The following is a 144179-nucleotide window of genomic DNA, read 5'->3' as shown; positions in this document are numbered from 1 at the left end:
GTTATTATAGAATAGCTAAACCATATGTAATGGGAATTTAGTCTATTATGTCACTACAGACATTAAAGATTCATATTTAATTGAGCAGAATCTTACCCATCACGTGTAGATATAAGCCAAGTCTCATTTTAGTGTGGGGCTGTTAGATTAAGAGAAGCTTATATGGGTGACACTCTGCCTTCTAGTGGCATGGGACATATGCTTGGCAGTTTGGCTACTTGAGCAGCAAACTGGAGAAAGAGGCAAACCTGAGCTCTTCAAGAAGGGCAGGTTTGTCCCCCGAAACTAGGAGTTGAAATTACAGGTCAACACTGGGTCCACAGAGATGTATGAAAACTGACAGCGATTTCATAGCAACTTTATATTTTAACATAAATGTTTAAGGTTTGGTTTTTTCCCCTGTTGTAGGTTTGCCTCAAAGTGCTAGCCTTCTCTGCCTTCCTCACTTATCATATATTCCTCTTACAACAGGATGATTGCATCATCATATCCAAGACCTTCTCTTCTATCTCCAAATCCTGAATAAACTGGTTGAGGTTGGATTCAGAGTTGGAGATTTCTGGCATAGATTCCAAACTGAAATAGGAACTTTCTGTTTCCTTATATCTTTGCATAATTTTGAAATGAAACAATTCCAAAATACCCTGAAAATATTTATATTACCTGATTGCATTTGAGACTGTTGTTTCACATGAAAACACCAAACACTACAATACTGTTCTTGCAAAGCAGACTATCTTCTTCCCCGCTGTAAACACATTTCTACCCTAGCCATCATTATATATGCATAATCCATAAGCAACAAAGAAATACAATATGTTTTCATGTATATTTTAAACATACATTGATTTGGAAATAAACTCCAGCTGTTATCTTAAATGTGTTTTCTGAGGCCATTGTGGAGCATATAATTTATTTCAAGATGTTTTGGTCATTAGAGTAGTCCGTTACTTTCACACTGGCTTGTTTGCCTACTACATGTTTAATCAAGCAATTACTAATAAAAATTAATTGTAAATGTATAGTAATATGTTTGTGATGAGTAACACTGCAAAAGTAAACACTGAAAAATCTCACATGAAATAGAAAAATGGAGAAAGTCTAGCTTTTATTGAAATATGCTTCCCATTTTATGTCTTACTCACTTCTCCAGCTTCTCTCTGTACTATTCTGTATGTATGTCCTTAGTAAAATTTATTCTCCTACAATATGTGGAAACTCAGATCTGTAGCTGGTTTACAATGAGAAAGAGAAATCTCAGAATTAATTTAGAATCTGTCTTTTAAAACGAATGTTGAGGTTCTATAGGATCAGGCAGAGGCCTTTTTCTTTTTTACTTCTCTGTTTTCTTCCCCTTTCGCACACATATTCCCAAAGAAGACAAAATCAGTCCCCACAACATTATTTCTTGTTTACTTATAAAATATTTTTCGTATTTTTTTCTCATGTCCTGTTTATAAGGCACTAATATGATGATATAAAAAGATGACATTGGAGAGTAAGGGTGTGAATAAATTGGTACTGTTTGAGTTCAACAGTTTACCTCTGTGAGATGCCAGGTTTCAGCAACTTTGGTACTATTGGTAGTACCTTTATCAGTATTTGGGTCATAGCTAGAAAACAAGCACATTCTTGACATCGAGGCATCACAAAAAAAAAAAAAAAGAAAAAAGAAAAAAAAAAAAGAAAAGAAAAAAAAATGAAAAAAAGAAGCAAATTTGTAACATACAATCTTTCCAGGCAATGGCTTGTCCTGTCTTGAAAATACTTCTCAGTTACAGGAGCCCCAAAGACTAATTTTGACTCTACGTGTTGGACATATATATTAGAAGACTAATTGCACTACATTCTTTTTTAGGCACCTGAGAGAATGGCTCTAGAAGGTAATGCAGATACCTTGACAACAGCAGAGGACATCTGAGGACAGTTCTCTTTTGTTTCAATGTGATAGCTGTTAAGAAGACTGACTTGCTGCTTATATAGCTATAGTGAGTCTTTAATTCTGAGTCTTTAAAATTCATCAGCTGAGAAAATCAGCTACTTGGGAGACCTTATTGTGATCTTTCAATACTTAAAAGGGGGCTTATAAGAAAGATGGTGACACTTTTTGGTAGGGCCTGTTGCACTAAGACATGGGGTAATGTTTTTAAATTAAAGGACAGTAGATTCAGACTAGATATAAATTTTTTTTACAACAAGGATGGTGAAAGACTGGAATAGGTTGTTCAGAGAGGTGTTAGATGCCCCATCCCTGGTAACATTCAAGATCTGGTTGGCCAGGCTGGCGCTCGCCCCCGCGCCCCGGCCGCCTGCTGTCCTTCCCCCCGCGCTGGGCTCCCGCCGCGCTGCCCGCCCCGCCCCCTCCTACCGCTGTTCCCTTGCGGACGCTCCGCTCCCAGAAACTTCCCCGATCGGCGCCGTCCGACCGAGTGTGCGTCTCCCCCCGCTCCGGGTGTCACACCGGCCCCCGGCGGGGCCGTCCCGGGCCGGGACAGACATCGGCGGCCCGGCCCTGCGGGGGTTGGCGCCAACGGCCGAGCAGCCGCCCCGCGGGGCGCGCGGGCCTTTTCCCGCTCTGGCGGACGCGCGCGCCCCTCGGGGCCGGGTGCGATGGCGCCGCCGCTCTGAGGCGACCGCCCCGCCGCGGTGCGAGGGACCGAGCGGCCGCCCCGGGGCAGCGGGTGCGGTGCGGCCTCTCGGAGCGGCACCGGGCCCCGCCGTGCCGGGCGCGGGCGGTCCGCGGGGAGCCGGCTGCGACGGGCGCAGCGTGCCCGTCCGAACCGGGGCGGTATAAACTTTCTTGATTGGCAGCATTTGACCTCGTTTGGTCTTCACCTCACTCTGGGTGTAACATGGAAGCTCCTGCGCTCGGCCTTTCCCAGACCAGAACACACTCCTACCCAATTTGGTACTGTCTGCAAACATGGTGAGGGTGCACTCAATCCCCTCATCCAGACCGTTCATAAAGCTATTAAACAGGGCTGTACCCCAATACTGAGCCCTGGGGAACACCACTTGTAACCAGTCACCAGCTGGAAGTAACTCCATTTATTACCACTCCTTGGACTTGACCATCCAGCCAGCTTCTTACCCAGTGTAAAGTATGCTTCTCCAAGCCATGAGCAGCCAGTTTCTCCAGAAGAATGCTGTGGGAAATGGTGTCAAAGGCTTTACTAAGGTCCAAGCAGACAACATCCACAGCCTTTCCCTCATCCACTAGGCAGGTCACTTTGTCATAGAAGGAGTTCATGTGCTGGCTGGGCCTGATCACCTGGTTGTCCTGCACAGGCCTGATGGCACTCAGGATGATCTGCTCCATAACCCTCCCTGGCACTTATATCAGGCTGACAGGCCTGTAGTTTCCTGGATCCTCTTTCCTGCCCTTCTTGTAGATCGTCATCATGTTGGCTAACCTCCTGTCTTCTGGGACCTCCCCAGTTAGCCAGGACTGTTGATAAATAATGGAGAGTGGCTTGGAAATCTCCTCCACCAGCTCACTCATAATCCTTGGGTAGGTTCCATCTAGCCCCATAGACTTGTGCCCATCTAAGTGGTGTAGCAGGTCACCAACCTTTTCCTCCTGGGCTGTGGGGACTTCATTCTGGTCCTTGTCCCTGTCTTCCAGCTCAGGGGGCTGAGTACCCAGATAGTAACTGGTCTTACTATTAGAGACTGAGGCAAAGAAAGCATTAAATCCCTCAGCCTTTTCCTCATCTTTCGTGGCAATGTCACCCCTGCTGCATTGAGTAAAGGATGCAGATTCTCCATGGCCCTCCTTTTACTTGTAGTGTATTTGTAAAAACATTTTTTGTTTTCTTTTATGGCAGTGGCCAGCATGAGTTCTAGCTGGGCTTTTGCCTTTCTAATCTTCTCCTTACATAACCTCATGACATCCTTATAGTTCTTTGAAGTTGCCTGCACCTTCTTTGAAAGATGGTAGACTTTTCTTTTTTCCCTGAGTTCCACCCAAAGGTCTTTGTTCAGCCAGGCTGGTCTTCTTCCCCATCAGCTCATCTTTTGGCACATGGGGAAGGCCTGCTCCTGCACCTTGAAGACTTCCTTCTTGAAAACATGTCCAGCCTTTCTGGACCCCTTGGCCTTTCAGTACTGTCTTCCAAGGGACTCCGTCAACCACGCTTTTGAACAGGCCACAGTTGGCCCTCTTGAAGTGCAAAGTAGCAGTTCTGATGATCCCCCTTCCTTACTTCTCTAGGAACTGGAAACTAGCATCTCATGATCGCTATGTCCAAGACATCCTCCAACCACCACATCACCCACCAGTCTTTCCCTGTTTGTAAATGACAGGTCCAGAGGGGCATCTCCCCTGGCTGGCTCACTGACCAGCTATGTCAGGAAGTTCTCTTCCACACACTCCATGAACCTCTTAGACTGTTTCCTTTCCTCTGTGCTGTATTTCCAATGAATATCTGGTAGGTTGAATTCCTCTACAAGAAAAAGGGTTAGTGATCTTGAGACTTCTCCCCAGCTGCTTGCAGAATGTTTCATCTGCCTCTGCATCCTGGTTGAGTGGTCTATAACAGATTCCCACCAGGATATCTGCCTTGTGGGCCATTCCCCTGATTCTTGCCCATAAACACTCCACCCTACTGTCACCATCATTCAGCTTTAGGCAGTCGAAACACTCCCTGACATACAGAGCTACCCCATCACCTCTCCTCGCTTTTTAGTCCCTTCTGAAGAGTTTGTAGCCATGCGAGTTATCCCACCAATGTTTCCATGATGGCGACTATGGCATAGTCTTCCTGCTACAAATCAGCATTATGCTGACAAGCGAGGAAATAGAAAGTAGTGATTAAAGCAATGGCATACAAAAAGCTAACAGAGGGTAACAGAAGTATTATATTTTTGTAAATGGAGATTAAAAAAAAAGGGGGGGAAGATATTCCCCCAAAATAAATAGATAGATAGATAGATAGATAGATAGATAGATAGATAGATAGATAGATAGATAGATAGATAGATAGATAGATAGATAGATAAATTCTTATGAACATTCAGATATTGCTTATCACAAAGCTTGGAATGAAAAAATAAAGCCTTGCTTGACTTTGCATTCTTTCTTGCAAACATCATCTTCAGATCCTTTGTAACTTTTTCAGTTAATTTTTAAGTGTATCTGTACAGAGGCAGAAGTGTTCAGAGATACACAGGATAGCCATAAATAAGGTAATTTAGGTATCAAGTGCAATTTACCTGCAGCAGCAGCAACTTAAATGTTGACTAATTTGCCGTGATTTTCAGTGTAATGCCAAACTAGATTGTTCCCAATACACAAGATAGCTTTGTTTACAGGTAACTGGTATCTTTACACTGCCTTGTAGCACAGCTGTAGCTATATGCACACAGATCATTTACATCTTAATCTAGGGTCTGAATATTCATTTGCATTCTGTGAGGGTTCAGTAAGTCCACAAGCATATTGCAAGCAATAAATAGTAAGATGTGGGCTAGTACCAATTACAACATCAAGACCTCTAAACTTCACATTTACAGATTCAAGATATCTCTCTGAATTACTTGCTTGTGAAAAATGTTTAAATATTGAACAATCTGAACAAACTAGTGTTGTGTAGACTTACATAGGCTATGTCTAAAGAGTTACTCCCCCATAAAATAATGTAGACTTCTAAAAGCAAAGACATCTTGAAAAATAATCTGCAGTAGTCTAGGTGACATGCCAAGATAAACAGTAGAGCTTTTGGTGCCTGAGTTACCTTGCCTTCAGGTGCCTCAGATAGCTGCATAGCACTGCATATGTTTGACAGACTACATAGACATACCTGTGCAGAGAGTAACTGAGAAACAAAATTTCTTTTCAGTGAAATATGGCAAGCTTTCAGGGGGGCAGGGGCAGGGCAAGGGAATTTTTTCTTTCCCCATATTACATATAGCAATTTCTCAAAAATTCCAGCCAGGGATTTCTTTTGAATGCTGTCTTGCTTTATGAAGACACTTGGCAATTGTGATTGGTTCCTTTGAGCAATGAACTTCTGAAAGCTGGACATTCAGAATTTCAAAATGAACCGATTTTCAGTTGTAGGTGGACCGCCAGCCAGGTCAAGTAATGAAAATCTGGGCCATTCAGCCTTTCTGTTCTCTCTCATATACTTGTCACTCAATCTCATCTCCTGACTGTTTGCCTTGTCAGTATTATTTTCTTATTCTCATCACTGATTTTATTTGAAATAGGTGATATTAATTGATTTTTTTTTTCTATGGAATTTGTACCATACTGAAAGAATATTCTATATGACAAAATTGCTTTTGCAGAAAATTCTTAGCTAATTCTAGTAATTAGTAACAAGTGCGTACAACCACACAGAAACTATTTTGTGACCGGAAGCTTCCACAATACCTTTTACTTGACATCTCACTCTGCTCCTTTCTTTTGCCAAGACTACAGAGAAAAGAGAAGTGTAAAGTTTATAGACAAAACTTGTATTATGGTGTCATTTCCTACAAAGTATTTATGAGGCAGAAGGGAAGAAAACAACATAATGTTTGTAAATATTATTTCAGCTCTCTCTCTTTTCCTTGGCAGATTTTGTTTCAGCGGTAAAATCTATTGTGTTTCTATTTTGAGGTAAGTTCTCTGATTACTTGATAAAAAGAGAGAAAAAATTGTTTATAAAGAAATCAAAATGTCGTAGTCACAACTGGAAAAGTTCAAGGCCATTATAATGACAAAGTAATGTGAACTAATTCCTGTTTAATCTTCAAAATATTAATTAAACTTCTTAGGAGAACATTAGAATATGAATCTTATACTGTCAAGAAAATATTTCATTTAGGAGTATTATTTTTTATGAGTTAATAAAGATAAATTAGGTCTTATATAACCCTTTTAAACAAATGTCTTCCCTATTGATTTTAGTGGCAGAATAGACAAACCTTCAATGATGTGGTTTTGTGCTACATTCCTTCCCCATATACATCCTAGCATTGTATCAATTCATGTATAGAGTAGCACAAATGTAAAAATTGGGTGCACATGGTCATAAATGCATAATAAAGTGGACTATAAAGAAGGTTAAGGTTGTCTATTATTTTTTAAAAACATCAAAGTACAGTAAAGATTTTTTAGAAAAAGTCTTCAGATGGTGCTCCCAGTTAGGTTAGATTCATGTCTATGTGGTCACAAATAGTTAAAAAAAAACCAAAAAAACCACAACACCCCCCCGAAAAAAACACCCCCGTTAAGAATATTACTTTCCCTTGGTTTTCAGTCTTCATGATATGAATACCAGAGAATATCAGTGACTTTTTTTTTTTTTTCCCACTACAAATCAACAAGTTCAGATTTATTTTCCTTTTTTTAAAAAACAAAATGCCTGTATTTTTACAATACAGGGAGTCACAATACAAATTACGGAGCTATGAGATCAGAAAGAAGATATCTTTTCACTATCTTTGTTGAAGACTACTGACAAGGAGGCTGAAATAAATGGAAAAATTAAAATGCATGAAAAATCCAAACTAGGTACAATTAAATATTGGCTGTACCTCAGTCAATTACAAAGATAAACTCAAATGTCCCAACCGGTTTGCAATTTCATTATTAAAAAATAATTGTATCTAAATTATTTTTTATGAGTAGACTTTAAAATACATAGATTGGTTTTCAGTCCTGTTTCCTGAATGAGACTTTTATGTTCACTTCATACTTTCAATATCACTACATTTATTATTGCACACAGAAAGTTCAGCTGCAGTCACTGGTTCAAACTCTAGCCAAAAACTTTAGTTTTGCAGACTGATGATGATAGGAGCAATGCTATTCTCCTAGCAGAGAACAGAGGCACACTGCTGCTGTGCTGACTGCAGTGAAGAGTAGTTGATCCAAACCGAGTAGTAATTAAATCACTTACCATTTGATTTTAACTGAAAAAAATAAGAAAAGAGACTTACATTACAAGCATTCAAAAGGACTGTTCTACTGCCAGTTTCTTGGAACTCAAAAATATCTACGCTGTCAGTGTTTCAGATTCTACCTGAATCTGGACACAGGTGCCTGAAAGACCTAAAACAATAACTATGTGAAGTACGAGGATGTAGCATTTGGATTTAGGCACATAACAGGACATAAGTCTTCCTTCTGGTCTGTTGCACCAGAAACAAGCAACACAAATTTAAAAAAAAAAAAAAAAAAGTAAAGAAATGAAAAATTGCAGAAACTTACATGTTCCATTCATATCCCATCGTTTTGTTCAGCACATTGCATCATGTAAGCACTTGCTTTTAATCATAATAAACTCTACTTGCAAAATAGACTAGTATACTTGTGTTAACCTCCCTAAAAGCTAAGAAATAGCAGTCAAACTACAGAAAAGATGTGTAATTCTGTTTATCTGAGTTGAAGATAAACAAAAAAATCATGTATCCTTTAAGAAATTGGCTATGTTCTCAACCCTGAGGGCCAACATACATTGACCCAAATCTTAGGTGTGACTTTCACATTTTTATCTTTATGCCAGTGCACTTGTATACAACTGGTGAACAGTTATTAGGTTATCTTCCAGCTGGGCTTTAGGCAGGTTAAACTGCTGTGATTTAACACTATTTTCCTGCCATTTTAAACCTTGTGTTCCACGCACTAATACCTATAAAAGCATGGATCCATGAGTGCTGTCCTCTGGATATGTGTAGAAGTTATAGCTTTCCTTCTGGTCACCATTGATCTTACTGCTTTCTTTGTCAGCTGATCATAAATACGTTTTTCCATATGACTCCAAAGCTGAAATCTATCTACCTGTCTGCTTTTTGTCATTGACCTGACCAATCCCTTCATGACTGTCTGCCTGCAATGTATAAGCAGTGTGGAGTATCAGCAACAGAGTTTCTGATTTTCACCAAGGTTTTCAGACCTTTGGAATATATCTTAGAAAATTTGTCTCAGTGAGTTGGTCTGCAGTAATATCTTGCAAACCTATCCGAGATAATGACTCATAAATTTTGCTGCTGCTCCCTAAACTTTGTCTACGTGTTTATGCCCTTTCAGGAATCTTTCCTGAAAGTGCTGGTGTCAGTTCAAGAGGTATTTAAACTGTGAGTAGCAAGACCTTCTCAAATCCTTCAGAGTACTCATTGGTCTAGTATTTTTTCTTCCATGACTTTCGATCCATCAAAGAAAACTCAGGCAATTTTGTTCTGGATCTGATACTGATGATTTTGGTGGTTGTATTTTTCTTTCCCCCCCCTCTCCATTTTGCATTCTGTTAGGTTTTTCAGTTGATCTTTGGATGACAAATGCCATTCTCAGACCAGAATGGAAGCATATAATCTTGTTAATCATTTCAGTAAAACTGCAGTTGCATTCTTTGCTTAGGTAATCAAAATCTTAATATTACTAGGAAACTTGCTGACTACCCACTTAAGATCCCTAATTTCCACCAACTCTAAGATATATGAATAAAACATATTAACATTTGAAGTGAGAATAATAACTAGCATTGAATTAATTTAATACATTATCAAAGTACTCTGGAAGGAACTCACTATAATTTTAAAAGTGCAGAAATTTGATAACATGCTTTTAATAAGTTTCAACTGTGTAAAACCATTATTCTTTGAAGGAAAACATCTTAAAAACCACTTGAAAAATAAAAATACCCCACATATGAATAGTTATTTTTGTAGTAGTTTTTCACTTATAGAAGTTTAAATTTTGAATCAAGGTTAAAATCCACTCTTCAGGAACTGCTATCTGATAAGGTTTTGGGTTTGTTGTTTTTTTTTTATCATAAGCAATTTACTAATACCAATTCTTAAAAAAATTGGGAAAACGTGCATAAAAAGAGAAAAATGGCTACAATAAGCACAATCAACTGTAACCATTAGAAGAACAATCAGTTACTAATTTTACTAGATATTTTTATAATATACAAGCATCATATATGAAAAAGTTACATCATTCTCATTGGAGATATACAGCATAGCTAAGTGTAAATATACTCTCCATAGATTTTTAAATGGGAGCTCATATATGTGATAACTTGGTAAACTCTTTTTAAACTGTAGCTGTATTTTTTAATAACATTGCTGGTACAGAAATAACACTGAAATATGACAATAAAGTATTTTTTTTCCCTGAAACACATTAAAGACATGATTTTCCTCACTTAAAATGCTGTTATGTAATAACTGTTGTTTATGCCAAATGAGTTCAAATGGCTGGTACAAAATAGTGGTATAGCACATAACAACCATGTTGAACCCAATATGAACAGGTGTCAGTGATGGTGCAATATATGAACCACTGAAATATTTGAGATATTATTTTTATATCAACCAAATCCTTAATTATCTTCACATATTATAGTCTGCCAAGGCTTTATTCTTTAAGCAATACAGGTTTCCACCATGATATTTTTTTGTCTAATATAGGAATAAACAAAACTTTCTCTCATCATAGTGGAAATAATTGCTACAATCCAGAATTTCTGGGCATTGCGTTAACATTCAAAAAAAGCTTTCTCATGAGACCTAAACATAGCTTTCAAAAAATGGTACCTTCCAATAGCTTGCAGGTGCGTGGACCATCTGCACAGAAAAATTCACTGGCTGTGGGCCATTACAATGTTACCATACAATATCTGTGTACTAAATTACAATGTCGTGTCGGTAATATATTTTCCCCACATTTGTGAACTTTAATTGCCTGTTTGATTTTATATAGTAATACTTTACAAGTAAACACAATCATGAGAGCATGTACTATAAATGCACAAATAATTTAAACAGTCAGGCTGGTTTGCTTTTAATGGTGCAATATTTAAATTTGGTTTGTTTGCAACTTTACAGATAAAACCCAGGATGTATAAAGCTCTAAGGGTTAGAATATAATGTATTCAGTGTTCATTCACTCCAGGAATAATAACTGTCATAAGCAGACAAACAAACAAAAGCTCAAATAAACAAATAGACTATAAAAACCAGACTGTTCTTTTTACTCCCAAAGTTGCCTGGTGCGCAGAACAGTTTTGCATGTCTAAAACCCCAAAATATTAGAGAACTCATATTGTTACAAGAAACAGATGTTCTAGCAGTAAAAATTCAGCTTTCAGGTAATTCCTCAGAAGATGATACAGTTCCACTAGAATAAATACAATCGTTGAGTTCAACTATGCAAAATGACTCCATAATTTCACCTTATCATATGTAAATCATAAAGTGCATGCACATCTTGTTGTTAAATAAATAGCACCACATAGACAAGCCTTTTTGTTCATTTTCTACAATACAGATTTGTTTCTCTGAAACAGTGAAAGCCAGCTTCACTCATGATTAACTCATGAGGAGTTTAATCTGTAGTTATAATCTAACAGTTTGAACATGGGTCAATGCTTATGACTTCAATTTCCTCTCTTCTCAAAATCAGTATCTATCTTAGCTCCAAAGCATAGACACTGGTTAAAGTTTTGATGCTGTGCCAAGGCATATGCAGACACATGATGCAGCTATGTAGATATCTCTGCCCATATATGGGTAGATTTTAGCTGTAGGTTGCCACTTTAATACTCTTGGTAGAACAGAAGTAGTCGCTAGGAGAAACTATATATAAAACAATCAAAGAAAGAAAACCAGAAAGGTAAAAGCAGAGTATTTCATTTTCAGTAGGTAGCACACTTATATGGAGTGCAAAATTCCATGTCCTACTCATAATCTGGCAGAAGCTCAACTCATGTTCATAGATACTCATCACAGCTGGTGTATGTGGCATCAGTAATTACAAGGTCACAGTCACAACACTATAATCGACATTCTGTCATCACTTCCAATAAAGGATCATATTTTCAAGGTTTGTAAGCTTTATAAAAGTAAGATTTTCTCTAGAAGTATTTTGATGTAAATGGATCTAGCGTAAAAGACTTATTTATTTCAGATTTTAAACAAAAGTCTTCAATTTTGTTTCTGTATGACAGCAGGAATTCTTTGTATCTATAGACAATGATTTTTGCTCATAACCCTGTCTTCCCTCACCTTGAAGATTTTGTAATAATGAAATGTGGCAGGTACTTAATCACCATTATGCATTTAAGATTTTGAAAAATACAGCTTTTCATAAAAACTAAAATCTAGAAGATACTTTCCTTATGCATTTGATTTATAAGAAATAATTTAAACAACCAATTACATTAATGGATAATAATAACCAATATTTTGGTACGACGAGAGTAATTTATGTTGCCTTTCTTAAATATGTGGCTTCATGGGGAGATAAGGCACAGATTGGTCAGGGTACCTAGATATGATTTGTTATAGAACATAAAAAATATAAGTAACAAAAGCTAGAAATGCACTCCAAAGTCCCAGGATACCTTTATATTCTTTCCATATTTCTTGAGCTATGTTTTCCAGCAAACTAATGCTAGGAAAGGTATACTTGTATATGTTCCTAGATGCCAATTCAATAAAATAGGTAAATGGTAAAATAAATTATATTACAGTAACACTTTCCAGTTTCCTGAGAATAGACATATGCTGCTTTTTCTCATTCTTTTTTTGTTTTCCAAGCAGTCTCAGAAATTAGCCTTCTAGTCCTACCTGTAAGGGAAATAAACTGACCTATCTTTGTATTGTATGAATGTTTGTGTGCTGATCTACATTGGGTATGTGTTGCTAGGTAGGGCCTCGCGGCTGGAAGATCTCACGCTGTACGGAAACATAGGGCCCCCCTCCAAGTAGCCAACAGCTTTTAGTTTATGATGTAAGCAGACGGAAGTGACACTGTAAACCTAGGCTATACAGTGTCGCGTCGTTCAGCAATAAATGCCATTTGCCATCCACCACATTGGTGTCTGTGAGCTGATGGACCGCGCGGCCAGGGGTCAGCCGCCATGCCGTTCCTGAACCAGGTCACCGTGTGCCTGTGAAGGCAACAGGTATGGATTAACACAAATATATTTCAAAATATACTTTATAATGTCCTTTATTTTCACATGTGAAAAAAAGTTAAATAAGTCTTTTCCTAGAGATAGTCAATAAAAAACTTAACTCTTTTGCGATACATAACTCATCTCAAGGAAGGCAGATGTCATAAAGTCATTTTCCCCTTCATTCACCTGGTTAATTGTGCAACAATCTCTGTAAGACCAAGTGGACATGTCATGGAAAACAGGTGAAAACAAATGAAGAGAGGTCAGGAATCTGTGGTAGGCCTTTAGCTGTGTTACGTATAAGTGAGACCAGGAATTTTTCTTTTAATTGATTTAGTGACAGTGAAATTGTGACATAAGCTAGGATAGTATCCAAGAGAAAGTGTTGATCTTTCCTTTTTCATATATTTCATATGCTTTTTCTAAGCATAGAGTACTGGCTCTGTTGAAGATTTGATGGTGGCTTAAATGGATCTTCGCTCTGACAGAGCATTGGACTTGCTATGTTTAATGGTAATTAACATACTTCACACATGAAGCTGCATAAAGCATGAAATGTGCCTCAACCTCTTAAATGAAGTATTGAGGAAAGCATGCCTCTAGGCCTAAATGTTTCAACCAATTATAAGCTTAAGTATACTGATTTCCTGGTATGATTTTCTTTGTTTTTCACAAAATGTTCTCTGTTTTAATGTATTTCCTTCAAAAGCTTCTCTGAGAACCACAGAAGGTCACACTAGAAAAGCTCCAAATGGGTTAAGGCTTAGATGAGGAAAGAATTATCCAGTCACATACATTAATTGATAAAACAATATATACCAGAGGGGACAGAGAATCAAATCTTTAAGGCAAAGGATGCACCTCAAGGACCCCAAATAAGAAATACACACTGTCTAAATCATCCAAACATATTGACACATATACTGGTTAAATAAGGTAACTCTCTTGGGGGGCTGGTTTTGGAACTAAAGCACTTAAAAAACAAATGTTTAGTTCTGTTCTTTATTACAGTTTTTGTGTTACACTTATTATGTTGTAAACTTAAAACCAAAAGATGTCCCAAATTGCGACTCTTCTTCCGGCTATACCCAGAATGTATCATAGCTCATAAGGATATCTAAAAATCAAAGTAACTGCAGCTTGGTATATGTAGCTGTAGCATAGTATATATTCATTATTTTAGAAAAAATATCTTTCCAATTACAAATACTTCTTATTGATTCAGTCAAATTAATGGAACATACCTTTTTAAATTTTGGGTTTAGATATTTTTCTGAGAAGGAAGAAATACAGGCGGCATTGCACTTTGAAATTGAGACAAATACATGTAGATCCCAAGGTTAGAAAAGCAAGGTGCAGATGCTTTCTTTAATGCATATGTTAAGGTTTAAATTTTCTTATTTTATATCAAAAAAATCTCAGATCTGCACAAAACAGTAGAAGAGCTCTACCTCACAATTCTCTCTTTTATCTGAGATACAGGGAGGGCAATTAATTAACTGAACACTAATTTAATGTTATATTTATAATAAAAATAATTTATTTTTTTGCAGGAAAGGTTAAAACAGTGTTCAGATTTATTGTATCTTAATGTTTTAATATACTCTGGAGTAGAGGGAAAATGGAGGAGTCCTTCCTCTTGTTAAACTCTTAACGTTTAAATAAAATAAACTAACATAAAAAACACTATATAACAATGTCTGCATGCCATAATTAGGGAATACATTTGACTCCCAGCTACATTGTATTACAACCACCTATTACAGCAACCGAACAAAGTTATACTACAAAAGTCTTTTTTGCTATGACAGGAACCTTAATTGAGCAAGAAATGTTTATCTCTTCTGGGATTTAAAGAGTGAGAAGCATACTAAGTTTCCAATTTTCTCTGCAAGACTCTGAAATATCACATTTGTAGGCATTTCATGTCCAAATCTGATGCTCTGACAAGTTACTCTATACTTATTTCCTCAAAGATACACATTAGGTTTTTAAGCATAATCTCTGAATAAGCAGTATTAATGAATGATTTTTAGTACCACGGCAAATAATTTCAGGGACAGAATTATATTAAAGTAGGAACTATCAAATTGTGATATCTGTGATTCTAAAGCAATTTAGCTTCAAGTCAAAACTAGTTTTGTGAGTCTAAAAGAAACAATATTCAGGAAATTATAAACATTCAAATAAGAAAATTTATGACATTCTGGATCAAAGGAGTTTAAATCATCTCTAACATCTCTGAAATACTGCCTAATAAATATTATAGTATGAGCATAAAGATATTAAGCATTTAAAATACAAAAAACAGTTTGGAGTAAGTTCAGCAAGTATTAATTAATTACATTGTGTACTTTAGTTTTATTTGCAAAACATTATTTTCTTTTCACTTTCAGAGTACTTTGCTTGCCTCATTCTCTTTTAGATATGAAAAATCTTTTACTTCTTTTCCCTAAAACACTACATTTTACTGATTTGCAAGGAAGGGATTGGATTTGTTATATTGGTTTATCACTACTCAAGTACTTTGATGTTGGCTTTCTGAAAGGAGAGGATTCGGAGTGGGAAAATATTCTGGAGTCAACATATTATTACTCTTGTTATTTCCATAGATCCACTGAATCACAGCATGAATGACGTTGGAGGGGCTTGTGGAGATAGCCTAGTCCAGACCTTTCTGGTCATAGTAGGATGAATGAGAGCAGGTTGCTCAGGGCTGTGTCCACTCAGTTTTGAATACCTCCAGGAGTGGAGACTGCACAATGTCCCCAGGCAATCTTTTCAAGCATTTGGCATCCCTAACACTAAACAAGTTTTCTTCTGAAATTTGAACTTGTATTTGAATATGTTTCCATTGCCTTTGCTCCATTCTGAGAAGAGTCTAGCTCCACCTTCTTCACACCCTCGCTTCAGGTGTTTTTACAAATTGATAAGATACCCATGAGCCTTCTCTTCTCCAGGCTAATCATTCAATTGTCTGCTTTTTCTCCTTGTATGAAAGATCCTCCGATCCCTTAATCATCTTTAGTGGCTGTTTGCTGGACTCTCTCCAGTATGTCTATGTCTGTCGCGTACCGTGGAGCCCAGAAAAGGACACAGCACACCAGGTGTGGCCTTGCCAGTGCTAATCTGAACATGTTCCTTCTCATTGCGGGGAGGTTGGAGTAGCTAATCTTTAAAGGTCCCTTCCAATGCAAACCACTCTATTATTCTGTGATTATGGCATTCTATAATCTGAAGACTGTGTGCTGCCTGTGACAGATGATATTTGGTGTGAACTTATGTCTTTAAAGTCATCACTTATTCTGGATAAATTTTCCCTAAAATTCTTCAATAAATTTTTACCTTCTTCTGTGCTCATAATTTTCAAATGTTTGTGTTAGGGTACTGTGGGACTTTCTCCAGCTGAAATAGGCTCATGAAAGCAGTCTGCAGAAAGAATCTTTGAATCTTCTCAGCTATCCCTTTGAAATCAAAGCTATTAGTTTTATTATAATTGTGTGTATTGAGATAAAGGTTTGCAAAAGTATTTTTGATCTGAGCTATTAGACAATATCAATTTTCCACACTACTTCACTGATTATTTCAATGGGTAATAAAGTCAGCCATTACTTTACTGTCATTATATTAATCCAAAATGGAATGAAATAATCCTCCAAATCCTGTGAATAGAATAAGATCAAACATCATGATATAGTTCAAACATGTTATCCTGTAAAAAAGCCTAAAGACTGTGTAAGTCCACTTTATAGCAGTAAGATTGTTTGCTAAAATCAACTTAAAATATAGATATCTTGAGAGTGAGGTAAACCTAAAATAGCTACATTTGTCATGTTCAGCTTCGGTACTCCTAATAAGAATATAGATTTACAGTACATATCAGTATGGGTTATCTATCCAGATCTTCCTGCACAGTTTCAGCTTGGCTTTTCAGTGTCAAGTGTTTTTATATTGTTAGCCATATCTAATCTGGTTAGGTAACGGCTAGTTCTGGCATGCCTGCTGAGCCCAATTGATGCATTGCTAAAATGTAAAACTACAGAAAGCTGTACTGCTTTCTATATTCCTTTTTAAGGAGAGGACAACAAACACACACAAAAAGTATACTTCTTAAAATGTAAGTGTATAATTGAGCTTCTTTAATATATTTTAAGTTAATTATAACAACTAAGCTACACAGTTATGATGAGGAGTGCATGAAGCTCTGGGGAAATTAACTACATTTCATACAGAAAAATACAAGAAGTAATTTGATTTTTTTCTTCTGGAGTAAACTAGTTAGAAAACAAGATGCTATCAAGGATGTAGGCTAAAAGATAATATATATGAATGTACATTTGGTTATGAAAAAATATTTGATTTTATGTTTATCAGTAAAATTAACACTGAGTTAATAGACATTTAGTTAACTGGACAAATGCATTAGAACGTGGGCACAGCTCAGTATGCATAGTCATGGTGACTGCAAATACATATGGCTGATCTTGCATGATCAATGCTTTATGTATTTCAAATCATATTTATTTTGATGCCTTTTATTATTGTGTTTTATGAGTAATAAAAATACACAATCTGAACCAATATCACATCAGGTATCTTTAATAAAGATAATATGACAGTCTGTAGTTATTCTTTTTTACATAAGTGTACTAAAACTTTCTTTTTTTCCTTCCCATCTCCCTGGCACTCTGTATGGACGCTTAATCTTATGAATCATCTTTGATTCCATCTTTTAATTAAAAAAATAAATAAAATCCTAAGCCAGCATAAGGTAATACCGGAATAAAAATACATACATGCGGTAATTAATTTCCTTTTCTGAAAAAAACAGGTGGAACTGTTGAGAATTTCATTTCTACAGGTGCATAATTCAAAAACATCTGAAGCAGTTTGCTTTTAAACTTGAAGTATTAACTGCCTCTGCGATAGAAATTTAAATATTAAGTTAAATTTCACCAAAAAAAGTATTTATAAATGCTGACAACTATTCAACTATAGTCTTTGTGGTTTAAGTCGGATTTTTTTGTTTCTTGTTTTTTTTTTTTATATCCTACAAGAACATAACAGGAACTTCAACACAAATTTTTCTTGAATGTTGATTTGCAATGGAAAGCAAGCAAACAAAAGCCAGGAGAAGGCAGTAGATTTTGTAAGCACTTGGATAAGAACACTGTCATCCTTAGACATGAAACTAATAAAACAAACATGTGTGATGTTAGAAATATTCCTAATAATACAGTGTATCAGAAATACAATTTGATTTCACCAACTATTTTGTTAACCTTAACATTTTGTTAACCTAACATCTTTTGTTTCCTATCCTATTTATCCCCACTTTATTAGTATTTCTAGTATCTTTAGTATCCCTCAAAAAAGTTCTTTGAATTTTGTTTTTCTCTTGAAAAATTACAGATTTCAATCCTTTGCCCCTTTTATTTGTCCCATAAAGTTTTTAGCTGAAGCTTTGCCGATCAAGGCATTTTTATGCTGCAAAAACCATGCATTCTACTGAAGATGTATTCAAATAAAAGTTCAAGCCCTACTCTGGAGACCCTTCTAAAATTTTCATAAATATAGATGAGGTCAATGAAGTTTGGATAAAAGCTGTGCTTTAGAGCAGTCCATAGATATCCATTATTCACCTTTAATAGAAAGTATTTGTTAGATATATGTGTGAAATTACATAAACATGTACTTTATAGCATTTTGGTTGCAGAAAATAGGCATTGGTCTTTACCACTTCATAACAAGAAGATTAATGATCAATGACTATGTAAAGGGATAACTAGTCAAGTGACTGCTAAGACTTTTGGAATTGCTTCAAATGTAGTAATAATCAGGGTGGCACAATTTAAAGATTTTCCTAGATCTTTATTTTTTTATATAAAAGTGTTTGGTTCTTTAATTTTAGAGCATTGTCTACTAAACATATCTAAATCCTATAATCCAGAAGAAACAATGTATCTCCCGAATCTGGTGGAGCAGTCCTTGTGAAGTACCTTTACCTGACTTTTCTTGTAAATGAGCAGTTTATATCTGCATGTTATAATCACTGCAATACATGTTCTGAAGAACACCCCACTCTTTCTCTCCATCTTGCTGCTGGCAAGAAATAATGCAGTCATTTGCCATTAACCTGAATGAAGACATGAGGATATTGTAAATGGCTAATCAGCATCCAACATCAATCAGAATGAAAAATGTTGGCATACATAAATGCTGACCAGGCAACACCCAGGTTTAGAAACTTAAATTAGCATTTATGTTGAGCTAACAATATATAAATTTTAATTATTTTATTTCAGTAAAGGGAGCTCATAGAGAATTCATTTTCAATAGAGGGGAATGAATGTCTGTGTCTTAAGACAGGTGAGGTCAATTGTTTTACAGAGGTGTAATCTCTGGATTCAAAAGGATGCCTACATACTAATTTAGACTAAATGCCAAACCTTTAAATGCCTTTAGTTGAGTGAGGTGATTCCTAATTTGACAACCGAATCAAACAAAATTACTATAAAAAAGTGGATTGTATCATACTACAAAGAAAAATGAACTAGATAAAAATTTGACATAAAATGCTCTGGGAAAAAAATAGTTAAAAATCATTTTTGTAGCAAACTGGCAAATCAGTTCCTGTTTCAAAATTGTTTATTTCTTGGCTTCTTGCACTCTCTTTTCTGGCTGGAAGTATATCCCTATAGCTCATCCCTTTCCAATGGCATTTTCCCTTGCCATAGGAATATTCATGTGTGATTTCCCTTCTGATTTTCTCACTGCTGCCACTGTGTTTTTTTTTCCTTTCTAAGAATCTGCAGTGGTGACACAATTATTATTGTTACTTATATTTATTAAGGTCTTATAATAGGTTCAAAATAGTAGAAAATATGAAGACTTAGTTTTTACTGCTAGGGACTTACCTTTAAGAAGGAAAATACAGGCTCAAAATGTTCCAGATGAGACAGTGTATGTTACAGTATTTGTGTGCTGTTTCTGCATTTATGGTGGTTCTTAGGCATGTTATAGTCATGATACAGGAACTTAATTCTATCCATAGTAATTAGCCAATGTATAGCATGTAAAAACTTTCAAAGCATCAGACTTCTTCACAGCCATTCTTCCCACGATGTAAAACTGGTAAAAAGAGTGGCAATAATTCTTTCAAAAGGTGAGCTTTTTGAATGAATGACGGATCTGTGAAAACTGGAATTTAATGGTTTTCAGAGTACCATAGAGTTCCAAATGGAATTTTTTAAATTCTCTAAAAATAAAAGTATAGAAGAGGATATTGGTTGGTTCCCCATCCCCCTACATTCCTCCCCGTCCCACCCCTCCCACCCCACCCCCCCATTTCTTTTTGTGTTTGTTTAAATGAAAACCCACTGTGAAATTTTCATAATGGTATAGCTTGCCTTAGAAATGTCAAAACATTTATCAAACAAATAAATATACTTATCAATCATTTTAAAACTGTTTTGTAGTTTTTAAATTCAAATCATATTTTAATTAAAAAAAGAACTGCAGTTAGAATGAAAAAAAATAAAAAATATTTAAATTTGAAAATATACGTTAAATACATTTTAATTAGAATCAACAAAGATGCTTTTTATTTCTTTCACCAGAACACTGTGTCCTTCAACTTGACAGCAACAATTTTTCTTTTATGACTTCCATTTCATACAGTGAACTGAAAACTCCGTGTGTCAGATGCTATCTATTTGATCTCTGTCTTTTCAGTCATATACTCTATTTCTTTAAGTGACCAGATCAGATGGAAGTCACTGAAAGCAGAGATTGCTTTTTAGTTGCAAAGTAACTGATTCTATCTGATGTTAAAAAGGGTTTAGAGATTATATGTCCATAAGAAAGTGGCAAATGGAGAGAAAGGATAACAGCAAGGATTTGTTGCAAAGTAGTCAGTCCAAATAAACGTATTTTGTGTTATTTGCATGCCATGGAGTATTTAACCTCTGTCCATTGATCCAAAGTGTGCAAGACTTTTAATAAATCCTGTGTCATATCTGAAAAAGGATTTTGGTTGTTCTAGATGTCCTAGAGACTCTCAAACATCATAAAGGCGTGTTTACAAGGAATTGAATTGAGCCCTGAGAGACTGCTAAGAGAAGGAAGACAGACTAGTTCCATGGAAGAGGGACAGAAAAACTTTCTAGAAACCAAGAGAGCTATTCAGAGCTTTCTGGTGAAGTTTAATGAATAACTGAACTCAAATCTGAAAAGCAAGACCTGTGAAGATCAAGGGTATAAATTTCTTAGAAACACTCATATATTTCTATTTTTTTATGTTGAAGATTTCTGCATTTCCAATACAAATTATGTTTACATATAGTCTAAGAGTATCTTGTTCTGATTTTAAACATCTTTGATCATCCTTGAGGAGCTTAATATATCAAAAAATCAAATGTAGTCCAGTATTTTTCTTTTTTTTTGCCATTAGTAGTGCACAAACTTATGAAATACCTGATAGTACACAGTCTCAGGACTTGTCTAAAATTGTGCTGGCCTGAAATGATTTGAGCTTTTTGCAACAACTCCCTAGGGTTTAAACAACTGTTGCTTGACCTGTCATAGTTGAAGCCCTAGGAATATCATATGCAGTAAATATCTGAAACCTCAAGACAATTCCTACATAACAAACAGTAGCCCTTTGGAAAAGTTAAGGTTGCAGGAGGCTGCTTGTGCAAGTTTCAAACTTTAGTTGGGAAAACAAACAGAAGCACATTGTCATAAGAAAACATAAAATGGCTCAGTATTCTGAAGCCATTCAAGAGCCATTGTCCCCACAACAAAGAAACTGAAAAAATTACCAACTATGAACAGCAAAGTGAAGACTTCAGGGTCCTGACAGCTCATTGCAACCCTCCCAACTCTGCTTGAGGAAGACTGAAGTGTCATCCCTAAGAACCAAAAGAAACATTGGGATGGAGTGCAGAACACCAATGAAAATGAATTGGTTGTAGGAAGGCTTTTATTTAGTTTTAACTGCATTGATTAAGCTTTTCTGTATTGAATGGATATTTTGGACGAGTGTTGAAACATTCATTGGGCTAACACTAAATTCTTGCTGCCATACAAAGTTGTTCCTTTTTTTCTGTCTTTAGACCAATATTTTGAGTGTAAAACTCTGGTAGCATTGGTGGCCCGATGCTATGCGGTTCACCCGGTTTCACAGGCTGGTAGTCCCTATATTTGCCACTGTATTTGAAAAGGTTAAGCAAAAAATTCTACATCATCCTGTGTTCCCATTTGGAGTCATTCTGTTGCCAAGACCTCCCTTAGAGAAGAACACAAAGGAATATGAACAAGGGAAGGAAAGTGGAAGAGGAACCTGTGTGACTTAGATATGCTGAATTATGTGGAAAAGTAAATTTCTTTATTAAAATCTATAGGGAAAATCCTAAATTGTGAAAAGCAGTCAAATAAAGATTTTGGCCACAAAAGTTTGGGAGACTTAAAATCAATTGTTCAAATTACTTCTTTATCTTCCTCTCAGTACACATAACCATGATTCTATGTAGTCTGTATGGTTCAGATGCAGCTGGATTCCATTGATCTGTTAAGACAAAGAAGGAACTCCAAAGAAAGCTCAGTAACTGTAAGGAAAAGAACAAATTAGTCTGGTTTTGAATACAAGCATAACAAACAGAACTTGTAGAATCCTTTTAGAAAATAGTTCTAAAAATAGACTTGAAAAATTGTATTCTGGAAGCCTCTTATAGTAATGCTACTTAATAAAACAGGACATTGTTTTAAGATATTGTTACATGAAGAAAAGTGACTTGTGACAACATTTTCTACAAAGAATTGGATTTCATGCCTTTGGAGTCTATGCAACTGTACTCCACAAAAACTCAAAACGAGATCACCTGGTATCTTCTTGTCTGTGTAGTCATCTCTAATGGCAGATGAGGATTAGTTCAGGAACACTGTTTCAGAGACTATTTCTCAAGGTACAAGGAGGAAGAAGTTACACAAATAGGGAGTCTTCAGTAATGTCTTCTGAAGTATAATATCTTACCTTTTTCTCTTTTAAAACATGCTATGGCAGAACCATAATAAACAAAGAAAGGTTAAGACAGTAAGATCTCGTGATAAAGACCTTTATATAAGGTTGGTGTAGCACCTTAGTTATGTCCAGTTCAATACACAGTCCTGGAATTTGATTTCTTTGTTGACCTTTTTTTTCCCATACTCTCTCCTTTAAAAATAGGGGTGGATGTGAGCCTACCTCAGCAAAGAACTGAAATAGGAAGAAAGAGTCAAAACCTGATACATGTATGGAACTCTCATTTTTCCTCTAAATGCTGAATGACAGTGGCCATAAGTAAGCTATCCAACAGTAAAACAATTCCTGGTACTGGACACTACAGCTATAGCAAGAGCCAAAGCATGGGTATCCCAGATCTTTTATTTTCCATGACCCTCCTTATTCAGCCTCAGTTTATAATGGCATGGGATAAGACTTTCTTCTACTTTGCCAAAAGATACCCACAGACTTTGCTTTCACAAACTGAAGCACCACATAACCCACACAAAAGTAAGAAGACAGTTCTTTTTCACAGTTAATCTTGCTTGCAGGTGTGGGGAGTAATGCATGATCAGGTCCTAGAGTGGAAAAGGAATGAACATATTTCAAGGGGAAAAAAAAAAAAAAAAAAAAAAGGTGTTTATACAGAAAACCAGTGTTATGGCTTTGGGAGTGATAGTGTCAGAAGTACATTTTGACACTTTTCCTTATTAACTAGAATCAATAATGATGACAGGAAATCACACATCTCACTACAGTAAAACAGGTTGCATGAAATTCTATTATTTTCCGCATGTTCTCATCAATCAAAGCACTGCTTTGTTTCCCTATGTGCTCCTCCCTTGCTCCTGAAAATAAACCTCTTTTGTCTACTTGTACAACTGCTAAACAAACTGTTCCGCTATATTAAATAAATTGAAGCAACCATTTGCTTAAATATACTACCTGTGAAGAAAATGCTAATCTTTTTTAATTAGTCCATCTTAGTGTGGAAAAATAACCCAAATACCTCCATTATACCGACACCAGAAATCAATGATTTAGGGTTTTGGGCAGATTATTTATTTGTCTGCTTTGTTTCTGTTATAAAACTGTGCTGCTGTCAAATTTTAGTGACTTAGAGATGGCTTTTCACTAATTTATGTGATAATATGTAAGAAAACCTGAAATAGATAACACTGTCTACCAGATGACTATAATGTGGAAACATTATTGATGTTTTTGTTAAATAACAAAGTTATCACAAATATATATATTCATAGCAAATCACCCAAGACAGCTAATTTCTCTCCCTGAACTAGAATCAATGTTTCATCAATATCACTTAGTCAACCGTTTTTTACAGCTTCCATGTCCCAGTTCAGTCATATCTTTATCATATGGGAAGAGGCCCTTGTCCCCTTTCTATACTGTTGTGTCCACACAGGAAAAAACCCAAACATCTAGAAAGAATGCACAGGAACGGTGTGTCTTAAGAGGCATCTGAGACCAGAGTTATGATCCACGCTTTGAAGCACTCATGCCCTTGCGTTACCTGTAGCCAAAATCTACTGAAAAGATCCAGCTCTCATACAAAGATCCTCTGAAACTGCAAAGAAAGGTGAAATCCATACTGCTGAATCTCCCTAGACCTTGGCAAAAAGGTTTGTCAGCAGTGTGACCTGATAAAGGGTCTGGAACAGGATTTAACTCCAGGTTTAAACACCTAAATCCAAGTGTCTGTACATGTCTGTGTAAGAGCTCTCTATCTAAGTACACTTTATAGGCAAAGAAGATCTGGGTATATTCAACAGAGTAATGAGTTACACATGATGAAACTGAAGCATTTGTATTAGACTGAGATTAATAGCTCTACATATTGCATTGACTATACTGACTAGATCTGCAGAGATTATGATAGCAACTTACAGGTTTAGTTCATATATAAATATCTACATGGCAGATGACTATATTTAGCCACTTGAATTTGGAGCTGTCTAAATGCTTTAATCCTGTTACTTTAGCTTCCTGCTGTAGCTTAATGGCTGACAGCCTTCCTATTATCTATGTGATAACTCACTAAATTAACAAAAAACTTCAGTATCTGCACAGGACTCAAATCTTCAACAGAATAAAAACTGTTTTCAAATAAAGTGTAAAGTGATTTGTCGTATGTTGTCTCTAGTTTTCTAAAAAAATTGTACTTTGTCTAGGTAGATTTTGCAGGCTCTAGTCCTGACTTTCTGTGGACAAGGAGCACAAGCAGATTTGTACTCAAGTGGCAAGGAACTTACAAGCTTCAAAAGAAAAGAGAAAATGCTATCATAGGCTGATGGGAAACTAAATTAGGCCTGGCATTGCTTGTTGCAAAGCTAAAAAGCCACAGTTCCACAGGCATCTGTTCTTCAAGTATGCTACTTTGGAAATATGCCTAGTTTTCATTCTACTGAACCTATAGACAGGACAGAATATTAACTACATGTTGTAGGGGAAAAAATACGAAAAGAACATGCCTTTATTATGATTTTTAATTTCTAAGAAAATATGAATTTATTTGTGTTTACTGTATCTGCTCCTTTACAACAGAAAAAAAAAAATCAGCATTCATATTTGCCACGCTGAAGTATTTGTTTTCCCTGAGTCTTAAAAACAAAAGTCCCGAAACCAAATCAAGTGGAATAACAACAAAACAAACCAAAATTATTAACAGCCTGCACATTACATAGAAAACCACGGTGATGATGGATGATACGATGATGACAGATGAGTCCTCACTCTTGTTTTAAATTCGATCAGCTACATAAATTAGTAATGTCATCAATATGATTACTAGCTGTTCACTCACCTTCTGCAGCAGCTGTTGCTTTTTTCCTGGCTTTGGTCCTTTGATTACTCCATCTAACTCAGTATTACAAGTAAGTGCAGGACCTGCCTGCAGCAGATAAAAATCTACAGGTGACTGACCTGGGCAGATAAATGTGTGAAGGAATTATTGATATTGTTCTGGCATCTGACTAGCTGTTTATCTGGAAAATATATGGGCTTCATTCTGATAGTGTCTAAAATTTTGGTTTGTTTGGGTTTTTTTGTTTGTGGGTTGGTTTTTTTTTTGGTGTGGTTTTGTTTGTTTGTTTGTTTTGGGGTGGGGTGGATTTGGGGGGGGTTGGGTTGGGTTTTTTGTTTGTTTGGTTGGTTTCTTTCTGCTGTTGCCCATAAGGTGGATGTGGGGTCTGTGACAGCTTCTTGAGAAAAAATCAAATTAATGTAATCTCAGCCATTTGGTAGTTTCAAGAGAGTTGTGAAACTAACAGAGATCAAAAAGCCTGTGACAGAGGATGCGTCCCCTTGATCTTATCTATGATTCCATTCATGGTCCCACAATAAACTGTGTTCTGGTCCCTAGGGAATTCATTAAATGTATTGAAGATATTCTATTTATTAATTCTGAAGATTCCAGGAAGAAAAAAGACTTATTTTTTCTTTCATTCTTCAATATACCAATCCCATGGAGTGCAGCAGAAAATAAAATCAAGCTTCATTGAATTTAATCACTGTAAGTATTTTGTAGGCTTCTATCCTATGTTATTAAACTACATATATTAATCTTTATGAAGAATTTTGAAGTCTAAAGAGATATACACATTTATTATATGATTTCTGATATTATGATCCATACACCACATTTTCAGTATAAAAAAAGTTTTGGTTTATTTGTAATTTCTCAGAAAAAAGCTTAATGACTAAATATTTCATTGCGATTTATTATTGATAAAAATTAATTACAGTACATTTATGCAATGTACCAGAGAACGTTTAGTAGAAAGCCATGAAGGTTTACCATTAATAGTTAAAACTGAATTATATTGATCATACAGATAAAGTACATGTCATGATGAAGTATCCTTCCTTTTTATTCTTTGTTAGCTTACACATTACTTTGACAGTTCAAAACCTGAAATGGCTCTGGAAAACTACTGTGAATTAGTCAGGCCTTTACTCATCAAAATATAAAGTCATAATTGTCAGCACAGAAGACATATGTATAGATAAGGATATTTAATAGTAATAGTATTTGAAGATAATTTTTTTGGCAGAGCACATCAGAGGCTGAATGCTTATCTCTGATACATAAACCTAATGTACATATTATAGAGCACAAAACTGCACAATGATATTTCTTCTCATCATAATTCTATAAGTTTCTTCTAGTTCTGTGAACGGAAGTTTAAAATATGCTTTCTGGAATTGTTTAGCCCTTCTAATCAGTATTCACTTCAATATCAGACATTGCATGGTATGAAAACGAAAAATAAAATGAGTATTTACAGTATTGTTCAAACTATGAAGAATACAACAAATCCCCCCCACCCCTTCCCCTTTTACTCTGGTTCTATTCTGTTTTCATTTGCCATTTCTTTTGACACAATAGTAATTTCAGTAAGAAATGTTGTTTTCAGTGTTTAGCTGTCTTAAAAGGAATGAAAGGCAGAGGTGAACAAAATCAAATTACTCCATATATTTGTTTTTAGTATCTGTTCACCTCTTACTGGAATATATGACTCTGAGATTCAAGAAATCCCACTGAAAATATTGGTATTGAAAAGCTGGAGATCACATGTCTTTTATCTAAAGGTCCTATACTTAACAGATTAGTTTCCTATTCAGACACTTCTGGAAAATTGCTGCAATTCAGAAATAAAATAAAAGGATATTTATAATAACTAACAAAATATAAAATGCATGTCAAAGAGCTGTCTTTTATCAGATCATGGTTCTGAAATAAATGAGCCAATGCTCACCTCTGAACTCTGGTCCCATTAAAAAAAATAAAGAAAAAAAATAAAATTAATAGAACATGTAAATGTTCACACACACACACACACATACAAAAACCCCCCAAAACAACCCTGTGTTCATATTTCCTTAAATTGCCCAGCATGTCAGTTTTCATTACAAACATTTCTGAGCAACATTTAGCAACTGTAACCTGTGATCTCAGTGTAGGTGTGATATGCCTTTCCTGTTCAATGCATTAACTACTTTCAGTTCAAGATTAGAAGTATGTTTTTCTATGAGGTCTTTCATTGCTCTGGGAACATACACAATTTCAGGATGAATATGATAATGAGAGTGATGGGGAAAAGTGAAGTACGATATATATAATTTTAATCTGGCCAATCATTCTGTGCCAGATACTCTGTGTTAAGAAGATATGACAAAGGAAAAGGGGAAGGAAAAGGAAGAGGAAAATGAAAAGGGAAAGGGAAAGGAAAAGGAAGAGGAGAAGGAAGAGAAAAAGGGGAAGGAGTAGGAAAGAGGGGAGGGGAGGGTGGAGGAGAGGAGAAGGAGAAGGAGAAGGAAAAGGAAAGAGGGGAGAGGAGGGGAGAGGAAAAAGGAAAAATAAACCAAACTAAAATAAGATAAAAGAAAGAAAAGAAAAGAGAAAAGGAAAAAGAAAAAAAAAAGAAAAAAGAGAGAAAAGGAAAAGAAAAAAAAAAAGGAAATAAAAGAAAGGAAAAGAGAAAGAAATCAGAAAACCCCTCAAAACTAAAAACCTGTTTTTATGTTATGCCTGGTCAATCAGGGTTTTTGCTTTGCCATTTGGCTTTGATTTCTCATTACTATGAATTTTTCAAATCAAGACAAATTTGGGAAAATAATCAATAACAGTACTTTTGAGAAGTGAGAGTGTCTGTGTACATATATACTTTTTTTAAAAAGTTAAAATTGGTTGTATCCTTTCTCTTACTGACTTTTAATGGACTGTGGCGTTTTTTGAAACTTGAAGTTCTTCATTTCATTATAGACAGTCAGGTTCCAATGGGTTTTGTGGAATACACGTGAGTTCACAATGTAAACATCACTCTGACTCCTCTTTATGCTTAAAATACTTCATTAGAGATAAAAATCTGAATGAGAAAAGTCAATAATTGCTGTAGAAAAACCCTGAAGTGGAAATGTATTTACACAGTACACCTAAGATGATTCGTCAGAATCTAAGCCTCCCTGTTTTTCTGTTGTGGTTAGCTTCAGTGGAGAAGTGTAAAACAGCCAGATAAGACCAGTCCTTTATGCTTGTGATCAGTTACATAAATCTGAAGTTATTTTGCTAGCACCACAAGAATTTTCATTACTTCTTGTTTCATAATGATGAAATACACTTCCCAGATTGACGTGTCTGTCCTTAAAAGCTGCTTCTATTTGAAATTCCTAATGGCAGACACATCATGCTGGGAAGCACCGAGGCCACTCACATCAAAATTTTTTTATATAATATGTTATGCATTATGTGTTATGATATATTATGCATATCTAGACTGCACTAGATGTTTTGCATTCCAGCAGCAATGTGTCAGAAATCAAACTAGAACACTTAAATCCATCTACTTTTTCTTTCCTTTTTTTTTTTTTTTTTTTTTTTTTTAAATACACTAAGGTTAAACAAATAAAAAATAAACATTTCCTGTGCCTTTCCTTTGTGATGGTATCTGATTTTCCTGTGTTTTTCTGGGTAATACGTGATTACAATAAACTGAGGAAATCATGTTTGTTTCCTGCTACATAGGATGTTGAGAACTGCTTTGCTTTTTCTCCAAATACCTGTGTTAAAACTGGAGAAGTCACACGCACTTCTATATTATCTATAAAATTAATTCTGTACAGAATTTTGACACACTACTTAGTCTTTACTTAAGTATCATTTGAAGTTTTTCAGGTAATATTTAAGTGACTGATGGGCATTGCATAGTCATTCAAATTAAAGAGTTTAAAATTGTAAAAATTTTAGAATATAGTAATATAAAATATTATAAATTAATGCATATTTGTTATAAATATTGATTAGTATATTGACCTGTGATAGCTATCACGTTGTGCTAATTTCCTGTTTAAATCTTTGAGATGCTTGTGTACAAAATATTTTAACTGCAAGCTTTTGCAAGTGACTGGCCAGCACATTTGATGACAAGCAATCTCTCACTAATAAAAAGGGTGGAACCAACAAGTTTTTAAGGTTACACTGTATCCCTGTGTGAATGGTGGAATGCACTTGATTTGTTTTTTATAGTATTGAAAGAGGCAGCAGTACAAAGCTTGGTAACTTTTCCAGGTTTGAATCCTACAAATTCATTTTCAGCCTGTATAATTTTCTGCCTTGAACTATTTCCTTGAGATTGTATAAGAGTATATATATACTGCATCCTGAAAAAGATACTTTTTCCAAATTTCCAGTAATGCAACCACTATACCGCCTCATTTTTTGACCAAACAGCTCAATGAAGGTTAGAAATTTACAACACTTTCTTACCATGAATATTTACCAATCTATAAGTGAATGTTTTAACCTACAGATACAGAAACTAGGTTTTTTTGTAGATACTAAAAATCTTACATGTAGGTCTACGTTTATATACCAATTCATATTCAGATTAGGACAATGGATATCATTGAAGTACTTCCACCTCAGAGAATGAGATAGAGAGCCTACATATTTACACATGCATACATATAAATTATGGGTTTCTCTTCTCAATTAAATTCTGCGATTCATCTCCTAATTAATTTTTACTCTTTATGAATGTAAGTCTAGGAACAGAAGAAAACAATCCATATGTGAATATCTAAGAAACAGATGTACATGCAAAGTCATCATTATGATGATATTGTGAATGAATATTCTATACTATTATGCATAAACCACCTCATCCCTTGGAAAATATCATGAAGCCATTGTAAACAGGCATTACCAGGACGTAAATCACATGCCAAAATGAGCAAACTTAAGTTTCGTAAGAGAAATAACTTTTCAACATTACATTTCCCTTCTTTTAAGTGGAGTTCAGTGAAGATACTCTGCATCTATGTTCTGTTAAAGGGGTTAAATTTCTGTGAAGAAGGAATTAAAGACAGTCTTTCACTGAAACAGAAACAATTCCACTTAAAAATGAGGCTAAAACAATACATTGGGAACTTGCTCAAGAACACTTTCTAAACAGTTCTAAAAATATTTATGTATTTAAGAACACAATTCTTATAGAAAAGACACAAAAACATGTGAAATTATCTGCAGTACAAAACCCAAGAAGATTTTGGGGGGGTTGCATTTTGTTGGGAAAGGATAAACCATATAAGCTTTTCAAAAGCCAACTCCTGTTTTCTAGGTAACAGACTGCATGAACAGGATTCCGTTGCATGCCAGGACAAGACTGATATCATGTTAGCCAACCCAAACTATCACAGTTTAAATCTATGGCTAAGATCAAAATGTAGAAGCAATAATCTACTGTATATCTGGGTTTGTAATACAGAAATTTCCTTTATTCAGGGCATAACTAGGTTTGCAGATGCATCACAATTCTTTTCACATCCAAACAAAGCTGCAGCAGTGGGCCTTGTGACAAGAAAAATGAGTTAACGCCAACAACTGTGTCTTGTGACACTTGCTAATACAAAGAGCTATACATCTTCCTTTTTTTTTTTTTTTTAACCTCCAAAACCAATGGACACAATGTATGTGCAGACCTAGAAACTGAAGAGCAAACCCCAATCAGACTGGCATTTCATGGTGTTAGGCCTTGTAGCAGAAGCTTTGGTAATATCATAGTAGGACACCTTGTTAGTGAGAGCATGGTCCCATTCACATCTAACATTCCACATGCTTTGACTTCACTGGTACTCTGCACAACAATTTTTACAGCTTGGTCAGCTTCTGAAAGCAACAGAACTATAGAACTATTTATTTATTTATTTACTGTTGTCCAAATATTGAAGAAAACATATATATTTTATTTCTCTCTAGCAAATAAATCAATATCTTCCATTCCATCTAGCAGGAGGTAGAAAATTATTTTAGTAAAGCTTAACTATTTCCTAGCAAATAGGAGTAAAAGAACCAAGAACCCTGGATGTTTGGAAGTCACCGTAGCATGTATCTTTGGAAAAACACCTTTTGATGATTCATTACTAATTGAAGAATATGGAAAGAAGTCAGGCAGCATAATACCTTGAATTTCAAAGGCATGAGCTGGAGCTGGGAATTCAGTGTGTGCACAGGCCACAGTAATATCCTAACTGAAGATAATCTTACCAGCTGAGCATTTGGAGATGCTTCATTAGCAGCAATCTTTTTTTCCTCTAATTCCACCCAGGGAAGAACAACCCCATGCACCAGTACAGGCTGGGGCTGACCTGCTGGAAAGAAGCTCTGCAGAGAAGGAGCTGGAAGTCGTGGTGGACAGCAAGTTGACCATGGGCCAGCAGTGTGCCCTGGTGGCCAAGAAGGCCAATGGGATCCTGGGGTACATTAGGAGAAGCGTGCCCAACAAGCCGAGGGAGGTGGTCCTTCCCCTCTACTCTGCCCTGGCGAGGCCCCATCTGGAGTGCTGTGTCCAGTTCTGGGCTCTCCAGTTCAAGAGAGACAGGGAAGTCCTGGAGGGGGCCCAGCAGAGGGCTACAAAGGTGATTGGGGCACTGGAGCATCTCCCTTATGAGGAAAGGCCGAGAGAGCTGGGCCTCTTTAGCCCGGAGAAGAGAAGACTGAGAGGGGGTCTTATCAATGTCGACAAGTTTCTTAAGGGTGAGTGTCAAGAGGATGGGGTCAGGCTCCTTTGAGTAGTGCCCAGCAACAGGACAAGGGACAAAGGGCACAAACTGCAACACAGCAAGTTCCATTTGAATGTGAGGAGAAATTTCTTTACTTCGAGGGTGACAGAGCACTGGAACAGGCTGCCCAGAGAAATTGTGGAATCTCCTTCTCTGGAGACATTCAAAATGGACGTGACTCTGTGCAACTTGCTCTAGCTGAACCTGCTTTAGCAGGGGCTTGGAGCAGATGACCTCTAGAGGTCCCTTCCAGCCCTGACCATTCTGTGATTCTTTGATTTCTGTGTAATTTATTCTCACATATCCATAAAATTAGCACTTGGTATAATAAAAACTACTGTCAGCTTTCATTAACATTTTCAAATTCTTTGAAGTTCATACTGTTTACACTACTGGAAGCCTTTAAGACCTATATAATTTCCTTTCCTCTTAAATTAATTGCTGATAGAAACTATAGCTGTATTCATGTGAAAATACTTAAAATTCTAATTTCTATACAAACAAAAATAAAAATTACATTTTACTGAAGTCCACCTTCTTATCAGCATAGTATCTTTTTTTTTCAGGGTTGAACTGCATCATATGCACTTTTTTATGAACTGCATTTTCATGAATAACAATTGTGACCATTGATTTGAGAAGGTATCTTAGGACAGTGTGGAGTAGGGCTTTCATTTTTGTCCTTCATTTTTCAAAACTGGTATAAACTGAACCAACAGTTAGTCTTTTAAAATACTGTATTTCATGGAAATGCTTTCTTACCTCTTTTCAAGAAATGTAGTTATCTTTCCAATATGGTGTTATATAGAAATGTCAGGTTCTGAGTTTTAAAAAAGGCACAACACTTTCTTCCCAAAAATCATCCAAAAATGATTAAAAAAAAGCCATAGGCATCTTCTAACACAACTGAATTTAAAACTGATTTGATTCCAGAAAGGTTTTGGCTTTGATTAAAAGAACAATTTATTATGGTTTTAAATTTTGTCCAAATCTTTCATAGTTCTTGATGTTGAATATTTACTTTCTTAAATTTTCCTGTCTGCTGAGATCACTTGCCTAAACTCAGAAACTGATCAGTTAAAGTCTTCCTCTGATCTATGTGCACCCGATCAATGGCAATCAAATACCATGGGGATATTGTATAGAACACTAGATTTACAGACATTAGCTTCTCCTGCTTACTGGAGAATGTATACACCATTTAAAAGAATAAAGTTGTTTAATCTGCAGAAGTCCATACTGCAATGTTTCAGCAAAAAGCATCATGTAAAGTTTGCTTAATCAAAGAGTTATTACAGAATTATGATATTAATATCTAATAAACAACCAGAAAACACATAATTATTGAAAAAATGCACAAAAATGCCTTGAAAAAACCTAAATGAAACTATAGATGTGGGCTACTACTAAAATACTTATGTTAGTGTTATAATATTTATGGTAATTATACACTGTATTTTTTTTCAGACAGTATAACAAAGGCAAACGTTTTTTGTTGTTATTCATTTCTGTGGAAAAGCAGTTTCTGGTGTTCAGCCAGCTAACATTGATATTGTTGGACTTCACATTTGCTAAATTTATTTTCTTCTTATTAGGACCAGTATTACAGGACCAGTATTATAGGACCAGTATTACAATGTGCATATCTTCAGCTAGGCTGGATTATTCACTACATTTTATTTCAGTTCAGATTCACATAATACACAAATTGTTTAATCTCACCTAAATTAAGCTATCTAAAGGTTAGAATTCTGAGCCATTTAGTGACTGCTTCCATAAACGAGGGGAGAAATGCCTTCAGAAATTCATTCATCTCAATTTAAGAAAATTATAAAGTGTTATAATGGAGGTATTTTCAGAGATTTTATTTTTGATCATACTCACTGACAGAGTGGTCATTGTTCTTTATAACACTGTTTGGTTCTTAGTGACCTCTGCATCTAGATATAGTAATTTGTCTTTTCATCATGGGCATGTTAAAAGGGACATTACTGTTCTGAGATTGTAATTTAAATTATCATAATTGTGTTATCAGTCACTGAGAAACAGTGATCTCGTTGAACATGATAAGCATATTCTTTATCTACCAAGATTTAAGTGCAATGGCTTTTGTCACTTCATTTTCTAAATTCTTGTTATGAAAGCATCAGCCAAAAGAGAATTTCACAGAGCACTTGTTGACAGCCTCTGCATAACACGTTCCTTGACCATTTCAATCCTCTGTCTTTCAGGTGAAGGTAGTTTGTCTAGAAGACTGCCTGAATTTTAAAGCTGAGTAGCACACATATAATGACAGAACAAGGTCAGACTCTTTTTTGTCCCCTCCCTCCCCCTTTTTTTTTGTTTAAGGGGTTCTTGGATGTAAACATTGCTTTCTTTTTTTCATCTTTTCTCCCCCCAACACACCCCAACACCCCCCCTCCCCCCAATATGTCACAGAATATTAAAAAAAAAAAAAAAAAAAGGGTTTTCCTCAGCTGGCACCACTGTCTTCAAACTGCTGTGAATGCAAAAGGACATCTTGCTATTTAATGCTCAAGCAAAAGGTTGAGCTGTAAAGATAGAATCCTCTGACCTACCTTAGCTCAATTACATGTAGTTCTGTAGCTAGGATTACTTAGAGTACAAATATTTAGTAATACACTTCCAAAATTATGGGCATTTTTAGGAGTAATGGTGATGGAAATAAAATTATAAAAGTAAAATACACATACAGCTTTGTATTTAGATTTTAAATTCCCCATGGCCTAGATTCTTAAACTTTTTTTAGACATCAGAGCACAGAATAGATCTAAGTTTAAAAAGACCTTTTCTTGACATAGAAATGAAGAACATAAAATTAATTTTTAATTTTCTATACCAATTGATTTAATTTTAACATAATATCTATTTGCTCAGAACCAGTGCTTAAGGTTATCTGCAAAGTAACCTGCAGCATTCAGATATAACAGAAGAATATAAGCTAACAAAAAAAATCTGCTGCACATGATAGTAGAAAACAAACTTAAGATATCTGTTGCAAATGTTTAAAGCAGTTCTCTTACACCATCTCTGTGATGCTGTAAAACATGTAATTTTACTTTTTAACTTTTTGATCTATAGAACTAATACATGTTCCACTAAACGATTTAAATAACGTGGAAGTGTAGCAAAGCATTTACTTCTACAAATTAGATAAATATTGTGGATAGTACATCTTCTACCACCCCGTGGCAGTTTAGAATCACTGCATATTAGCATACCTCATTAAAAGTATTCAGCTTAATTCATATTTTCTTAATTAATTTATTCACCAAGGAATACAAAAAGAACCCCAAAAAAAGGATCCCTGTCCAACGTGCATATGCAACTAATAAATTGCATTAAAAGTATATGCTGTATTGGAAATTTTGCCCTTTTGGGAAGCATTTTTTAGAAAAAAGAACATAGGCTTGTCATTAGAAAAGGCTCATGTAGTTTTGTCATTAGAAATTTCTAGCAACAATTATATTGTTAGAAAAGTCCTAATTTCTGTGCTCCCACCATCTGATAATAGGTTAGAATAACCGTCTTGTAATTTTACAACACAGACAGTCTGAAGCAAAGTTGCTCTTCCATTATGAATCAATTGCTATTATTTTCATTCTCCTGTATAATAACATTGTTTTAAAATGGTCTTTGCTTGCATACATTTCGGTTTTGCAAACTATATACTCAGTGTCAAGCTCATACTGGGAAAGATGTATTTAGTAACGTTTAATTTCCTCCTGTAAGATGGCTTGTTTATAAAACTCAATATTCATATAGTAAAATTAACTTCATAATTATTTCTATTTTCAGTAAATATTTTTTTTGTACTTCCATAAACTTTATTTCACAGAGACTATCAATAACACAGTATTTTAATGTCAACGTAACACCATTTACTTTTCTCCTGTTTTCATCAGGAAGCACTGGTCACTTCAGAAATTTCAGTATAATGCTAATAAGTTCTGCAGTTATGGGGATGTACTTTCTGTTTCTCCATAAATATCTTTCATTTTCAGACAGTGCTAAGAAAATGATAATAAATCCATCAAAAACTGTTCTGAAAAGCATACTCCTTTTCTAGAAATGAAGTGTAAACTTCACATGAGGCCAGTTCTGGAGAGAAATTAAATCAGCAGTTGTGAGCTTGAAGATGTATTACCTGCATTTTATCACACTGGAAGTTTTGAATCAAAATGTTGTCATTTTTTCTTGAGTTACAGTCTAGCTGTTTGAACATTTCTAGCAAATTCTGAATACTTTCAAAAGGTTAAGTCATCCATGGTATAAACCACTACGCTTATAAGCTTAAAGAGTGAGATGAAGTGTGAATTTGATATGATTACAAGACTATGCCTATGGAAAGATAATGATCTTATTAGTTAAGCCATATATAATGCTTGAACTGAACCTATTTAAAAGAAGCTCCAGTGTTGTTAGCAGTGATATTTTAGTTGAACAGACCTCAGATGTAAAAATTGATAGTGATCTTATTTATTTTATAGTTATAAGAATAATATAAATCATTGTGATTTCATTCATACAGTAGCACATCTATATTCATTATAGACAGGATTAATGATCTCCTGACCATGTAAAAGATAAATATTTTTTCTTCTTAATTTCTAGCCTTTCCCTCTCTGCCCACTGTTTTCTATATATGGTAATTTGTTTAGATACATTTAAATATTTATGTATATTAAAGAAAACAAACTTTGTGATTCGTATTTATAGAGACATTTTACTAACGGCTAGGCTGGCACAAGCTGGTGGTTTGTATGTGTGTCTGCATTTGTACTACATATGGTGTGAAACTACCCATGTGTTAAACGGCTGAACAATGTGACAAATTACATTTACCATGCACCTGTGGCTACTTCACCTGCTTTGTAACCACTGAACCCTGTCCACCAGGATTTATTCTAACATTCCAATTCTCTAAGAAGCTTCACGCAGCATATGAAATACCTAAATAACCCTGACAGAGAATTGCTACCATGTAGTGTTTCCCCCTTGATTTATGTTGATGTGAGCTTCAGAAATGGCAAGGAATTGTACCTCTAATCTAATCTGAAATATAATAGGATCTCTATCACAGAAGGATGAATTTCAGCTTTTCAGTTCCTCACTGAGTTGTAGGAGCATTGGTTGGAATTCATGTTGCAACATGGATATCTTGAGATCATTTGTGTCTCTACAATTTATTTTTAAGGTGTGGTTGTATCCATATCTTGCTCTGTTTTCTGGGTCTTTCTTTGCATTGCATTAAGTAATAAGACATTCTCTGCAATTTTGAATTCTGGATAAAGTCCTTCTGTCATTATCTATCACCTTATTATCTTTATAGATGCACACGTTCCTTTCAGTCTTAGTGGCAATGAAGTAAAAACTGCAAAAAAAAAGGGAATTTGTTCTTGGGGTTGAGAAGGAAGAAAAGGACAATCTTTCAGTCTTCTGTTTAGTGTCTGCAGAAGCCATGATGCACGTGGAAAGAGAAATTATGCTTTTCTTCTTTTTTTTCTTGGTTTTGGTTTTGTTTTGTTTCACTATTAGTAGAGAAAAGACCAGTTTTTATGGTGGTGATCTGTTTGGGTCTGCAGTGGGTCTGCAGGTGAGTTAATTGATTTCAAAGACTTAGTCGTGTACCTTTAAGACAGCCCACAAATTGTCAGGTATGTAAACCAGATGTGAAGAATCGGAACTTAGAACTGCAGCATACGGGCACCTACAGCAACAGCAAATAGCAAGCAAGAAGAACACAGAAAGCCTATCAGGGTCTGACACATCTACTATCTAAGATATATAAGCAATTCGTATAAACAATAAAGGCCATTTTGCCATTTTGTCCAAATCCAGCCCTGCAGACATAATGTTTTTCCGTCCGCCTCAACCTGCATCACCACATTTGGTGACCCCAACATGCCAATGTGATCCCAGTAAAGGGTATCAAAAAGAGACCCTGAGACTATGCCTATCTGACCCCGGTAAGGGGTGTCAGGAGCAGATCCTGAGACTGACCACCGGGTTGCTGGGGAGGTGGAGCCTGATGAAGTGGAATAGCACAGCAGGCGGCTGCAAGATCCCAGGAGAACTGACACAGGTAAGGTGAGCCACCTGGGACAACATGGGGACTAAGTTATGTAAAGAAAATACCATGGTGCTATCAATGTGGAAATTAGTATTAGAGAAGTGTGGAATTACTTTAGATGGGATCCACTTGAAAAAATATATTATGGTGGGCCAGAACACATAGAGTAGAAGCGTCCCCTGCGACTGCTCTTAGTGTGTTGACCTGGGACAATTTAGGATTAACACTGTCAGAAGCTCTGGAGAAAGGGGACAAAGAGGCATCGGAGCTTTTGCCTACAAGGGGACTGCTTAGACATGCTGTAGGGGGCTTCAAAAATCATCAAGGTGCAAGTGGGGGCTTGCAAAATCAGCAAAATGCGAGTGGGGGCTTGCAAAGTCCACAAGACACAAGTGGGGGCTTGCAAAGCCAGCAAGATGCGAGTGGGGGCTTGAAAAGTCAGCAAAATGCAAATGAGGTTGTATCATTCAATCCTCTCCTGTATCCCCCTCCAGAATACAGACAAGAGGATGAGGGAGTGAGAGAGGGGAAGAGTCTGTGCCCCTTACCAGACACCACTCCCCAGTGCCCCAAATTCCCTAAATCTGTCCAACGGCATTGACCTATACTTGATACTCATTCTGAGGACGACAAGCAGAAACCTTGGTGGACCTATCCCAGCCCCCCTGTTTCCCCCCGACATTTGTGCCAACCCCCTCCTCTGGCTGCTCTGCCCCTCCTGCTCTGCCCTTGCCTATGCAGGATGGAAATGCCGAAAACCTGGAGGATTTGGGTCCAGCTACAACAAGGTCAGAGACAATGAAGAAGGTGGAGGTGGTAAAAATCCAGTTTCCAGTGTTACAGAAGTGCCGCACAACCCTCGGCAATTTTGGCAGGCTGTAAGAGATGGGGAATTAAGAGACTGAAACTGGGATTTAGTAGAACAGATAGGCGGACCACTCCTTGATCTTACTACTCCTTCCACCAATGCACCGCATGCATATCCTATTGTAATGGGAGATGCGGCTGCTGGTAATTCTCACGTTCATATACCATTTGCTTGGAAAGTAGTACAGGACTTGCAAAAAACTGTTTCTCAGTACGGGGTGACTGTGTTCTGTCACGCAGAAAAGATGTCTATAATCTACTGTATTACAGTGGTTGAAATATATTTTGCTATTAGAAAAAAAAAGAAAGAAAAAACAGGAAAAAAGAAAGGAAAAAGGAAAAGAGAAAAAAAAAGGGGGGGGGGGGGGGGAGGAGGGGGGGAGGAATGAAGGGAATGACTCCAGAGGCACGATTAGAGAAATCATGTTATGTTTTGAAGTTTCTGAAAATCTCTGCTGACAATGTGGTGCCTCCCATTGTGCAGCACTTTGTGTCAATTGGTGATAAGCAGCAAAAGCACAAAGGCATCTTAGTACGCATGAAAGACCCTCGTACCGGGCATTGGTCAGGACCACAAGAATTGTTAACTTGGAGGAGAGGTTATGTTTGTGTTTCTACAGATGAAGGTCCGCGATGGATACCTGCTTGCTGTGTGCAGCCTGAGCTTAGCGTGCCAGACCATGGGAGCACTGCTGCCACCAGTCAACCCAACAACTAATGTGTGATTTCCTTACTGAACCAGTCCTTGTTTGGTGTGCCCTTCCTTGAAACTGACTTGCAGACATTATTGCAAAAGAGCAACTGTACGATCTTGACAAAGAATTTGGGGAATGAAAAATCTTACTGAAAGCCTTGATATTTGGGATAATTGATTACCTCTGTATAATGTTAATCCACAAGAAGCTGATATTGTTGGCACTTTGAATGTTGATAGTTGTTTTTATGTAGATGCTAATGTAGTAGGAGGCTATGAAGGGACCATGACACGCACATAAATCAACAAGTGAACATGTTGATAAGCATAATGTGCTTAAATACAATATAACTTTGGATGAAGCATGTAATGATGTAGTTGATCTATGGAACTGATGGGAACGTATTGCAGCGGTTCTTCACTTAAAGAGTTAAATCATCTTGTTTGTTAGGCAGTTAAGAATGTGAGTCAAATTTGCCGCTATGACATACAAAACAGAGTAACTATTAGCTTTTTGTTGTTGGCTCAAGGACATGGATTTGAGGATTTTGATGGTATGTGCTGTGTGGATTTTAGGTGCCCCATTGCAGCAACACGTTATCAAAATCTGAGAAAATGTCAACCTTTTTGGCATCAATTCAGTCAATTGGCTGTATTGTTTGTTTGCTATTGCTTGGTTGCTGTCGTGTTTGCAAGGGCCCTGCAGAACATGACAAACCTGGTACTAGCTGTTCAAAAAACAAAAAGGGGGAATTGTTGGCGTCTGCAGTGGGTCTGCAGACAAGTTAGTTGACTTCAAAGCCTTAGTCGTGTACCTTTAAGACAGCCACAAATTGTCAGGTATGTAAACAGGATGTGAAGAACTGGGACTTAGAACCGGAAGCATACGGGCAGCTACAGCAACAGCAAATAGCAAGCAAGAAGAACACAGAAAGCCTATCAGGGTCTGACACATCTACTATCTAAGATATATAAGCAATTTGTATAAACAATAAAGGCCATTTTGCCATTTTGTCCAAATCCAGCCCTGCAGACATAGTGTTTTTCAGTCTGCCTCGACCTGCATCAGTGGTCATTACATTTGATTCACAACCATTGTTCAGAGATGTTGAAGAAGAGGATTTGTGTATTGATTAATCCTTGATTTTGACATGTATGAGAAATACCAGGTGTTTTTTAAGGTGGCAGCTCACCCATCCAAACAGCTCTACCCTACTGAATTGCAGACTGTCGTATAAAATCTCCCTCTTTGTTATACACTTGATAGTCCTGTGAGACAGATACTTCTTCACAGATGCTATAAAGGTGACAGTTCCCTTTCTTATCTGCTTAAATACATGGCACTGAAGAAATCTGTCTTAAGTTCTCCACAATAAAAACTGAGGGAAGAAAGACAAAAAGGGGTATGTTTAGAGTATGGCATTTGTCTTCCCAAGTAACTGTTACACATGATGGAGCCCGGCTTTCTGGAGATGGCTGAATGATAGGAAGTGTTAAATGAATTCCTTGTTTTGCTTTGCTTACATGCGACTTTTGTTCTACCTATTAAACTGCCTTTATCTCAACCCACATTTTCTCATTTTTACCCTTCCGATTCTCTCATCCATCCCAACGCAGGGAGTGAGCGAACGACTGTGTGGGGCTGAGCTGCTGGCCAGAAGACCTGGTATTTTCATATTTAACAGGTACAGAACTGAATTGTTCATTATGGGACAGAAATAGCTATATCTACCAGAATTCCATACAACCAACATCGTTACAGTTGAAGAATTACCTACTATTTCTGAGGTGTTTAAAAAATAAATTATAATGGAATTTTATGAAATTACCTATGTTCTCAATTTCTGTGATGCCTTGCACAAGGACTGACTTTAAAAGTTAAATATTGTTGTGTGAAAAAATTAGCAATTTCAAAGATGCTTTATCTTCATTTTTAAATGAATGTTTTGAGTGAAAAATTCAATTCAAAAGACAATCTGAAACCTCCTTGCAAGTAAGAAGTTCAAAAAACTATTCAAGAAGAATTTAAAAATCAGGAAATTCAGAAAAGTTTCTCAGTTCCCAATTACAATAATTGATTTTAGATCAGAGTGAAAATCAGACCCATCTTTCCACACCTGAGGCTATCACAGGTTTCATGTAAAAAGGGACAGTCACACAGATGAGGCAGAAGCTGTGCTCCATATGAGTGCATGATCATGTTTCAAAGGTGCACTGTCATATGTTCCACTGTGGTCTAGACATAGCTGGAGGTGTCTGCTGTTATTTCTCCATTACTAGTTTATTACATTGGAAGTTCACATCCCTGTACTAATGAGTTTTCGTTTTTCCTTCCTTTCCTTTCCTTTCCTTTCCTTTCCTTTCCTTTCCTTTCCTTTCCTTTCCTTTCCTTTCCTTTCCTTTCCTTTCCTTTCCTTCCTTTCCTTTCCTTTCCTTTCCTTTCCTTTCCTTTCCTTTCCTTTCCTTTCCTTTCCTTTCCTTTCCTTTCCTTTCCTTTCCTTTCCTTTCCTTTCCTTTCCTTTCCTTTCCTTTCCTTTCCTTTCCTTTCCTTTCCTTTCCTTTCCTTTCCTTTCCTTTCCTTTCCTTTCCTTTCCTTTCCTTTCCTTTTTTCTTTTCTTTTCTTTTCCTTTCTTTTATTTTCCTTTTTTCTTTTTTCTTTTTTCTCTTTTCTTTTCTTTTCTTTTCTTTTTTCTTTTCTTTTCTTTTCTTTTCTTTTCTTTTCTTTTCTTTTCTTTTCTTTTCTTTTCTTTTCTTTTCTTTTCTTTTCTTTTCTTTTCTTTTCTTTTTTATTTTCTTTTCTTTTCTTTTTTCTTTTCTTTTTTCTTTCTTTTCTTTTCTTTTTTTTCTTTTTTCTTTTCTTCTCTTTTCTTTTTTTTTCTTTTCTTGTCTTGTCTTGTAATGTCTTGTAATGTCTTATCTTTTTTCTTTTCTGTATACAGAAGTTAAGATGGGAGGGATGGAGGTAGGAGTGGGGAAGACACACATCTGAGCTAAATCTGTATATAATAAGATTTTAGCTATCTGATTCTTAGGCTGAACAAGCAGAACATATATTCTAACTTCTCAGAATGTTAGAAATAAAAACAGGAATTAACTGTTTAAGGATCCTAAAATATCACCCTTTTCCAGCTCAGAAAAAAAGGTTGTTTACAATATGTCCTTAAGTTTTGGTTACTGCTTTGCATAGCTGTTATTAATATTATAATCCCTTTGAAGGTATTAAATAGGGAATAGGGAATTTCAGTTGACAACATATGTTTACCCAGCTTGTAAATAAACTTTGCTTCTGGTTTAATGTAAAACACTAGAGAATATTTCATTGAAATGTCAGGTGGTTAGAACCACAGTTTTGTACCTGGGAAGATGGAAAGAACTATTTCTATGCTAAAACTGAAGACAAATACCAGAATGCTTATCTTAGTAGGAGATGAGTATGCTGTCCTGATTTAAACCAATTTATTTGGTGCAACTGTTAAATATGGACCAATTTATATTTTGCTGTTGGAATTACTGTTTCACTTCACAGAATAAAAGAATCACACAGAACCACAGAATGGTCAGGGCTGGAAGGGACCTCTAGAGGTCATCTGCTCCAAGCCCCTGCTAAAGCAGGTTCAGCTAGAGCAAGTTGCACAGAGTCACGTCCATTTTGAATGTCTCCAGAGAAGGAGATTCCACAATTTCTCTGGGCAGCCTGTTCCAGTGCTCTGTCACCCTCAAAGTAAAGAAATTTCTCCTCACATTCAAATGGAACTTGCTGTGTTGCAGTTTGTGCCCTTTGTCCCTTGTCCTGTTGCTGGGCACTACTCAAAGGAGCCTGACCCCATCCTCTTGACACTCACCCTTAAGAAACTTGTCGACATTGATAAGACCCCCTCTCAGTCTTCTCTTCTCTGGGCTAAAGAGGCCCAGCTCTCTCGGCCTTTCCTCATAAGGGAGATGCTCCAGTGCCCCAATCACCTTTGTAGCCCTCTGCTGGGCCCCCTCCAGGACTTCCCTGTCTCTCTTGAACTGGGGAGCCCAGAACTGGACACAGCACTCCAGATGGGGCCTCGCCAGGGCAGAGTAGAGGGGAAGGACCACCTCCCTCGGCTTGTTGGGCACGCTTCTCCTAATGTACCCCAGGATCCCATTGGCCTTCTTGGCCACCAGGGCACACTGCTGGCCCATGGTCAACTTGCTGTCCACCACGACTTCCAGCTCCTTCTCTGCAGAGCTTCTTTCCAGTGCATCAACCTCTAGCTTAATAAAATTTAAACTGGTAATAAATTAATTATCCCCAAGTCTTTTTTTTCCAATAACAGTAACTGGTAAGTGTTTCAGTTTTTATTTCAGTCCTGTTTTCTCCCCTGTCTTGTCGAAGAGGGGGAATGAGAGAGTGGCTGGGCGGCAGCCTGGCAGTCAGCCATGGTAACCCACCACAAATAAACTAATTAATGGAATAAGCAGCTCCTTCTCTGCAGAGCTTCCTTCCAGCAGGTCAGCCCCGGCCTGTACCGGTGCATGGGGTTGTTCCTCCCTTGTTGCAGGACCTCAAAATTGCCTTTGTTGAACTTCATGAGGTTCCTCTCTGCCCAACTCTCCAGCCTTCCCAGGAGTCACTGAATGGCAGTGCAGCCTTCTGGTGTATCAGCCACTCCTCCCAGTTTTGTATTATCAGCAAACATGCTGAGGGTACACTGTCCCTTCATCCAGGTCACTGATGAATAAGCTGAATAAGAGGATCCAGTACAGATCCCTGGGGAACACCACTAGCTACAGGCCTCCAGCTATACTCTGTGCTGCTGATCACAACCCTCTGAGCTCTGCCATTTAGCCAGTTCTCAGTCCACCTCACTGTATACTCATGTAGTTCACACTTCATGAGTTTATGTATGAGGATGTTATGTGAGACAGTGTCAAAAGCCTTACTGAGGTCGAGGTAGACAACATCCACTGCTCTCCCCTCATCTACCTAGCTAGTCTTTTCATCATGGAAGGCTATCAGTTTGGTCAGGCATGGTTTCTCCTTGGTGAATACATGTTGACTATTCCTGATGGCTTTTTCCTCCAGATGCTGTTCCGTTACCTTTCCAGAGATGGAGGTGAGGCTGACTAGCGTGTAGTTTCCTGGGTCTGTCTCCTTGTCCTTTTTGAAGACTGGAGTGACGCTGGCTTTCCTTTAGTCCTCAGGCAGCTTTCCTGTGCTTCATGACCTTTGAAAGAAGATTTAGAGTAGTTTAGCAATAACATCTGTCTGCTCCCTCTGCACTCAGGGGTGCATTCCATTGGGGCCCATGCATTTCTGGGTGTCAATGATTGCCTAAGCAATCTCTAACATAATCCTCCTTGACCAGGGGAAAGTATTCCTTTCTCCCGACTTCCTCACTTGCCTCCAGGGTTTGGGAAACCTGATGCCTGGCTCCAGCAGTAAAGAATGAAGCAAAGAAGGCATTCAGTAACTCTGCCCTTTTGTGTCCTTCATCACCAGGGCACCCACCTCATTCAGCAGCAGGCCCACATTTTCCCTAGTCATCCTTTTCCTGCTGATGTACTTGAAGAAGCCCTTCTTGTTGTTCTTGACCTCCCTCACCAGACTTAATTCCAAACAGACCTTAGCCTTCCTTGTCACCTCCCTGCATATCCCAATAATCCTTCCAAGTGGCCCGTCCCTTTTTCCACATTCCTTAAACTTCCTTCTTCTGCTTGAAGATTGCCAGAAGCTCCTTCCTCACCCATGCAGGCTTCCTGTCCCCTTTGCTTGATTTCTTGCTCAAGGGGATGCACCTATCTTGAGCTTGGAGGAAGTGAGGCTTGAGTATTAGCCAGCTCTCCTGGACCCCTGCTACCTTCTAGGGCCTTCAGCCATGAGATTCTTCCAAGTAGGTCCTTGAAGAGGCCAAAGTTAGCTCTTCAGAAGTCCAGGGTGTCAATCCTACTTAATGCCTTGCTTCTTCCATTCAGGATCCTGAATTCTACCATCTCATGGTCACTGCAGCCAAGGCTGCCCCCAGCCTTCACATCCCCAACCAGTCCTTGTTTGTTTTTGAATACAAGGTCTAAGAGTACACCTTGCTTCATTGGCTCCTCCACCATCTAAGGGGGAAAAAAATAAATAATTTTTGTCAAATTAAACATTACAAAGTTTTAACGATCAACATATTATTTAAAAGCCATAGGCTAAAGACAGTTTCAAAGAGTTTTTCTTGTATGTTCATATTATCTCAGTATTTCTTTGGATTTTCTAATTATATACTAATTATGTTAATTAATTAAAAACTAAGATTGATATCAAATATGCTAAATGTATATGGAAACTGTATGTAAATGATAATGATAATGAAAGCTGTAATTCAGCAAAAAAAATTATGAAGATTTGGGTGGGGCTTTAAGCTAGTTCCCTTTACATAACCCAAATGAACTATATAAGCCTGAACAAAAATGAGAATCAGTATCTTAATGTCTACGTTTTCAATCAGTAAGCAGGATGAATCTTGTAATTAAAACGTATAAAGAAGCTGAAAATTGCAGTATCTAATAAACCCCATAACAGTTCTATTTTTATTGGAAGTAGTAGTCATTTTAATCCAGAAGTGACTACAGTGTGTTCCAGTATCTGCACACGGAAAGAAAAGGGAAACAATATTTACTAGTTATTAGGAAACTTGAAAGTTGCTCTGATCATTTAGGATTGTTAAAACTCTTTAAAGGTCTCAGGAAGTGTAATTTATATTCAGTAAATATGTCCTTCTATGGGTCTACACAGAGAATGGCAATTTCTAGATTCTTTTTCTGAAGAAAAGTTTTACCATGTTTACCAGAGAGACAGTGTTTAAAAAATGAAAATGGTAAATTACACTTTGAATCTAATGTCTAGGCAATTTATACTTCCTGAATAAAGTGAATAATTAGCTCAATTCAAGGTATAAAATGGGGATTAATACTTAGAAGTCTAGAAATTCAGATAGCAGACATACACACCATGTATTTCATTGGTCTCTATTACATATGAAATCTGAGAAGAATGCTTGACAGACAAAAGATTTTCTCAGAAAAGCAAGGCTGTGTAATTTTGCATAGACATTTGGAAAATTTATTGAGAAATCGTTAGCTAGAGTTGCAGAGAGGGGAATTTTTTGACTAACTGTATATACAATGAATGTTTTCTGAAATCAGGTCATGACTAATAACATGTTGTGTTAATTCATTAAATTTAAGGCCTTACCAGACTTTTGAAAAATAAACTGAAACATGTATTTTTAGTGGAATTGATATTACAAATGTCATTATCTGGAGCTCATTTGATCAAGCTAGGCTTCTTTGTAGTGGTAGAAAGAATTAGATGTTTTTAAGACAGGATCTTGTTTAAAAGTAGGGATGAGACCAGGTATCTAAAATATATTTGTCTTCCATGACTATAAAGGGTAGGCTATAAAGGTGTCTACCTCAGGGAAAAAGACATTTAAACGACATACATGAAGTTTGGAGAAGTTAATTTCTTCCATGTGTGACTTATTTGGGAGCTGTTTGTTACTTTATTGCATCTTTCTGATGTTGAGTAGGCAGTCATTATTCATTTGGCCAACAACCACAAATGGCCTAAGACCATTCTACTCAGGCAACCAACCACTGAGGCAGAGTAGCTACAGCCACCTTCCACAGCACTCCTCTGAACTTTGTGTCATGTCCCTGCATTTCTGAACCATCTCTGCTATATCCTGTAAAGGATACCTCTTCCCTGTGAGAGAACCCAGTTACCTGGGCACTGGTCTTGGGTTTGTCTACCTTATAAATGCACGTATTCTTATTGCAATCTGCATGAATGGCAGTTTTCTACAGAACTGTTTTGTTTGGGTTTTTTTTTTTTTAGAGAGAACTAATTTTGCTGAAAGAAGGTTAGTGGTGTGGATTTGGAGGTATCTAACTCCAGAGATCACTTTAAAAAGTTGATATGAATGACACTATGGCAAATCAATTTCCTCTACCTTTACAGTTGACAGGTCTACCTCATCCAGCACTCCAACTTCTAATACCTCCACAAAGCCTAACATCAGATTCCAAGGCATGCAACATATCTCTTTTTTCATGATGTAAAAACTGCCTGCAGCCCCTCAGGGCTTCATCACAACATTCACAACATTGCAGACACAATGAAGGGTAAAGAAGAAAGGAACAAACAAACCCATTAAAAATAATAATTATGTTTCTGGGCCATAAACACACCATATTGGCTTAAAGAAAATCTGCATTTAGAAGAGATGGTTCATCCACTTTGCTCAAGCCTGGAGCAGAGTAAACACATAATATATTTTATCATTCGGTCTCTTGTCCACCTAAGAGTTGTGTTGATGTGTCCAATGCAACACAGAGGTAACACTATCCTTCTTAAATGGATGCTGGTGTATTTTGTGCTGTTGACTGTGCCTAGTTTCTCTTGAAGAAAACTAGCAGATGGTCTTGAGAATTAAGCCAGGGGAATAAGTAGTACATGTTTAATGCAGATAGTGGTGTGTCCAAGTTCCCGCTGTGGGAGTGTGACAATTTGACAGAAAGTCACACAGATTAACTTCCACAAGAAAAGACAGATTGCTCACTTTCCAGACTTATCTACAGGATAATGACTAGCTGTCAGGGAGCAGCAAGAACTGAGCTGATCCATAGACGGGATGAGCCAAGAATGACCCCAGTGCAAGGAGTGCCTCCAATGGTGGGCCACAGTCGACAGGACCCAAGCCCAGCTGTCAGTCAGGGGCTGGTAACAGGGTGCATTGGCAACCTTGACACAGTAGGTGGTGCACCAGGGCCAGAGCCCATCCTGGGTGCCCAGTCAGAAATAAAAGGAGACAGGGCAGTAGTATAGATCTAAGGTCCATCTAGAAGGCACAGCCAGAGGCAGGGCTGGAGACTGGCAATCACAGAGTCTCATAGGCAGGGACTGATGGTGCTGGGCTGAAATGGGGTCCTGAACCATGGACAGGGTGGAGGGAGGTACCATGGAAGCTTGGGCAGGACCCATGAAGACTGTGAGTGTCCTCAGGTCCTGGACAAGTAGAAAAGTCCTTCAGGATATAGGCGTGTAAGTCAAATCCTCATCAGCCTCTGTCTGGGGACGAAGTTGAAATCTAGATCTCCAACTGCTTTTATGAGTAGTCTCACTGCTGGTTTTATGCAATATCTGGTCTCCTCTAATTCCTCAGTCTTAAAAATAATGAAGCTTACATACTCTTAGAGGAATATTATAGATTTTATACCCTAAAAGGACCCATGTTCCTAGGCTGTGGTTTAGCAACAAATCAAACATGCTGTCATAGCTGGGGTTTCCCTTGCAAGCTTTAAGCAGCTGCGTATCTTCCTACATGCTTTTTTTCTGTACAAGTGTTTATCTCTTTCCATCAACTCTATGAAGAGTGTAAACACTTTACATAGTCCATTTGGATCATTCTACTGATGCTCTGGCTTTTACTTGGAAACCTGAAATAAGCAATCCAGGTTTTCCTGTACTGTAGATGTTATAAATTGTGTGGGCTATTATAAAGTTTACTGAAGACAAACATAATCTCTTGTTTGGAATCATATTTCATAATGGATTTTTTGAATGAATAATGATGGACCATTTTAAAGCTCAGATAACATTTCACCACTATAACAAAATTAATTGGTTGTATCTAATTGCTGTAGACTAAAAAAATCATCATTGGCGAGGCAATATCGTAAGGAAGCAGTCATAGTCACACCATGACCTCTCATATGTATTCTGCTGTTATAAGTCATACATTTATTTACCTTATTATTCCTCTACACTTCTATAGCCTATGTTTTGAAGGTTTTTCTATTCCATTTTCTTTTTATCTCCCACTTGTGGGCTATGTAAACCACTATCCTTGCTACTGGCAAGAACACTTTCATGTAATACAGCTGCTGCTTCTGCTGTTGCTACAATTTGCTCTGAAACCAAGGTCTGGCTTTGAGTTTGCATCAGGATCATTCACTTTGCTTCCTTCAGTGCTGTATTGTTTCTTATGTTTGCCAGCTTGCCTTTTGATCATTATGCTATAATCACTATTTGTGGCAGTTCAGTAGATGTACTTGTCACTTACCTCCCTATTTTGTTTCTGTCATGCTATCCATATTTGTTTTTCACAGCACTTGCATTTACTTCTCACAGTTACAGTTGTCAAAGTCTCTTAAGCTTGCTGTTCGTCAACTTTCTGGCATTTATTTTATTTATATAATGTTTAAAATCTGTTGCAGCATCTAGAGGTTATACAGAGGAGAGGAGAGGAGAGGAGAGGAGAGGAGAGGAGAGGAGAGGAGAGGAGAGGAGAGGAGAGGAGAGGAGAGGAGAGGAGAGGAGAGGAGAGGAGAGGAGAGGAGAGGAGAGGAGAGGAGAGGAGAGGAGAGGAGAGGAGAGGAGAGGAGAGGAGAGGAGAGGAGAGGAGAGGGGAGGGGAGGGGAGGGGAGGGGAGGGGAGGGGAGGGGAGGGGAAGGGAAGGGAAGGGAGGATTTTTTTGGCTATATCTCATATCTAGACACTTTCTATTCCCATTCTGGTCCCTCAGTAATGTCTGTCTTTTTTCACTTATATTTGTAAAGGCTCTATGTCTGGTGGGCTCAAAGGTCTCTCCAGATTTAAAAAAAAGAGTAATGGTAGTCAAAATAATGCAGAAAACAATTTAAACTGAGAATTCCTAAACTGCATCAGCCTGACCTTGGTGCTGGGGAAGGTTATGGAACAGATCATCCTCAGTGCCATCATGTGGCACATGCAGGACAACCAGGGAATGAGGCCCAGCCAGCAGGGGTTTATGAAAGGCAGGTACTGCTTAATAAACCCTATCTCCTTCTATGACAAGGTGACCTGCCTAGTGGATGAGGGAAAGGCTGTGGATGTTGTCTATCTGGGCCTTAGTGAAGCCTTTGACTCTGTCTCTCACAGCATTCTCCTGAAGAAACTGGTTGCTCATGGCTTGGATGGGTATATTCTCTGCTAGGAAAAAGCTAGCTGATTGGTCAAGCCCAAATAGTGGTAGTGAATGGAGTTGCATATTTCAGTGTCTGTCTTGTAGTGAGGGCCCCAAAGCTGAACACAGTATTTGAGGGGCAGCCTCACCAGTGTAAATCCTCCAGAAACCATTTCAGAAAACACCCTCTTGGAAGAAGGTTTTTAGGAACAGCTCAGTATGTATATACCAAGTTCAAATCAAACAAAACAATCTGATTGCCCTCTATCATAAGACACCTGCCTGTGAGGACAGCAGTGGATATCACATCTAAGACATTAACAAGGTCTTTGACACAGGCTTACATAGTATTCCTGTAGTCAAATTAGTGACATATGGTCTAGATAGTGAAATGTACAGCAATTGGTGCACTGCTGCATTCAAAGGGCTGAGATGAAGTGCACATGCAGAAAATTCTTGGGATGATGTTAAATTGTGGAAGTGGTTGATACACTGGAGAGTAGGACTGCTGTTCAGAAAGACCTCAACAAAACCGCAGAAATGGGCTGAAAGGAATGTAAAAAAAACAGCAAAGGAAAATGCAAAGTTCTTCACCTGGGGAGGAATAATTCCATGCACCAGTATGGCTGGGGGTCAACTGGCAAGAAAGCAACTTTTCAGAAAAGCACTTCTTGTCTTGATGGACATGCTGGGCTTAAGCCAGCAGCATGCCTTTGCAGCAAAGGCCAGCTATAACCTGGGCAGTACTAGAAAGAGGATGGACAACAGGTGTAGGGGAGTGATCTTTCCATCTTTTCCTCTATTTGGCACCTGTGAGACTGCATCTGGAGTACTGTGTCCAGTTTGGGGCTCTCCAGTACACACTGGAATGAGTCCAATGGTCTCATTGAACTCAGGAGGCTGGAGCACATGATGTAGGAGAAGAAGCTGTTGGCTGGCTTTATTCAGCCTGGAGAAGACTGAAGTGAGACCTTATTGCTGTCTAGAGCTACCTAGTCAGAGGATATAAAGATGACAGAGAGTTCTTAGCAGTTCACACTGATGGGTTAGGTGGCAAGTGGTGTCAAGGGGAATTTCTAACAGATATAAGGAAATTTATTTATTTATTACACATAATGATAAATTGGTCAGACACTGGAACAGGCTGCCCAGGGAGGTTTAGACTTTTCATTGCTGAAGATATTCAGAACAGGCTTGGGCAAGACCTAAGCAACCTGATCTATGTTGGCCTTGCTTTGAGTGGGGTTTTGGACTCTGCGACATCTAGGATCCCTTCCAATATAAATTATCTGAAGACTGTTGAAGAGATCATCTATTCTACCCTGATGACCATTATCCAAATGAACTACCTACAGTAGTATTCTAATATTGTTTGATTTGTTCTTGGGAATAGACAGTGTTGGAGACTCTTCAAGACCTCAGTAATCTGCACTCAGTGAAGGTAGAAACCTACATTTTTGCTTACAAAATTTTACCTACTTCTCTAGGATATTTCTCCTCTGTTATCTGAATTTTAGTGCTGTCGTCCAATGTATTTACAGATCTTCCTCCAAATACAGGTTTCAAACCAAATTGGCCTTTATTTACAATAACTTAATTGAGATAAACACAGAAGAATTCATGGAGAATCATAGAAAGCATGTGGTGACGCAAGTCAAGGCGGACTTAAAAGAAACACTATGTCTGCATGGCTGGGTTCGGACAAAATGGCCTTTATTGTTTATACAAACTATTTATATATCTTAGACAGTGCAGGTGTTAGACCCTGATAGTTTTTTGTGTCCTCCTTCTTGCTTGCTATTTGCTGTTGCTGTAGGTGCCCGTATGCTGCGGTTCTAAGTTCCGATTCTTCACATTCGGTTTACATACCTGACAATTTGTGGCTGTCTTAAAGGTACACGGCTAAGGCTTTGAAGTCAACGAACTTGTCTGCAGACCCACTGCAGACACCAACAAAACATGGCCTCAGAACCATCAGAAAATGTTGTGGATGATGTCAATTCACTTTAATCCAGTATTAGATATTCCACTCTTCCTGTACACGGGAGTGCACTCTTTCAAGTAAAAAGGTGTATGTGTGTTACTTAGCCAACATTCATTCAGTTTTATACAAATACTTCTTGCCCGATCCATGATGTAAATGGAAAAGATCGTTTAACATAATCCGAATGCAAAGAAACAGAAGCTTTCAGATTCAGAATGCATCTAAGTTTAACATGGTTTATTTTTCTTAAAAAAGTAGTTTGTGTGATCTCTAGGGATAGTGACAAGTATGAACTTGTGTTTGGAATGAAAGAATAACTCTTCAAAGATGATGGAGATAACAATTTTTTACCATCATTGTCTTTAAGGTATAGTCTATTTAAAATAAGCTATTTTAAAATGGTCACTGATGCTTTCTTCCAACTTCTTTATTTTTCTTGTTTATTTATGATCTTGATTATCAAGATATTTTTATGTCTGTAAATTCAGATAAGCCTCCTGGAATGACAGATAGACCTAACTGTTTGCAGCATGAAACTTGTCTGCAAATTCATGAAGGTCTTACTTTCATGCATCCTGTGGTACTGAACTGAGGAGTAAGGATAAGAACTCACAAAAGCATAAGTATTTAGCATGTTCTTCCCATTGGCTTCCTTGTGAAACCCATCAAAAATGGTTGTCTTTTTCATTATAAAACACAAGTTAGAAATGAAATCCTCAAATACAGGTGAGTATGTTATGTCAGCTTTCCCTTTGTCTTATACAGTGTTTATAGACTAGCAACATATATTAAAAAAAAAAAAAAAGATCAAAAATAGACAAACTAATCTAGAATGTATCAAGCAGTCTTCACAACATCCTTAGTGTACTATGGAATCTTTATATTGGCGTATCATTAGAACAACAAAACTAGACTAAAGCCTACAGAAAAAATGTGGCCTATGTTTTTAGCTTCAGCTAAGATAAATAATGACTTTTCTCTAGAAGTAATGTATCAGATAAGTAATTTTTATAGGCTTTATCAAGTGGTTTTATGGCTAATATTGAAAACACCTGTGCAGACAATCATGAAAACACACTTGTAGAAACTGCATTATCATGAAACAGTGAATACGAGTCTGGCATGTTTGTAACGCTCTGAACTAGGGAGATATTTTGAGAGCTGTCAAACTCTGTTTGGGATTTTCAGAACAATGCCTGTGTATTAAATATATCTGAGATGTACACAGAACCAGAAAGAAATGCTAGTAAACAATAGCTAGCAACATTTTTTTTTACTTTTTCTTTAGAGGACATATTTCAGCAGTGGAATAACTACCCACACGCTGATTATTATCCAGTAAATCCTGGTTCTTGGGAGCAAGCAGTCAAAAGCTCTTAGGACTCAACTAATGTGCATGAAAAAGGGTAATTTTTCATGAGCAATCTCAACTTTTCAAATTACTTCTAATGTCCCTATGGATTTGGAAGAATTAACATATATATTGTGGATAATGGACTACCAAAAGCTTCATAAGTAGCACACAACTACCTTTTTTTTTCTTTTTTTCTTCTTTTCCCCCAGGCACATGAATACTCCAAAACAAGCTCTGACAATTTATCTTGACTTCTTTGAGTTATAACTTGATGTCATGGCTATTTTCAGTCTCTTCTGAAAGAAAGTGAGCTATTCAACAATAAATGTGTTATACCTGATTTCAGTAGTAATTTCTGTAACGACAGTCTTTATGTGTTACTGTGCCAGACGTATTTTAGCTATATAAAAGTGAAATTATATACTTCACTAAAAATAATGCATTTACTTATTCAATATGCAAAAGTTTAATTCAGTAAAGTTATAGAGAACTTTGTAAAATTTAAAATTAAGGGACAAATTACCTAAATCTTTTATAAAATAAATTGTCATAAAAATATTTTTTACAATGAGATAACAATAGAGCTAAATATTTTTCCTAAAGTATAAATGTACTCTGAGAAGACCTGTTGTTCGGGGTTTTTTTTAAATTTATTTATCATGTAAACTAATATAAAGAAATTTTAAAGTACTTCTATGAATATTACATGTGTACAGTAGAAGTAAAAAAAAAAAGGCTAGTATATGCATTATTTAAGACTACTTTGGTAAAAGCTTGCTCATTGAATATTTTTTCTCTTCAGATTCACCTCGTTTTCATATTAATGTCTTTAGAAATGTCAGTTCAGTACTTTTGCTGTTACAAACTTTTCAACAAGTATCCATAAATAATGCATTAGTGGCAATATTGTTCTAATAACTTATTTAAGGCACAACTGATTCACAGCTTTAGGCATATTTAAATAAGGGCCTGCTTTTTAGTTTGTAGCTTTCAACTGAGCTTGTCTTAGTCTGGTAAACAGAATTGAGGTGGGGGTGGGGAAAGCAAAAAAAGGCAAGACGAGGAGAAAAAAACAAGTTCCCGTGGTCTCATTTTAGAAAGCCTAATCTATAGGAAACATATGCTGCAAAATAAATTACCTGAAATATCTGAACTCGCACAGCAAATCTCTTTCACCTCCTCTTTAATATGCTATCAAGTTTATAGTAGCCATCTCTGGGTTCTTCTTTGCTATTCCCCAATTCCTGCTTTTCATGTGAAGGAGTTAATGAGGTTATAATTTCATAATTAAAGCAGATAATTTTAATTTCTCTGATGACTCTTTATTATGATAATCTTGTTAAGATTATGGTGTTCATTTGTTGCTGCGTATGATCATTTGGCTTTTGTAAAAGCTGTCTGTGCTACTGAGCCACTAAATAATTAAACAAGCAGAACATTCCAACCAGCAAAGTCTTGCTGTTAATGGAAGACAAAAGTCAGAGTTAACTCTCTGTAAACCTATTAAGGGATTCAGACAGAGAACATACCACAGATTTACTGACAGTCATCAAGTACAAGATAAAGCTTTATTAACTGAGTATCTAATTTCACATTTAATGAAGGGCTGGCCTTCTGGATTGGATGGCGGGGTAGGCTTTCCTAGGACAACAAACATAAAATGAAAAGCTTCTAAACTAATTAGTTAACTTTGAAAAGATCAGTTGGAGACCCAAGAAGGGAGACGATAGGGAGGAAATTATATGAGCACTACGCCTGATACATAGTCCTGACTAAAATGCTGCCTCAGTTCCTTTAGTTGTCTTCTGCAGTATAGCATCATGCATGTTTGAAATTAAAATAAGTGAATAATTCTCTTTCATTCTGTTGTTTGCTGAGTTTGTGTGCACATGGCTGCCCTTTACACTAAATCTTGTAGCCAACAACAGATGAAATAATGTCTGGTACGTTGTACTGTGACAATACATACCTGTGCACTATACACAGAAAAAGGCTTTGCAAGCATTGAATATATTGTGTCAGTATAACTACTTCTATTTGTTTAAAGGCTTTATCAAAGTAAACACTTGGGTGATTTTTATGAAGCTGCTTCTATGTTTATGGAGGCATAAACCACAGAAAATTCAAGCCTTCCAGATGCATTAGCTATCTCTTCTCTATAAATTAGCCTGTCTTTCTAAAAGCAGGAGCAGGGGGTGGGGGTGGGTAGCAGGGACAGGGGAAAAGGGACACAGATCAAGAAAATTCAGTGCAATAGTAAACATTTTGGCCATGGAAAGCTGAACAATCAGGAAAGGTATTTTCAAGTCTGGTGAGAAGGAGAAATTACAAAAACTCTGAGAAGGCATTTCTGCATTTATAAGAACATTGTTATAACAAATAAAAGTATTTCTTGAGGTTGTACATATTCAACAATTTTAAAAATAAAATTTTACTTACATGACATTTTTAATAAGTTTATAATAAGAGAGAGGATATTCCTACTTAGAATTAAACAAGGTAAACATTTTAAAGACAAATGTAGCATTTGTAACACTAATGCAGGCTGGACAGAGAATGGATTGAGATCAGCCCTGAGGAGGACATGGAGGTACTGGTGGATGAGAAGCTCAACATGACACAGCAAAGCACACTTGCAGCCCAGACAGCCAACCAAATCATGGGCTGCATCAAAAGAAATGTGGCCAGCAGGTCAGAGGAGGTGATTCTCTCCGTATACTCTGCTCTTGTCAGACCCTACTTGGAATATGATGTTCAGGTCTGGTGCCCCCAACATATGAAGGACATGGACCTGTTGGAGCGAGTCCAGAGGAGGGCCACAAAGATGATCAGGTGGCTGGAGAACCTCTCCTGTGATGACAGGCTGAGAAAGGTGGGGTTGTTCAATCTGGAGAAGAGAAAGCTCTGGGGAGACCTTATAGCAGCCTTCCACTACCTCATGGTGGCTTAGAAGAAAGCTGGAGACTTTTTACAAGGGTATGTAGTGATAGGACAAGGCACAATGGCTTTAAACTGAGAGAGAGTAGATTTAGATTAGGTATTAGGAAGAAATTCTTCACTATGAGGGCGGTGAGGCACTGGAACAGTTTGCCCAGAGCAGCTGTGTATGACCCATCCCTGGAAGTGTTCAAGGACAGATTGGATGAGGCTTTGAGCAACCTGTTCTAGTGGAAGGTGTCCCTGCCCATGGCAGGGGGGTTGGAACTAGATGATCTTTAGGGTCCCTTCCAACCCAAACCATTCTATGGTTCTATTATAATATGATAAATGTATACATTTTGAATAAATGTTACAGTTATTATTGTTATTTCAATACATCAACAACAACAATGTTCCTTAGTGAAAAGTCTATCCTCTAGTCATATATTAACTGGATGTCATTTTCACTTTTTGGCAACCTGCAAATGGAGCTAAAATCCAAGAGAATTAATGGAATGAGTTTATAAAGCAAAAATAATCACATAACCAACATTTTAGTAAATATTACAGTAATTTCCCTGAAAATATTTGTCTGAGGACATAAAATAGCTGAAATTCAATGAAAAAAACTTACCAGAAAAAAACATAAACTGGAGATGATCCCTTTTATCTAGTGCAAGTCTTACATATCATAACAGAAGTTCTGATCATTTTTTTTTTTCTGAGTTCCTTCTGTTTTAACATCCTCAGCATTTTCCATGCTCCTAACGAGGCTATCAAGTGGCAGTGTTTACTGCTATCTTGAGGACACTATCTCATTTTCTGCATAAATCTAGCTTCTATGTGGATCTGCTACTCCTTAGCAACAAAATAAATCTATCAATGATGCCACAAATTAAAAACACGACAATGGAAAGAGGAATTATTATATTGCTTTTCTTTATATGAAAATTTGCATTAACAACATTGTGACTACTCTGCATATAAGGATTCACATCTGGGAGGGACAACCACCAGTCTATGAAATAAGTGTTAGCAGGATCATAGATAATGAATACTGCATATATTTCTACTGAGTGCTGGTAATTCACCATGTTAACTTTGGCCCACTTAAAATAAGGTTTCCCCATGTGGATACTTAATTAAAATTGAAAATATTTTCTCAGAAAGCAAAAGAAATCTGTCTCCTATATTATATATATTACAGTCAAATTGGCACAGGCAAGTCTTAGGAGTAACTGTTTATCTAAACGGGGAAAAGGGACCTATAAGAAGAGCCAGAAAGCTAACTGCATCTACCACTGATGCTTCCCTGAATTACAGGCAGAAAGAGACTAATTGATAAATGAAAACAGAAAATTATCCTTTCTTAATTGTGGAACTTTCATTCTGGAGGCTGTTTAGAGATTTCAAGGTGCACTCTGTTTCTCTTATCTGTGGTATGCCTTCCTCAAATGCTTCTATAAATATAAATTGAAATCCTAAAGAACCACAATGGACTTACTTTGAAGTCTATGTGGAGAGAATCAGCCACAAAGAAATGACACAACAAATACATAGAGAAGACTGGAATTTATCTATCAGATTATTTTAATCTGCCCTAAATGATGCTTGTGTACAATATTAGCCCATTTCTGACAGCTTTTATCCTTATTTGATAGGGCATGTATCAAATGACACATCTGATCACCATATCTGCCTATCAGGTAATAGATGCTCTACTGTTAAAGGCAGATTATGACACCCTTATTCACGGGAGTTAGAACTGAAATTAGGGGTGATACTTAAAGTGCAGAGACTATTCAGCATGTATAAGTGAAACAGACTATGGCTTGTCAATGTTGCATTCTTCTCTGCTTGACTTAATATGACGGATAATTCATGGAAAACAAACAGTAAGTTTTTAGATTAGTTATTTGAAGTCGTACAGATGAATAACCATTAAACTTTACTTAGCATGTAACTGGAAGAAATCCTGTGCCTGCAGGAATAAATTATCCATAATTATGACTGTGTTTCTTTTATCCTTAGAAGGTCCCCAGGCTGCTGCCTTTCAGAGGTCTACCCATTTCTTTGGGTAACAGTTTGTGTTTGTAATTCTGAACCAATAACTGAGGATGTTGTCTTTGTAAAGGCAGACAATGAGGAAATTACTTTGAACATAAGGTAATGGGTTTAGGTCTGCATTACCTGTAAAAACAACTATAAGTACCAGGTCAATAACTAGACAGAAAAGAGAAAGTCAGCTTTGACAAGGAAGTTCACTGCAGCTTGGACTTTCTATGATCCCTGCTGCAAGCTCTCTCCCACCCAGAGGTTTTGCAGCTCTTTAGCTAGATCCAGGACTCACCTCAGACATGTATAACCTTAGCTGAGTACTGTGAAAGGCCTGTCAAAAACTGTTGACAGATAAGAAATGCAAAAATTACAAACTGAGTGAGACATGTCTGTTACATTAAGACAAAGTATTGGGCCAGATCTGACAGCCCGAGAGCAGTGAGGGTTCTGCAGCCCCATGTCCCCAGGTCCAACCAGTTGCAAGGCTACACATGTAAATGCATGCACACAGAGCACATGTATATAGCATGTATATATAGGGCCAGCCACACAGACCACAGCTATGCACAGAGTAGATGCATGAACACAGACAGCACCAACAGCCTGTGGCTGAGCAGCGTAAGAGTCCATTACTCGGAAAAATTTGTGTGTACATATGTCTGTGTGTGTGTGTGTGTGTATGTAAATACAATGTGTACGCCTCCAGCAGTTGGATTTAGACACTCATTTTGTCTGGTACCTGCCCCCGAATACCAGTCTCAACAGTTGCTGGCACCTTGACATAAGGGTCCTGGTATCACAGCCCCACTCCAGTTGCTGGTACAATCTCACTCATACATGCATGCACACATACACATGAACAGCTGGCTGAGATTCCTCTGGTCCCCCAGTAGTCGACTGTCCCTAAGGTCTCACACTTAAAGGCGCACATGTGCGTGTACACACACACACACAGAGGTCTTGCCACTTGAGATCCCCGCCTCGAGCCCACAGTCTCTTTGGCACCTGGTTGGAACTCCTTTGGTCTCCCCAATAGCCAGCTCTTCCCATGGTTTTACCCTTAAAGTCACACAGACTTGCCCGGCTCCCAGGTCTCTTCACCTACTCGCTGGCTAGTCCTGCCTGATCTTTGGTAGCAATTGCACACTCCCTCACACACCTGTGCTCACTTGAATGTGCTTTGCTTCCCAAACCAGGCATTGACGTTCACAGTTCAATGTGGGACGGGAAATCTTTTCCAAGAATGTTGTTTTTCCTGCACATATTGCTTTCTTCTACAACTGTACCTCCATTCCTAAAAACATCCCTTGAATTACTGTTAGAATACTAAGAAGCCCTTACTTTTCAAAATAACATTACTTTGTAACTGTCTTAGTTTGGCTTGCCAAAGTATCTAATAACAATAGTTTCCAGACATCTCTTTTATTCTGCTGTTTCTGTATTTATTTCTGTCTTCCTGTCTAATATTTATTCCCAAAAGAAAATTAATTAAAATATATCAACATATTTTAGAAGAGTATGACCCCCTTTTCCATTTACAGAATCACAATATGACAGTATGGATAAAGTTGGAGGGGACCTCTGGAGATCATATAGTTCAACCCTCCTGTTCAAATCAAGTTCAGCTGGAAGAGGTGACTCAGGGATATGGCCAGTCAGGTTTTCAACATGTACAGGAATGTAGGCTCTACAACCTCTCTGGGTAATCTGTTCAATCAAATCACTCTCACAGGAGGAATTTCTCCTACTTCAATTTGTGCCCATAGTCTATTGTTCTTTCACTGCATATCATTGAGGAGAATACAGGTCTATCTTTACCCTCACATGCAGCATTTTTACACATTGCTAAAATCCCTGGGCCTTCTCTTCTCCAGGCTGAATGTCCCAATGCTCTTTTTTGGCCTTCTTTGCCGCAAAACTACATTACTGGATTTTGATCAACTTATTGTCCATCAGAACCTGCATGTCCTTCTTTTCAAAGCTGTTTAGCAATGGGTTTGCCCTCAGCCTGTCCTGGTGCTTGGATTTATTCCTCCCCAGATATTGGACTTTGAATTTTCCTTGGCTGAACTTTGTAAGATTCCTCTTTCCACATTTCTCCAGACTGTTAAGGTGAATCTAAATGGCAGCACAACTATCTGGTTTTTAAACCACTTCTCCCAGTTCTGCATCATTGCAATCTTACTGAAGTTGTAGTTGGTCACATCATACACATCATTAATGAACATGATAAACAGTACTAACCTCAGTATTAGCCTCCAAACCCCTGGGGTACAGTCCTAGTGATTGGCCTCCAGCTGGACATACACCACTGATCAAAACCTTTTGAGCCTAGCAGATGGACCAGTTTTCAGTCCATCTCAGTGTCCACTTAACAAATCCATACTTCCTTAATTTGTCTGTGAGAATGTTATGGGAGACAATGTCAAAAGGCTTACTAAAGTGGAGATAAACAACATCCCCTGTTCTCTCCTTATCATCCAATCAAATCACCTCATTGAAGAAGTCTACCAGGTCGGTCAGGCATTACTTCCCCTTCATAAATGCATCCTGACTTCTCCACATCACCTTCTTATCTTTCTTATGTTTGTAAATGGTTTTCTTATGTCCGTAGCTCGTCTCACAGCCCTGGGATTCCTGAAGGTTGGTTTTACCAGTAAAGACTAAGTAAAGTCTTACAAATAAAGTCACTGAGTACTTCATCCATTTCCACTACCTTTGTCACCATTTTCCCTGTCTCATTCAGTAGAGGGCCCACATTTTGCCTAGTCTTTCTTTCTCTGCAAATGTACTTGCAGAAGCCTTACTTGTTACCATTCACGTGTCCCACCAGATTCAGTTCCAGGTGGACTTCAGTTTCCTAACCCTATTTGTTTATAGAATCATAGAATCATTTAGGTTGGAAAAGACCTTTAAGAACATTGAGTCCAACTGTTAACTTGGCACTCCCAAGTCCACCACTAAACCATGTCCTTAAGTAGCACATTCACACATTTTTTAAACACCTCCAGGGATGGTGACTCCACCACTTCCCTTGGCATCCTGTTCCTATGACTGACAACCTTTAAAGTGAAGATTTTTTTTTTCTAATATCCAATCTAAACCTCTCCTGGTGTAACTTGAGGCCATTTCCTCTTGTCCTATCACTTGGTACTTGGGAGAAGAGACCAACACCCATCTCACCACAACCTCTTTTCATGTAGTTTTAAAAAGGGATAAGGTCTTCCTTGAGCCTCCTTTTCTCCAGACTAAACAAACTCAGTACCTTCAGCCGATCTCAAAAGACTTGTTCTCCAGACCCTTCACCAGCTTTGTTGTTCTTCTTTGGACATGCTCCAGCACGTCAATGTCTTTCTTGCAGTGAAGGCCCCCAAACTGAACACAGCATTCAAGGTGCGGCCTCACCAGTGCTGAGTACAGGGGACAGTCACTTCCCTTGTCCTGCTGGCCACACTGTTTTGGTTATAAGCCAGGATGCTGTTGGCGATTCTGGCCACCTGGGCACACTGCTGGCTCATGTTCAGCTGGCCATTAATCAACACCCTCAGGTCCTTCTCTGCCAGGCAGCTTTCCAGCCACTCTTCCCCAAGCCTGTAGCATTGCATGGGGTTGTTGTGCCCCAAGTGCAGGACCTGGCACTTCTCCTTGTTGAAACTCATACAATTGGCCTTGACCCATCAATCCAGGCTGTCCAGATCCCTCTGCAGAGGCTTGCTGCCCTGAAGCAGCTCAACACTCCCACCCAACTTGGTGTCATCTGCAACCTTACTGAGGGTGCACTCAATCCGCTCTTCCAGATCATTGATAAAGTTATTAAACAGGAAATTACCCCAGTACCGAGCCCTGGGGAACCCCACTTTTGACTGGCTGCCAACTGGATTTAACTCCATTCACTGCCACTTTTTGGGCCCAACCATGCATCCAGTTTTCTGTTCCCAAACCTCAAACTCTGCTTACCCCTCCATCAGTACAGCTGGAATTCAGGCTTTTGAAGGCGAAGGGTCTTGGAGAAGATCCAGTCAATTTCTTTCCTATCATCCCTGATGCTGCACAGTCTGCTGACCTCCTCCTACAGCTCCTTTACTTGGCAACACAGACCATGAGCATTCATACCCTGCAGGACAGAATGCAATGACCCTGGTCCTGGGTTCAGCAAGAAGCCCCAGGAGTCCTTGCAGCCCCAGACCTGGAGACTTGCATCCATTCTCAGGAGCTCCAACTGGTTTAAGGCTGCTGCTGTTACAGGGACAGCTGCTACACTGGCTGCTACAGACTGTGCCCTGTGATGCATCACCACAAGGAAGCATAAGCTCTTTTGAACTTTTTGCTCTCTCCTGTGTGACCCTTTACACAAAGTGGTGCACAAACTGCTGTCCAGTTTAAACTTAACTTTATCCACATGACCTCCAGAGGTCCTTTAACAAACTAAATAATGATTTGGTGTTATGACTCTTTCTCTGCAAACACAATTTTATACACCAAAATGGCCCTGCTATACATTAAATGCCTTTTATCTAGTCAGCTGAATTTAACTGTTTGCAGACGCAGGATTTGCAGATTCCTATGTCGACATATCTCACAAACAAACAACAACCCTAGCAAAATCAAATATTTTGTGACTCTGTATTTTATCTATAGTTCTTGGCATGGGGTTGTGGGGGTGGGCGGGTGGGGAAGTGGAAGGGAGACATGAAGAAAAGAGAATAAAAGATTTATGATTTTATAGTAGGAGTATATGACTATGTCATGCCAAACAACTGTAAGTGAGTAATTGGATAATGGATATTGCAAAGAATGAGTGGTCAAAATATTTTGAAACCTTATTTTTGCATGGGAAGGGTATATTAAAGAGAGTTACAAAGTCCTGAGGTATTTCAGGATTCATTGTTTTGATGGAGTATGGTTTATAGAAAGAATACATTTCAAAAATGTATATACATCAAGAAAGATACAGAAAATTATTTTTGAAGATGCTGAGAAGAGGCAAGCTTTTAGGCATTTTAGTTAGTGAGATTAAACTTGACATGGGATTTAGGATGCTTGGCTAGATCTAAGTAAAAAAAGTAATTAAAATCTGGTCATCTTTATGAGGTTTATTTAGGCTTTTTTTTCCCTGAAACAGAAGGATTTATTTTGTTAATTTTCTAAAAATAGGGTTTATTTAATCTATCTATATGACAAATACAATCTTACCACTTGCTAAATTGAGAAGCTAATGGACAGAAGTAAAAGTTTGAAGTCAGTTCCTTAATAGAGAAATCTCACCTTGGGGAGAAGAAAAAAGTTATTGTCTCTCTCGAAAGATAAAAGAGAATTAGAATAAATACCATGATGAAATTAGACCTTCTTGTCTCCTTCTTGGATGAGTATACCTTTTTGAATCTGACTCTATAGGAGTAGTAGTATGTGTAGTCAGTCATATGTTATAAATATACAGGAAACATACACATTTTCTGCAGCTAAGCCACAACTTCTGCTTTGCAAGTGTTTTGGGTTTGGTTTTTTTGTTGTTTTTTTGGGAGGGTTGTTTTTGGTTTTGTTTTTGTGGCATCATGAAGTTATATAAATATATGTGTGTGTGTATATATATATAAATCCATGAAGTTAACTTAAACAAAAATTATTGGCATTTTTAATGTCAATAGGTTTGATGATACAAAGGTATTTTACACATGCAATCATGTCTAAGATCTGAGCCACATCCCATTAAAATCAAAGGGATCTTTTATTATTTTAGCAGATTAAAATAGAGGACAAAGCTGTAGGAGGAGAGGACTACAGAGAAATACATCGTCTGCATTTACTAAAGAAAACAGACAATTAAAACCCCAACCAAACAGAACAAAAGAAAAAAAACCCACAAAAAAACCAAAAACCAAACACAAAAAGAAGCCCAGTGTTTGGATAACAGACTCAATGGAATTTTAGACCTTGATTTTATCAAATAATTTTTAATCAACAGCAATGTTGTCCAATCATGGGGTCTTTCTTAAGAGATCAAGACTGCATGGTACTAGCTGTGAGGCACCTATAGGGTTATTAATTCCTAAATATTGAAGAGTGGATTTTGAAGATGTACTTTCCTTTAGAATATAAGATTATTCTGTACATTAGTGGTTTTTCCCCCTCTTATTTTATTACTCTCGTCTCCAGATAAATAATGTTCACACATGTAATTTGATTATCTCCCCACTTATGAGTACAGAATTTTTTTGCTTAGGCTTCAGTAGATAAATTTTCATATATGACTAAGCTATTTGAGTGAAAAATTATTGATCAAATAGCAATAAGAAAAACTCTGGACAAAGCAGACCAGCTTAGGTCAGGATGTTTCTCAAGCAGTGGAGATTACACAGCCTCTTGTGGCAACCTGTTCAATTATCCGACTTCCCTAAAGATAAGAAGTTTTCCTTATATAAGATCAGAACTTCCCAGTCTTGCAGCTTTTATGTTTACCACACCTCTGTGCCTTTCCAGGAAGATCTGGCATCATCTTCTTTATTAGGTAACTGAAGGAGCAGTAAAGTCTCCATTTAGCATTTTGTTCTCAAGGATAAAGCTACCCAGGTCTTGCAGCATCTCTTTGTATGCCACATTTTCCAGCCTCTTGACCAACTGACTTCAGTACATAAATATTTGACTTCTGCTAGAGAGCCCAAAAATAAATACAGCACTCCATGTGCAACTTCACAAGTGCTGAACAGAGGGAAAGAGTTATTCTCCTGAACCTGCTGTGTCCACAGTCTTGCTAATACAGTGCAGGATACAGCTTTTTTTTATTCTTTTTTTTTTTTTTTCTCACTCTCTGGGCAACTCCTGACTCATGTTCATGTTCATTTCCCAAGTCCTTCTCTGAAAAGCTTCTTCCATGCCAATTGACTCCACAATGTACTCATACATTGGGTTATTCCTCTCCAGATACAGGATGTTACAATTTCCTTTGTTGCACTTTATGTTCCTGTCAGCCCATTTCTCCACCTCATTAAGGTCTCTCTGAATAGCAATCTTATCCTCCCCCAGTCTGGTATCATCTGAGAACCTGGTGTCAGTGAATTGTAGTCCATTGTCCTTGTTGCTAATAAAGGCACCAAACATTACCCACACTGGTATCAGCCCTTTAGGACACCACTATTAAACAGACATAATTTGGATTTTGTGCTGACAGTTTTCTACCTGCAGCATAGGCCCCTGGTTCAGACTGTATGCCACCACTTTGGCTATAAGGATACTATGGCAGATTATGTCAAAGGCCTTGTTAATGTCAAGATAAAAGACTTCTGCTGCTCTCCCCTCACCCACTGAGCCATCACCTTTGTCATAGAAGGCAATCGGGTTGGTCAGGCACTATTTGCCCCTAGTAAGTCTGTGCTTACTGCTCCCAATCACTTTCTTTCTCGTCACATGTTTGGGTCTTCCTTCCAAGAGGATTTGCTCCATTAGCTTCCTGGGGACTGAGGTTAGGCTGACTGGCCCATAGTTCTCCAGATTCTCTTTTTTTTTCCTTCTCTTTCTCCATGCCCAACTACCCTCAAAAGGGAATAATGATTGAATAAATTGTTCATTTGTTTAGGATCCTGAATGTACAGGTTACTTTCACTTTAGAATATGAGTTTCAAGTAGGTATCAGGCTGAGGAGTGAAAAACCGACCCAATGGCATACTTCTCATTGATTGATTTTGTAATTTTTGTAGTGTGGTACTGCAAGTTGTGAATATCAGCAGTAGCCTAGCAACTTTGCCCATTTGCTACCTATGAAACAAAGGGGCTTGTCTCTTGGATTCCACTCCAGGAAGCAGGTGATTGAATTAGAATTTTAATAAGTCTGAGAACTTAAAAATATAAGTGATTTTTGGCTCTCTATCTCACTCCTCATTCAAACTTCATTTGGTTTTTATTCTGCAAAATATTGCCAGCTCATGGTATGGGTTACTTCTTTGTTCTTGTTTTTGAAGGAAAAATTACTTGAATCCAAAATCTTCTTACGCTGATTCCACCCGGGTCTCTTTATGTTTGTTTCCTTCCTGGACCTGGAAACAGAATATATATGGGTTTTTTTGTAGGACATCTACTTACAACTGTTAATGGGTTTGATCTATGTGTTTTGTTATCCGAATTAAAACATTACACAAATACAGATAGATAATTAAATGGTTAGGGTTTATTTCCACTTAAATTGCTTCATGCATTACTTATGTAAACATATATAAAATGCCATGATTTTGATACACAGTGAATTCAGATGCAACATGGACATGAAAACCAATGAAATAAAAAACAAAGTGCAGAGTGTGTTAGCAACATGTAAAAATTATACAAGTAGATTCTGGAGCAAGAATTTAGAAGCCACCATTATCATCATACCTCTCCCAGCAAAAGACTTGGGATGCTGATCACTCATAGAGTCAGACCCCTCTCCTGCTTCCCCTGCACTGAAACCACTATTCTTAAGATCTGTGAAGTTATATGGACTAGAAGTTTTTTTCAAGTTAACTAGGGTTCCTGCCACAAGTATAAATTGTTTAAACTGTGGATGCTACTATCATTGTAACTGGACTGGGATTCAAACATTTTGGAATTAGCTACAGAAGGATGTTTAGAAATCTGTAAAATTTTACTAATATTCTGTCAGATTATAGTTTTATCATTTATTTGCCTTATTGCTGACCCTGAATGTGTAGTTCACTACTGCTGAATTACGTTAATAAATTTTGTTAATAAGTCCATGTATTACTAATCCAAATTTATTTCAAACCATGTTACTTGATATATATAAAGATACTTAAAAATCCCAAAGGTATTTATTTGATTTGCTGTAACTTTGATTTTAGTTTCTCAATGAATCAAATATCTGCTTAGACTCACCCACTCTTTTGACCTTTTCTTACCATACATCAATAGATCATTGGACCATTCTGTATCTCAGGTAACAGATTTCCCACAGATGAGTGGTGATCCACTGATCCAGTCTAATAATGGTAGTGATAATTTGATGCTAAATTCTTTCACCTTTCTTCAGAACTGTTAGCACTTTCTCAGCCTCTGGTAGTCTGGAGTGTAACTAAGTGACCTGCCTTCCTTGGCTAGTGGTGTATATAGCTCTGCCCAAGATACAGCTGTGAAAGGGAGCTCTCTTAATGGGGCTTTTATCTTCCTACTTAATTTCTGACCATCGCCACCACAGCAACAAAAAAAGAAGTTCTAAACAAAGTTCTGTTTAGATACTGCTTAAGATATAAATTTGAACAAAGCACTCTAAGGGACTTCCATTTAAAATTATATAGTTTTGCTTTAATGAGCAGAATATTAATTTTATTTATTCATATATCATTTCATCAACATAGTGCATCTTCAACAGTGCTTTAATAAATTCATATATGTATTCTGCATGTATTTTCTGTTTGATGAGTAATGAGATATGCTATATGCAGAGTATTTCAAGGCAAAACTGTTGGAAAAAATAGAGTGGTTAGAGAATATTTACAACGTAAGCATAATAACACTTAGCTGTGAACTTAACTGTAAAGTGACTTTCACAGCCTGAGGTTTTGGTTGAGAACTTAATGTTTTGTTTACTGCATGAGCTAACTAATCAACAAAAACAATTTTGCTGCACACACAACAGGACATCTCTGGTTCTGCTTGCTGAGAAATAATTTGTCTTTGTGGGAGTATCACACTTATCATAAACAGTGTGATAGCTGCAGTTGATAGCCCAGTACTTTTCCATGAAGTCAAGACAGCTGAAGACATTTGCAAATATTTTTTTTTGTGCTGTAGTTAATGAACCACAGAAAGGTATTGTTGAAGGCAAGGAAGTTGGATATTGGGCATGTTTTAACATTGTTAAATGTGTAAAGGCAAAAAATACATTTTTCAGTAAACTGGTAATAAAGAATGATTTATGCTGTGGTGAAGCTATGATCTTTTGTTCAGACAACAGTCAGGAAATTTGTAAGCTTTGCATTTTTTCTGGGTAAATATTAATATTATGAACTTGTCTTCCTGTCTTTCCTTCTTCCCCTCCCCCACTCCACCCAGTAAAGAAGAATACTGTTAGGGCTACAGAGTTAGGCAAGTAACTAAGCCACTGATTAGGACCTGGCCTGACTTTAAACTAACTGAACAGGATATGAAAACCTACATGAGACATTTTTTGATGTAATAGGTAACAGTGTAACAGCTGGAAAATGTTAATGATCGCAGTATGAAAGACAGATTTCACAGGTACTTAGGGGACATTTATGTGAGAACTGACTAAATATCACAGGTATCTGGCAGGGGATATTGGGGACCTTTACAGAAGTACAATTTTTTGAAGCCATCAGCACATCAATAACTAGATCAGTATTGCCATAAAGGTCAGATATTCACTAGGCAATGGTATTAGAAACAGATAATTTGGTTACAGATGTAGCAAAATTGAGACTAAAGGGGAAAAGTAATTGAGAGTTGCATGTTTGAGAGGAGACTGAGAAGGAAAAAGGGAGCTGTGAGGACAGCTAGAAGGAGTGTCAAGAAATGGGAAAAGGATAACAAGTTACCCTGTCCGGGGTTACCCATTGAGCAGCCTTGCATTTGATCTCCACAGTCTAAATCAGGGTAACAAACCAAACTGGTTTGTCTAACTATACATGTTTCCACAGGCAGAAGGGACAGAGAGCAAAGTGTTGGTACACTCAGACATTTCAGCACCAGAGCGTTGGTGCCCATTTCAGATTGGGCAACACTGGTACCTCTCTACCACTTCCTAAAGCAAGATGACTGCAGTTATGTAGACAATTAACTTTGGAAAAGATAAAAGAAAAAACAGTAAACAGAACCTCTTAGTTCATGACAACTGTATAGCAGTTCTAATGGGGCAGGGGTGCATGTTCCAGATAATCCATTAATGGAAATCTGTAAAAAATGAACTAAACAAATATCTAGTAAGAATAGGAAAAATACAGTTGACTTTGCATTAAAGAAATAGAGTAGATAGCTCCTTCAAATTTATTTCAGTCCTGGTTTTTCATAAGTTTATTAGTAGTATTTTGTCACTTTTAACATCAGTCTTTTAAGTAGATATAAGGAAAGATAGTGTAACTACTGAGGACTTTTATCTAATGATGTGTAAGGAGTTGTATTTTGTGCCCATCCACTCATTTCTCTATAAATGTTAGTTAATTTTCATCCAGCATGTGCATTTCTGTAGCATGATCTAAACATTAATTACAACTTTTCAATATATATTGACCTCCTGAAGCAGAACTTCATCGATTTATCAGCAGGACTATATAATAGAAAATGAAGACTCATGGGAATATCAATAGCATGGCAGTGAAGAACACACTTGTTTTCTGCCTGTAACATCTCAGTCCTGAAACATCACATATAAATAAGACTCAAATACACAAAGTACAGATTTTTCTTCGTTATCAGGGCCATCTTTTTTTTTAAATCTTGTCTTTCAAACATAACCTGTTATACAATAAACTTTCTCACTATCTTCACAGAGATTTCCTGAAATTAAGATTTTTCTTTGCTGTGTGTCATTGTCATTTTGAAGGTATTTCATTCCAGTTTTTCTTCTTTACCCACACTTCAGTGAAAGGGTGTAAGAAAACAGTTGTTGGTCACATTAGGATTTTTTTTTTTCTAGACAAGGAAATAATTACAGTTAACATCAATGCAAATCAGAAAGAGGATTTTCAAAAAAGTTTATCAACTTCCTTGTGGGATCAAAAGCCTGTCAGAAAAAGTTCAGACTGAAATTGAAATCAGTATGATTGGAACAAAATGTTAATGTAATTTTTAACCAGTTGTTGAAGATCAATAGCAAAAGCACCAGTATAGTTTCAGTACCTTAAGTTTACAACCAAGTGGCAGTGAGAAAAGCTGAAGGCTACAGAAACTACCAGCATGGTTTTTTACATCCTTTGCACTGAGATCTTTCAAAAATTCATCTTTTCAAATGTTTTTTCCTAAGAAGGTTGTCTTAACAATTCAGTCCCCACTGGTTCTCCTCTTACCACCTAAAAAATGTAATCAAGGCCAGCTGCTCCTTAGAGGCTTTAACGAGCTTGTGTGTGCCTGGTTCCCGTTTACATCAATGGTTCTGGTTTTATGTTTCTTACCTGGGTGGTGGTATATTTTCTGATTTCTTCAGAAGTTTTTTGTTTGCTGTTTAGTGTCCTTTTGTAAAAGCTTTTGTAGAACTTTTTTTATTGGGTGTAGGTGCCAAGATGCCGGCAGCAGGGCCTACAGGGCCTCTGTGGGGTGGCCAGGGCTGCGCCGGGCCGGGCACAGCGGTTCCAGCCGGCTCCGGCCCACCCACCACAGGGCATGACCAGGCCCTCGGCCACTGGGGTGATGCATGGGAAAGGCATATTTAAGAAAGGCTAAAAAACGCAACGTGGCTGTGAGGAGCAAGAAAAACAATATGAGAGAAACAAGCCTGCAGACACCAAAATCAGTGCAGAAAGAGGGTGAGACGGTGCTCCAGGCACTGGAGCAGAGATGCCCCTGCAGCCCATGAAGAAGACCATGGTGACACAGGTTGTCCTCCTGCAGCACATGGAGGACCACACTGGAGTGGAAATCCATACTACAGCTTGTGGAGGAGCCCATGCTGGAGCAGAGGAATGTGCCCTGAAGGAAGCTGCAGACAGTGGAAAGCCCACACAGAAGCAGGTTTCCTGGCAGGAGCTGAGGCCCATGGAGAGGAGCCCATGCTGGAGCAGTTTTTCTGGCAGTGTCTGTAATCCATGAGGGACCCACTCTTGAGCAGTCCATTCCTGCAGGACTGCACCCTGTGGAAAGGATCCATGCTGGAGCAGTTCTTGAAACACTGCAGCCCAGAGGAAGGACTCATGTTGGAAACATTTGTGAAGGGCTGTATCCCATGGAAGGAACCCCACCCTGAAGCAGGGTGAAGCATGAGGAGGAAAGGGCAGCAGAGAAGAAGTGTTAGGAACTAGCTGCAACCCCCATTCCCTATAACCCCTGCACGGCTAAAGAGGAGGGGGTAGAAGAGCTGGGAATGAAGTGGGGGAAGAGAAGGCGGCACTTTTTTTTGTTGTTGTTTTTTGGTTTTTTCCTTGTTTCTTACTGGCCTATTCTATTTTTAATTAGTAATTAATTAAATTATTTTTCCACAAGTCGAGTCTGTTTTGCCGTGACTAACTGGTAAGGATCTCCCTGTATCTACCTCAACCCATGAGCTATTAATATTATTTTCTTCCCCTGTTCTTTTGAGGTCAGTGAGTGAGAGAGTGGCTTGGTGGGCACCTGGCAGCCAGGCAATGTTAACCCATCACATGTACATATGCAGAATTTTCCCAAGTTGTTTAAATAAATTAAAAAAACCCACACCACCAAATAAATACTGTTGGGTTACTTATCAAATATAGTGTCCTTCCTTCTGGAATTTGGTTTTATTAGTTCACAGAGGGATCAAACCCAAGAACAGGTAGATATAATGTAGAAATGTGAATGTTATCTTCTCTAGTTTAATTCTTTCCCTGCCAGTTATACATGGAACACAAATATCCTGATAAGGGAAACAGGAGCTATATACATAGACTCAATCATATCTAATCTTCTGGGTTAATTTCATTATTGAGCTCTCTTAAGTTCTTTTGATACCTTAAGGTAATAAATATCTACTCTGAATTCCTCTGGGTTTTTCTTATAGAAATAGTGACAAACCTCCTGTGTTTTAATCATGACACAACTGATATTTTTTAAAGGTTTTTATAATTATGTTCTACTTAGTCTGGGAAAAAATATTTAGACATATGAAATAGCCAATGAACATCCTTTCATTATGTCTCACACGAATCTTAATTTCAAAAAGCATTTGAACAGAAGGGGAGAAAACAAAACAACACCTAAATCCAACTATATGCATATGTTGTTTTTCTGTAAAGCTAGAAAGCTGTATCTTGAAAGGATCATTTTCTCCAAAATCTCTTAAGACCTTTTCCTCATTCCTGTTATACGTTTTACCCTTTACACAATGGCAACAAATGAACTCATTCCCTTTGACTCCTCTGCCTCTCAGAATGGCTTTTCAACCTCATAATATTCTTCCAATTTCTTCTTTTCTACTCCAACAGAAAAAAAAAATATTGTAGCTCATTGGAAATAGAACAAAACAGAAAAAAACCCTCACCAAATCCCCTAAATCTATTCTAGTTTTTTAAAGGGTCTCAATAATCATCTGAAGTAAATGATGTGTCATGGATGATATAGCAGGTCACTTCATTCAGTAGTGACCCTGCTGTTCTTATGGTGTTGTGCATCCCCTTTGATATTGAGTCCACATACAATGTACTGGAATTGCTGAGTTGCAAAGAACTCTCTGAAGGGGAAAAACTACACTGTTTTTATATTCCAAACTGAAAATTTGCACCAGATTTCTTCTCAGTACTGTAATTTTACTAACGCCAGAGAATCTGCTATTAACTTACTCTACAAAATGAGAAATGAGAGGCAGACTCCTTGTCTCTGATAAATATTTTTTTTTAAGTACTCACTGAAAGAGAATAGTCCCTGTGGGTGACAGCAAAATTAACAGACCCTGGTGCGTACATGTGGAACAAATTCTTTGCATGTCCTTAGAGTCATCATTATACAGGTTCTCAGTAGAGCGTTTTCTTTTAATCTCCTTGCAATCTAAAAATGAGTTACACATCCCGCTGCTGATGGGGAAAGTACAGCAGTTTGGGTGGGGGTGGTTGGGGTTTTTTTGTGATTTTAGGTTTGGTTTGGGGTTTTTTGTTTGTGTCTGTGTTATTTTTTCCACTTCCACTGAGGTTTTGTAATCTTTGTAGGAAATACAAAATTCAGGCTAGGAATTCAAACTAAAAAAGATCAAAACAGTGTTATCTTTTTTAACGTTATAATTTGCATCTCAGAGTAACACATCCACAGAGCCTAATCTGTTAGGTTGTTTAGACCTGTGAATATGCCTTTACAATATTTGTGATACCGTTAACTCTACCAAATTTATTTGCAATAACCTTTCCCTCCTCCTTCCACCTTCATGAGCAGGTCCAAACATGTGTGATAAAACAGTTACATCCAGAAGACTGAGTATTTAGTTTCTTAAGTAAACTATTTCTCCTCAAAGACTCATTTGGCCTAGATTCATAATAGCTTTGCAAGATTTCAGAAAATAATAATTTTCACTCTTCTCTGGTGTTGAAAAGAGAGGTATAGAGAGAACCAGGAATAACCTACATGAAGCAACTGCACAGGTTGGTTAATTCACCTTAGGTCTATCCACTTCTTGAACCAGTAGGCACTGTCCATCTGGAGTCCAGCTGCCGTATAAGTGTTTATAAAATGACACAAAGAAATAGCCAGATACTGGTCACAGTTGTCTAACACAGGCTTCTTTGTCGACTACGTGTCTCATATGCTTTTTGTTGCAGCATCTGTAAATACTTTGACAATAAAATGGCAAACTGCTTTTCAGAATGAAAAATAAACATAAATGAAGCCAATTGTTAAGAAAAATATCAGCCTGGAGTAAGTAAATGCAACCACTGAATAGGAGGGCCAATGCAAATTCAGATTATAGAAATGCCTCAGTTATAAACTGGCAGTATTGTGCCAAGGCTTAAAATAGTGATTCATTCATTAATCCTTAGTTTCTCTGCTGACATAAAGAATTAACAATAGTTTTGATGTTGAGTTTTATGATTTGTGCTGGGAAATGGACCGAGACTACCAATTCAATTCCTCATTAATCATTCAAAGATAATTGCTTTCAGTTAATTTAATGTGGACTGGACTTGAACCAGTGTCTCTAAGGATAAAAAGGAGTGTATTTTCTAAATAAATACCAGGTTCAAAATATTTGCTCATTATTTTAATCAGTTTTGGTTTTATCATGCACACAAAGCATCATGACAATAATGCATTTTGAAATACATAGATAAACAAATGGAAGATAAGATGCAAAGTTTTCATCATTATCAGAATACTGAACACAAATTTCCTTTGGTTTTTTTTTTACTTTATTTTCTTTTGTTGTTCTTGTTAATTTACTAATACCTTCATTTTAGGTCCACATAGAAAGGTTGCTACTACGTAAGCAGATGTTTAATTTTTTTTATGCCATCACAGTCTAGAATGCACTTAATAAATTACTATGTAACTTTTTTCCAAAATCCATTTCAGTAAGTTCTGCAGTCTATTTTTGAATCAGTTTATTTGAATTGGTTCAATATTTGACAATAAAAATAGCATGTCACTGTTGCTAATGTGCAAAGGAAGCTATGATGGCAGGATTTTTGTTGGACTGGTAAACAACACTCCTGAAAGTTGCAGCAATCTCATAGATCATGATACATTGTAAAATAAAGGGTTAATTCTTTAAAAATTAAATCCTCAAGTAATTTGTTTTGAACAAGTTTCCCATAAAAAAAACACAAAAACCCAAACCAACCAAAAAACCCCCAAAACCAAACAACCCCCCCCCAAAAAAAAACCACACGTGAAAAAGATGAATAATATTTTCCTAACAAGGTGACAGACATTTTGTTTCATTGATACTAAATTTAATAAAATGAAGATGTAATTTAAATAGGTAAATAGTAGAAAAACTTATGCAGGAAAAGTCATCAAATTCTATGGCAATGCCAATTACATTCCTGAAAAGTGTGCACTTGAGGAGAGATGCAGAATTCCCAAGCTCTAACATCATCGACATTGAAATGACCTTTTTTGTCTAAAAGATATTCCACTTCAAGTGTTATTTCCACACATATACTGCCCCGGGTTGCTACAGAGAATTGAACATAGTATTTCTATAAAGAAATGCAGTGCTACCATATGCCCAGCAGGCTTAAAGCTGTTCAAAACTTGGCCTGTGGAATTCATTAGAGTAAAAACTGTTTTAGACCATCCTGAATGAACAGCAGTAGTAATAAAACAGCTATGGTCTCATGATACAGAAGTGTAATTTTCTCTTTGTTATGAACTATAATTGGTGAATATATTACTATTTGCAATTTGCAAAGAAGAGAGATACTGCCAGCTATTGCCTTCACAAATATTTGTAACTGCTTTGCATCTTTTGCTTTCATGAAGAGTACGACATTCAAGTGCCATGGACTGGAAGGAAAGAAGTGTGATATTGTTCTTAGACAGAAAACTAGATGTTCCCCTATCTAGGAGGGCTGCAGCCAGGAATCCTTCCCAAGGATTAAATTAAATTAATTAAAAAATTAAAGATGCATATTAATTTATCTGTGAGAAGGTATTCTATAAAATGTACATTTTCTCTATAGGTGGCACAGAATGCAACCAATTAATTCCTAGTATTAAAATGAAGCAACATTCATCCAGGAGATTAATAAATAGTGTGCAGTCTTGATGTATTGCCAAAGCTTGCTTCAGTTTATTTTTGAGTGATATACTGTCTTTTCATAAATACACAATCATTAGTAAAAAGCATTAAACAAATGTTGTACAAAAGTGAAAACAATTCTGTTTGCCAAATTGGTTGTGCGTGAGGCAAACACAGGGGTTGGATTTTGGGGTTTTTTTTTAATTATTATTATTTTTTGAACAGAACAGCAATAGTATTCATATTAGTTTCATTTTCATTTAAGCATTTTCCTGGTTGCCTTCTACAATATGCTTTTACAAGTAATAAGAAAAAAATGCTTTCGCTTTAATAATTGATTTAACGGTTTATGCAACAGTAAAGCAGTATTTTTAAAACATATTTTCCATCTTTACTTTCCTCTGTAAATTGGCAATAATTTGTGGTACCTTTATTACATATTCTTGAGAACATTAGCAAAGGTATAGAAATTTGCTTTCAGCTGGCAACAGATTTCATGATTATGAAGCAAGTCCAAATCTGATAAAAATCTAGCCTCAGGGGAAAGAAGAAAAATCTCAGTCTTCAAAATGTTAAGTCATGAATGCATCTGTTCTGTTCATTATATTCATGAGGTTAAGGTACTCAGAATATAATATTTTAAATAAAATATAAGAGCATTCATCTGTTGTATGGCCAGGTATGCCCCCATGTTCATTTGCTGCCAAGCCACAGATTGTAGAAGCTATTCAACAGCAATAAAAAAAACATGATATAAAACTCAGTGGGTCAGAGGGATCTTCTTTCCTCTGAAAACATAAACATTACATACCAGCAGTGCTGCCACATTGCCTTCTTAGCTCCTGAATGAAAGAAAATATTGAAGTAAATGGCAAGTATATATGAAATTGCAAACTTCAGGCTTTTAATCCAAAGAAAATATTACACTGGAACTGGATTATTTCCCCCCTTCCCACTACCCCAGCGCCCCTCATCCCCCCACACCCCACCCCAAGCTGAAAAGACTAAAGACAAAGATCAGCTAGATATAAAAAACTGAGTTCTTGAGCTATGAATGGCATATGAGTTTTGTGCTTCATATGGACTGCAAGAAGCACTGCTGTGAAATATATTTCTCTTTCTTTCATGATTGTGTTTTGATTCTAGCTCTCCTTTATCTCTCTCTTCTGCCAAAAAAAACACACCAACAAATTATGGTGTTTCTGAAGGTAAATGAGACATCTCCAGTACAAGGTTGCTTCAGTACTCTGCATGCAGTGTTTCTGCATACAAAGGGACTTCAGTGCTTGTTATGAGTCTTTCCTTCATTTCTCAAACTGTTTTCTAGAAGCGTTGGCATCTTTGTCAAAAATGAATGTATATGGTTTTACTGCCTTTGTGCTGTACTTAATGTCTGCCTTAGCAAATGTCTTCCTTTCTCCACTGGCCTATAAATTGTATAATTGGGTGAAGGATACTTTAGTTGTACTTTGTAAATTTTATTTTTTTCTTTTAAAATTGAAGAAACTGGTCTTTTAGATAGATCTATGCTCCTTTGTATGTCAGGGCTCTAATGTAATGAAATCATGGTGACCATACCTGGAATGGCAGTACTACATATGGTAGAACTCTATGTTTGAGACTTGCAAAGTCATGTCCTCCAATAATCATACCTAATATTGCCTTTGAACTATTAAAAATTGTCATGGCACCATTATCTGTTTAAAAAAACTGCTTCATGCTTTCTCTATTGAGGTAATATTTCTGGATGCTTCTCATGTCATAGTACAGTAAAAACCCCATCTGCAGACTACAGAAGGATAGTGTTACGTACATTTTGGTTTCTTTCTGGAAAAAAAAAATAAAAGGAAAAGAGGAAAACCAACACATAATAATATTTTATGAAGTCTGAAAATTCAGTATGGTATGGAAAATATCTCATATTAAGAATCCTGTTGAAATAATACGCTTAAAAAAGGAGGGGAAAAGCAGAATTTTCACACACAGATGTGCTAAAACAGACTGTGACCTTAACCATATAGTCTACACAATAATGAGATTTTTCCCTTCAGTTTATCTCTCCTGAACACATGAAATATTGTACCCTATTTTTTATTTCATTTTCTTAACAGCAAGGTACTTCCTTGACTATGAACTTTTCCTAAGCAATGAAGATTCACTGCTTATTCCATTAATTAGTTTATTTGTGGTGGGTTACCATGGCTGACTGCCAGGCTGCCGCCCAGCCACTCTCTCATTCCCCCTCTTCGACAAGACAGGGGAGAAAACAGGACTGAAATAAAAACTGAAACACTTACCAGTTACTGTTATTGGAAAAAAAGACTTGGGGATAATTAATTTATTACCAGTTTAAATTTTATTAAGCTAGAGGTTGATGCACTGGAAAGAAGCTCTGCAGAGAAGGAGCTGGAAGTCGTGGTGGACAGCAAGTTGACCATGGGCCAGCAGTGTGCCCTGGTGGCCAAGAAGGCCAATGGGATCCTGGGGTACATTAGGAGAAGCGTGCCCAACAAGCCGAGGGAGGTGGTCCTTCCCCTCTACTCTGCCCTAGCGAGGCCCCATCTGGAGTGCTGTGTCCAGTTCTGGGCTCCCCAGTTCAAGAGAGACAGGGAAGTCCTGGAGGGGGCCCAGCAGAGGGCTACAAAGGTGATTGGGGCACTGGAGCATCTCCCTTATGAGGAAAGGCCGAGAGAGCTGGGCCTCTTTAGCCCGGAGAAGAGAAGACTGAGAGGGGGTCTTATCAATGTCGACAAGTTTCTTAAGGGTGAGTGTCAAGAGGATGGGGTCAGGCTCCTTTGAGTAGTGCCCAGCAACAGGACAAGGGACAAAGGGCACAAACTGCAACACAGCAAGTTCCATTTGAATGTGAGGAGAAATTTCTTTACTTCGAGGGTGACAGAGTACTGGAACAGGCTGCCCAGAGAAATTGTGGAATCTCCTTCTCTGGAGACATTCAAAATGGACATGACTCTGTGCAACTTGCTCTAGCTGAACCTGCTTTAGCAGGGGCTTGGAGCAGATGATCTTCAGTGGCTTCCCAACCATTCTGTAATTCTGTGATTCTGTGAAGTCATTTTAAGAGTGGCTGCCCCAATGGGTGAAGGTTAAAGACCCTCACTCACTGCAGTAGCTGATGGAGAGACCCTACTGGCTCCAGTAGCTGACACTACAGGTCAGGGGTGCCCACAGCCCCAGGTCTGACTCTAGGAGCTGGCACAAAATTGCACTCACTAACAGAGATCTCACCAGTAGTTGTCACTGAGTCCTTGCAGCACATGTACAGACAAGACAGAGAGTGAGTTTATGAAGAGAGATAGGCCACCCCTGCAGCCCCCTGCTACCAGCATCTGGGTACCTACACTCAATACATTATTGCTTTAATGTTTTATAGTTATCATTCACTTCCTGTAAACATAGTTCCAGAACTTTTTGTTCATGACTTGGATTCATCATGCATACACTCTAGAAATTGGGCAGCTTCTTACATCAACTTACCAATTAATTTCTAAAGGAACAGAGTGAGTTCTCATTCACTTCTCAACTACAAAAACATAAGACTTTCTATTCTCATGTGAAAAGTTAAATTCAGGTAATTTTTAGAAAGTATAAAAACAATGTCTACAAAGAGCCTTCTTTGCCATTATCAATTGTATTTCAAACCCAGATTTCTAATATGGATGGATGAATTCCAGCTTGTCTAAAAATGACCAAAGGCTAGATGACGCTATTTCCCTTCTGCAGCCAGGAGAACAAACTCTTTGCTTTCTATAGTATGGATCTACCTTACATAGCTACATTTCCACATACCAGTATGTATCACAACGTATTTTTTGAAGACTATTCTGTTCTTGTAGCTCAGAGTATTGTCTTACTCTTCCTGCCAATTGTCTGGATCTATCAATCATTTCTAACCACTTATTACACTGTTTCTTTATTTCTGCACTGCTATCATGTGTAATCTACCCTATCACTATCTGATCTAAACAAAACAGGGTTCTCACAATATGTGTAATATCACACTGCACAGGTGTTTACAGAAGTTTACTTATGCTAATTTTTAAAAATTTAATCTTAGCTAATTATATACTAAATAGTATATAATAAATCTATCTGATCTTCAGATTTGTGTGACAGCAAGCTTGCCCATCTTAGCCTCTTCGCACAGTAGGAGGCAATGTGGACAACAACAACAGCAGTAATATAGACAGCAGTCTTTGACAAGTCTTGTGTTCAAGAATCAGTTGTTTATCTGCATTTCTAGGCTTTCTTACTCTAGTTATTGTAGTGAAACTAGGTGTAGTACTGGCTAGCTGAGTCAGTTTGTGATTCTGCTGGGCTAGAATCCTCCTTTCAGTACAAAAACCTTATCTTTTAGTCTGTAAGGGAAACATCCAGAAAAAAAAAAACTTCCGATAAGATCTTACATAAATTATTGGCAGCTTTATTTCTGCTATAGGGCACTATTGCTGAGTGATAAAACAACATTATGACTCAGCAGTTTGCTATCTTTTATCTCAGATGGAAAAAGATATGCCTTCAATTTTGAGGTTAGACACACACTGTAATTATGTATGCCTGTATCTTTAGACCAAACTTGACTAGTTTTTAATCTGGACTTAATGTCGTGTTTTATGCCTTTGGAGCCTCTGTTGCTGAAGAAGTGTTTACAGAAAACCTCTGAGTAAGTAAACAATAGTCGGGATGCATAACAGGGCCTTAACTTAATACGTACTAAGTTTCAAAGCTCTTCAGCTGATAGAACTGATAGACTATTAGAAAAGTATATATAAGATGAAAAACTAAAAAGGGCAAAAAAGAAGAAAGAAAAAAAATTGCTTACATTTTTTTATTTACACTGTCCTGAGCCTCTAAGATTTCCAGCTGAGTCCTCCTTGAGTCTCTAGGCTTTCCAGTTTTGAACTCTGCTAAGTTCCACACTTGCGTCTGCCATGAGGATGGCCTGCCATAACATGCATAAACATGAATCTGTGGCCAGGATAAGGCTATTTATATGTCTTACAGAGTGAAAGGATGGTAACGGTAGTATAGCTATGCTGGGGGTCAGACAGTGCTGACAAAGGTTTGGGAAGACATCATAGCTCCACTTCAAACTCCTGTGTGTGGATGCTCTACCCACCTAGTCACCTAGCATGCATATGCCATTCTATACCCAAATATGACCTTGTGGATTTATAATTCCATCTGTCTCTGCTTGCCTATCTCCCTTGCCAGTGCAGTCTACTGTGGAACCAAGGAGCCAGCTCTCAGCAGCAAGAGTAGTGGGTGAAGAATCAGTCTCAGAAATGGCATGCATCCACCAAGAAAGGAATTGCAGAAAAAAATCCACCAAAACCCAAACAAAAACCACATGGAAAATAAAAGGTTTAAGAATCATCACCATAGGCAATATGGGTAATCGGTATCTATAAGAATATGACAGCATAAATGCACTACATCTATAGGCAGCTGCTGTTTTGGGCAAGGCTAAACCCTCACTTCAGGATTTGGGATTACCTAATTGCAATGTGAAATCACCATAGTGGTGTAACTCAGCTGAAATTAAACATACATTGGTTTGAATCTCAGTTCAGAGTTTGTAGCAAGACTTGTTTAAACAGAATTTATAAACTTAGTTCTGAACAAACCTAGAATACAGAATTCTTAGTCTTCATAATAATCTGTTTTGAGGATGTCACAATTTGGAACAGGACATTTTGAAATAGTTCCCTAACTGCGTAAGTAATCTGGAAATGTTTTGTAAGAAACTGTTTTACCAAACATATATATTAAAATTGAAGAGCAAAATTCAAGGTATATAGAACATCTTATGACCACTAAGTTCATGAAGGAAGGTCTTTGAGATACAGAACAATAGTTGTTGGGAACATTTTTATTTTCATTTTTTTCTGTGGAAATATAAATAGTACTGCTTAAAAAACCCCTGCTTGTCAAACATTTTGGGCAAAATACTTGCATAAAGATTCAGGACAGATAACCCCTTTTTGAGATAGAGGATTGACTACATGGCTTTTTGAGGTCATTAACAGTCTTCTAATTATATGAGTTGGGATCAAATTTGATTTTTACTTTACTTTAGTCCAAGAACAGTTTAATGCATTTTACATTAGAAAAAGCTAAGCAACGAAATGAAAATAAACTGGTGGGAAAAAAAAATCCTTGCTGATTATACTACTTCATCGTTTCCAAATATATAAATAATTATATTTTTATTAATAATACTTATCAGTTTCTAGAATAAGTGCCATGATATAACTAGCACATCAACTAATTGTCAGTGGGTGAGTGGTTTTGCCATTTGATCTTACTATCACTATTTTATGTGTCAGTTAAATAGTTTATAAATTCCTTTTAGCATATTATGAAAAATGGAATAGAACAGAAATGGAAGAGCAGTCTGTATTCATGGTTTTGTTGTGCTTAAATATCTGTATATTAGGTAATTAAGTTGCAGCTAAGACACAGCCACAACTTCTGTACCTCACAGAGGGTAGTCAGCTCACATTACAGTAAAGCTTAAGCACTAACAACAGTTATTATCAAAGTTATATGCATTCTTATTGTGTCCCGTCATTCTCTTTCAAATATCCTAAATTCTTACTTATTAGGTTTCAGTTTTCAGATTTAGCCTTAGGATGAGTCATTTATTATGACTGAAAACCAAAACCAAAACCAAAACCAGAAAAGCTTTACCTGTTTTTGAATGAAAATAAAAGATCTAAACCTGGTTTTTTTTTCAGAATTTATATTTTTTACTTAGTGTTGAATATACAATTCCATTAGCATGAAAACTATTTGTAATTCAATCACTTTTAAGAATGAATTTTACTTTTTTAGCATTATAATGAAGCTAGTATAACTTGCTGAATAGCTATGAAATGCTGAGTACCTCTCACCTAAATATAGATATATGTAGTTGTGTATAACCCAGCTAGTAAAAAAAAGAAGAGCCTAATATAGAGAGAAAAAGAAAACATTTGAAATTTTATACTTTAAACTTAATGCATAAAATGAAATCTTAGAATTAAAATGAAGGGATTTATGTCATAGGTTACAGCACACATGGTCACTGCCATGTATAGCTGGTATGGAGTACAATATGTAACAATTCTGGAGTGAGCTAACTTTTAGACCTAACACATTACAGTAATCCCTGTTAAAAAACAAACAAACAAACAAACAAAAAAACCCAAAAAAACCCCACAATACAATACAAAGTATGAAAGTACACATTTTAGTGAAATACAGCTTCCAACTGAGATGGATTTTTTTTGGAATACTGTGGCTGTAAGTCTATCCAAGAGTGGCTGGAAAAACTGCATACATCCTACAAGCAAAGAAGTTTGAGCATTTTCTGATTCAGAGCAAAGGAGCAGCCAGTTTAGGAACTGCCAGAAGTACAACCATGCTCTCATGAAGTCCCTTCAAGAAACTGGAAGACCTTGCTGCAATGTCTTTAAAAAAGGAACCATGCAAAATATAAGGTTGCTATGGTTTTATTACTGACCACATCCACAAATGGTAGACATTGCACTAACTGCAAAACAGATAATTTTCATTTGTCATTGTGATGTATTAAATTCTTGCTTTTGATTCCAAGGCCAGAAATTTACCCATGGGCTTATGAAATTTCAGAAAACACTACAATTTAAGCATTGAATAATGAGTAAGCAGAATACATGCAGGCTTTGTTAGGAAATTTCATATTGTCATCAATACCAAGTACCTTGAATACATGATCAGTACTTTATGAAAGATACTTTAGGTGACTACAGAGTCAAGGCTTTTAACCCTCATTGGTCAGGTTTTAGCATAACATCTCTTTTTGTATGATGAGTAAAAAGATGGAAGTTTGTGGGAATTATAGGAAAAGAAGCTGAATGAAGACTGAAAGGTTCTGGACAAAAATTTTGCATATATACTTTACTGAATGATCAGAACCTTCAGTTTCCAGCTCTCCCCAAGATGTTTGCTCAATAACCAAATTCTCTCAAGGCTTTTGCTCCCGAGTTCTTCCCAGCCTTAAGCAACCATCCTGTTATAAAAAAAAAAAATAGATTTTCATAAAAATGATATTTCACTTGTGTAGCTTAACCTTTTCATAGTAGAAACTATCAAAATTAATACCAACAAAGTTACAGTAAGATATTGGTGGAGGTCTAACAGGCAGCCATAAACAAGCCAGAACCATAAAAAAGCAAGCAGTCACCAAGAGAACCTTCTGGAGCCTGTGGTTATTTTCTCATTTACCTTCAGGTGCAATAAGTAAAAATAAAAACTGTCTTGGATGCTACAATGCATGGGCCACTGCAACTTAGGAAAGATACGATGTTTCCTTTTAAGATGGAGGTGAAAGCAAATTGGTTTGGAAATTAATATTAACTAGTTATCTAAGCTCAGAGAAGAGTTACAGAGGATTATCTGAACAATTAACTCAAACATACAGGTCTATACAGCAGGTGTGATGAATCATATTTTAAGAGTTGGTGGAGACTAGAAAGATGAAGGCAAGGATGATTAAAACAATGTTTTTAACATCATGGACAACATCACTTGAAAAAAATAACCATCATTTAATGGTTTGTGTTGTGAAATTTCACCAATAACATTTTGCAAGAAATTTTGTCAGTACTTGTTGGCTGAAAATCTTAAAAAATGATTAAACAATTCTTTGAGAATTGTGATCTGAATTCATTATCATTTAAAATTTTGTATTCTTATTTTTATGCTAAAACCTGATATTTGTTTCTAAATAGTTTTCAACACAATAGTCTACTTGTAAAAACTGAATTATATTTGGATACAAAAAGTCAGATTTTTTTTTCTTTGGTTTTTTTTTTTTTCTTTAACTCCTTGAATACAGTTCTTAATATTACTTACAACCTTAATCATAAGTAAATATATGAAGTTTGTCAATTAACTGAAACTATTATTTCTATAGACACACACCCCCACCCACAACCCCCCCCCCAACCCTACCCCACCCCAGCCTGTTGTTATTACAAGAAGAAAAACTTTGTCATGTGATTTAAAATACCAGTTCAAAGTCTGTACATTTTGATTTACTGTTCTGATGAGTTGGTTTTGTTCGATTGTTTCCTTTTCTTTATTTTTCTTCTGATAAGTGGCAGTGGAGAGAAAATTTAGAGGTTAAACTCCACAAGGGAAAACAAACATGCCATTTGCCAGAGGAAGATCCAGATTTTGTTACTTGAACTAGCTGCCATTCCCTAAATCATAAAATAAAATATTTTTTTTTCAAATCAAAATAGTTTTGGAAACTTAAAGACATGGTTTGAAATATCATCACATCCCATAAGGTACAATGATCAAATTGCCTTGAAAGAAACAACACTGAAGATACAGCTACCTCCTAAAGTATTCCAGATGAAACACTAAGCGAGTACAATGACAGGTTGTTGTTTAAAGCATTACTTTCTGCATTCTCATCCAGGACATACAAGATGGGACTAATTCAATAGGTACTCTCTTTCCCATGTGCAAGCTGGGAAGTTTGTAGTAGACATGTGCAACGTGTCTGTCAGTAAATTCAAGAGCTCTGACAAATAGTGCTTCATGCATAGGTATACAGGAAAATAATTTCTTCTGTTCAAAGGAGCACAGGGAATTTTTGTGTATTTTTGCATTGTACAAAGAGAAGAAGGTGAATAGTTGGCCTTGTACTTACCATCTCCAATCAAAATCTGGGAATAAAGTAACTTTTATTTCTGTTATTCGTTTTGAAACCTTTTTATATCCAAAAATTTTCATTTAATCTCTCATAATCCATAGAAGTAGATAAGCATGAAGAAACACTTTAATTTTAATAAGTTTTATTGTACTGCAGACAGCTGAGTCTGTGTTTCATGCATTCATTAAGACCTAATTGAAAGCTCAGAACTTCTTTCTCTTATCAGGGTATCTTGTTAGGCACTTAAAAGTAGATTGTGACTAAGTGAATTAAAAAAAAATGAAATTACTCAGAAATTAAAAAGCTTCTTCATTCCCAAGCTTCTACTGTTCATAAATAATGCCATATAGTTAACCATATTGTTTACTACTGTTTACTCAATGAGAAATATGCCATCACATAAAGCTCTAGTGTCTTTAACACTTCTTACTGTTTAGTAATCAAAATGACCATCTGCTTACTTATTAATGTTTTCCTAGTCAACAGAAGTATTTTAGTTGACAAACAAACCAACAGAAAAACAAACAAAAGAAAATATTTGTAAACACAACCTCCTTATCCATCAACAGTATAGACAGGGTATATATAAACTTGTGCATATATAGATTTTATGTCCTTTTTTGTTGTTGTTATTTGGTTGGGTTTTTTTCTTGTATTTTGTGTGAATAATCATTCCAGTGCTTATATTTGAATAACTTGACAAGTTTGGGGTTTTTTTGTTTTTGTTTTTGTTTTTGTTTTTCCTGGTTTGAGTACAGATAGAAGATAATTTTAAAATTAATTGTCAAGCTATGAAAAATAAGAATTCAAATGAAATTTCCAATTTTCCTTCCCTTAATTTAATGCTATAGATACCCTTCGGGGAACTAGGGCACACTGCTAGAAAAAGAAAAAATGTACAAAACTGGCAGATTTTTTTTACCGTCATATAAACTGCAATCACTAAGGACTCATTTCTCACGCTTCCAGTTCACTGCCTTTACATAGCTGGACTGCTGGGGTCCGGTTAGATTGTAGGAAAAGATCAAAAGAGAAAATAGAAATAAAATTTAAGATAACACAAAATAAGATAAATCAATGGTGAAGATAAAAATGAGTCAAGTTGTGGTTTGCATACAAACTTTCTACCCAGTGGATCACTATTAGCCCTTGCCCATTTTTGGTATGTCTAATATTTCTTATTTTTTTCTAAGAATTATGCCTCCATTTAACTCTCTTGAAAATATTTTTTTTATTTTTATGCTGCAATTTTTTCATGATTTGTTATAAGCAGATTTTTACTGTATCAAGATAACTGAATATTTTCTGCAATTATGCTCCCCCTCCCCTTCTTCTGTGATATTTACTTACGCTAGGTCATTACCCCTGCTGAGCAAAATCAAACTTGATAATTCTCATAACAAGGGATATTTGTTTAAATAACGTGTTTAAACTTCATTTTGTTCTACTGTAGTCTTCATGTGATACCAAGATTTTAAAGTGTAGGCAACAAATATTTTCATTTCAAATGTTATGTTATTTTAAAAGAGCTTCTTTTTCAGGAGATCCCAAAAGCTAACTGGAAGGTATTGTTTGTTCAGAAACAATGTTTTTTTGTGGTACAGAATACAAAATAAGTAAGAGAGACACTTCAGAAACAAAACATACTCTGTAAATTGGTAAATGAAAGGCAAAATCATTGTAAAGAATATATTATAGTGAAATTGTAATTGCATATGTAAAATCAATTTTGATTTTGTGTATATGATATATATGTACTGCGAATATTCTTCAGGTTTTCTATTGAAGGAATGCCTTTCATTTATTCCCTTCAAAAAGTGGATTTCTGATTTTTCAGTAACTAGACACATAAGTAATATGCATCCTGCATACAGAGAATGAACCCCATCCGGTACTAGCTCATATACCATGCCTGGGAATCATCAGCAAAAATACTGATTGTCGTAGTCAATAAAATTTCGGGACCTGAGAATACTGTCTGACACTATGTAACAACTGAGACACTGTTACACTAGGCCTTTCTCTCACTCGAAGCGTAAGATAGGATACAGCTCGCTAACAGTTTGTTCTGTATGTACAGTTGCCTCCTGGAGACAGTAGATGCTCCTCAGACTATTTGTGAACTAAAATGTCACTAAATAAGATATGCAAATGTTTTTATAAGTTCACAACACTGAGCATCCCAAAGACTCTTATGTCTTCAATGGAGATTTAGGTTCTCCTCGCTTTTTCCTTTCTCCATCTCATAAGGTTTTGTATTAGGTTTGCATGACAAGGCTTTGGTAGCAAGGGACCACAAGGGTGGCTTCTGTGACAAACTGCTAGAAGCTTCCCTTATGTCCGATAAGGTCAATGCTATTTGGCTCCAAGACAGGCACACCACCGGCCAAGTCTGAGCCCACCAGCAACAGTGGTAGCACCTGTGTAATAGAATATTTAAGAAGGAGGGAAAGTTACTGTGCAACTGCAACTGAGAGAGAGAGGAGTGGCAATATGTGAGAGCAGCAATGCTACAAACACCAAGGTCAGTGAATAAGGTGGATACGCAAAGCAGGCTATGATCCCATGTGAAGCCCACAGTGAGGCAAGTTTGCTGGCAGAACTTGTTACCCCACAGGGGACCCACGCTGGATCAGTCTGTACCTGTATGCACCCAGTGGGAGGGACCCATGCTGGAGCAGTGTGTGAATAACTGCAGCCCATGGGAAGGACTCAAGTTGTAGAAATTTATGGAGAACTGTTTCCTGTAGGAGAGATCACACACTGGAGCATGAGAAGAGTGTGAGGAGCCCTCCCCCTGAGCAGGAAGGAACAGCAGAGAAAATGTGTGATGAACTGACCACAACCACTGTACCCTGTTCTGCCTCCACCACTGGAGGGGGGAAGTAAGGTAGAGAAAATCATGAGTAAAGTTGAGCCTGGGAAGAAGGGAAGGGGGGAAAGTGCTTAAAGATTTGTTTGGTTTTTTTTCTTATTAACTTACTCTGATTTTGATTGATAACAAAATTAAACTAATTTCCCCAAGTCTTTTGCCTATGGTGGTACTTGGTGAGTGATCTTTCTTTGCTATTACCTTGACCCATGAGCCTTTCATTATATTTTCTCTCACCTGTCCAGCTTAGGAGAGGGAGTAATAGAGCAGCTTTGGTAAGCATCTTGTGTCCAGCCAGTCAACCCATCTCACAGTCCTTTTTGATGCCCAACATGGGGCTTGAGGAATTCGAGACAAGCATGATGGTCTGTCTTCATCTTCATTAAGAGTGTTGTAAAAGAGGCCTATGGCAGCCAGGTTTGGCACCCACTTATAAATAAATAAATAAATAGATAGATAAATAAAAAAACAAATGTTTTGGATTTGAACTCCACTTTATTTTATAGTTCTTCTGCATTCCCAGATCTCTTATGTACAGTTACTTAGACAAATGGTGCTGATGCTGATGTCTTCTCAGTAAAGTCTTCAGAAAAGGTCTTCGTATTTTTGGTTCCAAGTGGATGGAGTCAATTAGTATATATTAAAGACCCTGGCCAGAGGCACAACTTCATACAATTCAGTTGCCTGAACATAGCTATCTAGCAATGTACTGCTTCTTGAAATTCCTGTGAGTACAATGGCTAGCCTCCAGCTATCACTTCTGCTGCAGAACAATTAATGAAGATACTGTTTGTTTAATAAAACAAAACAAAATGAAAAAGCTAATTTGCTTATCACAAGTCTGTTTGGACAAGGTGATCAGTCACTGTCTGAATGGTGACAGGAGATTGACTGCAATGGCATCTTCATCTGGACCAAGTAAGATATCTCTAAAATGCTGCTTTAGCAAATTCCTGTAATCCAGTTGCCAAATAGCCCTATGTGATCACTCCAGCGAATGTAAAATCCTTTTTCTTTTTTTTTTTTTTTTTGTATCTTAAACTATGTACAAGGCCTCTTTTAACTAATTTGATTACGTATAGAAGATGAATGTCCTATATGACCTTTTCTGCACCTGCTGACTGTTTACAAGGATTTTAGTTATATACAGTTTGATAAGTTTTGCAGCAGGTTAATCTAGACTAACCTAACCAGAGACTAACCACATAGGCTAGTCTCTAGGGTGGCCTCATTCTCTACACAGTGAGTGTAGAGAATTAGTCAACACAACGAAACAAAAACTTGGTGCCTTTCAATCAGTCTAGGCACAGCAAGAATTGAAGAAATCTCTAGGGCTGTACAAAGCTTTCACCTGAAGAGTGTCTGTGAAATATCTAAATGTGAAGGTGGCCAGGGTTCAGTTGATAGCTTCCTTCATGTCAGACCATTGTGTCATCTTTAGAGAGACCCTAGGTGAAATGTTTCTGGACGTCCCAGGGAATGAAAGACTAAGTGCATTGGCTTGCACACCAGCACAGCCCTAATAACTAGCTGGACCGTAATTATAAGACAAACTTGAACTTTATCCTTATATCTCACAACTTAATTTCCATCACTGTTGTCATACCTCAAAATGATGCATTTCTCATTGCATGAGATCTGATATTTTCGAAGTCTTGGCACTCTGCAGTCTCAGATGACATTAGATCTTGTGTTTATAAAACTGAGTGGAACAATTTATATAAACATCTGAAGTTGGGTGCTTACATTAGGAGTGTCAGGTAGCAGCAAAAGCAGGGCTGCTCCACAAGGGAAGGCAAGCCAGAAGCCAGGGCCAGCCACAGGATAGGTAAACTATGGCCTCAGCACCAGGACACAGTTGGCACCTGGGCTGGGCAAACAGAACTACACTGTGGCACCCATCAGTGGTCCAGTGATCAGCAGGTGAAAGCAAGGTAACAGCTCAAGTCTTAGATCAGCCCAGGAAATCCAAACAATTCAGGAATGAACTGGGAAAAGGCACTTCCACATCAGCACATCACTGGGGCTGTGACTGGCAGCTCCTGGACTGAGTTGAAACAGTGTTGGGGTCTCTTTATGGCAGGGCCATTTAGGCCTGTTGGTGCCCTCAAGGTCCTAAAAAGCAGCTAGTTTCTTCACACTACCTATATAGTAAATGAAAAAAATTAAAAAATAAATTAAAAAAAAAAAAAGAAACTTAAACAGAGGGTGATGCACAGCAGCAACTTATGTTCTCTATATCACTTTCTGAAGGAACCATGTTTCTCCACTGGCTATATAGGAAATCTAACAAGACATAACTCTTAATATAAGCACCTACTTATATAAAGAAAATAGCATGATTATTCTGCAATGTTTCCTAACTTCAGTTTTAACAGCTCCCACCATAATATTCAATATAATTTAATTTCCCTGTGAAGGTTTCTATGCTTTTTGCAAAGTCACTGAAGACATGTAAGTACATCAATTAGATGTTTGGCTCCCTTTTTAAGAAAAATTGTGATCTTTTATTAAATTCTAAAGCATCTTTAGATACCCAGCTATGATATATGTGAAAAGATATGTGGTTATGATATAAAGGGATTAACACGAGGCAAAAATAGTTTGTATGTTTAACTGTAAACTTGTCAAAAACCGTGAATTTGCTTGAACACATCCTTGTGTGCATTCCTATAAGGTGTCTCTTGCTCTCACCCTATTTTCAGTCTTTTAGAGTTACAAATTAGGTTCCTGAAGACAGGGAGGTGAAACTACTGATAATTTTATTTCGGCTTCAAAATTTCCTTCTGACTGGATGTCTAGGTGTCTAATTATTGCTTTGTTAAACAGCGGGAGGACCGTCTGGATACATCCCATTATCTTATCAACCCATCAATGCTATGAAGTATGAAACATTGTAGATTCTAAACTTGCAGGTTTATGCCTACACTACTGAGTAAAAGAACTCTGAGAACACGCTGCAGCACCTCTACATACCTCTTGTAGTGAGGGGCCCAAAATGAACACAGTATTTGAGGTGCGGCCTCACCAGTGCTGAGTATAGAGGGACAGTCACTTCCCTTGCCCTGCTGGCTATGCTGTTTTGGATACAAGCCAGGATGCTGTTGGCTATTCTGGCCACCTGGGCACACTGCTGGCTCATGCTCAGCTGGCCATCAGCCAGCACCCCCAGGTCCTTCTCTGCCAGGCAGCTTTCCAGCCACTCTTCCCCAAGCCTGTAGTGTTGCATGGGGCTATTGTGCCCCAAGTGCAGGACCTGGCACTTCTCCTTGTTGAAACTCATACAACTGGCCTTGGCCCATTGGTCCAGGCTGTCCAAATCCCTCTGCGGAGTCTTCCTACCCTCAAGCAGATCAACGCTCCCACCCAACTTGGTGTCATCTGCAGATTTACTGAGGGTGCACTTAATCCCCTCATGCAGATCATTGATGAAGTTATTAAACAGGACTGGCCCCAGTGCTGAGCCCTGGGGAACAGCACTTGTGACCAGCTGCCAGCTGGATGTAACTCCATTGATCACCACTCTTTGGGCTCGGCCATCCAGCTGGTTTTGTACCCAGCGAACAATGCACCCATCCAAGCCATGAGCAGCCAGTTTCTCCAGGAGGACACTGTGGGAAACGGTGTCAAAGGCTTTACTAAGCTCCAGGTAGACAACATCCACAGCCTTTCCCTTATCCACTAAGTGGGTCATAGAAGGATATCATGTTAGTGAAGAGGGACCTGACTTTCATAAACCCCTGCTGGCTGGGCCTGGTTCCTGGTTGTCCTGTGCCATGTGGTGGTGCTCAGGATGATCTGATTAAATGTGTAAATGACTGTGAGGTCTTAAGTTACTCTGGTGATAATTGTCAGAGAAAGTCTATAAAAAGGAAAATACATAGAAAGAAAATTGTACAGATTGGTTCCGTTCCATTTCTATGCAGTAATTTCCACTGAAAATTTGCAAACATGCAATACTTTTGGTATTTTTCTGTGATTTTAAATATGTAAAAACTCTTGGGAGTATGTTTGTTGAAGAAAAAACACCCCACATGTATTATATGGAACGGAATATTCATCATAATCATTACTGGGCATTTATTATGCCTCACTTGAAAAGTATGGATAGCCACCTTACTTGGGTTTCATGTTCAATCACACACAAATATAATAAGAACCTTGCAGAACATTGCATAATTATATATTTGTGACAAAGACTTTTGTAAAAAATCTTTGTTTCAGATATCATTAAAATTAAAATATGTATTATTTCACTCAATTAAATGATTTGTCATCAAAATAATGGAAGCAGATCTGTGGAAAACAGATTAATCAAAAGCCTTGCTTCTTTAAAGTTTGCATTATAATATGTCTCAAAGAACATGCATAATTAATAATGTGTTAAAATAATTTAGCTTCACAAAAATTTCAACAACTGCCGTATTTACAAGAGTCTTTTGGTCTTCTCTCATTTGTATGCATTTATTCTGTTAATTACAAGAAGATATATAAGATATAATATGATGGAGGGTTTCTTTTGTGATTTTAATTTTTATTTTTTTAAGTATAACTTCATCTGTTTTGCACCTAAGACTTGATAATTACTTAAATTAGTAAAAAAGCTGGGACATTACAAGAATAAATTCAATAGTTTTCCACTGCTTGTAAAGGAAGATGTTTTGGGGGTTTTTTTGTTCATATTTGTAATGAATGAAATATTTTGTAAAATATCTGCTTCCTCGTTTTATCTTACCATTATACTGTCATTTCTTAATCTTCTTAGACTTTTGTATATCACCTAAAAGCACATACTGTTGTGATAAAACTCATACAACTACATAAAACCAATGCTAATGCCTATGTTATATTGCTACTTCCCTGGATTAGTGCCTCCTGGCAATTCTTTTACATGTCTTAAAGTTTCAGGAGCTGATTGCAAGTCAACACAACATTTTATGAACAGGGACCAGCCATTTCTAAAATCATTAATGGCTTTGCACAGAATAATGTACCCTGATAAATAATCTCCTCCTTTATTTTGGACATTACAATACTTATGGCAGGCTTGGCAGGCTGGAGTTTTGCTTTTAAAATTTGTTTTAACAAATCTGTGTCTGGTATAATGTGAGAAAAAAGTGTCAAAATATCCATCTGAAACTTTCTGATTGGTTATAAAAGAATTTATAGAAATCAGTGCTTCTTCTACTAATTCTGATTTCCAAAAGTTCATACTTTTAAAATTTTGTTTTGTTTCAATGAAATTGAAGGCGTCTGAACACAAAATATGAGAAGAAGATACTACTATGTATTTCAGATCAGTACATAAAATACTAGGTACAGGAAGTAAGGAAGTTTTAGTGATAACATATTCCAAGTTAGTTCAGTTGTATTCTATACATGTAATAATTCATTAACCATTCTGTAACATGCAGTGCCCCGAGACTGCTATAATTTTGTTATTAAGATAGATGTCATTTCAAGTCTTCCAGAGATTATGTTTACATGATGTTCTGATCTCACAACACAGCTCAGGGTCAATAAGAGAGACTATTAGGTTGTTTTCTAATCAAAGATATTAGTAAAGATGTTAAGTGATGTAAGAAACATGGTCCCCTCCTCTAGCCACTCTGATCCAGGACCTCTCCTGCCCAGGCACTGGCACACACCTGCTGAGCACATATCTCAGAGACACACACACAGAGGACACAGATATGGCCGGTCACACAGATGGCCACAGACAAGGCGCTGCCCCCAGCAGCCCCCACGTTCAGGTCTCACACCAGACACAGACACAGGCAGCCACGTCCCCTCCTCCTCTGAGGCTGGCAGAGGCAGAAGGTCACCAGTGCAGCACACACACCACACTCTCCGGGTTCACAAGCACACCCACATTCACAGGTCCCCTTGAGAGAGTTAAGAGAAGATTTAACAAGAAGACATGAGAAGGCAGGACAGACTGGGGTGATCAGATGCAGAGCTCATTTTTTCCTCTCTTTTCCCCTTTCCCCTGCATGTGCCCCCCCCCCCCCCCCCCCCCCCGCCGCCCCCCCATGAGGCTGTACAGCTCTATCAATTCCCAATTCCCACACCCTCCTAGTCCAAGGTCCCCCTAGTTTACAGTCTATATCAGTTGCAAAGTCCAGGCTGATCTTCCTGGAAGTGGCATCTGTAGTTTCTTGACAGCCCACTGATCAGTGAAAAAGGCAAGGTTTGTGTCTTGGCCGTGTCTCCATGTTTGCATTGTAAGGTCTGTGTCTCTCATGACCTCCCTTATCATTTGCCCGTCAGGTTTCTATCCCTGTATATTCTTGTTTATGGCTTCGTCTTCTTATTTTGCCCTGTTGCAGTGAAAAAGGTCTTTGACCAGATACCCTTAAAAAAGGAACATTCTCTTCCTTCATACCCTTACAAAAGAGTTTTGGATAATGGGACAGAATCTCACCAACAACAGATCGGTATGTTTCTGTAGAAGTACAGTTGAGCAACATTGATTTACATATGTTTGCAATTTATTTCAATATGTTCATTAAGTTTACCCACATTGATGTGAGAAAAATCTAAAACATTTTCACTAGTTAAGCTTTCATTTTCAGGAATGTAGCAGTGTTTATAAGATCTCTTTTGAATTTAAGAGTTTTCTTAGTCTTATACCTATTTGTAGTCTGGTTATGAATCCATTTTGTTCAGATTTGAAGAAAATATCACAGGGTGATTCTCCTTCTATGTTATGTAAGCACTTCTTTCAAATACTATCTCCCTGACATTTTATATCACCTTTTTACTTTCTCTCTTTTGGAATATAAATTATGAAGCATATCTTCCAGTATTTCAGAGTGAAAAATCCAGAACAATTTAATATGCATCAACAAGACTGTATTCCAGAACCTCCCTAACTTTTTACTTCCACTTCACTGTCAATTACACGTATTAGTGTCTATCAAAATGACAATAAGCAGTTGTGATTACTTCCACAGCCATATTAAAAGTAGCCTTAATCATAAACATAGTCATAGTGAGAGCTGGATATGTCCTTCATTTTCCTCCTTCCCTTACTTCTCTCACTTCTTTTTCCTAAAATGTTGGATGAGATTGAGTGTTCCTAATTTAGGTGTATAAATCAGAAACTTAAATCTGAGTTTATTAAATTAAACTCTACTTTGTCCTTTTACAGACATCAGAAATAAACAGTCATCTTCAATAACTGATTTATCTCATTGCCAAATAAATATCTGTGATGAAACACCTTCAGAAGGTGCATATTTCTCTCTAACTAATACAGAAGCCGATGATTATTACCTGAGACTTAGAATAATACAGTTCAATAATTGATTTAAGGCTGTTCAGTACCTGCTGTCAGCACTATGGAAATGATGAACAGGCTAGATAGGTGAAAAACGTTACCCTGTGTGAGCTACAGCCATTTCTTCATCTGCAGAATACACACAATTGCAACAAAAAATATTTAAACCTGTATACTGTAAATTATATTGGATTTTGACTTACACAAATGAGTTTATTAGCAGCACTTGTGTAAAATTGTTGTACAAAAACCATTTTAGCTTAGGAGTATTTATCAGATTATTGTTCTTTCATGCTGATACATCTCATTCACTATTTGTGATTTAATATGAGGCTGATGGATTGAGTCACCTGGAATTGATTGACTTTTTGACTTTCAGAGTAAAATTGTGTGTCAGGTTTTCCAAATGACACGTGATTAAAGCAATACAGAAATTCACAAGATCTTCAAAAAACCAAGATCTTCACAAAGGTTTTCTTTCCCAAAGCAAGCAAGCAAACAAACAAATAGCAGGACAGAAAATGAATTACAATATGAATCTTTAAGTGAAAATCTGTAATATTTTATGTTTTCTGCATTTAGCTTCAATAACTGCCAAAATGAATTACTTTCTTTGTGTAACTGAGTTTGAAATGTGTTCTAGTATTTCAAGGAGATTTTTCAGTCTGGCTCTAAGCAAATTATCTATGTATTTCTTCATTTTTTGTTTTAAATTGATAGAAAAAATAGGTTAATTATAAATGCCTTAGTGTAGGTTTCAGTCCATGTCTAAGTACCGAAAGATCCCCATAAGATCTGTTTTGTGTTGATCTCAACATTATAGAAATCACAATCAATATTGTTCCTTTAACTCTGTCATCATTCGACATACTTTTTGTTAGGTTTGTTGCTGTTTATATACAAACATTCTCATAAACCACCACCACTGGTGTAAGGAACCAATATATTGATAATTGCCTTAAACATTGCTTAGTGCACAACTTCAAGCAGAGTTGCTGATAAGAAGCTGTTCTGCTCAATGTGGCAAGGAACTAAAACAAGATGTTGTTGGAAAAAGCTGTTCTGCTCAGACTGGAGAGGAACTGGAATGAGCTGTAGCCGCACAGTGAATTGCTGTTGTCTAACTTGGTAATCACAAGGTGGTACAGGATGGAATGGCTTTAGGTCTTCAGAGGGTGAGATCCAGCTAGTGCTTTGCAGAAAAAAACCCACTGTGGTAACGTAAGGCAACTGCTCATGTGCACAGCAGGGGTTGCTTAAACTCCTCATGACTACCCATGAAGAACCCCTGTGACCACTGCTCATGTGTTGAGCTTGCACAGACACAGACTATACCCACCCTCACTTCATATGTAAATGAGGAGGCCTTCTTTCTAGAGCATAAAACCCAAATCAGTGAAAGCTCCTGTGGGACTCCCACCACCAAAACACACAGGGTGAATAAGATCAACAGGATGCCACTGGATCCACAGATGGTATACTCTTTCTCCCCACTCCACTCCCCCACCCCCCCTAACCCCCCCATTTCCTCCTCTCCTCTCTTTCTTTCTTTTTGTTGAATAGTGATTAGATCTAAGTAACAGCATTTGGCACAGGACTTCCTTATCCAGTTAAAGTAATCACCATTGAGCTATCATATCTAACCTCATCTTGTATTTTGTATTCATAAATCATAAAACTGATTGTTTGGTATCATTTCACCTTAATTCAATCCAAGGGTATCACAAACTTGGTCGCTGGTCCCAAAGGGAGGGATGTCATCCTAAATGACTCTTTTCGGGTCACAAAAACTGGTCCCTTTGCAAAACAAGTATTATTTTTAGAATCTGTACATAATGCTTCTTTGTCCTTCTATGGTATTTTTTCCCCTTCTGGTTTGCATGGAAGAGTGAATGAAAACAGTAAGATCTTCAGGGCTGTACTCCACTTACTGGCTTGTAAGCAGTGAAAAATTTGCAAACCATATAATGCTATATCAGGGAAATGCCTTTGTTAAGATCTATTTTTAAGAACTAATTATGTGAGAACATGGAGCTACTCCTGTAGAAATGTAGCTCATGCTGCAAATAATAGTAATGAGAAGCAAAGTTTATAACACTACCTAATTTATCTCACTCAGCTTTTGAAAAATGCAAGCATAGTAAATTTTTGGGGTCATTTTAACCTGCTGACGATCATTGGCTGTCAACTCATCCCTTTTCAATTCTGTCCACATAGATTTGTCAAGTTTGGAAGATGCCATACTATCTCTAGTTTTGGCATCTCCTATAGTATCATTCAAAACAGCCTTTTTTAAAGAAAAAATGCTTCCTGCAGGAGGTATAGATCTGGCCTATTACAAAACAATTCTGTAACTACATAAGAATTTTTACACTATGGGATGCAATTTGAATCAAAATCCAATTTTCTGATTGTCTAATCTTCACCAAACAAATTTTGCTTGCTAATAAATCCTATTACATTGTAGATAGAACCTGAAAAGGAAATGTAGGTTGGGGTTTTTTTTTGGCAAAAAGAGCTGTAAAATTTAATCCTGTTGGGTCCCTTTGTCCAGTGGCTGGCTTAGGCCTGATTAATTAACAAAAATTAACAATAATACAAAGACTAACAATATAAAACCAAATCCCATGTTTAGTTTTGAAAGGTAAGCTGTAATTAGCCAGGATGGAAGTATATATAAATATTTGTGTCTCTGAATGATTATTTTTTTTCAGGATGTATTTTTTCAGTTCAGAGGGGGAATATCATTTAATGGTAACTGACATTAAATTTCTCCTGTGGCACGCAATTTACTTCATTTTCTTAAAATGTAAGTATCACTTGATCGTCCACTTATCTGCACTTCCCAAACCTTTTATCTCTAAGCAATGCAAAAAGATGGTTCTGTTAGTCCAAGATGAGTAATAATATCAAATGTCCTAAATACAAGTTTACACAGTATTTTAACAGTCACCAGCATTTGAGACACATAGACATTCTGTTCCATAAAACCATTTATTTTCAAGCATATTAAATCTGTACTTAGACCATAATTTTATAGTATATTAAGTTTACCGATTGGCAGGTGATTTTCCACTGTTAACAGAATCTTTTGTTTCTAATGACATTATCAATGTCAGGTGAAGATCAACTTGAAGAACATCAAGCTTCAGTAAGACCCAGGGCAAAAGAATTCCATTTGGCTGGTAAATTATATCAACTATACTAATTATATCGTATATATATATATATATATATGCAACCTCATTGCAGTCTACAACTTCCTCAAGGTGGGCCCATGGAGAGGAAGGTACCTGATCTCCTTTCTCTGGTTACCAGAGAAAGGACACAAGAAAATGGAATAAAGCTGAGTCAGGGAAGATTCAGACTGGATATTAGGAAAAGATTTTTCTCTAAGAGGGTGGTTGGTCACTGCAACAGGCTCACCAGGGAAGTGGACACAGCACCAAGCCTATCAGAGTTCAAGGAGTATCTGGACAATGCTCTTAGTCATAAAGTTTAGTTTTAGGTAGTCCTGCAGGGAGCAGAGTTGGACTTGATTATCCTTATGGGTCCCTTCCAACCTGGGATACTCTATGAGTCTGTGAACTGTACACAGTCAGTTATTGATCACTAAAGAAATGCAACCTTAAGAGGTGGGCAGAATTGTTCTTAGGGCTTAAAAAAAGAGGGCGGGGGAGGAAGCGAAAAAGAATAACTGCATATTTTCTGCAGATTGGTATATGATCTCATATTTAGAAAAAAACCCTAAAAGCTGATAACAAGAAGATATACAAACCAGATACAACCTCTACACAGAGATAAATGAAGATCAGAAAAAACAGGAGTTACTCCAACAATGTTTTCCCCCGGTTAAGTACACTGCACATTACCAACGCTGCTACTTAAACATCAGCAGGTCTCCCTCCACCTCAGCAGGAAATTAACATTGCTTTTTGGTTCTCCACACACCATTGTGCAGATGAGTCTGCTAGTGGGTTTCTGGGGTTATTTCTGTCAGCATTTCGTGTACTGGATGGTGCTACTTTATAAAAAATCAAAATACTGGAACTTTTTCTACTCCCTGCACACATCCCAAACAAGGTTTAAAAAGGTTAATAAACTCTAAGAATTTAAACCTTTTGTAGCCATAGTTAACTCTAAAATGTTGTATCTAGAATATTTTTCCTAATCTAACTTAAATAACTACCTTGTAAGCAACTAACAGATGTATGGTAAGGTATCTCTTGTTTTGCATAAAAAAGTGAATATAATAGGAAATTAAACCACATTTTAAGACAAAAAACCCCCAAAAACAACAAAAAAAAAAGCCACAACAAACCAAGCAACAACAAAAGCCCCTCCAAACAATAATGTAGTTAATATAGCTAAAGGAATATACCTCAGTGGCATTCATAGCAGAGATTAATTTCTAAAAGCAGTTTACTTCTACAGTTTAAAACTAAAATCATGGTACAAAAAAGAAAAAAAATATGCAGGGTATTATAAAAAACAAAGGCTAAGAATGATGCAGAATAATTTATAATATTATATCACGGCTATTTCCAGCATTGGGATTGTCTCCAGGAGAAGGCTGCACTTTGAATTATTAAGCTTTTTGAAGCATAGGATCTGTCTTTTTGTAATTTGTACAGCATCTGGTTTAATAAGTCTGATCGTGAGTAAGGCCTATAAATGTCACCAGGATGAATTACTGGTGGAGTTATAACTTTAGCACTGGTCCTGTAAGATATTGTCCATGAGCTGATAATGAAGATTAAAATCCTTTTATTCTGCTTGAATGTGAAAAACGTGGAACTTGAATCAGAGACTTATTGTAAGCAATATTGAGCATCTGAAATTCTCACTGATCACAGCACTTCTTTGATAAAAATCAGAGTCAAATCTCCATTTGACTGAGGTTAATGAAAGTTTTGCCATTGAGTGCTGTGTTATCGGAATTTGTCCCATAATATAAGTTGACACAGTAGTTCAGTTTAAGAAAAAAATACTTCTAAATTGTGTGGGAAATAAAGGCTCATGTAATAGAGCTCCACATAACAAATCTACTGTTTTACTTTATTCAGTCTAATGATTTCCATTATCTCGTTAGTTGATAGAATCCATTTCAAAAACCAATAATCTCTTGAAATCCACTGAGCCACAAATTAGTCATTAGAGAAAATTTTCAGAGATCATTACCTTTCCCATAGATTTTAGCTTTTCATTTCCTAAATACCCACATCTAATGTTGTTCATAATAAGGGGAGGGTAGATTATTCAGTTAAAAAAGAATGATTCCAATATAATTCAAGCTATTTACTTGTTTATTATTAAAACTGTTGCATTTTTATTAAAGGTCAACTCTGTATCACTTTTAACCTTGAATTTATGACCTCATATACTAATAGGTTGTAATGAAGACAAGTGCCATCAACACTATATTGTGTGCTACATTAATGAGGCATACAGCCAACATTGTCTATAGGAGGAATTTATTCTTTTTCTAAACTAGTAAAACACTGTCACATAAACACACACATGCACACGCATGCACGCACACAGACTGGTTCAGAAAATGTTCAGTCCACAGTAGGAAATTAGGTGACAGAAATCCAAAATATTTCAGGGAAAACCTCATCAAAGCGATTTTAAAACAGACTTAACAGAAGTTTAAAAGACTTCAGCAGAATCTAGTTTTGGCATAATGAGCAGTAGTAAGCAAAAATGTTCTGAATACATCTGTATATACTGAAATCAGTTATCAAATTATAAGAATCAGACTGATAATCCTCCAGGTCTCCCATAGCTGCATCACTAGGTGTTTCTTTCTTCACAGTAGAGTCCAAAAGTTTTGCTAAATAAGTTGACAAAGTGCATTCTTACTATAAGCAACAAAGTAATACTAGTGACAGCTGTGCAATCACTTGCAATGATTTATGTGCCGTGACTACATTGCTGTGTTGTTTACTTTATACTTATGCTGTCTACATTGGCAATTAGTTTCTGAGGGTAGAGTATAGAGCAACAAGGAGCTGAATACTGGTAAGGTTATCTCTGTAAACTATATAAGGGCAACACAGAGGAATTTGGTTTAAAACGTTAATGTGGACCTCAGCTGAACCTGAAAGGCTTTGGTCAGGATAGGCTTAGTCCTTGATAGATGGTAAGATTAAAGTTGTGGTAATGCTTGGCAGTCTTTTTGAGAGAAGTCAGATGGTTGAAGAGGAGAGTTGTAGAGCTTGTAGGGAAATTTGCCTGATATTCACCACTGGAATGAGGACATCACAGGAGAAATTTAAAAGATTATATGTATAACACAGGCACACACACACACACAAATGATTTAATCCCAAGTATGTTGAATTAATTACATCTTGCAAGAAAATGGATGGTAGATGGGGCATGTGGCCTATCACTTATTGTATGAATAGAGGAATTGCTTATGGCTCTCTATAAACATTATGCAATGGTAACTCAGATTATAGCTGAGATGGATTGCTTTAGAAATCTAAGGAAAGTATCAGAGTAACAGTCAATCCTGACAACCCCACAGCAGTACCTCTTTTCAATAGATATACAGTATCTCAAAACTTATAATATAGGTCAGATACACAAAATTAATTTTGAAGCTGTGGTGCCAAGTGACTAAAACTTGGAAACATGAGGTTTCGTCTGAATCTACATTTCACTCTGGCTTGAACAGGTACTTGGTGCTACTGAATATCAATCACATACCTCAAGTTGGACATGCAAAACAAGAGGTGAGCTGTGACAAATTTGGACTGAAATAATATTAAAAGACTTCCAGCAGCATTGTCCTCAGTTTTCCTGCTTGTAGCAGACTGAATTCACAGAGGCAAGGATATACTTCTCCTCCTCCTCATAATCATAATATAAAGTAATGAAGGGGGAATAACTATCCATGTTATTAAATTGCTTAATTTCTTATCTGCCATAATTATGATTAGCAGCCTTCTGAAAAAAAGAGAAAATATCCTGTGTATCTATTTATTTCAGTTAAACATAAGCCCAGTTTATTTGTATTCTTCCCTATTAGTTGCAAGTCAATAAATAGAACCAAGTTTCATATGTTTTTAGTCTCACCTACTGAGAGTCTTTTTCACTGAGACTTTAAATGTGTCTGCCTGTAATCTTTGGAAATTTGCATGAATCACATTTACATGATAAGCTGTGTTCTACTGATAAGTCAACAGCCCTCCAGAATTTTCAAATCTTATCAAAGCTGCCTTAGAAGCTGAATCTCTTAACTATTAAAAAACCAAACCAAAACAAAACAAAAAAGACCCTGAAAATAAACAAAAGCCAAAACCCCAACCACAAGCAAAACACAAAGGGAAAAATATAAAAAACAACTGACTGCTAACTGAATGCTAACAAAAGCACCTTGTGCTATATATTATCCAAACTATGTCTAATGCATGCATTATATTTTAGAGTGGCTTTTCTTCCTCTTTGCTTCTTTAACATCATTATCCTGTTACGTCTCTTCATTTCACATGGTGAAAGTATCTTTACATGCTAACTACTCATTAATTACCAGGAGAAGTGTAAAAGATTGAAACTTTACAAACAGGTTTTATTTGGAGAAAGAACACTGACTCAGCACAAAATTTATTAGCATTCATTTGACAGCAGGCTACAATGTTACTTTTCAACAGGACCACAATACTACTGTTTTTCCTAGAAGCTGCTCAGCATTTACCATCAGGTAAAAATGCATTGAAGTTCAAAGCCACTACCTTGGGACATTAATCTTTGCCCTGTTTCTTTTAAATGGACAGATATATGCAAATCTCTATCCATGCCTGTGCCATCAAGACACAGGAACAAATGCTGCACTCTATGTGGTGATGAAGTGGTAAAAATTGACATCCTTCCCATCCTCCGCTAAATCTGTCCTTCATTAACACTGGCTAGTGGTGCCTATAACAAATACTTGGTCAACTTGTGAGTTGCTGTCATACCAACTAATATGTGTGTTCTGTTCTCAGAAGGAGGTACATAAAAGGAGAACAGTCAAGGGAAGTGTTAGGTGGGTATGGTTTGTTCCTGCGATAGCTGTGGGTGGGCTTGCTGCCACCAAACATTAGCTGACTAAGCATTCACCATCAAGAAGCAACAAGAGTTCCCAGACAGGTAAGTGGTAAATCTCCAGATACGAAGGGGTAAAGATAGCTGTCAGAGAGATGTAAACAAATCTAATTCCAGAAATGCCTATTTATTTCCATTGGCCACTGCTGGGTATTAGATTATATACACACCTCTCAAACCACTCAAGAAAGGTGACGTGAATCCCAGCTGAGTGTGAAGGGTCATTGACACCGTTGAGTTGCTGACGTTTGAGAGACTGCTTCAGGGAAAATCATAAAGGGAAATAATAAGGGGAAAGCTGTGAAAGAACATCACTTGGTTCAATTTGAATTAAAAGAGCTATTTGTGTTGCTCGTGTTGCTCCGTAAATTAACCTTCCTTGCATAACCAGTTTCTCACTGCTGTCCTCTTTATTTTGAATGTAGGGTTTGAATTCTTAATATATATTTTAGTCTTTTTTGTGTCCTTTAAGCAACTTATTTCAGGAACTAAATGTTTGATTTGAATTTATGAGAGCAGTCTCATCTGAGAACTCATCTTATGGTAAGAATCTCTAAAATTCATAAGGTGTAAAGGGTTCTGAATCAGCCTTCTGTATGGACAAGCCAGTGAAAAACAGTACCATGAAATAGATAGCCTGCCAACTTAGAGAAGTGAATTTGCTAGAAAAACTCCAAAATAAAAATTCATTGTGGTTGCTATTTTATCACTTGCAAAGTTAACCCAGTACTGTGTTGTTTAAGAATTGATCTAGCCCTCCTAAAATGTTAGATATGGCAATAATTGAACAAGAAGCCTAAATAAGAGGGACACTTTTCCCAAACAATTAACTCTCTGGGAGAAAGAACTGTCTTGGTAAAGGAAACATGCAAGAAGAAATCGGAATATTATGGGGTTTTTTTTGCTATATCCATGCAGTACGGAGTCATCGTACATGGCAGGGGTCCTCAAACTATGGCCCGCGGGCCAGATACGGCCCCCCAGGGTCCTCAATCCGGCCCCTGGTATTTACAGAACCCCCGACCCCCCACGGGGGGTTGGGGGGGGGAAACCAAGCAGCTGCAGATGACTGCCTGCCACTTCATCTGCGCGCCGGCCCCCTGTTTAAAAAGTTTGAAGACCCCTGATATATGGTATAAACACTTCAGAACTTGGTTATTCTCTTCAGTGGACACAACATTCATTGGTCAGTGACGAGGTACCAGGAACTACATGACTGAAATGATCATGTTAAAAATAAGACTCCAGGAAACAGGAAGTGCAGTGATTAAGCCTTTTATTCACATTATATCAGTAATCTGATGCTCAGCAGTTATGGCAAACAGCATAATACAGGCAAGAATAAGAGTCAGAAGGAATGGAAACTCCTTTAAACTAGTTTTGCTTCTAGGTAAAACCTGTTGTTGAATAACTATTTCAAGTAGGTTAATTGTATTACCCTCTGGAGGTGCTTGTCTTTCTCTGCTGAATATGGAAAAAGTTCAGACAACTAGCCTGAGTTAGCTAAATTTCAGGGAAATTAATTCCACTATGGCTGCACTGAATTTGGATCAAAATGTATTTGCTCTCAGCTATGTGTGTATTAGGAGGTAATAACTCCACTGATTTAGATGGAATCTTTGAAGAAATGCAATATAAGTAAGCCTATATTTTTTTTTTTTTTCTAAGAAATGCTCACAGCAATGTTGTACACCTTATTAAGGGCTCATATGTAAAGGTAGAAAACTCTTACTCCCATTTTAGTACTCAACGAACTCTATGTAAGCCATATGATAAACTTCCTATACTCCTACATATTCACATACAGATAGATATAAAGATACATGTATATATAAAATGGAATGGTTTGGGGTTTGATTATTACCTAGAAAAGCCCAGAATAACTTAATAAGATGCATATACTTGTTCTTTGTGACAAATCGAATCTAATTTAGTATTTACTACATTCATTGAGCTTGGCTGATGCTTTAATTTATACCACTTCAAAATGAAATGTTTCAGTACATCCTCCACAGTTCTTTTGATTAGGTTGCAATGTTATGTTTCAGAGTATTAAATAACGTTTTTATTTTCCTTTGCCAGTGCACAAATGCTTATGAACTTATTCAGTCCTGGTATCCACATTTATTCCCACAAATGACTCCAATAAATGAATAATGAAAATGTAGAAAAATAAAACCAACTGATTTTGACTTTTTTAAAGAATCATAGAAATTATTTAACTAGTTAGTTGTTTGCTATGTTATCAAATACTTTTAACTGTAGTAGTGATTTTTAAAATATGTTATCAAATATTTTTGATTGTAGAAGTGATTTTTTTTATTTTTTAATCTATCTGTGGTGTGCCTTCACCTTATGACAAATGAATTGCAGGGTATTTGAACTGTTATGTAAAAAAAAAAAAAAAAAAAGGAAAATAATACTAACCAAATTCAGGAGTATGCTTCATTTTGGTTTGGGCACTGACTGGAAACCAAGCCAGATGGAAGAGTAACATGTTTGCTATGTCTTGTACTTACATTCAAAAAAAGGTATTGCTAGTATCCATCATGACACTTACTAACAAGTATCTGCTAGCAAATATAATATTAACCTTTCCCAAAGGAGTTTACTAACTTCAATTAACTTTTGTACACTTTTGTGGTCTAAGTAAGAAGTCTTTACTCTTCCTTTATTTCAATAAATATACGTATACACAAATACATATATAAATATATAAAAGTATATAGAATTAATATAGGTATAAAATATATAAATAAATAAATATATGTATTTATTCACCTAGTGAGAATTGTGATGGAGGTAAAGCAACTGATCTGTCACTGTCCCTACACCTACCTTTAAATAATCCCATAAATTACCATTTTTCCATAAAGAAATTTTTTTATAATTTTTTTATGAAGTATAAATTTTATTTTTAATCTTTTCAAATAAATCATGTCATAGTGGAAGCAACATAAGCATCTTTTAGGCTCATACTATTTTCCAGGTTAATACATTATTTAGTCATTAAAAATACGTGCAAAAAACCATCTTCATATATGAGAAATAATAATTAAAAAAAATAATTTAATGTCTCAAAACATGGTATATGCCACAGAACACTAAATCAAGATGATGTTTTCGGGAAAGGAACTCACAGATGCTACATCTATACTGCTCACTGAGTCACCTCCCAGCTCAGGGAGCAGAATAATTTATTCCACACTGTTCAGTAGTGTGTGGATCTCTAATTTACATCACCTCAATGCACTCACTTGGTTTTCTGTCTTCTTTGGGGTTAGTATGATGATTTTGTGACCCTGAGATTAAAAAAAAACAACCAACAAACCAACCCCCAAAACCCACAAATATTTTATCTTGATTATTTATTGATTAAATACTAAGAATCTGAAGTAATGCAGTTCATCAGAAACATGTGTTTATATCACGAAACTGAGGATTTGTTTTGCACGCGCGTTTCAATGGCATGAGGGAACGTTGGAAGCTCAAAGCCTGCAGAAGTAGTGTTAAAAGACTATGCAGGTACAGGGAGACCAGAGTGAAAAAATCTCTCCTGTACTATCTGTTGGGAGCAGCCACCGAATAAACAGGGCCTCAGAATAAAATCTCATGTTCCATTTGAAATCTGTTCCTTTAGAAAACAAAAGACCAAGAACAAACTGACTGCTGTGTGTGTACAGACAACCAGAAACTGAGAGACTGGGAGTAAATTAGAGAGCTAAATTGTTTGGTATATGTCAACTTTTCATTGTTGTTTTTTTTTTTCCTGCTTGTCCTTATCTTTTTTTACTATAGCTTTAGTACATATTATACACTAAATAAACTACTTCTAAGATTAAGGTATAAAATGCCCTAGAAGAGATTTCCAGAATTACTTGACTTTTCAATCAAATTCTACTAACCAAGCAACACCCCTGTGATATATAAAGACTAAAACATTCTCTATTCTTACACATTTTTTGTGTGCCATGACTACATCTCAATTAGCTATTGAAACTTTCATTTTTTCCTCCCAAAATGAAGGATGCAAAGGAAATAAAATGCTAGTCCACATGCAGATATCAAAATCCAGATTGATGAGGTGGAAAATAGTACTAAGAGTGAATTTGTGTGACTCTAAAATGTCAATGGCAAGTGATCAAGGTTGACAGATCTCTGTATATGTGTAAGGATTTTAAGTATTTCCAGTTATCAAAAAGTTGTATTTAGCGGTGCTTGTTATAAACAGGGGTGTTGCAGTGTGGCCATATAAACCAAAGTGACTGTGATGGGCGTCAAATTTCTTTTTGACTCGGTGTCAGTGTGTTATGTGTTTTGAATACTATTGGTCAAAGTTTTTTACAGGGAGTGGAATAAGACAGAAAGTTTCTGTATCTTAGCAGCCCAAAATATGCTTGCCTGAGTGAACCCAAGAGTCATGTGGATGTCAGGAATCTAACTTCTCTGTTAGATGTCAGGAATCTAACTAATCTTCTGGCAATACTTGACAATTACAAATACAACACATAATTAACAGAAAAAAACAAAAATACTAATGAAAATCTGTGGCAGTCTAGCCCTTGTATAAAATGTAAGACTTGCATTATTTAATTTTTGATAGCTCTGAAACTGTTCATTTAGTGCTGAACTATCTTTCTATGCGTATGAAAAAAGAGGCTAGTAGGAGTGCTTGTGCACATGCCACAATTATGTATCATGTTATCTTTCATCATACTTTTCACATTAAAAAAAAAGTATTGAATTATCTGCATGTTTCATTTCCTTAATGGCTAACAAAAAATAATGCAATTTATTTTTATCAGTAACTTTTCACAGATAAGTATATATGTCTTGTTGAGCTGATAGGGAAAAATCTTAAATCTGAAAATTCATATAAATGTATTTTGAAACTATTCAACTGACAAATTATTTTGTTGAAAAGAAGCAGTGTGAGAGAATATTGGACAAGGTGAGGAGGTATGAAATGATATAAAAGATCAAATACCACTTCTGAAGCATGGGTGGAGGAAGGAATACTCAACTGATCTGACTTTTTAGTTGTAGCCAGAGAACCTGAAGTTGTCTTTCAGCATTTATCTATCTGATGATATTCACTGTGTGAATGACTGTTGCTCTCCTTTATCACCTATTGACAGAGTTTCTTAACCTCCTGTATTTTCTGACAGCCTTTTCATGCTTCCATTTCTTGTTCTGCAGCTCAGGGAATAATTCATCCTCAGTCATCTACCTCGTCAGACTTTTTGAGGGCTTGTTACTCTCCCATTTCCATCTCTTTGAGATGTCACTGATTAGGTTTGGGGAGATACTTCTAGAGGTAAATTCAGTTTTTTGGATACTAGTGAGGAAACAGCAGATAAGAAATTCACATTATAGCTTGCATCTGAAGTAGAACATGTATTGCAGTTTTGTAGGGCAGTTATGAAATGTGCAGATGAATGACATTTAAAAGAAAACATTGCTAAGGCCATTCTCATTATGTCATCCATAACATAGTATTTTTCCCTCTAAGAGCTAATCTTTTGGGGATTTTTATTGAAGTCACAAAAAAAACAACAACAAAAAAACCCCAAAAAACAAAACCACCAAGCTGACAAGAACGAGATTAGAGATTTTCAAAATAAATATACTGCCTTTATTCCAACATATTAAGAAAAACAAAGGGAAATGCAAAGTCTGTAGGGTTTGGGGGTTTGTTTGGTTATTTTTTAAATATATTAAGACCTTAAAGGTTGTCTTTACAGTACAGCATAAAAAACGGGGGGGGGGGGGAGCATTGGATCCTCCCTCTAGTTGAGCATACTGTTTATAATGGTAACCAACTATATCTGGATACATACATTGTTGAATGATGCCAGTGGCTGATAGTCTGAAATTCCTTCTTTCAATAGCAGAATGATGCATATTGAAGTTATGCTTTACTATGTGAAGTGCTTGTAAATAGGAGATTAATCTGACAAGATTCACTCTAATAAAACAAGAAAATAGAGTGGGATGAAACATTGAATACAGTTTTATACAAGTCCTCAGGTATTAACTTATTATAAATGTTCTTTTAGTAAGGAGGAGTCTTTGATGAGTTTAGTATTACAAAAGGAGATCAAATTCCTCATTAGTCTATGCAATTTGGAAAAAAAAACCCAAAACAAAACAAAAAAACCCCACCAAAACCCCAAACCAAAACCCAAACAGGATAAATATTATGTCAACACCTATTCAAATTAATTAAAAGTTACCAAAGTAAATTAAACAGGAGAAAAAAAGCTAGGATAAGATACTGTACTTTGGAATAAGTTGCTAAAAATGTTAAAAGACAATGAGTTTCATTTTTCTGCAAGATGTTAAGAATAAATCTAGACAGCTGTTGTATGTATAAGCTTGCAAAAAAGATTTTAAAGCAATTGAGAAAGGTAAAGAGATAAACCTTCAGTGAAAACTGGAGACATGATGTGAGGTAGTACTAGCATGAAACAAAGATTGCCCACAACAACTACAATTACTAATCTGTATCTTCTGGATAGAAGATACAGTGCATTGTACTCTTAAGAGGCCAAGTTAAAACTTTCACTGCTGGTACTATAATGAATTCAATAAGATAATATTATAAAATTATATTCCATACAAGCACTCATTGTATGGAAGTTTTCATTTTGTTTTTAGTAAATACAAAAGCTAGGGCTAAAGAAACCAGTAACATATTCTCAGTATTATTCTTAAATGCATTTACTAAAATCCAAACTCAGTTTAAGATGTTGAAGTGATATGCACTTTCCTCTATTACTTTTAATAGCTGAACTTATTGAAATATGTGGTCTTCGGAAAATCTAAATTTTTGCATTTGATTTTTGTGAAAAATGTATACATTTAGAAACCTTTTCCTTTCTAATTGAAGCTATATTCAGATTCATTTTTTGAATGAGTCTTCATTCACAGTTTCATCAGGTCTTTAACCTTATTTTCATTACATTGATAATAAAAACTTAGTCCATTGAAACTACTTTGTTATCAGCTTCTCTTCATGGTATGACAAACAGATAATGAAATCAGTGAGATTCTCTTCTGATTTTTTGTATTATATAGAAAATGTGATAATTTTTGTTTAGTGACTATAGAACATATTACATTAAGCTTCATTGTGAATATGAATCTGTTTTGTATATTTAAAGTGATCTATTTGACTCTTCTTGCATCAAAGTTTAAAATGTAAAATTCAAGCATTGTTCAGCAATGGTACTATACTAAGACATCAATATGTAGTTATATTTCATCTGGAACTTAAAATGTAAATTGTAGGGGCTAGTACCTAATCAATAACTTAAAACATTTTAATTCAGTTTTAGTTTTGCATAATCATATGACTACGTGAAGAAAATAATGGGGAGACAGAACTGATAACTCTTAAAGAATTTCTGGTATTTTTCTTTCTTATTTGTCTGCAGGCAGGTAAATAATTGGAAATATTTAACTGGACTACTTAGTACTCTTTGTTGCATCTTTGGTTATACTGGTCAAACAGCAATTAGACTAACGAAAAGTTCTTGACTGAGCATTTGAGGTATATTCTCCATTTCCTATAACAGTGTTTTAAGTGCAGCAAAGTGTTTCCTAACTAATTCTTCATGGTTCAACACACTATAGACCTGTTGGAAAGGCCCTGTCCAAGGACTTGGTGGAATGAAAGGTTAAGTTGAATCCAAAGTATCAACAATAATGTAGATGAGCCAGAGGAGAATTGTACAAGCTTCTACTGGGTCTTAAGTAGTTAGCGGATGTCCTCCCCAAAGGAGGCCCCTTGCAGTCTGCTTCCAGAGGATACACAACCAAAATCAGATTAGATACATATGCCTTTCTTTCATCCTGTCTTCTCAGAGTGGCCTGAAATCTTACTAGCCATGCACAAAGGTAATGTGTAACAAAAGTACCTAGAGGGCCTTACATTCCCCAGCCTGCTCATGGGGGTCAGTATACTGTCAGATATGTTGAATCATGTGGCTGTCCTTGGAGCAGTTGTGGAGACAAATATCATGCACAAAGCAGAGAATTTTTGCAGTTGCTTCAGGAAACAATCATTCAGTGTGACTCAAAAACACAGCCATTGAGACTGGGAACAGGCTGCTACTGTGGAGGAATAAACCTCTGACAAAAGCCATCTTCCAGACAGAAAAAAAAAACCTGACTAAAATACCGATGTAAAATGTAACCCATTGCTGGGAATATGATATTTGCCTTAGAAATGGAACTGAATTGCAATTTTCTGAACATGGCCAAGTTGACCTTGACAAACAATGAGCTGTCTCATGGAGGAAGGATGCCACAGCTAGATTAAAACTGAGTAATAGGGTGTTTTTTCTCATCATCTAGTAACTTAGCAACAAACCTTCCAGGTAAAATCCCAGTTGTTTCAAGAAATAGCTTTGTATTCCTTCAAAGATTTTTTTCACCGATTACATTTCTCTGAATGATTATCTTTATAGTGTGTAATGTAGGTCAAACCTGTATCAGCAAAGCAAACCTTTGTCAGCAGATTTATAACATTTAACTGCTACTATAATGCACTGCAATGGTTATGATAGGTTTGGAGGGTATTATTTTGTGTCCTGGAGCATTAATCAAAATTACCAGTGGTATCCAAGTAACAAAGAAAATAGAAACAGTAGATTGCAGTACTATTCCCAGACATGCTAAACTCCTGAAGGTGGGGTTTTGTTCCAGCCCTATCTCTTTTGTACTATAACCCCCCCAGTATTTTCTATTCTTGGATTCTGATTTTCACTTAAGCAATCACACACTGCACTTTTAATAATGAAAGTATACTTAAACGTGCAAAGTATCTGGCTTCAATGTCATATTTGTCTTCATGTAATAATTAGGTAATGAATCAACGTCCACTTTTCTCAGGTGAATCTAAAAATGTGGTGTTGTGAAATTAAATTTTTACTTCAAACTTAGAAACTTGTTTTTATGCTCAAAATTACTCAATTTTCTATTTGAAATTATACTTTTTTAAAATAAATTTCATTACATGTAATTCTCTAAACTATTATGTACTGAGGAAGTGTTGAAGAAATTTATTCCACTGAAGTCCAGTTACGTATTAAAAGTATTTGAGATAATTTTGTACTCTTTTTTTAAATTGGTTAGCAAATTAAAACCTGCTAGTTAATTTCTGATTTCATAATTTGAGAAAAGCTGTAAGAAATCCATATACTTAAAGGTACACTGATGACATTAATATATTTATCATAATTCTATGTTTTACTTTAGAAAACATTGATATTAAATGTTTTTTTTAATAAAAAAATTAAGTCAACCTAAAATGTTACTTTTCCATCTTTCCAGCAAAGCTGTAAGGAAAAGCTTTTTACTACATAAATCAGGATTTTAATTTGCTTTTTTTAGGGAGACAAAATTTTATTCATTAACTAAAAGTAGGGAACACTATTTCTTGCCCAGCAGATGGAAGAGGATCTGGAGGACTTAGTGTTCCTAATGAGGAAGCTGCTGTTAATGTACTATCTGTTATACAGAGTAGAACAGATAGTGAGATCTGTCTGTTGATAGAAGGATGTTAATGAAAAGCTAAATACTTTATTTCATTTCTTCAGTGGGTTTGTACAGTTCTAGATATACTATATGAAGTGATCTTTTAATGGAGCATTATACATAATATCTAAACCCCAAATTGTTTTACCTATGCAATTTACTTTAATACCTTCTGATCCAATTTTATCAATTATTCATCAATGGATCAAACATATTCAAGTATTTATCATTATCAATCAGTAACAGAATTCTATATTTTCTCCAGTAATTTGAATGATGTGTTGAGTGTTTTAGAAATCTTATTTCACAATTTTTTCCCTTAATGTTTTTTGGCATACTAGCAGGCTAAAAACTGAAGAACAATTCCTACAGCAGTATTGGAAGGAGTTGTATTTTTCAGACATAGTAGCTAGCTAAAAAAACAAGCAGATCCAAGAAACTAAAATATATCCACACGAAACAAGATTTTGGATGACTAAGTTTGAATTCAATATTCTGTAAAATATCAATCAGTGAATACTTTATCTGGAAGTTATCTGAATCAAAGCAGATTAGAAACTGTCCAATTGTCTAGTCTTTTGATCGGGACAATTAATTAGGTGAGGATGGTGCACAGCCTTTTACTGACAATATTTGAGATGTAACCAGTATGTTAAGAAAAATCCAAAGACTTAGCTATCCCACGTTCACCAGCATAGAGTAGCCTGTGGTGCCCATCTTTGTTTATTCAAGGATGAGAGTTTGTGAAGACTAGACGCTGGGAGAGTAACTTCTAAGATGAGAGTATGTCTTTACCTTACTTTTGAAAAAAAAAAAAAGTGAGAGGATTAAAGAAACAACTATACTATCTCAACTATTTCTATACCATTCTCCATCAGGACTGGCATGTTAGTAGCACAGTTAGAATGCATAGAACCCCCAAAATAATCAGAAAATATATCAAACATAAGGCATGAGATACATTTTTTTTTCAAAGCAGGCTTGGAATCAGAGCCTGTAAAATGGGATGTAATTTTAATGTGGACTCCAATTTATAGCCGTTCTGTATTCATGTACCTTATATTCAGGTTCTTGATCATGAATCCACTTGTTACAATAGGTTTAAAAATATTTTTGTTCATGACAAGATTTCATAAGTAAATACTAGAGTAACATTTTGAAGAGTTATTTAGGGGCTTTTATCCTAAGACCAAAGTGATTAAGGACAAAATCCACAAAGGGAGTTAGATAGAATTTGAGAGTGTTGGCTCCTTTAACAGCCATAAAATCCTAAATTTTTCAGCTGTTTAAGTTTTCACTTTAAATTTCTTAAATGGCCTGGGACAAAGCTAACTCCTGAATTCCTATGCTCCAAAAGACCTTATCTGAGGAATATATGCCATCTATGAACAACATTCTTTTGGTCATAAAAATACAGACAATTTTACTGGTTTTCTTAGTATCTTAAGGCGGTGGTGGTTGAATATTTGTGAATTAATATCTACCTAAATTAGTATTCTCATCAGAATAATAAATTCACGGAACTGCACTAGTTCATCATTGGAGTGTATTTGCTTGTATTTGTTAGAGTCAAAATACTTTTTTGGAGCAAAGATTACATTATTAATATAATTGAAATCTTAAAGTTCTAACTGAATAATTATTAGCAGTACAAATCAAATTATTACAGAAAAAAGGAAATAAAATCAATTTATTCTTACAAAAATGTCTCATCATCTTTTTGCTTACCTCAGGGGCTACAAGGAAAGATGTAGAAGTCAGCAGTATGATGTTTACTGTCATTCATGGCTACCTTTCTCTAATGGCAGGCAGTATGGTGATGCTGCACATATGACTTACTATTAGTTCAAATACAGTTCACACAACGGAGACATATCTACTCTTTAATCTGTCATAGAATTTGCAGGTGTCTTTCAAAATTCTTCTAGTATGCATGAATTTCAATGGGCAAAAAAACCCCAAAACCAAATCACCCAAACAAAACTCAATCCCCAAAATTCTAAAGCATATATTATTTTGGTTTTAATTGATATTTAAGTGTCTGATAAGCCTTGAGAGAGTAAGTAAACATGCCTTTTAGGACATGATGGAAAAAGAAATAAAGCCAAAACAAAGTAAATATGACACTGTTATAGACCATCCATCATCACAATTTACTTAGTGATTTCTTAAAAACACAGAACTAAAAAGGACACAGTGAAGAGCTCTTGGGTACTCTAGAGCTTCACAGCTAAATACTGGACTTAAATGCTACTAGTTCTGAATTGTCCAGGTAAGCCACCCATATGAAAGACAACTCTATAAAAACCAGAAGCTTCAGTTAACGTAACATTATGACTTTTAAAGTGTAGCTTTATTTGGAATGAAAGTAACATACTTTAGAGGAAAATTAAAAAAAAAAAACAACTTAGTTTCAGGTGGATAGAAATCTTTTGCCTTAACAGGCATACAGATTTCTCATTTTTAGTTAAACATTTTTCATTTTCTGAACATTTTATTTTCCAGAAAATCACTTTTTGTTTTAGGTCAATATCAGAGTAAATTGTTTTCAAAGTGAATCATCAAAATAACGTGTTTCAAAACTCTAAAACCAGTACACCTCAACCTCACGGGATCTTTCTGATGATTGCTTCCACTGAAATGCCACAGAAAGGGACCCAATTTTGTGAAGTATTTTTATCGTAGTGGAAGCCATATACACTCTGCCATGGACTAACTAAACTTTGAAAGATATGTTTTCTATTAATCTACCAGGTTGCTTTTCTATATATAATTAGATTTTATCTTTTCTCAGTTTTTCTAACTTTCAATGTTTTGTTTGTTGCTTCAGGGTTTTGGGCATCTTATGTATTCATTCTATAGCTCTCATGTTCAGAAGTCAAAGAGATCATGACTCGTTTCCTAAGTGTTTCTTTTGACATCATATCTTCTACATTGTTTGGCTTTAAAGTGAGTAAGGCTGTCATATGGCTGCATGTGCAACAAAGTATTCTTGAATAAAACCATTTATTACATCCATGAAAGAGTTGTCGGCTTTGCTATTATGCAGGATACAATTCCTGTAAGGTAGGATTAATTTTTGAAAAAGCTGTGCCTTGAATTTGCATTTTACCTCCTTGTCTTCTATCAGCAGTTGTTTGTCACTTAAACTTATCTTCCTAATATGAACAATTCAGTACTGAAGAACCTGTGGTTCTGCCGTGTTGATCATGAAAAGTATTTCTGTTTGACATATGATTCTCAAACATAGCTAGGGATAGCAGCAGTGAGAATGTAAAACTAATTTTTCAGGCATTAAGTTCAGATCTAAGAAGCAGAAAACAGAAACATTGTTTTGTGAAATGAGCAAATTTGATGTGCGAGCCATTTAGAATCAGCTGAAGTAGAACCTCAAAATATTGTTTGCAGAATCATTTAACCATTATCTTCAGATTCATACCATTTTAGATCAAGATAATAAAAATTTCCTAGCAGTACTTGCTTTATCACAAACCTTCATGCTTTCACAAGCCATTTCCTTATCTTTATGATACTTTTGATCTGGTGGTCTATAAAATTCCCAACATAAATCTGAATCTATTGCAACATCTATTTTCTGTGGAGTGATTCTGACTTACCTGCAGTTATGCATGCTTCTCCCACGTTACCTTTTTTCTGTCCTTCCACTATATATAGAGCAATGATTTCCTAGCTCTTCTGTTTCTCCATAAAAATTTAAATTAATACTAGGATGTGTGTCATACCATTTATTAAATTACTTGATATTAGACAATGAAATTTGTCTTTTCCTTCCAAGCTTAGTGAAAATATTTCTATTTGCTTTAATTGGAAGTGGTTTGGGCTCTAAATTCTTACTAGGAAGGACTGTAAGTTTTCAATCAACCTAAAGATATTGACAAATCTCTCAAGAAGTTTCATTCTCACAGCAAAAATAGGCTAGATAATGTAATATCTTTTATCTAAACGTTGTTGTGAAATAAAATACATATTTAATTTAAAACCTTTTCTTTTCCTGCTGCAACTCAGTGGAGCTTATACTTTAAATTGTTTTAAGGTAGGCTTCCCAGCTTCCTATTATTTACTTCTAAGGCAAACAAGAATATTTTTCTGATTTTCTGGAAATCATTGTAGAGAAAGTTGACAGATAATTTTGTCACTTTAAATGACATCAGCCTGTCAGCTGTCTCAGTGGCAAGCAAGGCTTGGCAAGCAATACATCTTGGGAGAGAAAAAAAAAAAAAAAAAAAAAAGAGGGATAGAGAGTTTTGTTAGTAGAGCCATTTCTATCCTACTTAGTAACTTCTGCTTAAAAACCTTTCATTAACAGAAAGTACTGACTGTTTAAGCTATTGACTTTGTATGTCTGTGCCTCTGCAATCACATTACAAGATAACCAGAATAAGTTAATACAATTTTTTTTTCCGCAAATAGGACTGGATACCACTGGTGGTTGTGTTTCAGCCAAATAAAAAAATAGATAACAATTTTAGTCTCTAATATAAATCCTATTAGCATTCAAATCAGAAAGCAAACCTACTCTCAATCCTAATATTTACAAACACCACCAACATAGTTGGCTTTTACAAATTAAAACACTGGCCACAATTAAACACATAAAAGAGATTAATCTAAGAGCAGTGTCTTATTTCAGTGAGATTTGACAAATATCCTCATTGAATTGTAAGTCGTGTTCAGAAAAAATAATGCAGATAACTTGAAAGCAAATTAAATAAAGTCTATATCATAGTAAAAATGTTGATCGCTCTGTTTACAGGGTGAGAGATAATGCACTGGTGCTCTTGGAAGTATGCTATTGAAACATTCATTTATTTATGAAACTAAGCTTTGCAGACTGTTGGAAGGTTTTTATTTCTGCTTCAAGATTTTGTCCAGATGAAGAACGAACACTGAACATGTTCTCTGAGGAACTGAGTCTCTGAGTATTTTCACTATGAGATCTTCCTTCCTAACATAACTTACAAGACAACAAAATGGTGACAGATGCCCAAGTTATAATTTTTAAATTAAGGTACCTATATCCTACCTCATTCCTGGCTGCACTTTGTAATCCCAAAACATGCCTTAGATTCTTGTCTAACATGACAATAAAAAGTTCTCAAATTTACTCTTGGGCATAAACTTCAAAGGCCATTCAGAAAAGTGCCTAGTCAAAAGAATAAAACACTGCCAAAACAAAGGACTACTGAGTGTCCACAAGTTAAAAAGCTCTTAACATTCAATCCAAGACACTAGTTTTAGATCTTCAATATTCTAATGCCATCTTCAACTACTTCTCAGCTCATGGAAGTAATGCACATGCAGTGGAAGAGCAATCCATATTTTAAAATTTACAGGAAGTAACTGGTGGAATGGTTGGAATTGCTTATTGGTGTGAGCAAGTGAGAAACTTTAACACTAAACATTCCCATTAAAAAAAAAAATTTGGTTGTTAACACAACTAACAACTCTACTGCTGAGAATTCAGTTGATCATAGAACAGGCAAGGTGACTATTTATATTGAGAAGCTGGTTACAAGTACCTTTTAATGAATAAAATGTTAAAAATCGCAACTGGTATTTAGCTTCTGCTGGTGACTGAAGGTTGAGCTTAATCAGATGAGCGGCTCCTCCCATTGGAATAATTGTCTTCAAAGATGACTTAAACTGCTGGTTCATAAGAAGCTGTTTATCATTTTTAAAGAAAAACAGTTGTGATCAATAATTACTAAGTCAGCTGAAGCTTTTCAGGATGAGTATAACTTTTTTCCAGTTTTCCTGTATCTTCTCATTATAATAATCAGGTATAAAGAAAAGACTCTAAGAAAAACTGAAGCTGCAGATTTCTTCACAGATCTTCATATTGTCGATATATTGCAAAAAGTGGGAATGTGAGATGACGATACTAGCTACTTAGTAAGTCCTGAGAAGATGCTGTAAAGTGCAGTAGTCTTTTGTGGGTTTATTTCAACTTCTTTTACCTTATTCACCGACAACAGTATGAAAATATACATGTTGTGTGACAGGCTGACGTATTTTTGACAGGATTTCTTTACCTGTGCTTTTGTGTTCCTGAGGAGCTTCATAATTGTAGGATTTGAATGTACTAGGTCACATGGCTCATGATATTTCATAGGCAGACTTTCTTCTAGGATTTTCATCCTGACTTTGCTGTGTCTATATCTGTAAGGATTCTTCTGATTTTTAACTAGCTTGATTATGGGTTGTGAAGAAAACACATAGTTCTCAAATCTTAGCCCAGCTCCTATCTTTTGCAGAGTGCCTTGAATTCCTTAGACAGAGGAGTCATATATAGCTGATTTCTAATCTGTCTTTCAGACTCAGATCTGAAATACCTTTCAAGGATATTGATCTCAAAGTTGATGATATTAGCTATTACTTACATTTAACAGGAAAAAAATTATCTACTTACCTAGCCTCACTGTGCTCTGAAAACAAGCAAGGAGACAGAGGGAAAAAAAAAAAAAAAAAAAAAAAAAAAAGAGTACACTAATCTCCCCAGGCTCACAGTAGTCTGAAGGGGGAGCCTCTAAGAGCCTCTTCCATACAACTGGAAGAGCAAATGAATTCTCTTTAAATGCTGAAGGGGGGAGAAATAACAGCGTACCTTTTTCTGTTTGATCAGGTCATTGAACAATACTTTTGAAGGTTTAATCTTAAATCTGAATGTCATATAGTTTGATATGCAACTAAATAATTACAGGTCTGTCAGTTTCTTATTAATTGTTTTAATGTCTTCAAATATGTAAAGGTTGACAATGCAGGTCTGCTCACCAGATAACGTATCAAACAGGGAAGGAAAGGAATAAATGTGCACACACATACAGAGACTGACTTTTACATTGGCTGATTTTTACCTGGCCTAAAGATCTGTTACAATGGCTTCCCCCCCTCCCCCCCCCTCCTTTTTTAGTTTGTTTTCATTGTTTTTTATGGTATGTATCCTACCTATTATACAAGCTATTATACTGTTAGAATAAAACTCAGAGTAATATGTGATAGGTGCCAATATATACACAGGCACATATCCACAATAGTTGTTTCTGTATCTAATACTAACAGTTTCACATATCACCTGTTGTTTAAAGGATAGAGTTAGCAAAATACCTGTACAACTTAGGACTCTCTAATGGCCACCTCATACTTCTATATCACATGTCTGTTTATTTACCTGTACCAAACTTTATAAGATTGTAGGTGTTGAAATTACTGTTTTGTGTTCTTTTTCATGCAGTATCTAAAACAAGTCTTAGACTATACTTAGTTCCTTTGATCCAAAATGCCAAATACTGATATCAAAACTGAAATAGTAAAACAAGAGTTAACTCTGATTAAGACCTGAGGGCCATAGTGCCTTATTTCTTTTTCATTACATCCTATGTTCTTTGTTAAATGCCAGAAACAAAAGTTTACCACAGGAGTAGGCTTATCACTCAATGTAGTATTTTGCTCATACAGCACTGTTGTTCCTTTTCCCTGTTAAATCTTACTGCTTTTTAAAGCACAGAAAAAACCTCCAATGTCTCAACTTATAATTAGCAACACACAACCGAATTAATAAGGAAAGAAAACAGTTTTCATTTAATTTTGTAGCTGATAAGAACTTTTCTTGCCCAGAACCTTGCCTTTTCATTTACAATTCTTTTATCTGTAAATTAACTCATTTAAACATTGATGGTACAAAAGCCCATCATTTACATAACAAGGAAAAGCAGGTAAATTTCAGCAGTGCCCCACCTACTGTAAGGTATTAATAATATGCTTCAGCAGTCTTAATTACTTTGGTGACCTTCTTAATTTAACAGATTTGACTTTCCCCATTTGTAATTTTGCAGTAATAATTGGATAACTAGGCAATGCATGTACCTAAACAAATTAGAGCTTTTTTAATAAAACTTGATTATTCACAGTTCATTAGACAAAAAGCTGCATATTAATACTAATTGCAATCACTACTGTAGAATGTCATTCAGAATTAAATATTATTCTCTATTTTTTATGCTCATAGAATCATTGGTTTGGGTTGGAATGAATCTTAGGTCATCTAGTTCCAACCCCCCTGCCATGGGCAGGGACACCTTCCACTAGACCAGGCTGCTCAAAGCTCCATCCAGCCTGTCCTTGAACACTTCCAGGAATGGGGCATCCACAGCTTCTCTGGGAAACCTGTTCTGGTGCTTTACCACTCTTACAGTGAAGAATTTCTTCCTTGTATCTAATCTAAACCTCCCCTCTTTCAGTTTAAAGCCATTCCCCTTTATCCTATCATGACATGCCCTTGTAAAAAGTCCCTCTCCAGCCTTCTTGTAGGCCCCCCTTAGGTTAAATTTATTCAGAACAGTAAAGAGCTGTATATAAAGTAATACCTCTGAAATATATTAAAACTGTAAAAAGAAATTTATATTTATACTTTGACCTCAAATCTGCTTTCTGACCTTATTGAGAAATGCCTGTTCATTTCAGTGGTATGGATTAAGTTAAAGATTCATTTTCCTACTAGTCATCCACACTCCTGCAGCAATTTTGACTTGAAACTGCATTACTGAAAATCATATCAAACAATATGATGTTCTTAGCTATGAATATCAAGGCCCCAAATTATATAATTAATGGATTAATGTGTCAAACACTTCTTATGAAGCTGGAATTTTTAAATGTATGCAAATAATGCAGTCCTATTCCCACTGATACCAGGTATCACTTACTTCACTGACAGGAATATAAAAATTCCTTTGGTTGGTATTGATTTTAAGAACATGTTTTCCATTAGGTATTTTGTTAAATTTACAGTTATCCTACAGGGCCAGTTTTAATGCTGATTACAGGCTTGTTGCCAAGATTTAAACTTGAGTAAGATGATACAGTTTATGCTGTGTCAAAAGTGTTAATGTTAAAATAAGAAAGGAAAAATGTAGAGAAACAGCCCTCTGACAGGAATACTCTTTTTCATCATAAATCTCAGTTTTATTCAATAAGAAGTTTTTGTGAAAGTTTTGCTCGTTGTCTGAAGATATTTTCATATTGGAAATGAGCTGTGTTGTTTTATGGCTATTTTGAGCATTATTTAAACTCTTGATATCTCTAAACACAGTGTAAGTAAAAAAAATCCCAAGCGTCATGCCTGGAGAATAAATAAATAAATAAGCATAGCTTACCAACTTACTCTTCAGAAATTGCTAGCATATTTTTTCCTAGCTTAACTTTTCTGTGAGTATCCATATTCATGAAGGCAAATGGTCAGTTAGCATATATGACAACCTCAGGATATTTTTATCCTAGATCCAGATCTAATTGAGGCAGCTGAAATGTGATCATATCTTGCTTATCCCTGACCTACAATTTCTGTCTGTTCTAAAAGCAAGAATTAGTTTGGTCACTCTGCTGTCAGCCCAGGGCATGTTCTGACAAGAGATTTCTAATACACTGAACAGCACTTTACATTAAGTGATACTAATTACTGGGGCTGGGTAATCAGTTTGGCCAGAAGTTGAAGCATAACTATTTGAGACTACAGACTATTTGAGAATTCCAGCTGGAACTGCTGGCATAGTTGCTACTGTTTATTTTCTTATTTATTAATTCCATAAGAGTGGAAATTCTTAAAGCCCAAATCCTCTCCAATGCATGTCTATGTATTTAGTCATAAACTAAAATGCACTTTTTATTGTATTTCCAAAAAGAATGTCAGAATTTAAAAATATTTTAAGCCATAGGAAAAGGGGGGGGGGGGGGGGGGGAGAAGCCTCAGGAAGTTTCTGCTCCCCAAAACTTTGTCCTTACTGAAATACTGCATCACTGCATGGAAACAGAAGATATCCTTTCAGGAATGCCAAGAAGGCAAGTTCATATTTAATTTTTACCTCTATTCTAACTTAGGATTTGGCAGTTACATGTATTTGTATTGTGATTGCTTCTCCTTTGATATACCAGGAATAGTAGTACCCAGCTCCACAGGACATTATGTCAATAAATTTTTAAAGCATCCTGACTCTGAGGATAAAATAAATTATTCTTAACTAATGTTACTAGTATTGTGACATTAATATTGTTTGCCTTGGAGGAAAAAAAAAATGCTGGAAGAAAATCCAGTTTCTCTATGTTTGTTGTCCCTGAGTGACAGCAGTTTCTCCCAGAATATTTTCAGTTTTCTCCTGCTTCTATCTCATTCACATTCCACCTTCAAGTGCCAACGTATTACAAAATAAGTTTCTAAAGGATTCCCCTGAAAGAAGAGAGGATATTCATCTTGGGACGACCTATAGAAGGGGATTTTTTTAGAAATTTATGGATTTGAAGGCATTTAGAGTATGTATTATTGTCTGTACAGGGTTCAAATTCTTCTGGGGAACTTTTTACAGAAGTTGTGGGAAAAAAACAGTTGGTGAAAGAGAGACCTTTGGAGCTGTTGTAACAAAAGCGTTATTTCAAAAGGCTTGTATGATATTCTGGTTTTCCTAACACAGTTGGATACTATACAGGTAAAGTAGCTGTCAGCATAGTGTAGTTTTCTCTGTGTTCAAAGTTAAGTGCTTTATGCATTTTATTTGTCTCCTTTCCCCCCTCTTCCACCGAACTTTTCTGTTGTGGTATTCTCCACCCTCCCCACCCCATGTTTCTGTTGCTCTATGAAACTTAGATTGCTCAGTTTAATTATGCCACTGATTCCCCTTTAAGTAACCCATTACAATGCAAATTAACAGCAGACGAATTCAGAAAAATACTTTGTATGAGATTCATCTGATAAAAGCAGATGATTTCAATGTCTCTGTCTGAGACTCCTTAAGCAGTCTTCACTGCTAATACACTGAAATAAGTACTTCTACAACATCATTAATTTTATCTCTAGATAACCATTTACAATTAATCAGGAGAATTTGACCCTAAAAGAAACAATTTTCAGCTCAGGAAACAGCAACAGTGAGGCCCTGAGATGCAGCTTAGCTATGTTAATACTGTAAAAGTGAAAAGCAAAAAGTCTGTGAAGGATACACTCGGCTTTTGACTGGGTAGGCAACCATCAAGCATTTCTGTGTTACTAGCTATATTGTATATGTTAATGTGAAATTTTGTTGAATACTTGAACATTTTTTTAAGAGAATAGCATTTTGTTATCCGAGTTCACTATGCTCACTTCTGAAAAAATTGTTCTCTTATTTTTATTTTCTTTCATAAAAATTGCCCATTGTTCTGTAACGTAAGCAAAGACCATTCAGGATTTTTTACATATGCATTGCTCAAAAAATGTAGATTTCAGTTTCCTAAAAATTGTAATCTGATATTATTTGAGCCGGCCTACCTTAGTATAGTACTCAGCCTCCACCTGTTACTCTGGAAGGAAAAGATTATTACTTTTCAATGTGTAAGTGGTTATTTTGAACAAAATTCAGCTTATCTAAAGGCAGATACCTATAACAACCTAGGTAATTCCATCTGTATTAAAGCTACCTAAAGACAGGTGACAGGACTACATCCTTCCTCAAGATGCAAAAAAAATGTCTAATATATCTATATTAGGTCATAAAGAGAAATGAAAAACCTAAATGTGAAAATATGAATTAAAAGATTCCTGATTTAATTGCTATTTCAGTGTAGAGTTTCCTGAACTTTTTAAATTACTCTAATTTCTGCTTTAAAGTTTTGCTAACATCTGAAGTTTGGTGCATAGAGAGGTCTCTTGGAAATTCTGATCAGATAAACTTATATCCATCCCGGTTCATAAAATAACTTATTTTTTCCCTTATGAGTTCAGTACAGAGATTTTTAAAACATTAATAAGTATTAAATTCACCACCAAAATACAGACACAAAATTTGAGATTTTTTTTAAATAGTGCCATATGTGAAATTGTGCCTACTTCAAATATTAATCCAATTATTATAGCATGTGTCTAGCACCACTCCTTCAAAACGAGATAAATTCAAAAGCTTACTGTTCCTTTCTGCAAGTGGAAGATAATCTAATGAACATTAGATTAAAAGCTCTTTTAGGAAGAAAGACTGTGAGCAAGGGGGGGGTGGCAGGGAGAGGATTGGTTTGTGTGCAAATACACAAAGTCATATACTTCAGTCAACACATGGTACTCTGATACTGTAATAATGCAAGACATGTACAGACCTGTATTTTCAAATCCATATCATACAGGTCCCAAACACAATGCCTACCTACCATCACATTGTATTATAATTTGAAGGCTAATCTATTAAATCACTTTTTTTTCCCCCAGTAAAATAAACGCTTCTAGATCTCCTTGACTTACTTTTTTTCTGAACCATTTCTACACATCTTCAAAACTAATGATTTTGCAGCTTTCCTGACTAGCCTGATCTTCTCCTACTTTTGGAGCTAGAAAGCTCTAAGGTTTTTATTGTTTTGCTTTGTTTTCACCCAGTCTGAAAGTTTTTTATACAGTGTAGCTTTTTTGTTCCTTTGGTGGTCATAAAAAAGTTTACCATTGTCTCTTCACAGTAAACTTCTACAAAGCAGACATTTTTTAACGACTTCTCTATTCTTCCCTTTCCTAGAATGGCGAAATCAAACAGAAACAGCTTGTCTATTTCAACTTTTCTATTAGCTAACTTTGTGTGGAATTTAATATCCTTAATACTTTTATTCAGAATGAGATATATTTATATGTTAATATTAAATTGAAACACAAGGGAAAAAAGATAAAAAAGGAAACACCACAACTATTAAAGTACTATTTAGTTATGGTACATCTAAGTTTTTCCCGTACATGAAAAGAAATTTACAGCTGACCTAACTTCTGACAGATCTTTTACAAGTACCATGAAAACATATATTTCAGGAACTATAAAAATAATAACATTTTGTCCACAGTATAACACTTGAGATGAGTGGCAAATTGTATCACTGTAACTCAAGATGCTAAACAGACCTTTCTAACAATTACACGTCACCTTATTTCTGACAAAATCTAGTCAAGAAGTAGTAACTTATAGTCAGCTTACATAGAGAAGGCTAATTAAGGAGTTACAGCAGAACAATTTCAGTGTTATTAAACTCTGAAAAAGCATAAAGGATGGGCTGCATCTCTTCATTTAAATGCCAAGAAATAATTTTAAGTTAATTGCCTAGCTAAGAAGACAGAGTAGAAGTCAGTCTAAGAAGACAATTAAATTTTGTCTATTTTTCTAATAGATGTCAAAGGCTTTATTATTATACCTCCATTATCTCTCCATAGAGATCTCAGACTCAAATTCAATTGTTTGAATGCAGGGCATTTATGTCATTTGGGTAGTACTAGACTCCTACTTAGCTTCCAAAATATCTCTCCAAGAGGGATACCTGTCCCTTGTCAAGTAATTTACATACATCACTGTGCTTTGGGTTCTCTGCAGTATCTCAAATGCCTCTTTGGATGAGTGGATCTAATCTTTAGCTTGAAGCAGAATTGCATACTAATGACTGGACAGACTGGTGGTAAAATAGCTCTTTGTGATATGGGACACCACCTGATCTCCTTTCTTTCATTAGAATAAAGTATGAACAATCACAATCAACACATTTAAATTTATTTTCTCCCTTTTCTTTTTCAAAAGCCTAAAAAAGGTCTCTCTCTTACACATGAAAAATAAAGGTGAATCATTAAATGATTTTTTTTTTTTAAACCAAAACATCCTTATTATTTAAAAGTCAGAATTACTCAATATAACTAAAAAAAATCTTTTCACTTTGTGGTTCTTGCTTTTCTCTTTCTAGGAACAGAAAGAAAACCCAACACCACTGTATTTATCTTAAAATTTATTGGCAAATGTAGATTATGCATTTTATAATGTAAAAAAGAAGTCAATGATATGTTTCTGGGGGAAGTTTGACATTGAAAAGCAGAAGGCTTCTGAGTGAGAAAGAAGGCTTTTGGCGTGTAACAAAGCAAAAACTTTCTTTGTACTTGACATTTCTAGGATTTTTAAGATTCATATATTTTGTTTAATTAAATATATGTATTTGTATTCTAGTCAACTAATTAAAATCAAAGGCAGTTCAAAAAGTGAGAGTGACAAAGTAATGAATTAAATTTATCCAGTAGATTTTAGAAAATACTGTATTCCTTTGTAAGTTAAATATGATGATCACATTTTCATGTCAAAACCACATTTACATTGGACTAGTCACACAAGGAGAAAGGAATATGACCACAATAAATATGATGGCAGACCTGTCAGCATGCCTACATCTGGAAATTACAGTTCATTTCTAAGGAACAGAGTGTGTCAACAAATACACTGGCACTTGACAAATGTGCTGTGGCCTACGGATAATTAAAGGTGTTCTTACTTTCTCACCTGAAAACTTGTTTGTCTGTCTGTTTCAGGGTCCAACCAGGCAAGCTGGTAAGTGCTTTGTTCAAGGTCATGAATACCCTCAGCTTCAAAATATACTGTCAGAGAGTACTCAGTAGCTAAAGCTATACGGTTCAGATCTTACCTCCTTCATATTAAAGGTTTGGTAAAGCATTTCACTGAGGGGAGTGTTGTGGCAGATACAGCAGTTCCACAGCCATGTATACACAAATGTGTCCCTGCAAATCTTTCTTAAAGAACTGCTAAGTAAATGTCATGCCTGTAGATGATGTCAGCAGCTCTGCTTATTAGAATTCCAGAAGCTTCTGTGTCCATTACAGTTAAAATAAAAAGAAAAGAAAAAAAATAATGAAATATATATTTTATTTTATATTATATCAATATGTATTATATCAATGCCATCATTTATGGCATTGAAATGTGTGTTGTCAAGGATTTTTACTCTGACTGTTCAAGGCAGAATATACAAAATGTTCCTTGTTTAACCTCAAGTAGGAAATTAAGCTGACGTGCTTACATAACCACATTTAAAATATTTCATGCAATACTGAAAGAAGAAAAGTTATATAACTGATCTAACTTTCTTCCCATGGAAGCAGATGAGACTTTCTTTACTATTATTAAGAACAGGCTTAGACTTAAACACATATCACAGGTCAAAGATTCACCTATCCATTGAAAAAAATATAATCAAGCTACTAAAAGTATATTAACATGGGAAATAAGCATCTTAGAGGTATAGTTATCTCTGATAGGTTTATCAATGGAAAATGGAATTATTTATAAAATGTGGTTAACAGCTTATTGTTTTAACTCTGTTAACATAAGTTAATGTTTTGTTGAGCAGAGGTTACAATGTCAATTTTTACAGATTAAAAGTTTGGGGGTTTTTTTAATTAGATAGTAATCAGAGAAGCTCATAATCAGTTTAGTTTCTTTGTACTTTGCTACAATGGGAGAAAGGTGAATGTAATGTAAACAAGTTCTTTACCAAAAACTGTCTACTTCAGCATCAACCTTAACTTGAGATCATTTACTTACATTCCTGTTTCCCAAAGGCTAAAGCTCTTAGGCTACTGTGTCCTTGCCAATCTCACATTTGCATCACACTGATGCAAACCTGCCTCTTTTGCAGGCAAATCCCAGCAAAGGCACACTTTCAGCAAGGTTCTGACCTCCCTTATACTGAGGAATGTGGCTCACCAATAGCTGTTAGCAGTTGCAACTTGAGTTAAGATGGACAACAAACACTGCAATACACCCATACCGATTAGCTGTCAATGGCTCACCTCTCATGGCATCTGTTATGGGTGCAGGCTCTCCAGCTTGTCTCAGCTACAGTGGGCACCAGTTGTTGTAGTCAGAGTCCAGCTCAGTTTGTCTCACACAGGGTACCAATTGTTGCAGCACAAACAAACTAGTAGGCCACAACAAGGCTTTTACTGTCAGATTGTACTGTCTGTGCTGTTTCTCCTTCCTCCAGAGATCAGACCACACTGCTTCTACTCCATTCAACCCCTTTTCCCACAATCCTCAGTGCTATTTAACTAAGCTGGAACGAGATACAGCTGCACATCATCCATGTCAATCAACCCACTGCCTTCATTCCTAACTCTATAGTTACCATGCTAACAGGAGATCATGTAAAACAATGAAAAGAAGGAATTTTCTGAAAACAGTGAGTAATTTTGTTTATGAACATGACTAATGAGAAAAGTGACCTAGATAATCTGTCTTTATTGCCTCTCAGTGACTCAGTGTATGGACACAGGTGTCAAGGTTCTGGCAGTGGGGGTGCTGCAGGGGTGGCCTTTGTTAGAGAAGAGGACGGAGCAGCCCCATGCCGGACACAGTTCTAGCCAACATTAGCTTTACACTAGCTTCTGTGTTGTGCAGTGTAGATGAGGTTGGACATAGAAACAATCATAAAGGGCTGTAATCTGATAAAGCAGGTGACTAGTACCATTTGAAATGCTCTTTAGTATCCAAGACATCAGTGCACATCTGTCTGAAATGGTGTTAGGCTTCCAAGATTGCCAGGTGTTACTGGAGGGGCTGCTGGAAGCTGTGTGGGAAGCCACAGTGCTTAAAAAGTCCACAGGGATGCCAGTTTATGGTACTATTTATATTTCTGATTCCTTTTGCAGTATGTATATAGTCTTATAATATTTCCTTATAGATAACAAAAGTCCAGTGTTCTGAATCATAATTATTTTCAGATATATATTAATTGGCACAAACATATTAGTCTTTCTTAGAATATTCAGAACTGCTGGTTACGCCACCTACCACCAGACTACTGATTTGGTTTAAAATTTTTATTTTAACACACAAATAATATTTTCTTATGTCTTAGAATACATAGTAGGAAATAACTTGGCAGAATCTTAGATTTTGTGTGCATTTAAGCCTAGAAATTACTTAATTAGTAAAATCTTATCTTTTTTTTTTTAAAAAAAAATCTATTTCTCGAAGAATGACTTAGAGTTTATATTCTAAGCTAGTTATACATTATTCATCTGCACACCTTACAATATTTCTTAAGCTTCCTTTTGTTTCAGAGGTCACTTATGGGTGAATTAAATCCATTGGTTCTACAACTAATGTACATAACACATATTGCTTAATTTAAATGAGCTTTCACTTTCATAATACTAATTAGTAGAGAAGTAACTATAACTTTGAGCTGTACCATAGTTACCTTAATTCTGCTGATAATTAAAAGAGCCATTAATTCAGGGATGTTACAAGTACTTTATAGCAAAAAATAAACTCCACCCATTTTTACATCCCAACACTAAACTTTGTATACTTCTTATGTGATGTTATTAAATATTATAACAATCTTTTCCGGTGGAAGTGTAACTGACTTGACCGTACACTTTGCTTAATTTAACCACCTGGAAAAGTTAGTAATACCAAATGATTTTCCTATTCACAGTGAAAACAGTGGGGCAATATGAGGTAGAGATTAGGGTCCTCAAAGAAGAATTTTAAGAACTTCATTCAAACAAGTCCCACACAGTAACAACCCCTCAAAATTGCTTACTATTAGAGAACTTCAGAACCTGAATAGTACAATTCTCATTATGTTTACTAAGTTAAAGAGAGAGATGAAAGAGCTTTAACAGGGAAACAAGCTGATGTTATTGCTTAAAACCACTTTACTAACAAACTATCACTGTTCATAACCAACTATTTTTAGCAGTCACATTTCACTGCATTACTTTCAAGATTTAACTTAAGTACTGGTTACCTAAACTATAATATATAATTATTAATATTCCTAAATACTGAGTGGAATCTATGGAGATGAGTAAAATTAGTTCTTGCCTCTACTCACTCTGAAGTCAGCCAGTGTAGAATAGAAAAGTTAACTAAAATTAGTCCAGGCCATAAATTAATGGAAACTAACCTGAATTATTCTTGCATGTGTTTTAAATGCACTTTCAGGTTATAAGTACTGAACAGTAAACATGTATATATGATAGAGTGTCCTCTAAATAAAATTCCCATCTACTCTAACTACGTTATTGAAAAAACCTTTCATCTGTTACAGTGGCTCTCACATTTTTTCTAGACTTGCTAATACACTGCAATGTAATATCATATCTCCTGAATTTAACAGCATTGCTTCTTTAAATGCTGAGCACATAAAAGCAATGTGAGTTTTACAGTTCATAGTACACAATAATTTAAGTTTAGTGGAAAGCATAGGTAGATTTTATAAGTGCTTTTTTAACTGCAGAAAAAACCCACCATTTACAATGAAGCATTTTAAAATGGGTATTAGGCAGTGCCTAAAATCTGTCTAGCTTACAGAGCTGTAAACCGTGATCCACATGTGTCACAGAGAATTACATTTATTTCTGTATCAAGCAGTAGTTCAGCTAGTATAAGTAAGCATGTCTAAATCACAAACCTATTTTTACTGTTATCTGATCCAAAAAAAGGATATAACAATTGATAGAAGCAATGCACTGCTACATTGTAGGAAGCACATCTGAAGAAAAATGAAGTATAAAATCACTTTTTCCCTAAAATTAGGTTAAGTATGTGCTTATTAAATATGTATCAAATAATGCCTAGTGTGGCTCTTCTATGGCTCTTGTAAGTCTTTTGACAGTGCAAGAAAAAAAATAAATTATTCTATACAGATATTTTTTGGTAGGTACAGCTACCATTTTTTTTACCAGCAGAATATTTTGGAAGTCATGTAATCCTGGACTTCTCTTTAATTTTGTTTTGTTATTATTGAGACACGTGTTTTCTGTTATCCCTGCCTCAAATGATCAGGTTTTTTTATTGTTTCATATCAAAGAACTTTACAAATATCTGGTGTTTTTTGTTTGGGTTTTTTTTTTTCATGTCATTACAAAAAGAACATATGGCTGGACAGAAATATTAATGGTCATCTTTGCAAGCACAGTTATTCATGCTATCTTTTTGTTGATTTCTTTTTTATTTCTTTTTAAATTTCAGATATATTACCACTGAAAATAGTGAGAAAATTAGGACCCTGTACTGCAAATAAGTCAATACCAATAACAAAAATAATATTTTGTCTTTTACATTCTAATACAAAACAGGATTCTGAAGAAAAGAGAAAGATCCATCATGCCAAAACTTCCAATAACCCAATGGTTAAGGATATACCATAGGATGAAGCATTTCCAAATTGAACTCTTAGTCAGGCAAAGCAGGGTTTTAAATTACCTGTTTCGTATTTAAAAATAATGGTATTACTAGTCTTTGAAATATCTGTTGATCTTTGTTCCTGCTTTACTTTTTTTTTTTTTTTTTCTCCTCCTTTTTCAGCAGACCTGAAAAGAAATCCTTATGAAATGACAGATTTTCATCTTTCAGTCAGTGGTCAGGACTTTTGGCATTAATTCTTATTAAGACAAAAGTTCATACATTTTTGTCTGGCTTCTCTCTCTAATTTTAAAATGGAAATCTATAGTTTTTCTGTATGGGTATTACTTAATTTGTTGTTTTTCTCTTAATATCCAGCTGGTATTAATTCTGGACTCCAGTTTTTAACCATGGCTCTTGTTAAATTTTCACTTTTGCAGGGAGATTTGATTGCACTTCTTTGTAACTGTGTCTTTTAACTGCTTGCAATTCTTCATTTTCTATATGCAGAGCCTTCATCTTGATTTATCCTTTACTACCTGGTATCTCCCTTTGCCTTATTCTTGTTGCACATGCTTTCATGTATAAAGTTTGCACTTCATGAAAATTATATGCAAGACATCTCACCTACCAAAGGCCTGCAGAATTTAAGTTATTTGCACACTCTCTGCATCTAATTAATGTGATTATTTCCTCTGCTGTTTAGGCCACAACCTGGGCTACCCCAACAGTCATCACTACCTTCTGTTTAACTGTATTTAAACCAAAATGGATTAGAAGAATAACTCAATCTTCTCTTCCAAACTCTCTTGTGTTCTGCTTTCCATTTAGTGAGCTATTTAGATTATGGTTATTAATTAAATGAGCAGAGTCAGAAAGCTGTATAAGGGTTTCTGGTTTTCTTCAGTCTGATTTAAAAATTATTTTGTTATTAATTCCAATATTTTGCCCCTTCATTTTTCTTTCCAAAAGACCGTATATGTTACACACAATTTCTCCCCTATGTACATATTTCTGTTCTACTTTTTCTTCTCTTGTCTCATTATCCAAAAACGTTTAGGCACAGGAAAACAAAAATACTTATTTCCCTATATTTTACAGAGCTGAAATCTTCAGAGGCCTTAAATCCCTAGATATCCTCAAATTCCTTATGGAAAAGACTTATACTGCTAGACATGTACTGCTAACAATGAATGATTTGTAAGTGAGGTTGGTTGTCCTCTCAGATGGTATAAGCTATGCCCTGGATCACAGGCCCAGTGTATGCAGGGCATGCACTAGTAGCTTTGTCTATCTCTTGTGACATACTGATACATATATGAGATCTTACATACAAATTCCTTACCTTCTTGTCTTCAGTTGGAAAAAGAAAAGCAATTTTACAGACTAAATACAGTGTTTTCCTTAGTGTCACACTGCTTATTCCAGCTTTTTTTTATGTTAAAATTCTGCCTACAAAGATCTAAATCTTGCAGTTCCTGGGTTGAATTGAAAACATTCTATCAGCTATTTAAACTTACGATGAAAGAAACGTGTGAAACTAGCACCAGACTAGAAAACAGAGAAGCTGCCTGGGAGAAGAAAGATATCAAAATACAAATAAAGATTACTTTTAAGCAGATCGCCTTCTGATAGGCATTAGAAGAAATTACAAACAATGGGTTTATATGTGTATACCCAGTATGTTTTAAGTTCACAGCACTCCTTTGAAGTGTAGGAAGGAAATTAAATAGCTCTTATCAGTGAAATCTGAGCTACATTCAAGTATTGGCTACATGCTAAACTGTACAGAGAGGTTGGAAAATAACAAAGATTACAAAAGATAATTGTATGTATGAAATACTGTTATCTTTTGGGGTGGAGGGTGGGGTGGTGGAGACAGGAAAGACCCTGAATGGATAATGTGCACTGGCATACTGCAAATGAGAGGGCAGGAAGGCAGTTTATCAAGGGAGCATAAACCAAGGTGGAAAAAATAAAGGCTTTCAGTGGTAGAAGGTGGGTCATCCTGCCCCCTTAGAGCACATATGTGAATAAGTACCTATTAAATTAAAACATCTGAACCTACATGAGGATCAGGAGGTAAAAATTGGGCTTCTGAAAGAGCAATAGCATTCTGAGTGGCTTTATTTTCACACTACTGTCAATAAAAATTTAATGTTGCATGTAGCATGAAAAAGAGCAAAGCTTAGATTTACAGATGGAGACCTCCTTGGATCCCATTAGGATATAAAGTCTGTTTACTAAAGAGACAGTTGTGATCATCATACAAAAGGAAGGTATAAAAGACTTAATTACATTCTTTCATCTATATGAAAGAAAAAAATCCTTGAAAGGGTAGACCTGGGTAACAAAGACAAAATGAGTAAGATCAGTATGTAACTGCTGTATGAATCTTTCTATCACCTTTTGCAAGCATAGAATAAGACACAAGGGTGATGTAAATACACATCCCACACAAAATATGAAAATCTCATTTTAACTTGTTGCTTAAGGAAGATCCACTAATGCTTTTTTATCTCATAACTCATATTGGAAAATGGAGAAATCACAACATCCTGAAGATTAGCAGTCTTCGTATGACTTTAAAAAGCTCTGAAAATCAGGCAATGGACAAAAAACAGATTTGAAATTCAGAAACACTGAAACAGCACCCACTGCCTTTTCAGAGAAACGTTTGAGCAAAATGAGAGGCTGGATCCAAATGACCTGTGAAGGCACTTTGGAAAGCATTTCAATACAGAAACCTTTGTAGAATCAAAGCTGAGAAATAGACTGGGTTATAAAAATTTTATAAAAAGATTCATTTCAAATACTGTAGGAGCAATTGCTAGCTCTAGGGAAGTAACTTTAAAAGAAAGTTAAAAGCATTAATCTATTTCTTTTTATTCTATATAAAAAACAATGCTGAAGTTATTCCATGTGGAATATGGAACGGTTTCTGTAATGGAAAAGTTTGACTAAGGTTTTATAATCCAACGAAGACTAAAAACTCCACCCACCTTCTACTGTATAGAAGTGGGAAAGAATAAATATCCATCTACTTTTTAAAAACATATAACTTAAGGAGTGACATTGACCCCACAACTTATTTAATGCCTTAATTAAGGGGGGAAATATCTTATTGAACTCCTGCTGGACACCTGGAATGTTGCTCAGCTGGGTAACTGTTCCACAGCTGCCAAAATATTTTTCTACTCTTTGGGCAATAGTCTATGAACCTTGCTTCTCTTCCTGTTTCACAAGTTTTCCGATCATACTTGAGATATTCCGCACATACAAAAGCTTGTCTGTGTGAATCTTTTTCTTTAGCTGATACTTGATAAATATTGGGGGGAAAAAAAAAGAAAAAAGGTTGTGTTACCACCCACCCCACCCTGCAAAAAGTGTCATTCTACCTGTCAGATTTACTGACAGCAGAATAAATATACATTGAAGTTTCCTGATCTTATAAGACAGTCTTTATTTAAACAATAAAATTGTGTGTGACAGTAGAGTGGAATTATAATTAAAACCCTAAAACACAGTGAAAGGTCTGCACAAGCTGTGAAAAAAAGCAAAATTCTTTCTTTGAATCCATTTGAGCTTACTACAAATCAATATAAGCCATCTTTCTCTGAACAACTTTTTTAGCACATTTGAATCAAGTTCCTCTGATTAGACAGAAATTTGCTTTCCTTAAGTCCCAGAGAAAAATTTCTATTTGTAAATCATGTCCTTTCTTAAGTTCTGGGTTTACACTTGAATGCTTATTTTAAGCTGAACTGGTCTAGGCAGTGTGACTGCCTTAGGGAAACTGGTCATGAATTCACTAACGGGCCTGAAACAGAAACTGGATAAAATGTGGTAAAGACTATGAGCCCGTGAAAGGTGTTCCTGGCTTTCAGGACAAATGGGTATTTCAGATAGATAATCATGACTGCACAATGTATGGGGAAATCAGACAGCAGACTATACCACAAGATGGACCATCAGTCAAGGCTACTAGCTCATCATCTCTACCACCAGCATGCAGGTAAATTTTTATAAACTGACCGGCAAACATCAAGTCATGCAAAGTAGCTAAGCTAGCACCTGGAAGAATACTGTGACTATGATCTTTAACCTGAATGGACTATGTCATTCAGTGTTATTGTATCTCATAAGTGATGTATATGCTATTAACTTTCTCTAGCTCAAAGTAGACAGCAAGTCCTGAGTACCACTCAGGGTAATTGTTCTATACAGTTCTGGATTCTAGACAGTTGGACTATCAACATCCAAATTTCTTCATTGTCAGAAACAGAAGGAGTACACACTGAATTACTACTGAATACTTTCAGTGGTCATGACCGAAGTAACTAGTCTGGGGCACTCATGATTTAATGTCTCCTTAAAAACATTTTTTCTAATTTAATATCCCACCATACTTTCCTTTCTGAACGAACAATGTGTACTACAGCTATTAAAAAATATTCAGTTTACTGGTTATTTTGAGCAATAATAATAGCCTGTACTGGTCCATGGGGTTATTCGTCCCCAGGAGCAGGACCTGGCATTGCCTTTGTTGAACTTCATTAGGTTTCGATTCCTTTCAACTGAATCGATCAGCAGCTTATGTCAAAGCACACTGATTGCAGAGAGAAAAGGTACTGATAAACCACCTTGCTTAAATTAAATAGTGTTGGCATTTACAAGACAAAGCTATCAATTTAATGTATAACCAAATCAATTTACATGAGCCTTCACCACCATTTGGTCAAGCACGGGATTATAAAGCATTAGATGACAGCTATACAGGAAATATTTCTGTCTTGTTGTTTGGCTTACTAAATGGGGAAAAAAATACAGGGGTCAGAATTCAGACATGACAGGACAGTTAATAAAACAAAAAGATACTGTTCATAAACTTAGAGGTGGAGTAATCATCCACTATGAAGATCTTTTTCTGGGGAGCCAGTGAATGCAAAAACTGGCATACATAAACTCCAGTGTACCTATTTCTAGGGGAATATATTTTCCCTTCTCATTCTTTCTTCAGTCACTGCGAGTAACTTCCAGAGGTTGCTTAACTACTGATATAAAGCCTCAGAATGTTTGTCCTGCAGATGCATAAGCTGTGTGGAAACTCCCTTTGTATAAACGTTAGAAAATATGCAATCATAGAGATGCTCATACTGATACAACTCAGGACCTGTAAACAGCTAAGAGTAAATAGGTTCAGTCATGTTTTTCTACTTGTAAAACTGGATTCAGATCTGTCTAGGGTTACAAATCAATTTAACATAAATGAATTTCAGAGGGCATTCATTGAGAAAAACACCATGGAGAGGTGCCCAGGAGTATTTTGCATAGTTCAGCACAAAATAGATACTGATGAAGGACAAGAGACACCTGCTGGCTTTATAGATATATACATTAACCTTAATACTCTGCATAGCTGTCACAGAAATTCTAAGCTACAGAGAACACTGCCTTTCCAGACACAATTGTAACTGCCTATTTGAATAAGATATGCAAGAATTCATATCATTTATCACATAAAAATCAGATACTATAAATTACTTTTTAATCAAATTTTTGTCTGTGAGTATTTCCTGAACAGAACAGCCAGTTACAGCTACCTTATCCAAAGCAAATGAAGGAGTTAGTTGTGTCAGTGCTTCACCCTGTGCCTCAATATGGAGTAAAGCAGAACATTTCCTTCACTAAAATCTTTTGAATGTAATTTGTAAAAAACACATTCTTCATATGTTTTGAGAAAAAACACATTTTAATTTTATATTGCATTCAGTTTAATAAGACTAATGGGGCAGTTACAGGATATCTACAGTCCCTTTTCTCAGCTTCAGAAAAAATAATACAAATGTTTCCTTCTGACCTCTAGCTGTTGGGTTCTCTCATGTTTTAAAGTATGCTGTCTCTTCTGTACCCCAGATCGCATGTAAGCAACAGCTGAGCAGATATTCATTGTAGTTTCTCAACAGTACCACTATTTAATTAATTGATTTTTATGTCTCCAGTCTCTTGAGCGCAAAAAAAGAATTACTGCTTATATAAGGATTTTTTTTTTCTTTTTCTGTCAGGTAAAACTCAAGCAAGCATCATTTTTTCCCAGCTAGTTTCAAAATATAACATTTCTTTGCAAGAAATAATATGCCTGTTTCAGCATAGCAGCATATTTTCTACTGCAGGAAATATAAAATGCTTATAGATTGAAAATTTCTGATATTGGTGAAATCCAGCACGAATTGAATTCTTCTTTTTTCTTCGTCTTGTAAGACTTCAGCTCATTAATGAATGGGAACGAAGAACTGCAATTAAATGCAACAGCGGATCTGTGATCTCAAGTATTAATACTCGTCAGCGGTGACTACACAATGCTAAGTATTGTCATTACAACATGATTTTCTGTTGTTAGGTCACAGAATAGGCTGCAGAAAATCTTTTAAAAGTCAAATTAATAAGTCTATACAGGAGTCTAATTTCTTTATTTCTTTTTAGCTACCTAACAGCAAAATAATTTATAACATAAAATTTAAATGATGAATTTTAGAGAAAGATAAATGAAAGCACTAGACAATGGGAAGGAAATCACTGAAATAATCCCACAGTACTGCTGCATTAGCTATATAAGCTGTATTAACTCCCTTAAACAATAAGATGTAAATGACATTTGTGTTTTAATTTATCCAAATTATTAATTAAATGTTGTCTCCAGGGTCCCCAAATTCAACTCATTGTTTTAAAGTTTCCCTTGATCTACGTAAACCCCTGTTCAGACTTTCCTTAGTCCTCATCATGTTTCCCTCAAAATCTTAACCAGGTGCCCGATTTCTGAATGGAGACTCTCCAAATCAGTTATCTAGCCCATCATCAAACCCATTTACTTGCCCTACTAGACACATATTCAATGCTTCCAAATAATTTAAGTATACCCTTTCACAAGTGCCCCACTATCCCTCTCACAGGTCCTCTAGTTTATAAACCTACTTAAGGAACACAATAAAGTTCAAAGATTAAGACTTCATAGAAAAAAACATTATTTGTAATGGTCTAAAAGAAAGAAAAAAACCCCAAAACATATGTATTAATTAAAGAATATCCATATGTCATTCTCTTGCTAATCTTTTGTCAGTGTTCTTTCTGATTTTCACATGTCCTTTTCTTTTTTTGAACCCATCATAGCTTTCATCGTTATTGCAGAGTAAGGGCTACTCTAAGCAGTTCTGGTGCTTTTCCAGTATCCACTCTTTCTTATTTGACTTTTGTTGATCAGCCATAAATCCTGTCTCAAGTTTATCTTCTCCCTAGAAGGTTCTTTGACCTATCAAACCTGGTTCCCCCAGGTGGTAAAAACCTCTTTGTCTAGTTTTCACTTCTTTAATAGAAAGTCACTATTATGTAACAACCATCTACTGCAAAGGCAGGTCCAACCATCCTCTCCACTGGCCTTTTATTCTGTTCCCATGGTGTACTAGCTTGTACTAGCACAAGCAGTTATTTTTTCACCCAGCAAACTGAGTCAGCGAGCAGATCCAGCAGGTGAAAACCAAAATATACCTCTTCTTTGAAGCCAGGGCATGAACTACACCCTTCAACAGACTCCACAAATGCTGTCAGCCTAAAACCCATAAGGGTTGAGTGAGAAAGTGTAAGAAAAATGATCCGGTTTTTTATTTGTTTGTTTGCTTGTTTCTGACTACGGGAGTTTAAATACTTGTCAAACTGTAGTTTACATATTCTGCATTATAGGTTACTGTGGAAGCTACTAAAGGAAAAAATAAATGGCATAAAGGACTGTAAAATCTAATGATCTTCAGAAACAAAAGAGGGGTTATGGAAATAAATTAGTATTCACATATAGATCTACTCTATCAGATTATTTTGTGTCTTTTTTGTGAGTGCAGAACTGTTATTTTAACAAAAAGAGAATTTCTATGGGAAAAAAATCCCCAGTAATTTCAAAGTAATCAATTTATCTCATAAAAAAAAAATATTCTTTTTTAAATTACAGAGATTTGAGGACTTGATAAACAAATGTTTCAAGGATATTGAATTTGACTTGTGTCAACACCCTTTTTTCTTGTTTTCTGAAATAGAATAAAAATGTGCATTAAGGTTCTAGTTAGTGTTGTGCTTCTCTGAGGTTCAGAAACACCAAAAGAAATAAGAAGACACACAGAAACACAGACTTTAAAAAAAAAAAAAAAGAAAAATCTGGAAAATCTTAGCATACTAAGAGAAGAATCATTTGGTATTTTGTTTAGCCTGCAAGACCACTGTCAGTGATCACAGAGCAGTTAATTGAATATTCACATGTATTCAGGTAGTTCATGGCAGAAGGATAAGAAAAGCAATAATTCCTCAAAATGGAAGGGACTCCCAGAGCATGTAATATACAATCAAAGTAGTGCAGATACTTATTTTACAGATATTGTTTTTGCTATTAAGCAAAGGGATAAAACAAGAAAACCACTAAAACGCGCGCACACACACACACACATATGTACGTTTGTACTACAGATTCATTCTGTTCTTCACTGAAGAAATGATAATGTTTTTTGAGGTAAAGAAATTCCAAGGTCAGGAAGAATACTTACAGAAATTACAAAACTGTGATATTTTGAAATCTCCACTTGTGGTAATACAGGTAATATAGCTATGGGTTGCTAGAAGAAAGGAATTTTTGCTCCAGGACAATACAAAATATCAGTCAACCCTTTCCTTAGTTACAGAAAATGAAACTCATTCCGATGGTCAAGTACTTCCAGCAGTGGTTCTGATAACTCTATGACTTACTAGTAAGGGCTAAACTTCTGATGTGCCTCTGGAAAAGTCTATTTCACACAGACAAATGTTAAGAATTCAGTGATTTGAAAGGAGAAGGTTTTTTTAAATGTATTTGCAAAATTCAAAGACTGGGTTGAAAATATATATGTGAATGTAAAATGTATAATTGCAACATTTTTTAATACGAGGGTAGGAGACATCTAACTTTATGAACTCAGCTAAATGCATGAGAAGATTTAGGAATCTAGAAGTTTGCATACTTTGGATTAAAATAATTTAGAAATAAATTACACTAAACAAAATAAGAACATTAAAAAGCACTCCTTATGCAAGTTATTAATTAAACAAAATAAATAAAAGTTGACAGCTATAAAGTAAATCCATATAATTCAAGAATTCCTTCAAAATGTTTTCCTAGGTAATTTTGTAAACTATTTCTAATGGCAAGGTCATTTCAGTTAGGAAAATGACTCTAAATAGTCAGAGTATAGCAATAGGTACCTGTATAAGTTAAACAATGATACTGAGAAATGACAATTAACATCCTCTACCCCATAGACAGCACTTAATTCATAATGAATACATTTTTAAATAGAAAGACAAATAATAAAATGTCAAGATGTTAGTTTATTTACTCCTTTCTACTCCTGCTGCAGTTTCTATTGTCCTTCTTCTTGACTCCACTTTCTGGCTTTGACCACTGAAGCTTACTCACTGTGCCAGTAGTACTAAATAACATCTATTAACATCAGGCAATTCAAGGACATAGACTGACTAAGGCTAACAGAAATTGACAAATGACACATCACTTTAGATAGCTTAGATAGCAGAAACTACTGCCACAAAAATAACCTTAAAGTAAAAAGCTTTTTTAATTCCTTATGCAGCAGATTTCTTTGAGATGGAGAATTAAACCATGATCAGTACATAACACTAGAGCAAGAATATTCTTACTTGAAGAGAATAATTGGCCCCTTATTCTGATTTTATGGCTCTGGTTACTGACAGGAGAGCAAGAGGTTTTTATCAAATACAAGTCCCTTAAGAGTGTGTTTCAGTTCTTCTACAATTGCTGTCATGAGTGCTAACTAATCTCAACTTGGGCTAGGCACAGCTGCAATCTGAATAGGAAAGCAAGGGCTGGGGAAAAGGTAGGTGTGCCAACACACAGCCTCAACTTTATCATAGGAAGGGAAAACACCATCTGGTTCTAGTGATGGAGCAAAAAAATGCATTTTGCTTCTTCAGCAAACCTCTCTCTGTTTCTCTTGATTTGTAATTGACCTCGGACAAGTTACTTGAATGTCTTTGCAACTCCATTTCCTTGTCAGTAGAAGAGAGATGCTAACACCTACAATATGTTCTTCTGATATTGTGAGGTTTACTTAAATACAAGTGAAGCAGAAATGTATTTATCAGCAGTTATATGCCTCTCATCACCATCATGTGAGAGAGATCTGTTCAATATTGAAGTTAAATTTGAAACTTACATTACTCTGCACATGCTAAAAATACTGGCAGAGCTAAAGTGCAGGCAAGTGACAATGTATAATGTCCTTGCCACCTTGGAAGGCTGTTGTGATCGATACAGATTGAAGGTTGCATGTATTGCAAACTTGGCTGAGTTACAAGATTTATTCTACATTTACTTCTTGATAGGTGCCTGAGATGAAAAACACCACAGAAGTCCCAGGTATTGCATCAGCTACTGAGTATCTGAAACTTAGCATTTTGAAACTGAAAAATAGCTTCTGCAAAGATGTTGAGAAATATTTTTTTTCTTTTCCATAAATTCCAAAGTCTGGCTCCTCACCTGATGTAAATGTGTTTTATTTTACTTAAACTCAATAAAGCATAAAATGTGTCAAAGTTGTCGGATGCGGACATGAGAATAAAAAAATTCCTGGTTTATTACCTTGAGATTCAAAATGCATGAATATCTGGAAAGATCTGGGTAAAGATGAAGCTTGAATGTATCTGTACTTTAAAGATCATAGGCAATTTTCAAAATCACTATTGTAAATCACTGTAAAAAGCTACAGAAAAGTTCTTTATCTTTCTGATGTTATAGTATAGTGATTTTGCAATAGTATTAGGGACAAATAAAATAATATTTCCTTTGTGAAAAGATAGAAAAGAACTGACATGTTCAGGATCAAGTAACACTT

Source organism: Falco rusticolus, chromosome 2 (assembly GCF_015220075.1).
Source record: "Falco rusticolus isolate bFalRus1 chromosome 2, bFalRus1.pri, whole genome shotgun sequence".
NCBI classification, from domain to species: Eukaryota; Metazoa; Chordata; class Aves; order Falconiformes; family Falconidae; genus Falco; species Falco rusticolus.
Note: the sequence above shows the minus strand (reverse complement) of the source record.